The following is a 121,896-nucleotide window of genomic DNA, read 5'->3' on the forward strand; positions in this document are numbered from 1 at the left end:
TATGAACTGATCATGGCTGATCTTATACTTTCCTTTCCATACCTCTGTATCTCTAAAACTGCTTGGGTTCGGGCTACACCAAATGTTATATGCAAAACTCTTGGCATTTCTGTTAACAGAAAGCAGTTTATTCAAACCCCAAGAAAATCTATTTCAATACTTGTTTTAGGTTCTACCTAGCACATTCAATAAGGTTGCTCAAATACAACAGGTTGTTGTGAATGGGAAATGAATGGGAAACTGGAAGTGTACAGCAAGACTTAGACTTGCCAATACTCTTGGCTAAGTGTCAAATGGCACAGAAAGGACAGAAATTTTGTGGGAGAGCTCATGAGGTGAGGTAAGGTCACAAATCCTACCACACCTGTATTCAGAACTTTGAAACAGGAGGAGGAGGCAGCTGAGATCTTTAGGGTATTATCATGGCCTGTAGACCCTGACAGGGTCTCCTCACAAGCCTTGAGGAGTGCTCTCAGTTGGGACAGAGCCACTTTCAGCACAGGCAATGGGAACTGCTAATGAAGGACAAAGGGAACAAAAAAGAATGATTAAGATTCCAGTATTTTATTGGTGAGTTTGACACCTGGTTAAACAGTACATACATTTGGAACTGGACATCCAGTAGTTCCCATATACAAACTATCATAGTACCTTGGCAAATTCCCAGGGCAGAAGGAAAAGCCATTTAAATTATGCAGGCTCCCAGGAGCAGGACAGACAGTGGTAGGTAAGCAGATTAGCTGGAAGGAATGGGAGGGGAATGAAGGAGAGTGTGGGATATCCAAGCTCTAGGCATCTGCCTTCCCTAGTTCAAATGAACCAGATAATTTCCCCAGGTGCTCTCTCTAGAAACAAGCTTTTCCAGAGGACAATTCACTGCACAATATTAAATTGCTGCTCTACACAACTCCCATGAATTTATTCCCTGTTTCCTAGGGAAATAGTGCTCTGACCAGCACTTGCAGAGCATGCTCAGGGAGATGTGCTAACTAATTCTGATGCCTAGAGATGTGTGAATCTCCTTTCCCTTTTCCCTCCCTCCCCAACCACCCATTATGAGTTAGCATGTAAACAAGTGGCATTCACCCCACATTCACAGATCAGGAGTTTGTCAAGGAACAGGACATTTCACTGGCTTTACACAGAAGCAGACACACACAGAAGATTCAAATTCATTCTAATCCCAGATGGATTGTTTGCATTTTGCCAAAAATCCACTTTCCCCCCTCATAGAACATGAGATCTGCCCATGCCACGTTCACCACAGTGGATGCTCAGTAAGGTGTCCATTTAAGTGGACAAGCCAACTCAGGAGTCTCAATGCACCGAAGACAACAGGAGAATTTTCACTGATTTTAACAGATAGGATAGATTTAAACAAATGCCACATGCAGCATTCATTCACACATCAAGCTCCAGTCACTGCTAAAATCCAACTGATTAGGAGAAAATAGTACAGAGTTTTCTTTCTTGTTTCCAGCAGACTGAATTTTATCCAACTCCTGATGAACATTTACCCAAAGGAAGACTTTTAACTGTCAATATTGACTGGCTGCAATTATGTATGCACTCACAACATATATGCTCCCTTATTAAAAAGTTGCCCAAATGATAAAATAGAAAATAAAAGATTGTTTAGGTTTGAAGGAACAATTGCACAGACTGAAGTTTGCTTCTATAATAATATGGCACCAACAGATGCTGTAATTAGAAAGTAAAAGGCAACCAGAGGAATTGTTAATAACGTTGTGCAGTGCTTAGGCTTCTAAAACTAAAATGCTTCCTTAGGGAAGTGATAATGTTTTCATATGCTATCCTGTGACTACAGTAAAAATGCTAAAGACCCTTCCCACAGGTGTCATATGCTATAACTTGGGCTGGTTTTGGCTGAGGTAGAGTTAATTTGATTCAGAGTAGCTAGTACGGGGCTGTGTTTTGGATTTTGCTGAAAACAGTATTGATAACATAGGGATGTTTTAGTTATTGCTAAGCCATGTTTGCACAGCCTCAAGGCCTTTCCTGCTTCTCACCCCATCCCACCAGTGAGTAGGCTGAGGGTGCACAAGAATTTGGGAGGGGACCCAGCCAGGACAGCTGACCACAAAGCAATATTCCAACCATACGGCACACAAAGCTGGGGAAGGAGGATGAAGGGGAGGGCATTCAAAGTTATGGAGCTTGTTTTCCCAAGTAGCTGTTGTGTGTGATGTAGCCCTAATTTCCTGGGAGTGGCTGAGCACCTGCCTGTCCATGGGAAGCAGTGAATGAATTCCCTGTTTTGCTTTGCTTGTACCTGCAGCTTTTGCTTTATCTGTTAAACTGTCATTACCTCAATGCACCTTTTTTCCTCTCACTATTACCTTTCTGATTCTCTCCCCCATCCCACTGAGGTACAATAAGCAAGCAGCTGACTGGTGCATAATTTCCAACTGGGGTTGAACTGCAACATAAGCACATGGATATATTTGCAAATTGCTCTGTTTTCTACAATACTATCCTAAATTTATCACTATTCCTAATGAATTTCTCTGTTTCCAGGAGTGCATTAGTAATTTTCTTTTCTTAAATGCAAGATATTTATTATTTTTTGCTATGATCCACTCCCATGCTGAATTAGAACATAAATGAAGGAGAAAAATATGCTGCTTCCAGTACAACCCCAAAAATATTTAGGTTCTGTAGAGACCAGAGAGGCAATGCATTAGTTAATGCATGTTTCTAATCTCCGCTGGGAAAAGATTTCAGTGTTGGCACAGGTCACCAAAGAAACTGAATGAGATCAAGATTTCTCTGTCAAGAGACAAGACTCTTCTTCTATTCTGGTTTGATATCAATACGGATTTAATTTGATGGAAGTTGACCTCCAGTGTGAAAACCAGCCACCCACAAAAAACCCCAAAAAACACACAGGCCCCCATCACACTCACCCCATCCCTGCCCCGCAACCTAACAGGCAGAACTACTAATTAGAGAAAACACACACAACAATTCAGGGCAATTGGAAGAAAAAGTCAAGACTCTGGTGGCACGAGTTTTGTATTTCAAGTAAAGAGGTGGAAAACTGAACTGGAACTTCATTCTAGAAAATAGTACATAAGTACTATTGAGACATGGTCATTTCCAGATATTTGGAATGGGGGGACAAGCCTTGGGAGAGAAAATTATATGTAGTATTTACGGTCCTGCAGGATCTACTGTCAGGGATATTACCAGCTGAATCCCAGGAAAGCTTGTTTTTGCTAGGTTGAAAAAACAGGGATGCATCAGAGCAAAGGAATTGCTTTGGTCTGGTGCAAACCAGAAGGCACAGGGTATACCCAGACTGTCCCAGAACACCTTGAGAGCCCAGGAATCACAAGTAGCCAAAAAAGAAGGTAATGAAACAGAAATAGCAACTGCTTGATGGCAACAGTGAGTTCTAGCCATACAGCTTTTCTGTCTGCCACATTCTTTCTTCCCTAAGAGCAGTTTCAGGCATAGATTTTCTCTGGCTCTTCACAGTACTGTTGGATCACCTCAGCAAGGTCAAGACACCGCAAAATTCGCCATTTCTCAGCAGCCAGTTCCTCCTTGGAGACTTGGCCCAGCAGTTTCTTGGCAAAGAGGTTCTGATCCTGCATGAAAAGGCCCACAGAAGACCTTGGGGCTTCAGGGAAGCTCTCCAGGCAACCACTTGTGAAACAGAAGTTGATTTTCTTTTCACGTCTCATCCCGGGTCCCCTTTCTTCAATCCAAGTCAAGGGTCTAGTGTGAAGGAGCAGAGAAAAAGTATTAATTAAGAAATTGAATCAACAATTCTAATTTGTCTGGGTTTTTTCTTAGCATTTGCAGAAAATGTTCTAATAAATCCACCATTTTAAATATCAATCATTGCATATTTAGACAATGTGTCCTGACCAAATGCCTTGTGGTTATAGAGTTCAGTAGGTAATAGTCTTAACTCTTCCACTGTTTCATGCCATGACTTTCAGCACACCATCTAAGCTCTGTCCAGCTTTGTTTTCCCCATGTACACAGTGAAGCAAACAACATCAAGGCACGTCATAAGGAAGAGGGAAGCTTGTGGGCTGTTTGTTTGTGGACTTGGATGAAAAGTGCAGTTAAATGTCCATAAATTTTTGTATATAATTCAGTCACAGCTAAACTCAAAAGGCCCTCAATGTCTAGTCATTCCTCCAGCAAGAGTAGATTTAAGTCACACAGGTACATAAGGATGACCCAGGTGCTAGTATGTGAGCTGAACCCCACCGCTTTGGGATGAGCTGGACAAATTCACTGACACAGACACAAGTGTCCATACTCTATGAACTTTTAAAAGGTTTCATTCTCATCACTGGCAGCACTGTGCTGATCCTAGAAGTTATACCTACACAGACTCTTGGGCAGGCCTTTCTTAATCAGAGCAGAGTCCTGTCTTACGCCAACATGATAGCACGGCCTCCAAACCAAGCCTGGTAGTATTGGCTATTGACTTGCATAGCTCACACCTTCCTTCCCAACTTCCCATCTTGGCTGAAGGGAAAGGAGCCATGGACATGCTGTGGCACTTAACAGATTCCTTGACTCAACTCTGCAACACCTTTGAGGAATGGTCCTCAACACCAGCCACAGTCATGATGCTTCCTCCTTGCTCTTTTGTCAACTGCCTGAACCACACCAACGCCTTTCTGCAGCTCATTCATCAGCACTCACTACTGCCTGTGTTTAGAGGATGTACATTATTTTTCTTACTTGGTTATTGATGGCCTTTCCACAGTCCTTTATGGCCCACTTTAGTCTGCCACTCACAAATTATGAAGGCATCAATAGCCCAGAAGAATAAATTCTGTCTCCAAGTACTGCCCATTAAATCTTCACTATCATTAGATCTGGAAAGAAAGTCCTTGTCAATCTGCCCTGAACACATTCCGCAGAGTGCTCAGCTTAATGTTCTGCACCTCTCATCTTTTACACTCTAGGATTCAGTTTCTATATTTACATCATCATATCAATGCTTCTTTGCTCACCTGTACTTCTACATCCCCACCACTCCCCCTACAAATTAAGCATGGCCAGATGAACCTGATTGAACAGAACTAAACAATCGGACGGGGAAAAAACACCCAAATCACTCCTGCAAGAATGCACCAAAAAGTTCTCAGAGGACTAATAAATGCAAAGGCACCATGTATTTTAGGATATCCCGGGACTACATGCCACTGCAACCCAGAAGGGTGTTTGGGGCCATATTGCTCAGTGTTTTCTGTGTTCCCATCCTCCTTCTCTGAGGCAAAAGCTGTTGATCTGGGTCAGAGGCAGGCTGCTGAGCAAGCTGGGCTTTGCTCTGACTTGACAGAGCCGGTCTTATATTCCTGTGATAGTAAACAGTCACAGAGGGTTCAGGCCACTGTTATTCAAAGCTGCTTATCTCAGGTAGGTAGGCATGAAGAAACCACTGGGCAGGCACAGGCAAAGATCTCCATCATGTAAGAGCAGGGAGGTCTCAATATGATCCAAAACAGGCCCTGTTGGTGCAGGATCACCTCCCTGGGGTGATCTAGAGCAGATGCACACCAGTGATCAGGCTCAAGTGTATGCCTTCTGCTCTAGCTTGGGAAGCCACTGAACCAGAAGCACAAACATGCAGAGCAGGCAGAATTTAATCAAAGTGATTAAAATGACTGATTTAGATCAGTGAGCAGGAAAATGTTGGATTTACTAATAGATTTATCTTCTTCTGCAATTGGAGTTTTAGTCATTTTCCCAAAGAGAGGTTAATTCTACTTGATTGGTAAGAAAAATGTATTAACTTCTAATTAATGACTTCCACTCTGAAATAAGCCTCTTGTTTTCCTATGAAGATAAGTATGTTGCAAGTTCACACATTATTTAAGCCATTTTGTAGCTTAAGAATCAGATTTGTATTTTATGTCAAAGTTGTGAAGAGTTGTAGCATTTTCATAGACAATTTACCCATTTTCATTAAAGATTTATAGCAAAGCTTTATCTAGCTACAGACATTAGAAGTGTTAGTAGAGTTACTTACAAGCAGCAAATCCAACATTTTTGATATCTGAATAAAGCTGTTTTACAAATCTTGGGTAGTTGAAAAAGAAAATTTAATCGAGCACTAACAAACCACCTTTATACTGACTGTTTGCAAAAGAAACAGTCTGCAGTGAAGAAAAGACCCTGACTTTCTATGACCATTTTCTCTTTCCAAATTGTAAGCCGATAGCATTTTCTCGGCTATACTGAAAAAGACTTTTTGCTTTTCTGATTCCCTTTTTCCTCAAATAATGAGTGGCCTTTGCTTGACTGCAATAGCTCAATAAACCAATATGAAGCAAACACTCTTTGTACCTCCAAAAGAATTAAGCTGGCTTCATGCTTGAAAGAATTCTGGGTCCACTCAGCTTAAAATTTTATGCAGCAATTTCTGCAGAAAGCATGTATTACATCATTTTCTATGAATGTTCAATTTGAAGGTGTTTTATTAGACTCCGTAAGCTTAGCTCTCCATAGAAATATAACTTCAAATGTTTCTTGTCAGAATATGTTCAGAAAATGTCTTCAATTTCTTTTAAACATTTTCCTTTTAACTCTATGAAAATGCCAATATTTTTAATTTATCATTAAATCAATGAGAGGTTCCCTTAGCTTGGATGGGAATTAGACAATTGGACCCTATCCCTAGTTAACATCAAAAGAGATGCTGCCCAAATCATTATCTCTCCAGCTTGCACTAAAAATTGATTTCTGACATTTACTGAATCCAAGTTCTGTAATCCTGGGACAGGAGCTGCAGTCCCAAATCAGACATGCTGTCAGTAGAGGCTTGGCTTTTCCTGGATTGCTCAATGTTGTACCACAGAGAGGCTGTCAGCTCAGCTGTCCTGGACACACAACAGAGGCAGAGGTCGTCTCTCAAATAGCTGGGTGCAGGCATTAACACACACCTCCAAAATCCACTCAGAGCCAGACGAGCAGCAAGGGTGGGCTGTGCAGTGGAGACAGACTATACCCTTTGCACAAATCCCTGCTTAACAAGCAGAACACAGGCTCCTGCATTCTGCACCTGCTTTATTTCCCAAGGCAGAAAATAGGATGAATTAACCTGATTTCTCAAGGTTACTCTATTCATGTCTTTCAAAAAAGGATGGGATAGCTCTCATGAAAGGTACAGACCTTTCCCATCCTTCAGCAAAACAAAGGTTGGGCAAATTAGATCCATAACACCACCACCATTACTGCTGGGCCATAACTTCACTTGACAAGAGAGTGGGCCAAATTCTCTACTGCAATAACTCCACTGACGTCAGTGGGGGAAGGTCAGCAGGAAATATGGCCCCAGCACTGAACACAATACAGGAACGCTATGTAATTTTCCACCCACCCTAAATTATCCCAGAGGCATAAAACTGACTGTCCTCAAACTTATTAAAACACTTATGGTGAGAAAACACTGATCCTTACAAATAGTAGTGGCCAAGAGAAGCAAATATAGGTTAGTGCTGAGGAGCAGAAAAAAATAGTAATCCAGAAACAGTTCTGTATCCAGCAAATATCATATATAGCAGCTAAGGACTACCCAGGAGACAAGACAGCCAGGGAAATGTTTAAACCATCCGCTAGTTCCATCTGCTGGAATTAGTTCAAAATCTCACCCTATTTAGATCTTTACAGCTACTTATGTTACTAGCAAATTGCTAAGAGGGTAAACAGAGCTTGCTTGTATACAGAGTTCTGTCCTCTCACAACTGCATTTCAAAAGAAACTGGAAATGCTGTTTTATTTAAAGAGAGGGGAAGATTGCTAAAACAAGATGATAATCTCATGATAAAATGCAATGGGGTTTGTAGGAGTGGCTGATGAAATGCTTAACCAGACCTGTGGTGAAGTTACCAGGTTAAAGGAGCCCTGACTATTCACTCCCCAAATAGCTAGTCCTTCAGGTTACTACTTTAAACATTTATCTGAAATGCTGGGTTAGGTTTCAGCTTTTTAAGAGGTCTATCAGCATATCTGCAACCAAAAAATAAAAAAAAGGAAACAAGGAGTTCCATCACCATTGGATAATTTCTCTCTACCTTTTCATGTCAGATAATTCTCAAATCATATATTGTTGCTTTAAACTGACATTGCAAATAACTTCAATTTATTTGAAAGGACATGAACTCTGCACAGACGGTCCAGAATGACCAAACCTGAAAGTTTCCACCACTCCCTGGACCAAGCTGAGTAGCCAAGCAACAGTATGAAATACTGGTGACTTACTTCATAGTTACAAATTTTAGCAAGGCTATTAATAATATCCTAGTTGATAAGAAAGAAATTGTCACTGCATAACAAAGGGAGATCAAACTCAATATTATAAGAGTCACCTTTAAAGACATGTACACTTTCATGCCAGCCTCCACTCATCCTGTTTCCACAAGAGGAGAAGAGGATACAGAACTCCTGGGAAGTTCTGCAGATGATGAAGAGCCTGGCTCACGTGTTGCCATAGACATTACTCACTTCTTGTTTGTTGTCTGAAAGTGAACAGTCATTCTGGAATAATTCTTATCCTTCTGCTTCTCTCTGGTGGCAGAAGTAACAGTGAGGTCTCCGAAGAGGTCAATCAGCCACGTCAGACGAGCAATTCCGCTGAAAGCTGGGAATCCTGATTTGTTTTCATCGAGGACACTACCTGGTGGAATAGGAAACAGAGTAATGCCTTCTGCGTAGGAAAGGATGAAGAAACTGCACTGTTGCAGGCTTAAAGATTAGGGTGCAGAAAGGTCAGTGGATGGACTGAGTAGGAAAGTCAAAAAACACATTTAATGTCAAAATGGATCAGTTGTTGAGCTACAGCAGAGAGGGCTGCACAAAGTGTATATACAACAAACCTTCCAGGACATGTTGAAGACAGGAGGGTGTATGTGGATTCAACAAGGGAATTATCCAGAACCAGTACCTGTGTCTCTACTCAGTTTATAGACAGAGTCTGGTGTGAAAGGATTGAATGAAGCCTGGAAGCACTGGCATCTCTGGGGAGCAAATCCAGATGGACTTTGATTTCTTCAGAGCTACTGACCTGTGAAATGCAATGTTCCCTTCACCAGGTCTTTCCCAGCCACCTCTTTTTTCAGCTGCTTGTACTCCTCAGTAAGAAGTTCAATGTGCTCCACATGGAGTACTTTACCTTTAAAGTAAAGAAAAAACCAAAATAAAACCAAATTAAAAAAAAAAAATCTGGACAGATTAAGTAAAAGTTTTCTGTGTGAATCAAAGTCATGTCTAAACAGTAAAGGCTTCGCTAGGCACCAGTGGGAACTCACTCAGAAATATTCTCCTGAGTGACTCACAAAGTGATGTCAGGAAGAAAATCAAACATGGAAACACAGGCCCTGTGCTGAAGCTTCAATCTGGGTTAATGATTTTCAGAAGACAACAAATACAAAGACTACAGTAACAGTAGCCACTATTTTTAACAGAAACTCTGTAATGAAACCCAGTACCCAGCTAAGGCTGAAAGAGGAGTCTTCAGAGTAACGGATGGATTAATTCTTGGCCTCTTTCCCCTCACATTTCCTTGTTCTGCATTTTTCCTCCCAGGGTAGTAGGAAAGAAAAAGGAAGGGGAAAAAATAGCATAATGCTCAGACCTAGATTGGAACAATATGTTAAGGACTACCTCCCTCCACTGCAATTAATTGGGCTACTTTGAAATAGAGGTTATCCAATACAAGTTGAATGTGTCTCTCATCCAGTATGTGTTTTTCTGGAAGATTTCCAGGAGATCTGGAAGATTTTCATTGTGGGCTGCTGACAGTAACTGCTGCTGCTTCAAGAAAAGAAGCATAAAATCTGCTCAAGGGGAAACCATTTGGTGAGCAACAAGGCAGTAACTGGTGTTAGTACAGGGAAACAGCAAAGCAGAAATCCTACACCTCCAGTGTTTCAGGACAACAGTCACAAAGGAGATCTTTAAGAAGCAGTGGTATAAAAAGTGCAGCTTGTCCAAATGATTTGCACTGCTTCTGCCCAGCACTGCTCTTTCCCTTGCTGTCCCATTCACCTCCACAGGTTCTAGCTGAACTGCCAGTTTCTGACCCTTTGCACCAATGGGATGGGACCACACACTTTCTGGAAATACCTTCCTTAGACAAAAGCTGTCTTTCAGACAGGGATGCCTTGCTGGCCTACAGTAGCATAAGCAGCTATGTGTGGTGAGCACATCACAAATGCTAGAAGCTATGAGAGCTGTCTGCAGTTTCATGTCCAGGGAGAGAGAGGACACAGAACTGCACAAGTCCCATAGCTGCATTCATCAAGTGCTTTACTATCACTGTGACAGAAGTTTTCCTCTTTAACTGCATTCTAAGTGTCACAAATAGAGGCTAGAGTTTTTGTGAGGGAAAATATATCTTACTCATAGCATTGACATTTGTGTGTTCATTCCCCTACTGGCACAAATCTTACATCCTAGACTGGCACATCTCTGAGACAGTCATACTCCCTTGCATGTGATGACAAAGTAGGCTGGAGAATTGCCCCTGAGTTTGGTGTCTTTGGTGCTACCCAACAGATAATACTGCTTACATTCTTGAGAACAAACATGTTACCTTTCTCCTCGGCCATCTCCCAGAGCTCATGGGCTGCCTTAGCAGACAAAGCCATAGGGTACTCAACAAGGACATGTTTCCCAGCTTCTAAGAACATTCTGAAAGGGATAAAAGATCAACCATTAAAAATAATATTATCTTAATCCTCTCTCACCACAGTGCAAGCTGCTTCTCATTCCCACAGCCACTTCACATGGAGAGATGCACAACATGGAGTAACAGAAATAAATGGCAACTTTCCTAGCAAGGATGGTGTGGTGTCTACATCACACATTTAAACAGCAGGGGAGCAGGGTTTAAATTTTTCTTTTGCCACAGAATTCCCTCACTTACCTGCATCAAGTTGCAAAAATGCTACAGCATTGAGCACTGCAATTTCTGACTTATAGACATGTCAGCAGTTGGAGTGGGGCACTGAACTACCCTTCCACAATATAAGCTGTGAGGAAAGGCTTTAAATCCTGTTTTAAGCTACCTGTCCATCAAAAACAGGCCTAGAGGTGTGGAAATGGAATTACTTGGGAAATTAATGCATGTTAAATCCTACTCTCTTCCAGGGCTTATTGGTGCTCTAGGGAACTCACTACCATTCACTTCAGGCCTCTAGTCTGGCAGTCTTTCATCAGTGTTCATGTGGACTCCTGCAACAGCTTTACACAGCTCCTCTGTGCTTCTAAAATACAGGGGAAAGGGGGAAAAGGGCGGGGGGGGGGAAACCCCCCCAAATACCTGATTGTTTCTTCATGGGTTCTGTTCTCTGTGCTGATGAAGGCTGCATGGATGTCTTTGTTTCTCAGAGCATCTTCCAGGCTAATCTGCTTAGCCTCATTAATATTGCCAAAACTTCTCCTGCATATTTAGCATAAATAAAACCAGAGTATTACTGTCACAGTCCATTCTTCCCAACCACATGTTGTATAGCACTACTTAAAAATTGTTCCCATGGACCACTATCTCACTGAGTTTAACCAGAGTATAACAACCAGTTTCTTATCCAGGAAGAGCATGAGCTCTTACAGACAAAAGTGGAATGGAGAAGAGAACCAAAAAATAAAAAATGGATCAATGTCCAGGTGGTGGTATCAGTCCAGAAACTGGCCTGCTATTGAACTGTCAAGTCCGTTTTGGTTTTTAAAAAGTATTATTAACAAAGAGATGCTGTAAAAGAGTGACTTGAAAGAGGACAGTGCTTCTATGGGAGAACTTCTCCCCACCATCCTGGACAGTGTGGACAAGAGCACTTGAGATGGAAGGGGTTGCACACAACTGCAAGTACAGACAAGCAGGAGAGGGACAAAGCAGATGCTTGGCTATGATGGCTCACCTTGCAACACACAGCATGTTAGTGCTAAGGGGAAAGCTCTCTTGGGCAGCAAGCTGAGCACAGCTCCAACTGAAAACAAAAAAACCACTTTCCCTCCAAAAGTCCTTTGCATTATTACCAACTGGAGCAGGCACCTTGACACTGCTAGGAGAGGTGACAGAGGACAGGACAGCAGGCCACAAGCAGGACTTGAAAGCAAAGACAGGTGATGTTTGCGTGTGATGGGGATCCAAGGAAGATTACTGTCAATCATGCATTTCAACAGCATTGTTTCTCAAAAGAACAGTGGTGGAAACTCTGTCTTCAGTGCTCTTCAAGGTTCCTGTAGCACTGGCAGAGGCACCAGAGAACCAAAAGTGTATTTGGCAGGAAGATAAAGTGGGTGAGCTAATCAGTCCCTTCCATCTCAAACAACCCTGCATGATTTAAATACAGCTCGAAAAACACATTCACAATCTGAGATCCATAAAAGTACTGTCTAACTATTTCAAACTTTAATGCTCCACTGTAATGGGTCAGACAGTCCAGCAGGAATGCTCAGAGGAAGGTACACACGAAATTTCCACAGTTCCAGGTCAGTGAGAAAAATTCTAAGAAGCGCAAGAAGGTATTATTGCATGTAGTGAATCATGGGATTTTCTTTAGATATTTACAGGTTCAATACCTGATTTTAAAAAATACTAGAATTTTATTATGGAGTATTGGGAGCATTAAAACATGTTTTTGCAAAAGAACTTTTTTAAACTCTGTAATTTTTTTTTTTATTTTTAACATTTCTAGAAGTGTCATTCAGACACTAGATCATTAGAGTACTTATTGTCTGCACTACCTTAAATCTACAGGAAATTCCAGACAGACAATTTCTTTTTATTGCACAGATTCTACAGAAAGAACATCTCTCAGTTTTTATTTTAGTAATTTCTGAAAGATATCTCACTAAGGTAACCTATTTGTTCCCTCTTGCAAAGCTTTCTATGCTCACTTCTGAGCTGCCACTCAGAATAACAGGCATATTTGCACAAACTTTCCCTTTTTGGCTTGAAAAAGAAGAAAATAACATTGCAATGTACATATTAGACATGCTAAGATGAAACTTCTAACCTGGATACAAATCCAAAGAGTTTCAGGTGCTCAGAAGGGCTGGAAGGCATCGGATTCATCAAGTCTCGGATTCGTGCTAAGCCAGCAATTCCAACTCCAACCACCACTGTCCCAAACATTTTGCTAATCTGTCCAAAAGAAAGAAAAAAAAAAAAAAAGGCAACATTGTTTTTTCTTCTAACAGGGACAAGCACAACTGGGAGGAAAGGTGGGAGCATGGATACTCTTGAAACCTGCTTTCATAGCACCAAACCTTATTCAGGTGTCAGCAACCAGCTAACAAAGATGTGATGCTATAGGCTACTGAGCTCACTCATATCCCATTGAAAGGAGATCAAGCAGTTCAGCCTGTCACAGGACTGATCTTGAGATTTGTACTTAACAGCTATTAAATCACAGCTCCAGCAAAGTTCTTCCTTTCTGTGAATAGAAAGCAGACTTCAAAAGTGAGACATTCTTCTATTTATATCGCCACTTCCAAGCTGGAAAGGAGCCAAAAGGTTCTCCAATCCCAGCAGAGCTTTATATAAACCCTGCTGACTTCCTGAGCGTCTGCAACACGGTGCCACACAGACAGTCCCAGTGCTCAGCAGCATAGCTGGAATACTTTGGGACAGGAAGCAAAGAGCATCTTTCCATTCCCCAATGTAACCACCAGCACATCCTACAATGTCAGGCTGTAACCAACCATCTAATTTGATCAAGATGCTTGCTTGACATTTCCATGCACAAAGAAAGCTCTGCCATCTCTTTAATGACAAGCAGGCATGTCTTTAAGATTTACATCTCCCAAATGCAATTGCTGACACTACTGCATAATATGGAGGGTGATACAGGTATTGCACTCACTGTGTTGCTGGGCCTCTGGCAATAAATTCTTCTGTAGGTTTTATGATTTGCTGTTGATCTGTGGAAGAACTTGGCAACTGATGAAACCTTTCAAACCTGCACTGTTCCAGCACCAAGGACTAGCAACATTTTGTAAATTAATTGAAGATTTACAGGAAAATGGCCTAAAATGAGTCAGGTCAGATCAGACCCTTTTTGTTATTTGTTCCTTCCATCTCATTAAAGCATCCCTTCAATCTCTGTTTCTTCTGTTTCAGTCTTCTTCCTGCCACTGCCAATCCCTTCACTTGAGTGAACTCTTTAGACTGCTTACACTACTTGGCTGCAGCCCTTCACATATTTCTGAGACTGAGATGGGTAAGTGGACAACCCCACTTAACTCCTCCTTGTGCCTCTTGTCTGACTGGATCACAGAGCAGCAGCAAAGCCGTAAGTGACTGTTCTGGCAATGCAAGAGGCTGACAGCTGCTGGCACAAAGGAAAAAGAGATCCCCTCTCCAATCACATGCCGCGTATTTTGTTTTCCTTTAAGCTCCTGCCTAGGTGCTGAATGCCACTCACTTTATATATGCCAAAAAGATACAAAGGTAAAACACAGAGCAGCATGTTTAGTGTAAGAAAAGAAATTAGTGATACATCAAAGAGTTCTCTAGGGGAATTACCGTGACATTTTATTACCAAGTATTTGAGGTATGGCATGGTGACACTATTCACCAGGGAAGAGAAGTGTGTAGGGCTGAGAGAGAGTGGGGGGGAAAGGAGGGCAACACAGCCACAAAACTCCTTTTCAGTACCACCCACAGGCAGAGTTCTGGTCCGGGCTCTCCATCATATTTCCTTTTCTCTATGGCCGAAGAGAAAAAGAGACAGACTTGCAGAATGACCTCAGCTGGAAGGAGCCCCAGAAGGCCACCCAATCCAAACCCCACGCAGTGGCACCAGGGCCATGCTGAGTTCTGACTGCCCCCACGGCTGGCAATCTTTCAACTTCCCATGCCCTTGCCACAGCATTTGACCACTGTCACAGCAAGAACATTTTTAGTATTGTAAGGCTCCAAACAACCTAGATCAACAAGACTTTTAGAAGGGCTTATGGTTGTTCATGTACTCTGAGTTAGATGCACAGGAGAAATAGCAAGAAGATATTCTCAAGAGGTCAAAATACCAAAAAATATTTTACTAGGAACCCTAGAAAATCTGAGAAATTTGGCAGATTTAGTGCAACATTCAATCAACAGAAAACACTTTTAAAAGCATTAACTTGGCCCATTCAACTTTGCAAACTCTAAGTTATTCAAAAATCCAAGAAGAGGTAATTAGAAGAAGAGAGAGCAAGAAAGAAAGAAAAACAGAGAAGATATAGAAAAAAACAAATAAGAGCTACCAGCTCCTAGGTTCCAGCAGTGTACCGACAGAAATTCCAAGAGGAGGTATAGTCAAGACATCTTACTGCCTTGTGTTCGGCCTTAAATACCCCTTGGCCTTCCTGGACCCTTCCCCCAAGTGGAACTTCCAGTCATTTGGCCACTCAGGAGCTGAGCTAGGGGCTCCAGAGGCAGCCATGGAGCATTGCCTCCAGTGTGCCAGGGACTGGCAGCCACTGCCAGGCTGGGATACAGGCTCTGGGGTGGGGGTGTACAGAGGAGGGCACTGCCTCGCCTGACCTGCCCCTTCGCCACACACATGCAGCCCATAATATCTTGAGATATCAATCTTTCCAGTCTCTCACAAGTCCAGCATGAAAAGAGCTCATCAGGAGCTTACTTTAAGTTCAGAAATTTTCAAGGATAGAAGAGTGTTAAGCTGTTAATATTTTCCCATTGCCTTCAGCAGGATTGGGAGTTGGAGTCATACAGCAAACAAATTTCCCTGAACCTCCTACAGTCACGTTGTTTCCAAGAACTACTTTCTGCAAATGCCCAGGTAGCTGAACATCAACATTTTTGCCTCTCCTTTGAAAAAATAATTTCCTAGTTTCTTCTGATGAACATCTTTTGATCTCATCAAAACTAACATTTAAAAGAAGCAAGATGATTTCAACCTAAGAACAAAACCTGTTACTGTGCAACCTGTTGCCATAGCAACCAGCCATTTGGTCCAGGTCAAGGGTTCAGTGGCTAATACACCCAAAGAGACAGCTACTAAATGTATGTTCCTGGACCTCTGCTTATGCACGTAGCTAAGAGAAAAACTGCTATGTTTGCATCCCTGCTGTGGCTTTTTATTACCCTCATTTTGCTCACACACCAAAATCTGCAGCTGCTCAGGGAAAAAAAATAAATTAGGTGTTTTTCAGAACTGTTACAAACCAGGTAAGAGCAGAACAGAGAATTCTCATCTGAGAGTCTGGGTGAATATATAAAAAAATTACTTCTTCTTTCAAACATTTACAAGAGGATAACAGCTACAATAATCTTTCAAGTACAAAAACTACGAAGTAGGAAACCCAAATCACAAACTTCCCTGCCTGCCTTTCATGCCTTTTTCTTAAAATCAGTGATCTCTGTTAAAGCTTTAACAAAACAGATTTCAGAGGCATTTTGAAGGCTGCTGAACTTTGGTTCCTATCATACTGAAAAAAAGCCATACTATAGGTGATACCACAGGATATTGGCCAGTGTCCAAAAGCATTTTCTCCACCTTTTCCTAATTAGTTGTACAAAAGCAAAGTGAGCTGATGAGAAGATTAGGAGATGTGTTTCATGCTCACATGCTGTGACTAAGGAATGTCATGTCTCCCACATCACAGCAGCACCCACCCTGACCGGGTTGCAGGCAGCCCTGCCAGGCTTGCCACAGGTCACCTCTGAATGGGGACAAGGGGATGGTGGCTGCCACCGACTGCTGTGGGAGCCCTTCCTCACTGACAGCCAGCACAAGTGGCTCCTCTTACCAAGGGAGATGAGCTCTGCATGACACAGAGAAAGAACTGAGAGGCAAATAGCTGAAGAGGATTATTTATTCTACACCAATATATCATTGTACCATCACTCATCTGCTCTTGAGCTTTCTGTGCTTCTGCTGCATATTTTCTGTATTAGATCTAGGGTATCCTGTAGCAATTAACAAACAAACCCAAATATTCTTGCAAAATTTAGCAGCAAAGCAGGAATATTTAGCAGCAAAACAAACAATGGAGTAAGTACAAAGAAAACCGTCACCCAACAAGAGTGTTCCTCCCCAGCTCAATCACAAGTGGGACCCTACATCTCAAACACACACTGAGATAACCCTGAGGGAACTGAGGCTTACCTCTGTTTTGTGCAACCTCACTAAGGCCATGTAGAACAGTGCAGAAGCAAGCTAAAAGGCAGAACTTAGGAATTATCTCCCCTTCAATAAAATTTCTCATGGCATGTCTAGACATTACAGAATGAGTACAAGCACCTTCTCCCATGATATATGAAGAATTTCAGTAAGCCTCCTGCATTTTTCCTGCAGTTTTCAAACTCTTGTTCCCACAAATATGAATGACTCACATCAGAAATCAAAATATTTTGTATTTAATGTCACAGGTAATAGCATAACACTGATGCAGGAGGCTTTCCTGAAGCAATCAGTTTTAAAGTGTACAGCTTCAAGTGCGACATGTATCTTAAAAGGTAGCAGAAACCTCACAGATAATTATTTAATCTGAAAATACTGTGTGAAGAGTAGTTCACTTTTGCATACTCAGCAGTTGAACCATGAGTGTCTGAGCCTGGCTGCTGGAGGGATCCCCCTTGTCCATATGGACATACGTGCACACCTCCACTAGCAGACCTTCACCCTGCTCAGAGAGGCAAGCAGGATGAGACTGCTGGTGCTGTCTGTGTTTCTGTGAGTGTTCTGTCTGTGATCTGTGTGTCTGGACATGTACATATACATGGTGTGTATGTGTGCCCTGCATGCATGTACTGGGAATATGTTTTAAGCCTAAATATTGATCTGGGCTGTGGAAGTCTTGCCTCTTTCAGGCTATTGGATTCAGTCTGATCTTTTCCCCTAACAAAGAACCCGGCTGGACTTGTTGCCAGATGGAAAATCGTTTGCATCTGGTGAGTTAGCACAGTGCTTACTCTTCAAAAACCACTGGCCTATGCAACCACATAATACCCATGCTGTAAGAAGAAGTATGGAAAGCAACCACCCCAGTTGTGCCAAATTTTAGCAGTTTACTGGGCAGTTAGGTGCATCTTTGGGGGTGCTGACCACCGGGGACCACTAAAGAGACTCCATGACAAAATATGTAAAGGGGAGAGAAAATATGTTAATGATTTCCCAGAAATTATTATCATATGGATGCTTATTCTGGGAAAATCAATGAATATATATGTAAAATATAGTATATAAACAGGACCTTTTCTGTATTCAGCATGCATGATCTTTGGAGGCGATATCCCGTCATTCATCTAGCCAAATAAAGAATGCCATCTTCTAAGTGCTACACTGGTGTTAAGGAGCTTTTATATTTGCTGATTTGTGATAACAGACTGAGGAAGTTTTCCAGAGCTCCCTTCAAATGAATTTGTTGTTTAGACATCATACAAAATATTTTCTTTCTTACTACAGCAGAGCCCAGAGATGAGGGTTGCAGAACCTTCCTTAACAGAAGTTTATGGAGAAATAGCAGAGAGAAAACAGTAGTCGCTGTAAAATCATCAAGTTGAAAAGTATAAGGTTTCTCTCAGCTCTAACTTTCTGATTTCAAATACCCAGAGACCTGGTGGATGTTGCATTCAGGGTGTTGGTACATGCTACAACCTGTTCCAGCACATCTTGCTCTCATTGTCTACCCTTAGCATGAAATATCTGCCTAGAGCATAGAAAGCAGAAGCCAAACAGAGTGGATTCTGTAAGTGTGGTTATTTAAAAAGGAAAAACTCACAAATACTCCAATTTAGCAGCCTATTCAAAGGCACAAATACCGTTTTTTTTCTGCAGGAAACCAGTTACGCAGTTTAAATTGTGTATATGATTAAGTATCTCCTGGAAGGAGACCCTGCACAGGTTCCCAACTGAAGATCTTAAATAAAAAAAGCAGAAAAATTATTGTTTGAATTCAGTTACCATAATGGATTATTTTTGCTCTGCTTTCACTGCAATCTAGAGAGAAAACTAAAGTTTTCTGCAAGAAAAAGACAGGAAGAAAGGTAACCCTCAACACTCTTTGCCACTTCTCTTCAAACCATTAATTGAACATCAAATGAGAATCAGAAATTCTCAAAAACCTGCCAAGACCATTTACAGTCTCCACATATCAGAAGAAAACAGCAGCACCTAGAAGTAACAGAGCAACCATGTACATTTCCCTTGAGAGCCGTTTGTTATGGACTTAAACATCTACCCTGACCAGCACCTCTTCATCTCCCATCCATCTCTCTGGCCACAGCCTTCTGACAGGCACACCAGCTCTGCTTGAGTGAATTATAACTTCAAGGCACCAACTCTCACAGAGGCAGAGGGTTGCCAGCAGGAAACAATCTCTCATCCTGACTGGCACCACTGTACTTTGGAAACAGCCAGAGGGAACTTTTCTTCCTGGCTTTTAAATGTCACTTGAACAATACGCCTGCATTGTTTTACATTTATATGCAGGTTCACCAATTAAATTATGGTTTTCCAGCTGACTGCCAAAGCTGAAGTTGATATAGTTACATTGATATATGGACAGATGCTGTGTTATGCTGCCAAACAAGCACCTTTACTCTATTCTGCAGATGGTTGATAATAAAGAACTGCAGTTGTAACAGATATGCTGTCTCCAGCATTAATACCTGAGCAGGAGGAAAACTTTTATTTAAACACAGTTCTGCTAACCCCAGAGTCTGCAGTGGTCCTGACACCCATCACATGGCTGCTTTCCAGAGCCTGCAACTCCATACTTGAAGGAAAATCATTTCACAAAAGTAATACAAAACCATGAGGGGTACTGGAAAAAAATCTGAATATCTGGTTTTAATACGTGACATATTAGACACTGTGGAGGACTGAAACAGAGGTTCTGTGACGTACATGTATGGCTAAGAAGGACCATTTTGTCCTGTCCTCTTGCCTGTAGTCACCCTTTGTGATTCAGATTTGGTTTCTAGTCTGAGGAGGAAAAACACTTTAAAATAGTTTCTCTACATACCTCTTGGACCTATCTTCAGTCAGACGCGCTTCGTTTGAAACTCAAATTACATTTCAATATACCTACATTGCTAATTTTGAAACTATCCAAGAAAGTACTGAGCCTGCTTAGGGGCACCTGAAAAATTAATTAGAGGTAGACATGAAGGACTCCGGTTTTTATTTTATAAAAATATCTCCTTAAAAAAAATTAAACTCTTACTTATAATAAGTTTCCAGGAACTGCTCTGGACTGAATTACAGAATGTCTTGTGAAATTTCTGGTGGGTAAATAAACAATTGCATGTAACTGCAGCCTCATCACTGCTACTTTTTAAGCAAAAGGCTGCTTGTATGTGGCTAATTAGCATATGCCTAAAGCAAAGAGAAACCCAAAATGTCCCCAAAATTTCTTTCAGGCTTTAATGTTCTATAACAGTTTTTGAAACTGAATTTGACACGAGGAGAGAAAAGCAGAGCATTTTAACAAGCAATAAGTCAATTATTTTGGAGTAAAGTCCATTCAGGAGAACAAGCTATGTTTTGGAGCTATCAGTGATTCACAGATTCTAATTTTCCAGGTGACCAAACAACGGTATTGCTACAATACCAATCTGTGCCTGAGAAAATAAATAAAGCTGAAATGCCCGAATAAAGCTAAAAATGGTACTAACTCAAAAAAGGGAAAAAAGCATGAAATATCCTCCATCACATTTTTAACTTAACATCTGTAAAAACACTAAAGTTATTGCGAAGCTGAGATCTGCCAGGTCCCTGGAGACCATGAACCATGTCCCCTAGCTTCCCTGCAGAGAAATAAAGCCCCCAGAGTAAAGTCTCTGCACAGCTAAGTGTCTGAACACTAATTACTGAGACTCTGCTTAAACACCTATTTCATACAAAGGAATTGCTGTTTCATGCTGACTCTTACACTGTTTAAAATTAAGTGCTTTTTGTGTTGGTTTTATTTCTTTAATAATCAGGGAACTACTTATCCATATCCTCATTTCTGGGAAATGCTCAGAGCTAATCACAAGAGGTGTAGATGACAGCCCATGAGACATGCCCAAGAATCTCAGCCCACTCCCTTCCCTGCTTACGCTGCTCATTTTGTTCTGCTGTGTTACCTACTGAGTGAAGAGGCTTCTCGACCTCACTTGATAGATTGACAACAGCTTTGCAGATAAATTCTAATGTCAGAAGAAGTTTCCAGCCTTTTGCTACAACGTGACTGAAAGTGATGATGAACAATTACAGAAAAATGTTCTGAAATATTTTCTTAATTACTATATCTGGCCCTGCGTTTTCCTGACAATTACTGAAGTCTTTTCTACAAGCTCTTTCTTCTTCAGAGGGGCCTAAAGAATGCAGAGCTGGGCTGAGCAGAAGCAGGAAAGCTGTATTTCCAGGCTATATTCTTACTTTCTCACCGAAGTTCACTGGTTGACCCAAGGCAAGCAAATTGCATCACCTTTACCCATCAGGCCCAGTTCCAGAGCAGCAGGAATCTCTTTATTCTGTAAAACGCTCTCGAACCCACTGACAAAAAATGCAATGTAAGAGGTAGGTATTATTACAACTTCTCTTATTCACTACAGGAAATCCCACACAGATCAGACATTTGGAAAACATGACTATAACTGAAGTTGGCACTTAAATATCTATATAAAACAAAGACCTGCAATAAACAACAAAACAATAGGTTTCTTCTTTTCCTTCTCTTGTTAAATCAATCTGAAACCCAAATCCTACAAGGAATTATATGCTTGCCTAGCTTTAATCACAAGTAATCCCATTGATCTCAATGTGAATACTCCTACAAGCCCATTAAGAAAGAAGAGCTCTTGCTGTTGACTGTAATTTTAGTATGCACAAGAACAAAACACATACCCAGCTACAAGTATGTTCTTTTAATATCCTTATGGACTCAATCCAGTAGATGATACCTATCTTCCGGTCCACTAAAGGTCACTGCATCCCAGATCTCTAACAGGCTGACCTATTTTGAGAATTCCCCAAATGAAAAAAGCACTCCTACTACACACTGCAGTCACTATAAAGATACTTCTTACCATGGCTGATGAAACCCTCTGCCTGCATTGCTAGCATGACAGCAACTCGTAACCCTGAAGGCCTGCCCCATACTCTCTTCAAATAAACCAATATACACACAGAATTGAGCTAATCAGACAAGTGTACTTTTTTTAGCTGACTTTCTCATCCCCTAATCCAGAAAAAAAAAGTCTTCACCCTTCTAAAATAAATTGAGGGTGATATAAAATTGTGTTTTTTTCATTAATAACTAGATTGAGATAACTTAGGAAATAGATAAACCTTTGCATAATGTTGTAATCTTCAAAGTTACGCCCTTTCACCTCTGTCATTTCATCAGCCTACTACTCAGTAGGGCCTGAAAAATGCAAGGGTTGCTCTCCATTCCCATTACCTTTTGGAAATCTATCAATGTCATAAATTGCTTGAGAGCAGGAAAAACCAGGTTTTGAATTAAGGGTAATGATTGCAATTACTCCCTCCTAACTTTAGAGCTCAGTGTTTTTGTCTTAATGGTCAACACAACACTCAAGAATCACAAAGGTCAGCCTCTCTCTCATGAAGACAGTCTGCAACTGCTAAATGTGCTTTAGTTAAGTAATTGTGAAGTGCTATTCATCTATTAAAATTGTCCTAAGAAAGCGAACACCTTTTCCGAGGTATCAGCCACTAGAGGGGGTACTTGGTATTTTACCTAAAACCTGATTTTAAAAAACCCAAAACGAAACACTAAGAAGGTTACAGAAAACCTCTAAAAGCATTATTTCCCACATTACTGCAACTGCACATTAGGTTCCATGCAGTGTTTTAGGAAGAATAATGCTTTGTTTGTGTATAATTGAATACAATGCAGAAGCAAACCCCACATCCCCCAATTCCTAGGTTTACCTACATCAAACCCTGTGATTCCTGTGAGAAGAGATGCAGCTTTATATGCCAAGGAGATGGCTAAAATACCACCAGTTTTGATGTGACTGTACAGTCGGTCAGCTCTGAACATGCCAAAACCTGAACCTTCAAGCATGGCAAGGTAGAACCTGACATACTCAGACTCACGTCCAGAGTTTAATAAATAAGCAAAAGAACAACCTACAAATTGGTTCCTATTTACAATTGTCTGTCTCTTTACAGATTCACCATCATCACATTTATTGTTGCATAAAGTCTCCAAAAAGGCCCCAAAAACCTGCAATCAAATTGGTCCAACTTCAAACAAAGCAGAAGATTTTACTTGGCTAAAGCCACTCCAAAGCTACCTATATTTAAAACACGTCTAAAGAAAGATGAATATATATTCCAGCTCCTGAACATGAATGTGCACTGAATACAAAACTCATAAAAAATTATAAGCTGACTTGATTGAGTTCACACAGTGCCACTAGCTGGAGAAGGGTACAGGATGGATTGTGCCAGGATATTAACGGCATCATGACTTCTACACACTTTGTTAAATCTCAGTGGTTTGAAACCAGTGAAGCTGCTGGCAGCTTCAAATACCCTTTCCAAAAATCTATGTAAAAATAACTATAATTGGGTAACAGACTTAAACACCACCCTCCTCTTCTTTATTTCTTTACAGTCTCCCTTCAAAGATGTGAGCTAGAAGGTTTTAGTGAAGCTGACTGCTTGTTCAGAGGAGTATTTTAAATGCACAACTTACTTAGAACCAGCATGGCCATGTAACTGGGAAAAGAGAACCCAGTATCACTCCTCTTTCCTCTACCAAATGTGGACTATATCTTCCTGTGTGGACTATTACTTTATAACAGCTGTGGCTGAACAAATGGATAATATCCTATCACAGGCAGGCTCTGTGCAAGCACTTAATTTTGAAGTAACTAGAACAGCTATTTGTGAAAGTTCAGGAGCAGACAATATTCTGGGCACTGGAAGAGGGAAATATACCTTTCAAAAGAGGCAAAAAAATAACTGGATCATGGAAGTAGAAGATTTCCAGGAATAAATGCTTCCATTTGAAACATAATGTAAACATTTTTCTCTTTTCCCCTGATTTTACTAGATCGTACCCATTTCACTTTTTCTGCAATATTTTGGTGAAATGATTGAACAGCTACTCTTGTAAGAGAAGAGCTTTGTCCCCACCTCAAGTTCATCTCTTTAACTGCACCATTCCTTTAAACAGCCAAAGAGGCCACTGAGTTCTGAAAAGAAGAGAGTGGTTTCACTGAACTACCACCATCCTATGCCACCAATAGTAACATAAATGCAATTCTAAAACGTCACCGCAACCCTGTTCATTACTTTATTCAGCCCCGCTCCTTTTTAAAATGTCTGTCTAAATCCCTTTTTCTCTCCTTACATTCTGCTAACTAAACTCAACATTGCATTTTGAGGTTCTGGGAAAGAGGACTGCAAGCTTAATATTTATTATTTAGGCCATGCACATCTCAGGCATGACTGTGGCCCCTCCACAAAACCAGTTTTAAACACAAAATGTATTTATCATTTGAAATGGAAAACACAAAGCACCTTACATTAATATGATAAACACTAACAATAGAGGTGGGCATCTGTAAGTTGTCACTGTTTTACAGATGCCCATCTTAGCCATTGGATACTAAATCTCTGCTCTTCTCTCCCATGGTCAGACTTTAGTACATAAAGGCAGAAGCCAAACCTTCAGAAAATGTGAATGACAACTGTCTGCAACAATCCATCCTCGTATCCACTGGTTTTGTTTAGGACGAAACTGAGTTGGACAAAGAACGCAATAGTGTGGCCAACCAAGAGCTTGAGTCAAACTTAGAGATCACAAGCTATTTGACTATGCTTGCTGTAAGGCTGGATGGCTTTTCCTCATGATGGATTTGTTCTGCAGTTTGGAATAGAGAAGTTTATGCCAGATAGGCATATAAGCAAAAATAAGATCATGCAGGAGCTGGAAATTAAAAATAATAATTGTGAGCATGCAGTAAAGGAATGTACTTTGCACTTCTTTTTCTTAGAACAGCAGAATGGCTTGGGTTGGAAGGAACCTTTAAAGATCATCTACTCCAACACCCTGCTACGAGTGTGATGTTTCTCTTTTTCCAATCACTGGGGCCTTCACTGGATTGCCATGACTTTTCAAATATGATGGAGAGTGACTTGGCAACTGCATCAGTTCTTCCTGTTCATAAAGATTCTCTTGATGAAAAAGGCCATCTGTCAGTACAGCTGTATAAGATCCCATGTGCAAAAGATGAAGAGTTGATGTCTCATTTAGTAGTCATTTAACCAAAAGAAACTTGAACTCTGGGGTTATCCGCCCCTTCATGCTTCTTTGGGAGTTGATAACTTAAGAGTACATAGGGTAGGAAGACTTACCCTCCTGTGCCTAAAGAGAGGAAAAAATTGTTTTTGATATTACAGGCCATTTGATGGTGGGAAGGTGTGGCCAACCCAAGCGACAGGGATGGGTAATATGCAGCAGACCAGTAGCTGTGGGAATTAAGGCTGTGTTCTTGAAAGCAGTATCCTTTCTGATGAAGCCTTATCAGAAAAACTGGGCTCAGAGCAGCCAGAGAATTACATGGTCACATCCCCTGCTTGCAGGGCAAGAGGAGAAAAGAAGCTCTTATCTACCCTAAAACAAAGGACCAACCACTTTAATCCCTGTTTATATTATCATATGGCTATTTTTATGGTTCTTTTGCTATGTCTTCATTGTATCTATATTGTGAATGTCACTAGGTCAGGCTGCCACCAGGACCTAATCAAGAAGGACTGGGTTGGAAACACATGGCAGAATACTACTATCTTTAAACAGTAAATAGAGTCAGGCAAATGACCTATTCATTTCGAAAATATTTATTCAAGAGCCCTCAGCCTTAAGGTCTCATTTCAGATGCCAGGCATATAAGAACAAGCCGACATCTTAATTTGCAAGTATTGGACTAAATACATGCATAGCTATTTCACTTCTTGTCAGGGTCTGCAAATATATGCGGGGAACCTGATGGTTCGTTTTAGGGATCTCAGAGCACAAAAGACACAGCGGGGGACAACTCAGTTTACTTAAACAAAAAATGCACCTTTATTTAGTGCCAACAAATGTGATAGTGGGGAGAGAAAATAAAGAATAGTAAGAAAGATAGAGAAAGAGGGGAAGGGGATTATAGCTACCAATGTGGAGGGATGAGTCCTCGAGGCCTAGAGATGCCTATAAACACAATCTTCTCCAGTGGGGTGTACACAAAAGTGAGCGGGGGTCTCCAGAGTCTTTATAGGATGGTCAAGGCAGGGACCAAAGCAAGGGCACAGAGCCAAAGGGAACCAAAGCAAGGGGCACAGAGCCAAGGCAAGAAGCACCTGTGTTGAGGTTGGGTGCTCAGGAACAAGCTGCAAGCCGTGCCTCTGGTACAGACAGACCCGTTAGGACAAGCAGCCTCGGCTCAGTCCACCGTAACCAGTTCCATTGTTCTTGCACTCCGTTCTCATGGAGATGCAGACCAGTCCTCCAAGACTTGGCAAACGTTCCACCTCAGCCAGACCAGGGGCTCCCTTCAGAGTCCGGGGTCCCGGTCCCCAACCATCGGAGAGAGTTGTGAGGCATATCACATCCTTGGACAGACTTTTCCTAGGGCAAACATTTTCAACAATTGCTGGGATTGGTTATCCTGATTTCTGGATGATGAACCTGAGACCTCTTAGATGCCTTGGGACTGTTTTTAACAGATACTGCACTCCAAGACTGCAAATCCAAGTACTCAATACTTATGAAGAACAGGCCTACCTCTGTCTCACACTGAACAAGAATGAAAGCGGACAAAGCCCATGATGACCTCCAATGCTAGAAGTGTACCACTCTGCTTTATACCCCTCATCACTTAACAGCGAATTATCAACAGTACAGAATTCCTCTCTATCCACGTTCCAGTTATCTGAGTCCTTTAGCAATTTTTGTCACTAAAAAATCAAAGCTTTAGAGGAAGACAAAACCCAGGAATTAATTTGCTGTCTCCAACCAAATGTTATGAATCTGGTTTAATGGCAACAACAAAACCAAAACAAATAAACAAACCACAACCCCCCCACCTCACTCCTTTATATATTTGTATCTTCTGTCACCAAGACCAAACACTAAGCACAGAGAAATCTCTCCCGAAATGTTGATCCTACTCAGAGCTGCACACAGCTGTGCTATGTCTGAGAAAAATCAGCTAATTATTCCACAGACAAGTATGAGCAAGCCACTGAGATCTCTACATTCATCACCAAGTAACAACACTGTGGCTAATCCGTGTCAGAGCCTGCAAAAGACAGTAATACCAACTAAGGGCAGCTTTCCCTAGCAACAGAAAGGGTCACAAAGCTTTACCACTTCTAGCACAGCAAAGAAACATCCACGACGTTTTAACTAGAATGACTGTGGTCTCAACTTACCCCTCACATCCTGTACTACTTCTTCCTTTCTGTTATTTGGGGATTATTCAACAATCCATGTTCTTTCTGGCACCTTTTCTCTCCTCTCATTCACAGAACAGAGGTAATGACTAGATGATAAAGATGCCTTTGTACCTACACATTTCACTGAAAGGGAAAGCTAATAAGTGCAGTAACATTACTTGAGCCAGGAGAACTTCTTATTTTATTAGCCAGTGTCGTGCAGCCTTTAATTTAGCATTTAGGTTAGTTGCTATAATAGGAACATTAGCTGCCACAGACTCATTTTAATTGGTTAATAAAGCTATGCTGAGAGAAAAAAAAAAAGGCGGGAAAAGATACTCATTTTATGCTAATTCATTTTATGCTAATTGTTCAACTCGTTAAAGTGGTGGGTTGTACTCATCTGGAGGAACAGGATTAGCAAATGCCTATCATTACCTATGCCAGTCAGGTGAGTTTTCTGCAATGCCTTCCAATTAGCACAGTAGATCTCTGTCTGAGTTGCAAACATTAGTCTAAAGAATGCTTAAGTTCAGTTATACAAGAAGGAAAAGCTCTTTTTGCTTAGAGAGTAGAGAGGAAACAAGTCAAACACATTTGTTTTTTTATTATAGTTGCACTTATTTTGTAAAGTTTTAAGATATAAGTCCCACACTTTGGCTTCACAGGCTGAGAACATTTGCCACTGTTCAAGGCCAGCTCCAGAGGCATGAGCCAGCTCCTCAGCAACCTTTGTTCTGCTAAGTTACAACAGGGCACGGATACATCTAGAGTGCGGTTTTGTTGATTTTGGGTTGTTGTTGTTGTTTGTTTTTTTTACTACAGGATTAAACTGCAAGAGTGCCCTTGGATTTTGGACTGTTTTTCTTTCCTAAGCCCCATTGCTTCCCCACTCATGAAGAAACCTTTTTAATGCCTCACCTAATAAGGTGCACTATGAGCATAATGTAAGTTCTTTTAACATACTGAGCACTCTGATGTTGCTGCGCTGCTGTATGAAACAGGAACTCCTTCCTCAGGGCATTATTCTCCCACTACCACATCCATCCAAACTGTTAGGTTTTCCACTTCTTCCCAACTTTGTTTAGTTTTATCTCCTGCTTCCTGACTCTGCTTACCTAGCCAAGGATGGAAATGCAGAGAGAGCTTCAATGGACCACAGTAGTGGTAATGACAAAGACCCTCTGAAGCCTCCTACAACTAATCTGCACAACATAGAGTACAATATTCCCTCTACAAGATGGATGAAACTCAGGTGACTTTAGAGTCATCATTAAAAAGCAAAAATGCCAATGTGTGCTCCAGTCCTCCATCTTACTGAAGTCCTGACACCATGGCGTAAGATGGAAAATGATTCCTATTTTAATTTGAAAACTGGACAGTTAATTTATCCATTTATCTTCACTTGTTTTGACAAGGCCAGTTAATTTTGCCAGTGCAGAGAGCAAAGCGGTCCTGTTCTTATCTGCTGAGCTTAGTTTTCAAAGTCTGTGGACACAGCAGATATTTTTCATGACAAAAAAAAAAGCCAAGTCTGCCATTTGACATTTAAAATGAAGTTGCTTAGAGCTGAATGTGGTGGTCTTTTTGGCTCATTGGGTTTGGGGGGTGAGGAGTGGGTGTTGAAACATCCAGTTAGTACAACTGGGAAAATAATGAGGACACTAAGAATAAGTAGTTAAAAACTACTAAGGTTAAGTCTCCTTTTTAGCTCTACATAATAAGCACTCCCAGTCTTTTAAGAATAACACAAACCATACTTCATTGAATTAAACTCCAGCTCTTCACAAACAGTAATTGAGTTCACTCCTTGAAGAAACTGAGAGATTTGAATTAGAAAAAAAAAAAATTCTCGATCATGTGGATGTAAACCCAGGAAGAGGAATCCAGAAAAATCACCACTCTGGAGTAAGAGAAGTTTCCTGATCCAGTTGTAAGAAATTTTGAAGTATTCTACAATCAACTGTTATTAATAATATTTTATTATAATTTAATTATTAATAATTATTCTCTAAGTTGTATTCACTGCTTCTGACAGTTTTTAGTAAGACTAACTAAGGCTTCCTTATATATGTGCTGAAAATAATTTAAAATATTAATCCAATGCTCTTCATGTTATGAAGATTAAATTTCAAATTGGATTTACATTATTGAAACATATTTGTCTTCATTGTCTCATTTATCAACACAAATGACAGAAAAATGTTCAAACACTATGTTATTGATTTTTGGCACAATGTCATTCTGTGTTCACATCTGTAACCACAGAACCAACAGCTGAAAGACTATCATTATTGCACAAAAATTACTGTAGCAAATCAGTGCAGGGAATTGGAAAAAAAAAATGGTTTAACACGAAGTCAGTTCATTAAACTGTTGCCCGAATTAACACTGGTTGTTCGGGGTTTTTTAACAAGCTCCAGCACAAAATTTCAGCAAAATGCCAGGAGTTATATAAAGGCTGAGCTTGTCTTTTCACTGTGCCTAGACTGAGCCTTGAAGCATCTTATTTCCTTTTTTTAAACTAGAGGTAAGTGATAGCTGAACAGCGATAGTGACAAAACATAAAGTAATTAAGCGTTAATGTGTTTTATACAGGGATTCTGTACCATATCTGAGAACATAAGAAACATCTTTCTCCCATCAAAAGCTGCCTGAAACATGACCCCACCACATCCCTTTGCAAAAGGAAAATATTGTTATTCTCACTCTACACATGGGTAAACAGAGATACAGTCTGTAAAGTGTTTCAAAAGGGAGCATCAAATAGCTATAGTAAACATGCATTTTCACAGGATCGGAAGGAAGCTCAGCACTGCTAAAAAAGAAGTCCAGTTTGTAGGAAAGGTTTAAATGACCTCTCACGCTCTCACCATGCAGTGCCCTGGCCACTAGAAGATGCTACTTGGCTACTTCCACATCATTTACAGGCTAGTACTCTGCTTCACATTATTACTAGACATGATTCCAAACAAAGGGCTTTTCCCCTTTTTCCTTTCTCTCTGCTTCCCCCTCCCCAGATGGTGGCTCGTTCCCTTTGGTGGAGGGGATCTTTTGAGCAGCCAGGACAACGTGACTTGCAGGACTCCCCCATCCTCCACAACCGAGGGGGAAACACCGGCGACGAGCAATCCAAGGGAGGCGAGGAACAGAAAACGAAAGGCCTGCTTCCAAATCCTAATTACAGCTAGCAGGGATTAAGTAAGAGCCACTAACCTCTTCAGCTCACACAAGAGAAACGTGGTCCTATTTAATTCTCTTTCGTCCCTGCAGCTCCTTCTTATACAACGCTCCGCAGCTCCGGCATATCAGCGCCCGCGCGCCCTATCGCTGTCCCGGCGGCAACACCCCCTCGGCCGGGAATCCAATAAGGCGCTGCAGGGGCGGGCTGAAGCCAGAGGCAGCTGGTGCAGGCGCTGAGGCCGGCAGGTTTTACCCAGGAAAACACCCAGAAAGCTGCATGTGGCTGGCAAGGGGCTGGCGCCTCCCCCGGGCACCGGGGTAAGACCCACTCCCCCCGGTTAAGCGCAGTGCAGGGTTTCCAAACTGATAAACTACGTATCAGTAAACTCTGTTTATACACTTAAGCTGCCTCAGTAGCTGCAACCGTTGAGAAAGAACAGGAAAAAAGGAATTTAGTATTAGATATGTATTGAAATCAGTCACAATGGAATGCTGAACTAACAGACCACAAGGATGCTTGGCAGAACACTTAAGACAGGGCCAGAAGGAGGAATAAACGGGCAACACATCAGTCTAAAGGGCCAACTGGGTGAAAGGTGATTTTGGCAGGGGGAGAATGAAAACACTGACTCACAGCCCACTAAGTCTAAAAACCCACTGACTCGAGGAAGAGGAGACTGAATATGTGGAATAATTAACATAAGTGAGAGAATCACTTTACCACTAGAATTACAGAATATTCAGAGTTGGAAGGGACCTACAAGGATCAAGATGTCCAATTCTGAAGTGAATGACCCATATGAGGATTGAGCCTACAACCTTGGTGTTATCAGCACCATGTTCTGACCAAACTGAGTTAAGAAGATATAACACTAATTAATGATAGAACTATGCAACTTTTAGCCAATGAATACTTTGTTAGCTAAAACATATAAATAATATAAAGTTCTTATGGTTAGGGAGCTAATGTTTTGTGGGTTACCATCTAACTCCTTACTTTGCACAAACTAGAATAAAGCAATAGAGTTTCCTCTTCTCTGTGTGTGAAGTGGCATTGCATACCAGGTAAGGAGCCCATGTTAGGGGCAACAACCCCAGCCAGGCACTCCCAGAGCTCACTCATGTAATGTCTGCAGACACTGGTACATCAGCAGTGCTTATGTCTGCTCAGCTGCAGCCATAAGGTTTACAGTTGCAGGATCAATCTGTTCAAGAATGCCAAGTCGGAAAGAAATCACTCTGTGCCTGGCATTGGCCAAACACGAGGCATGTAGAGAGCAGCTTCTAGGACAGCCCAGGCCAGGTGTTCAAGAAGCTCTGCCTCAAGACTATTTGCCTTCTTTTCCACTGGGATTGCTTCCTGGCAGGCCACATACTGTGCATAAGCACTAGCTTTTCCTAGGAGAGATGCCTTTTACCCAGATCTTACTCCCAAGACTCTTTACTTGCCATTTCTTATCTACATGCAACAGGACTTTCAGCTGCTCCTTTTGGGGCTTGGAAGATAAAAGCCTGTGAGGGTACAACTATTTTCCCCCAGGCAAGTAGTTCCTGCAATGAACAATGTATGAAATGAGGCTGGTCTGAATTCTGAATTCAGTACACCATGCTGATGGTGGGCATTCATACAGTAGAACCTAAAACTGTGTTACATTGGGACTATAGCTGACAATGTACCCTGTCAGCTCAAACATACTGTAGAAATAACTCTGGAGCACCTTTCTTTGCTTCACACATGAATGTGCTCAAGTCAACCTATTTCTGGTAAACTTTGGAGTGTGCTGTGTAAAGTAGTCATACTAAAAGAAGCCCATCTTCTTCCTATAGAAATTAAAAATCCAGTGCATCTCTGGATTCTTTAAAGTCTTGATTCTAAAATTCTGCAGGTTGGGATTTTGAGAGTGACACGCCCTTCTTTCCATATTTTCTCATTTCTGACCTGTGAACTTCCTCATCAGAAAGATTACAGGAACTTGGCCTCCTCCCAGCTATATTTTGTTTGCCAGAGTCACATTTTCTGAGCCAGTTATGAAATTTTAACTATTGCAAAACTTCCATGGTCTAACATAACTTCAACTACACATAGGATTTGTGATGACATTACTATGCTGGTTGTTTCAAGTAAGTTATATGATGTTTCAAAACTCTTTCCATCCCCTCTCAAACACATTGTATTACCATAGGCTAAAGCACTAATTATGCCTCAGCAGCTTTAATTACAGTTGTTACACAACTGAAATAAGGAGGAGCGCCAAAAAGTAACTGAAAATTCATATACAAAATTAATGAGCAGGAATTTTAAAGTGTGAAGGTCTTCAACATATGTGTGGGATTACATAAAGGAGGATTGGCAGACCAGGAGATACAATATTTAAACATATACATCATGAGTTCAACATATGGGACAGTTAATGACTAGCATGTGATGGTATGGTTAGCACAAAGTAATGAATCAATTAGCACGTAATAGGGAACCATAATGCATAACAGAATATGTGAAAGAATGCATATGGGAGTGATTAGGGCAGATGTAATTCAGAGCTCTTGAATTCAGTAACCATGCTCTTATTTGTACAGCCATACAATCTACAGGATGTGGGACACGTTCACTCTCGTAATTACTTTTCTCAAAAAAAACAAAACACCAAAAACCAAACACAACCAACAACAAAACAAAATCCCACCTTCTTTCCAAACGAATCAGATCCCAAAACCAATGAAGTGGTACAACACACAGCCAATACTGACAACATAACTGCCTCTTTCCACGACACCTTTAGGTAAGCTAGCTTAAACCAGTCTGTCCCTACCTGCTGTTTGATCCCTAAAATGCAGCCTCAAGCTCCCTCTGCAATAGGATTGTCTATTTATTCACGTAGCTAGATAAAAACAGCAACTTTTCAATAACCTCCAGACCTGGAAAAGATAAGGGGATGGAGAGTTGTTCTTGCAGTGGCGGAAGGAGATTTGGGCTCTGCAACTGTTGTTGGCAGCTGAGCCACTGGCAACTTCCCACCTTACCCTACTACAGAAATCTTCTAGGGTCAAGCTGAGGCAGGTGAGGGAAATCAGTGGCTCTCCGAGCTCCTGAGCACAACATTAGAAAAGAGAAATGATGTTACACATCAACTCCATGAAATAACGTATCATAACAAAGGAAAGGGAGGGTCAAGTGCATAATTTTGAGTTCAGTCTAGGCAATACTATGAGTGGAAAATTCAAATCCAGGTGTGCAACACAAAAAATGCCACAGGTTTCCTGGTGGAGGACAGGACTCCAAAAAAACCACAACGTGAACTCCAAACATGATTTTAGAATTTGAATTCTCTGTGACTTATGGCGGTGAGAAGCTGCTGTGCAGTGCGGATAGCCTCTTCTGTGCACACTCCTTGTCTTAGCTAATCTCAGGGCTCTCATGAAGCCAGGCGAGGGCTCCTTTCTGCTCTCGCCTGGGCTGAGACCAAACACCTTGGCCTTCCTGGGGCTGTTAGCAGGAGAGCTGGTGAAAGTCACCTCAAGCCATGCAGCCTTCCCCTCCAAGGCTCCAAAGGTACAAGGGTAAGAAGTCGTATCCTAGGCTGTGTTGCACCAGCACCTTGTTGATCTTGTCTGGCATCTTCCACTGAGTGGCCCGTGTAAATGGGAGCTGCTTTCTCAGGGAAATACAGGCTTTGCCCAAACCGGGGCCCTGCTAAAGGCAAAGGCCGAGAAAGGGCTCTGGCTTGTGCTGACAGAGCCATGGAAGCCCCCAGGACAAGAGGGCATTTCTTGGCCACGGGGATCTCACCTTCACAGTCTACCCTTGCAGGTCAGCAAAATCCCCAGGGATATCCTGGCACGTTCCAGCACTGACTTTCACCCTAAACCTCCACATTTTCTACAAGGAGAGTTCTGATTTTTTCTTCTGCTTGGAAGGAGATGGGTTCCCTCGGTTGACATATTTGGCAGAAAGGCTCTCCTCGCATGGAAACGCTTCCTGGCAGCCTGAAACTCTTCTGCTCGCCACCGACAACCCGTTTTGTCCCACTGGATCATGGGAACCACAGTATAAAAGGAGCACCTTCCCCTCCTCTGGGAGGAGCTGGTTCCGCAGGTCCCTGAAGGGAGGTTGGGGCTAAGTGAGGGGCCCATGTTAGCACAGGGAAGAAAGAATGTAACCAGAGGAAAAGCCCTCAAGCTGCACCACAGGCAGCTTACAGTGTATCTCTAGGAGCTATACCTTCAATAAAAAGGATACCTAGCTTGGGAACAGGCTGCCTAGGGCAACGGCTGAGTCACCACCACCCTCAGAGAGGCATAAGTTTGCAGGTGAACTGTGTGGGATCTTCAGGGACGTTTTCAACTTGGATGATGCAGAGATTTAAGTGTAGCTCCTTGACCAGTGTGGAGTCAAGGCTGAGACTCAGCCATCCCCAAGGGTGCCTTCCAACATGGATATAGATCTATGAGATTGCCAATGGAGGCAGCTGATCAGAAAGACAAAAGAAGGACCAAGGGAAGTTCTTTGAAGACGATTCATACCAGAGCAGCCTTAACCAGTACACCAGGGCCACTCCGAGTGGCTGAGCTGGGGTGAGGACAAAGAATGGAGCTGCTTGGGTTGTGATGCACAGCGGCACCTGTGACATCACGGGAGACATGTCACAATGGGGACAGCTCGAAAAGGCCCCAGCGGGTAACGTTGGCCCTGTGTTGCTTGGGCAAGCGGTGAGTGCACACGTGGGGGGCAGGCTGTGCTGGGGACAAGGGCCGGGGGCAGAAACGCTTCTCCCTGGGTATGCAGGGACAGCCCCTGATGGCAGAGCCTTGGCCAGGGTACAGTGCTGATCCTGCTGCTGCTGGGCCAGCAGGACATGCCTTCCTACCCCCCCTCCCCCCCTTTGCCCCAGCTGTCTGAGGCCCTGTCCTTCCTGCCCCCAGGACCCCTGGGATTCCCGTCCCTGCTGCCCCCACTGCCAGCTGCCTCCTCCCCGCCCCCCTCAAGGCCTTCTCTCCATCCTCCTGCAGACCATGGATTCCTGGGTCCTGTGGTTCTTGTTCTTGCAAAGCGTCATCCAGTTCCCGAAGCCCGTGGGTGACGGTCTGGATGAAGCGACACAGCTACGCATGGAGATGCGTGCAAAGCTCCTGGAAGAGGAGAGGATTCGGCTGGAACGGGAGGTGGAGCAGCTGGAGTTGGTGCAGAGAGGCGCATCCTGGGGAGACCTGCACTGGTCTGCCTTGCAGCCGTGGCAGGTCGGGGCATTTGCCGGGCTCGTGGTCCTTCTCTTGGCCATACGGTTTATGTGGAGGAAAAGAAGCCGTGAGGCAGAGATCAGTGGTGAGGAGGAGAAGGAGGAAGAGGAAGAGGACGAGGCACGGGCATATGATCTGAATTGGCTTCTAGAGGAGCGCATACAGTGGCCTGTCCAGGACCTGCAGGCAGGCTGCAACAGGACAATGGCCCTGGTGGACAACTTGACATCTGTCCTCAGGCGCGCCTTGAGTCGGACTTTCTTCCCAGTGCTGGAACGAGCCATTGGTTTTGGCAGTGCCTTCGAAGGTTGGAGTGCCAGAGAGGAGGAAGTCAGGTACTGCGTGCTGGTACCCCTGACTCCTCCCGCAGGCCACGTCTTCTACCTGGAGCCTGACGCTGACCAGCAGAGGCCCGGCAGAAATTTCCGCATCCTCGTGAAGCTGGAGTGCCACTGCCCGAGGGACCAGCAGGGTGAATTCCTGCTGTGCCTCCTGCACCACCCTGATGTGGTCAGGAGAGTGACGGGGCAGCCCAACCTCCTAGACACGCTGTGCACGGGCTCCTACCTTGACGTGAAGAAAACCGTCCGCTGGTTCTGCGCACTGGTGAGAGCAAAGTGGCGGCGTTTGCCCCAGTCGCGCAGCTGGGATTTAGCCCTGCTGCCCTCCAAACGCTCCTGCAACCTCAGGCTGACCAACAGCCAAGAAAGCTTCCAGGTCAGGCTGCTCTTCGGGGTGCAGCGACGCGGCTCAGACATCTTCATCACCGGCCGGTCTCGAGGGGCCCACACCCCAAGCACAATGTGGCCTGAGACCTACACCATGGCCGAGACCAAGTTCTTCAGGCACGTGGCCGGGCAGCTCCCCCAGGACAGTTCCCATCTCAAATGCCTGCAGCTCCTTACTGGTGTCCTTGGGCGCAACGACTTTCGTGTCCATGCCATCAAGACCATTGTCATGCGCCTGCTGAACACCCCACCTGCGTCACAGTGGCACAGGAGATACTTCCTGCTTCAGCTGTCAGACGCCCTGGAGCAGCTGCGCTTGTCTCTGGAAGGGAAACGCCTGGAGCATTTTATTGTGGGCAACCAGAAGCTTCCGCAGGAGATCAGGCTGCCCCCCGATCTACAAAGGGCTAGGCCACCCAACCTCTTCCACCGCCTGGTGCAAGATCCGGACGCCCACTCTCGGGCGATGCAAGCCTACTTGGATCTGCGCCAACGCCTGGCAAGAGTGCTGGCCTATGGCCACTCTTAGCGGGGCTCAGAGGATCACAGAATCCCAGAATCACTAGGTAGGAAGTGACCTTCCAGATCATCTAGTCCGACCCGTGCCCTAACACCACCTTAACTAAACCGTGCCATAGCCAATCTTTTTTTAGCACATCCAGGGAGGGTGATCCACCACCTCCCCTGGGCAGACGATTCCAGTACCATATTAGTCTTTCAGGAAAAAACCTTTTCCTAGCATCCAACCTCAATTTCCCTTGGCCCAGTTTAGGACTGTGACCTCTCGCTCAATCAGCTGCTGCCTGCAGAAAGAGACCAAGCCCCGCCTGACTACAGCCACCTTTCAGGATGCTGTGGAGAGTGGCAAGGCCACCTCTGAGTCTCCGTTTCTGAAGGCTAAACAAGTCCACCTCCCTCAGCCGTTCCTCCTAGGACCTGTCTTCCAAGCCCCACACCAGCCCTCCTTTGGATGCGTGTGCTCGTGGGGCTTGCAGCCGGTGGCGGAGAACCAGCTTTTTTAGTGCCACGACAAAGACAGGATTGAGTGGTGTACATAGACCAACAGATTTATGGATAGATAACTATAGTGTATAGAGTGTATACATATGTAACTACAGAGGTTCTTAGGAATAGATGTGTTTTTAGTAGATATGGAGTATAGCAATAGTTCATCAATTCTCACATTATTTTATATAAAGATATAGCACACATAGAATGTCACTACCTGTTGGGATGCAGTAACGGCATTTATGAGTGGCAGGTTTTATTACGTTGATATATTTATGAAATAGATCTTATACACATATTGTCTTTAATACAAAACAGTAATTTAATAATTAAAAAACAAACTATATATCATTTCTATATAATTGCACAGAATAATAGATGTTAATAATTAAATGTTTACTGAAGATGTAAGATGTTCTATAATGAAAAAGTCATATATTTAAAATATATATAAGCCATATCACATGTGCAGTATTCTGTTTTTTCAATAAAATGCAATCTTATGGAATTTGGAGTGTGCAAGACTTTCTTGATCTCAGCCAGACCTAGAATACTGGTGAATGTCACACACTGGGAACGTGGGCTTGTGAACAGTCTCCTTGAACTCGACCAGCCTCACAGTGTTGAATTGGTTCTAATCAGAAATTAAGCCCAGCTGCCCCCAGCCCCTCCGGTGCCAGAATCACAGCATGCTTGGGCTTGGAAGGGTGCTTAGGAATCGTCCTGTTGCACTCCTGCTGCCAAGGGCAGGGACCCCTTTCACCAGGCCACACTGCTGGAAGCCCCAGCCAAGCGGGCCCGGAACGCTGCCAGGGACGGGGCAGCCCCAGCTGCTGTGGCCGGCGTGGCCCAGGACCTCAGCAGCCTCAGAGGGCAGAACTGCCTCCACATCTCCAGCCTAAGCGCGCCCTCTGTCAGCGGGAAGGGCTGGCCCCGGCGCTGTCCCTCCAGGCCCTTGGAAACAGCCCCTCTGCAGGTCTCCGCTGGGCCTGGTGCAGGGACTGAAGGGCTGCAGGAAGGTGCCCCAGGAGAAGCCCTTCCTTGGAGAGCATTGCAGTGGCTCCATGAGGGCCGCAAGCGGGGGCCGGGCACGGCCCGAGGGGCCGGGGGGCGCAGGGCGGGTGCTGAGGCTCTGCAGGCTGGAGCTGGGAGCTCTGGACTGCGGCCGGCAGAGAGCCCTGGGCCAGCACAGGCAGGGCTGGGAACTGAAGACAAGGCTTTTGGCACAAAATTTTTCTTCAGGTCTGAAATGCATGAACTAGATTTTTCAGAGAGTAATTAGATATGTAGGAGTCAGCCCACTCTGAAAGTAAAGGCAACTGATTTCCACAAAGGAGGCACAGTAGTGGAAAGGCGGGATGAGAGACAGATTTGAAAAATAAACCTGCAGCTTTGCATACAAAAGAGACTCTTAACAGGGCTCCTTAGGAGCGAAACAAGAGGCTGGGTCATTCACTCCTTTTTTGTTCTCTCTTACTCATTGTCTCTTTTTTGGTCATACATCCATGTCCTTTTGTTCTGCCGATTGTCTTTCCATCCCATGTTTCTCCCTATTCTCACCTGCCACAATCCCAGCAGGGTTACAAGACCTAGCAAGCAGACAATTAACTCAGCTACAGTGTAGAAACCTCTCACTTTTCAATTCTTTTGGTCAGCAGCAAGGAAGTAATGTAATAATGTTGTCAGCTCCCAACGGCAGAAGTTGACTGGAACCTGCTGGAAGCATGCCATGGGAAGAAACGGCTTCATTTTGGAGAACGGGACAGCAGATAGTATTGCACCAAATTGCAACAGGAAGGCAAAAGGTATAAATAAGAAGCTGGAAGCTACTTGGAAAACAGAACAAACCGGCTTGGCAGCAGCCCTGACAATAGTGCCCGGCTCAGTTCGGCCAGGAAGCACATAACAATAAATGTCAAAGCAGGTAGGATGCACTAAGGAACAGCAGCAGAACCCACTCTGACCTTATTGGTACGTTCGTCATTTCAATTCTGATGGATCAAAACGGTGAGCCAAGGCTTGGGATCATGGAATCCAGCACTGCTAACACAGGGACTTTACAAACGCCACAGCCTGAGTGCTGATCTCAGGCTCAGCAGTGCTGGACAGCTCGCCTAAATAAACTCCAACAGGGACACCAGCTTACACGGAACAATGCAGAGGGATAAATCGGGAACGAAGAAGATGAGCTAAAGACAGCAGGGACTAAATGAAATATTAATATCACTGGGTGGAATCAGAGGGCCAGAGTAGATGCAGAATTTTCTCTGGGGATTGCTGGCTGCACAGACACTCTTGTTTTTTTCAATTTTATTTGACTGCACAAGAGCGGTTCCATGGTGCCCCCCGTCCTGGAAAAAATAATATTAAAGCACCACAGAAGAGAGCGGGATCCCTGGCAGCATGCTCAGGTGTGGCCTGGATGAGCGGCACGGAGCTGAGGGGATGTGGGTTGTGGGGAAGCTGTGGGGCAATGCTGGCTGGGGTCAGCACCAGTCTCTCCACAGGCTTCCCACAATGCAGGCCACAGATGAGGCCATGCCTGCGGGACATCCCGCACCTCCGGTGAGGCACAGACTGAGGAAAACCTCAAGCCTCAAGCCACTGAGAAGAGGGACCCTCGGAAAATGCTGCTTGAGACACAGGGCAGCCCCGGCGCTGTCACAACCTGATACCACAATCTGAGAGGGATATTAAGCTGTTAAAGAGTGTCCAAAGGAGACGCAAGATGGCGTCACAAGAGCCCAGACACGCAACCAAGATGGCGACGGGCCGTCAGGGGAAGCCTGTGAGGAGTGGCTGAGGTCACTTGGTCTGTCCAGCCTGGAGGAGACTGAGGGGAGACCTCATCAGAGTCCTCCATTTTCTCCTGCAGGGAAGAGGAGGGACAGGCACTGCTCTCTTCTCTCTGGTGACCCGACCCGAGGGACTGGCCTGGAGCTGTATCAGGGGAAGCTTAGGCTGGATATTAGAATAAAGTTCTTCCCCAGTGGGTGGCTGGAAACTGGAGCAGGCGCCCCAGGGAAGTGGTCACAGCACCAAGTCTGGCAGAGGTGAAGAAGGGTCTGTTCAACGCTCTCGGCTTCATGGCGGTACTCTTGGGGTTCTCCTGTTGAAGACCAGGAGTTGGACTCGATGATCCCTCCCAGTCCCTTCCGAGTCAGGAGGTGCCATAACACCCTCCCCGCTCCACTCTGCCGTCGCCAACGCCTCCCTCTATCGCCTCCTGCCGCGCCCCACCGGCACCGCAGCCATAGCGGCCCCCACGGCACCGGGAGAGCCCGACTGCGGCCGCGGCTGCCCTCAGTTGATGTTACACATCAACTCCATGAAAATACGTATCATAACAAAGGAAAGGGAGGCTCAAGGGCATAATTTTGAGTTCAGTCTAGGCAATACTGTGAGTGGAAAATTCAAATCCAGGTGTGCAACACAAAAAATGCCACAGGTTTTCTGGTGGAGGACAGGACTCCAAAAAAACCACAACATGAACTCCAACCATGATTTCAGAATTTGAATTCTCTGTGACTTATGGCGGTGAGAAGCTGCTGTGCAGTGCAGATAGCCTCTTCCGTGCACACTCCTTGTTTTAGCTCATCTCAGGGCTCTTATGAAGCCAGGCGAGGGCTCCTTTCTGCTCTCGCCTGGGATGAGACCAAACACCTTGGCCTTCCTGGGGCTGTTAGCACGAGAAGCTGGTGAAAGTCACCCCAAGCCATGCAGCCTTCCCCTCCAAGGCTCCAGAGATACAAGGGTAAGAAGTCGTATCCTAGGCTGTATTGCACCAGCACCTTGTTGAACTTGTCTGGCATCTTCCACTGAGTGGCCCGTGTAAATGGGAGCTGCTTTCTCAGGGAAATACGGGCTTTGCCCAAACCGGGGCCCTGCTAAAGGCAAAGGCCGAGAAAGGGCTCTGGCTTGTGCTGACAGGGCCATGGAAGCCCCCAGGACAAGAGGTCATTTCTTGGCCACCGGGATCTCGCCTTCACAGTCTGCCCTTGCAGGTCAGCAAAATCCCCGGGGATATCCTGGCACGTTCCAGCACTGACTTTCACTCTAAACCTCCACTTTTTCTACAAGGAGAGTTCTGATTTTTTTCTTCTGCTTGGAAGGAGATGGGTTCCCTCGGTTGACGTATTTGGCAGAAAGGCTCTCCTCGCATGGAAACGCTTCCTGGCAGCCTGAAACTCTTCTGCTCGCCGCCGACAACCCATTTTGTCCCACTGGATCATGGGAACCACAGTATAAAAGCAGCACCTTTCTCTCCTCTGGGAGGAGCTGGTTCCACAGCCCAACCATCTACACTTAACAAGATGCAGATGGTCCCTGAAGGGAGGTTGGGGCTAAGTGTGGGGCCCATGTTAGCACAGGGAAGAAAGAATGTAACCAGAGGAAAAGCCCTCAAACTGCACCGCAGGCAGCTTACAGTGTATCTCTAGGAGCTATACCTTCAATAAAAAGGATACCTAGCTTGGGAACAGGCTGCCTAGGGCAACGGCTGAGTCACCACCACCCTCAGAGAGGTTTGAAAGTCGTGTGCACATGGCATAAGTTTGCAGGTGAACTGTGTAGGATCTTCAGGGACTTTTTCAACTTGGATGACGCAGAGATTTAAGTGTAGCTCCTTGACCAGTGTGGAGTCAAGGCTGAGACTCAGCCATCCCCAAGGGTGCCTTCCAACATGGATATAGATCTATGAAATTGCCAATGGAGGCAGCTGATCAGAAAGACAAAAGAAGGACCAAGGGAAGTTCTTTGAAGACGATTCATACCAGAGCAGCCTTAACCAGTACACCAGGGCCACTCCAAGTGGCTGAGCTGGGGTGGGGACAAAGAGTGGAGCTGCTTGGGTTGTGATGCACAGCAGCACCTGTGACATCACGGGAGACATGTCACAATGGGGACAGCTCAAAAAGGCCCCAGCGGGTAACGTTGGCCCTGTGTTGCTTGGGCAAGCGGTGAGTGCACACGTGGGGGGCAGGCTGTGCTGGGGACAAGGGCCGGGGGCAGAAACGCTTCTCCCCGGGTATGCAGGGACAGCCCCTGATGGCAGAGCCTTGGCCAGGGTACAGTGCTGATCCTGCTGCTGCTGGGCCAGCAGGACATGCCTTCCTACCCCCCCTCCCCCCCTTTGCCCCAGCTGTCTGAAGCCCTGTCCTTCCTGCCCCCAGAAGCCCTGGGATTCCCGTCCCTGCTGCCCCCACTGCCAGCTGCCTCCTCCCCGCCCCCCTCAAGGCCTTCTCTCCATCTCCATCCTCCTGCAGACCATGGATTCCTGGGTCCTGTGGTTCTTGTTCTTGCAAAGCGCCATCCAGTTCCCAAAGCCCGTGGGTGACGGTCTGGATGAAGCGACACGGCTACGCATGGAGATGCGTGCAAAGCTCCTGGAAGAGGAGAGGATTCGGCTGGAACGGGAGGTGGAGCAGCTTGAGTTGGTGCAGAGAGGCGCATCCTGGGGAGACCTGCACTGGTCTGCCTTGCAGCCGTGGCAGGTCGGGGCATTTGCTGGGCTCGTGGTCCTTCTCTTGGCCATATGGTTTATGTGGAGGAAAAGAAGCCGTGAGGCAGAGATCAGTGGTGAGGAGGAGAAGGAAAAGGAGGAAGAGGAAGAGGACGAGGCACGGGCATATGATCTGAATTGGCTTCTAGAGGAGCGCATACAGTGGCCTGTCCAGGACCTGCAGGCAGGCTGCAACAGGACAATGGCCCTGGTGGACAACTTGACATCTGTCCTCAGGCGCGCCTTGAGTCGGACATTCTTCCCAGTGCTGGAACGAGCCATCGGTTTTGGCAGTGCCTTCGAAGGTTGGAGTGCCAGAGAGGAGGAAGTCAGGTACTGCGTGCTGGTACCCCTGACTCCTCCCGCAGGCCACGTCTTCTACCTGGAGCCTGACGCTGACCAGCAGAGGCCCGGCAGGAATTTCCGCATCCTCGTGAAGCTGGAGTGCCACTGCCCGAGGGACCAGCAGGGTGAATTCCTGCTGTGCCTCCTGCACCACCCTGATGTGGTCAGGAGAGTGACGGGGCAGCCCAACCTCCTAGACACGCTGTGCACGGGCTCCTACCTTGACGTGAAGAAAACCGTCCGCTGGTTCTGCGCACTGGTGAGAGCAAAGTGGCGGCGTTTGCCCCAGTCGCGCAGCTGGGATTTAGCCCTGCTGCCCTCCAAACGCTCCTGCAACCTCAGGCTGACCAACAGCCAAGAAAGCTTCCAGGTCAGGCTGCTCTTCGGGGTGCAGCGACGCGGCTCAGACATCTTCATCACCGGCCGGTCTCGAGGGGCCCACACCCCAAGCACAATGTGGCCTGAGACCTACACCATGGCCGAGACCAAGTTCTTCAGGCACGTGGCCGGGCAGCTCCCCCAGGACAGTTCCCATCTCAAATGCCTGCAGCTCCTTACTGGTGTCCTTGGGCGCAACGACTTTCGTGTCCATGCCATCAAGACCATTGTCATGCGCCTGCTGAACACCCCACCTGTGTCACGGTGGCACAGGAGATACTTCCTGCTTCAGCTGTCAGACGCCCTGGAGCAGCTGCGCTTGTCTCTGGAAGGGAAACGCCTGGAGCATTTTATTGTGGGCAACCAGAGGCTTCCGCAGGAGATCAGGCTGCCCCCCGATCTACAAAGGGCTAGGCCACCCAACCTCTTCCACCGCCTGGTGCAAGATCCGGACGCCCACTCTCGGGCGATGCAAGCCTACTTGGATCTGCGCCAACGCCTGGCAAGAGTGCTGGCCTATGGCCACTCTTAGCGGGGCTCAGAGGATCACAGAATCCCAGAATCACTAGGTAGGAAGTGACCTTCCAGATCATCTAGTCCGACCCGTGCCCTAACACCACCTTAACTAAACCGTGCCATAGCCAATCTTTTTTTAGCACATCCAGGGAGGGTGATCCACCACCTCCCCTGGGCAGACGATTCTAGTACCGTATTAGTCTTTCAGGAAAAAACCTTTTCCTAGCATCCAACCTCAATTTCCCTTGGCCCAGTTTAGGACTGTGACCTCTCGCTCAATCAGCTGCTGCCTGCAGAAAGAGACCAAGCCCCGCCTGACTACAGCCACCTTTCAGGATGCTGTGGAGAGTGGCAAGGCCACCTCTGAGTCTCCGTTTCTGAAGGCTAAACAAGTCCACCTCCCTCAGCCGTTCCTCCTAGGACCTGTCTTCCAAGCCCCACACCAGCCCTCCTTTGGATGCGTGTGCTCCTGGGGCTTGCAGCCGGTGGCGGAGAACCAGCTTTTTTAGTGCCACGACAAAGACAGGATTGAGTGGTGTACATAGACCAACAGATTTATGGATAGATAACTATAGTGTATAGAGTGTATACATATGTAACTACAGAGGTTCTTAGGAATAGATGTGTTTTTAGTAGATATGTATTATATGCGATAGTTCATCAATTCTCATATTATTTTATATAAAGATATAGCACACATAGGATGTCACTACCTGTTGGGATGCAGTAACTGCATTTATGAGAGGCAGGTTTTATTACGTTGATATATTTATGAAATAGATCTTATACACATATTGTCTTTAATACAAAACAGTAATTTAATAATTAAAAAACAAACTATATATCATTTCTATATAATTGCACAGAATAATAGATGTTAATAATTAAATGTTTACTGAAGATGTAAGATGTTCTATAATGAAAAAGTCATATATTTAAAATATATATAAGACATAGCACATGTGCAGTATTCTGTTTTTTCAATAAAATGCAATCTTATGGAATTTGGAGTGTGCAAGACTTTCTTGATCTCAGCCAGACCTAGAATACTGGTGAATGTCACACACTGGGAACGTGGGCTTGTGAACAGTCTCCCTGAACTCGACCAGCCTCACAGTGTTGAATTGGTTCTAATCAGAAATTAAGCCCAGCTGCCCCCAGCCCCTCCGGTGCCAGAATCACAGCATGCTTGGGCTTGGAAGGGTGCTTAGGAATCGTCCTGTTGCACTCCTGCTGCCAAGGGCAGGGACCCCTTTCACCAGGCCACACTGCTGGAAGCCCCAGCCAAGCGGGCCCGGAACGCTGCCAGGGACGGGGCAGCCCCAGCTGCTGTGGCCGGCGTGGCCCAGGGCCTCAGCAGCCTCAGAGGGCAGAACTGCCTCCACATCTCCAGCCTAAGCGCGCCCTCTGTCAGCGGGAAGGGCTGGCCCCGGCGCTGTCCCTCCAGGCCCTTGGAAACAGCCCCTCTGCAGGTCTCCGCTGGGCCTGGTGCAGGGACTGAAGGGCTGCAGGAAGGTGCCCCAGGAGAAGCCCTTCCTTGGAGAGCACTGCAGTGGCTCCATGAGGGCCGCAAGCGGGGGCCGGGCACGGCCGGAGGGGCCGGGGGGCGCAGGGCGGGCGCTGAGGCTCTGCAGGCTGGAGCTGGGAGCTCTGGACTGCGGCCGGCAGAGAGCCCTGGGCCAGCACAGGCAGGGCTGGGAACTGAAGACAAGGCTTTTGGCACAAAATTTTTCTTCAGGTCTGAAATGCATGAACTAGATTTTTCAGAGAGTAATTAGATATGTAGGAGTCAGCCCACTCTGAAAGTAAAGGCAACTGATTTCCACAAAGGAGGCACAGTAGTGGAAAGGCGGGATGAGAGACAGATTTGAAAAATAAACCTGCAGCTTTGCATACAAAAGAGACTCTTAACAGGGCTCCTTAGGAGCGAAACAAGAGGCTGGGTCATTCACTCCTTTTTTGTTCTCTCTTTCTCATTGTCTCTTTTTTGGTCATACATCCATGTCCTTTTGTTCTGCCGATTGTCTTTCCATCCCATGTTTCTCCCTATTCTCACCTGCCACAATTCCAGCAGGGTTACAAGACCTAGCAAGCAGACAATTAATTCAGCTACAGTGTAGAAACCTCTCACTTTTCAATTCTTTTGGTCAGCAGCAAGGAAGTAATGTAATAATGTTGTCAGCTCCCAACGGCAGAAGTTGACTGGAACCTGCTGGAAGCATGCCATGGGAAGAAACGGCTTCATTTTGGAGAACGGGATAGCAGATAGTATTGCACCAAATTGCAACGGAACGGCAAAAGTTATAAATAAGAAGCTGGAAGCTACTTGGAAAACAGAACAAACCGGCTTGGCAGCAGCCCTGACAATAGTGCCCGGCTCAGTTCGGCCAGGAAGCACATAACAATAAATGTCAAAGCAGGTAGGATGCACTAAGGAACAGCAGCAGAACCCACTCTGACCTTATTGGTACGTTCGTCATTTCAATTCTGATGGATCAAAATGGTGAGCCAAGGCTTGGGATCATAGAATCCAGCACTGCTTACACAGGGACTTTACAAACGCCACAGCCTGAGTGCTGATCTCAGGCTCAGCAGTGCTGGACAGCTCGCCTAAATAAACTCCAACAGGGACACCAGCTTACATGGAACAAAGCAGAGGGATAAATCGGGAACGAAGAAGATGAGCTAAAGACAGCAGGGACTAAATGAAATATTAATATCGCTGGGTGGAATCAGAGGGCCAGAGTAGATGCAGAATTTTCTCTGGGGATTGCTGGCTGCACAGACACTCTTGTTTTTTTCAATTTTATTTGACTGCACAAGAGCGGTTCCATGGTGCCCCCCGTCCTGGAAAAAATAATATTAAAGCACCGCAGAAGAGAGCGGGATCCCTGGCAGCATGCTCAGGTGTGGCCTGGATGAGCGGCACGGAGCTGAGGGGATGTGGGTTGTGGGGAAGCTGTGGGGCAATGCTGGCTGGGGTCAGCACCAGTCTCTTCGCAGGCTTCCCACAATGCAGGCCACAGATGAGGCCATGCCTGCGGGACATCCCGCACCTCTGGTGAGGCACAGACTGAGGAAAACCTCAAGCCTCAAGCCACTGAGAAGAGGGACCCTCGGAAAATGCTGCTTGAGACACAGGGCAGCCCCGGCGCTGTCACAACCTGATACCACAATCTGAGAGGGATATTAAGCTGTTAAAGAGTGTCCAAAGGAGACGCAAGATGGCGTCACAAGAGGCCAGACACGCAACCAAGATGGCGACGGGCCGTCAGGGGAAGCCTGTGAGGAGTGGCTGAGGTCACTTGGTCTGTCCAGCCTGGAGGAGACTGAGGGGAGACCTCATCAGAGTCCTCCATTTCCTCCTACGGGGAAGAGGAGGGACAGGCACTGCTCTCTTCACTCTGGTGACTCGACCCGAGGGACTGGCCTGCAGCTGTATCAGGGGAAGCTTAGGCTGCCTATTAGAATAAAGTTCTTCCCCAGTGGGAGGTTGGAGACTGGAGCAGGTGCCCCAGGGAAGTGGTCACAGCACCAAGTCTGGCAGAGGTGAAGAAGGGTCTGTTCAACGCTCTCGGCTTCATGGCGGTACTCTTGGGGTTCTCCTGTTGAAGACCAGGAGTTGGAGTCGATGATCCCTCCCGGTCCCTTCCGAGTCAGGAGGTGCCATAACACCCTCCCCGCTCCACTCTGCCGTCGCCAACGCCTCCCTCTATCGCCTCCTGCCGCGCCCCACCGGCACCGCAGCCATAGCGGCCCCCACGGCACCGGGAGAGCCCGACTGCGGCCGCGGCTGCCCTCAGTTGATGTTACACATCAACTCCATGAAAATACGTATCATAACAAAGGAAAGGGAGGCTCAAGGGCATAATTTTGAGTTCAGTCTAGGCAATACTGTGAGTGGAAAATTCAAATCCAGGTGTGCAACACAAAAAATGCCACAGGTTTTCTGGTGGAGGACAGGACTCCAAAAAAACCACAACATGAACTCCAACCATGATTTCAGAATTTGAATTCTCTATGACTTATGGCGGTGAGAAGCTGCTGTGCAGTGCAGATAGCCTCTTCCGTGCACACTCCTTGTTTTAGCTCATCTCAGGGCTCTTATGAAGCCAGGCGAGGGCTCCTTTCTGCTCTCGCCTGGGATGAGATCAAACACCTTGGCCTTCCTGGGGCTGTTAGCAGGAGAGCTGGTGAAAGTCACCCCAAGCCATGCAGCCTTCCCCTCCAAGGCTCCAGAGATACAAGGTAAGAAGTCGTATCCTAGGCTGTATTGCACCAGCACCTTGTTGAACTTGTCTGGCATCTTCCACTGGGTGGCCCGTGTAAATGTGAGCTGCTTTCTCAGGGAAATACGGGCTTTGCCCAAACCGGGGCCCTGCTAAAGGCAAAGGCCGAGAAAGGGCTCTGGCTTGTGCTGACAGAGCCATGGAAGCCCCCAGGACAAGAGGTCATTTCTTGGCCACCGGGATCTCGCCTTCACAGTCTGCCCTTGCAGGTCAGCAAAATCCCCGGGGATATCCTGGCATGTTCCAGCACTGACTTTCACCCTAAACCTCCACTTTTTCTACAAGGAGAGTTCTGATTTTTCCTTCTGCTTGGAAGGAGATGGGTTCCCTCGGTTGACGTATTTGGCAGAAAGGCTCTCCTCGCATGGAAATGCTTCCTGGCAGCCTGAAACTCTTCTGCTCGCCGCCGACAACCCATTTTGTCCCACTGGATCATGGGAACCACAGTATAAAAGGAGCACCTTCCTCTCCTCTGGGAGGAGCTGGTTCCACAGCCCAACCATCTACACTTAACAAGATGCAGATGGTCCGTGAAGGGAGGTTGGAGCTAAGTGAGGGGCCCATGTTAGCACAGGGAAGAAAGAATGTAACCAGAGGAAAAGCCCTCAAACTGCACCACAGGCAGCTTACAGTGTATCTCTAGGAGCTATACCTTCAATAAAAAGGATACCTAGCTTGGGAACAGGCTGCCTAGGGCAACGGCTGAGTCACCACCACCCTCAGAGAGGTTTGAAAGTCGTGTGCACATGGCATAAGTTTGCAGGTGAACTGTGTGGGATCTTCAGGGACTTTTTCAACTTGGATGACGCAGAGATTTAAGTGTAGCTCCTTGACCAGTGTGGAGTCAAGGCTGAGACTCAGCCATCCCCAAGGGTGCCTTCCAACATGGATATAGATCTATGAGATTGCCAATGGAGGCAGCTGATCAGAAAGACAAAAGAAGGACCAAGGGAAGTTCTTTGAAGACGATTCATACCAGAGCAGCCTTAACCAGTACACCAGGGCCACTCCAAGTGGCTGAGCTGGGGTGGGGACAAAGAGTGGAGCTGCTTGGGCTGTGATGCACAGCGGCACCTGTGACATCACGGGAGACATGTCACAATGGGGACAGCTCAAAAAGGCCCCAGCGGGTAACGTTGGCCCTGTGTTGCTTGGGCAAGCGGTGAGTGCACACGTGGGGGGCAGGCTGTGCTGGGGACAAGGGCCGGGGGCAGAAACGCTTCTCCCCGGGTATGCAGGGACAGCCCCTGATGGCAGAGCCTTGGCCAGGGTACAGTGCTGATCCTGCTGCTGCTGGGCCAGCAGGACATGCCTTCCTACCCCCCCTCCCCCCCTTTGCCCCAGCTGTCTGAAGCCCTGTCCTTCCTGCCCCCAGAAGCCCTGGGATTCCCGTCCCTGCTGCCCCCACTGCCAGCTGCCTCCTCCCCGCCCCCCTCAAGGCCTTCTCTCCATCTCCATCCTCCTGCAGACCATGGATTCCTGGGTCCTGTGGTTCTTGTTCTTGCAAAGCGCCATCCAGTTCCCGAAGCCCGTGAGTGACGGTCTGGATGAAGCGACACGGCTACGCATGGAGATGCGTGCAAAGCTCCTGGAAGAGGAGAGGATTCGGCTGGAACGGGAGGTGGAGCAGCTGGAGTTGGTGCAGAGAGGCGCATCCTGGGGAGACCTGCACTGGTCTGCCTTGCAGCTGTGGCAGGTCGGGGCATTTGCCGGGCTCGTGGTCCTTCTCTTGGCCGTACGGTTTATGTGGAGGAAAAGAAGCCGTGAGGCAGAGATCAGTGGTGAGGAGGAGAAGGAAAAGGAGGAAGAGGAAGAGGACGAGGCACGGGCATATGATCTGAATTGGCTTCTAGAGGAGCGCATACAGTGGCCTGTCCAGGACCTGCAGGCAGGCTGCAACAGGACAATGGCCCTGGTGGACAACTTGACATCTGTCCTCAGGCGCGCCTTGAGTCGGACTTTCTTCCCAGTGCTGGAACGAGCCATCGGTTTTGGCAGTGCCTTCGAAGGTTGGAGTGCCAGAGAGGAGGAAGTCAGGTACTGCGTGCTGGTACCCCTGACTCCTCCCGCAGGCCACGTCTTCTACCTGGAGCCTGACGCTGACCAGCAGAGGCCCGGCAGAAATTTCCGCATCCTCGTGAAGCTGGAGTGCCACTGCCCGAGGGACCAGCAGGGTGAATTCCTGCTGTGCCTCCTGCACCACCCTGATGTGGTCAGGAGAGTGACGGGGCAGCCCAACCTCCTCGACACGCTGTGCACGGGCTCCTACCTTGACGTGAAGAAAACCGTCCGCTGGTTCTGCGCACTGGTGAGAGCAAAGTGGCGGCGTTTGCCCCAGTCGCGCAGCTGGGATTTAGCCCTGCTGCCCTCCAAACGCTCCTGCAACCTCAGGCTGACCAACAGCCAAGAAAGCTTCCAGGTCAGGCTGCTCTTCGGGGTGCAGCGACGCGGCTCAGACATCTTCATCACCGGCCGGTCTCGAGGGGCCCACACCCCAAGCACAATGTGGCCTGAGACCTACACCATGGCCGAGACCAAGTTCTTCAGGCACGTGGCCGGGCAGCTCCCCCAGGACAGTTCCCATCTCAAATGCCTGCAGCTCCTTACTGGTGTCCTTGGGCGCAACGACTTTCGTGTCCATGCCATCAAGACCATTGTCATGCGCCTGCTGAACACCCCACCTGCGTCACGGTGGCACAGGAGATACTTCCTGCTTCAGCTGTCAGACGCCCTGGAGCAGCTGCGCTTGTCTCTGGAAGGGAAACGCCTGGAGCATTTTATTGTGGGCAACCAGAGGCTTCCGCAGGAGATCAGGCTGCCCCCCGATCTACAAAGGGCTAGGCCACCCAACCTCTTCCACCGCCTGATGCAAGATCCGGACGCCCACTCTCGGGCGATGCAAGCCTACTTGGATCTGCGCCAACGCCTGGCAAGAGTGCTGGCCTATGGCCACTCTTAGCGGGGCTCAGAGGATCACAGAACCCCAGAATCACTAGGTAGGAAGTGACCTTCCAGATCATCTAGTCCGACCCGTGCCCTAACACCACCTTAACTAAACCGTGCCATAGCCAATCTTTTTTTAGCACATCCAGGGAGGGTGATCCACCACCTCCCCTGGGCAGACGATTCCAGTACCGTATTAGTCTTTCAGGAAAAAACCTTTTCCTAGCATCCAACCTCAATTTCCCTTGGCCCAGTTTAGGACTGTGACCTCTCGCTCAATCAGCTGCTGCCTGCAGAAAGAGACCAAGCCCCGCCTGACTACAGCCACCTTTCAGGATGCTGTGGAGAGTGGCAAGGCCACCTCTGAGTCTCCGTTTCTGAAGGCTAAACAAGTCCACCTCCCTCAGCCGTTCCTCTAGGACCTGTCTTCCAAGCCCCACACCAGCCCTCCTTTGGATGCGTGTGCTCCTGGGGCTTGCAGCCGGTGGCGGAGAACCAGCTTTTTTAGTGCCACGACAAAGACAGGATTGAGTGGTGTACATAGACCAACAGATTTATGGATAGATAACTATAGTGTATAGAGTGTATACATATGTAACTACAGAGGTTCTTAGGAATAGATGTGTTTTTAGTAGATATGGATTATAGCGATAGTTCATCAATTCTCACATTATTTTATATAAAGATATAGCACACATAGGATGTCACTATCTGTTGGGATGCAGTAACTGCATTTATGAGAGGCAGGTTTTATTACGTTGATATATTTATGAAATATATCTTATACACATATTGTCATTAATACAAAACAGTAATTTAATAATTAAAATAAAAACTGTATATCATATCTATATAATTGCACAAAATAATAGATGTTAATAATTAAATGTTTACTGAAGATGTAAGATGTTCTATAATGAAAAAGTCATATATTTAAAATATATATAAGCCATAGCACATGTGCAGTATTCTGCTTTTTTCAATAAAATGCAATCTTATGGAATTTGGAGTGTGCAAGACTTTCTTGATCTCAGCCAGATCTAGAGTACTGGTGAATGTCACACACTGGGAACGTGGGCTTGTGAACAGTCTCCTTGAACTCGACCAGCCTCACAGTGCTGAATTGGTTCTAATCAGAAATTAAGCCCAGCTGCCCCCAGCCCACTCCGGTGCCAGAATCACAGGATGCTTGGGCTTGGAAGGGTGCTTAGGAATCGTCCTGTTGCACTCCTGCTGCCAAGGGCAGGGACCCCTTTCACCAGGCCATGTTGCTGGAAGCCCCAGCCAAGCGGGCCCGGAACGCTGCCAGGGACGGGGCAGCCCCAGCTGCTGTGGCCGGCGTGGCCCAGGGCCTCAGCAGCCTCAGAGGGCAGAACTGCCTCCACATCTCCAGCCTAAGCGCGCCCTCTGTCAGCGGGAAGGGCTGGCCCCGGCGCTGTCCCTCCAGGCCCTTGGAAACAGCCCCTCTGCAGGTCTCCGCTGGGCCTGGTGCAGGGACTGAAGGGCTGCAGGAAGGTGCCCCAGGAGAAGCCCTTCCTTGGAGAGCACTGCAGTGGCTCCATGAGGGCCGCAAGCGGGGGCCGGGCACGGCCGGAGGGGCCGGGGGGCGCAGGGCGGGCGCTGAGGCTCTGCAGGCTGGAGCTGGGAGCTCTGGACTGCGGCCGGCAGAGAGCCCTGGGCCAGCACAGGCAGGGCTGGGAACTGAAGACAAGGCTTTTGGCACAAAATTTTTCTTCAGGTCTGAAATGCATGAACTAGATTTTTCAGAGAGTAATTAGATATGTAGGAGTCAGCCCACTCTGAAAGTAAAGGCAACTGATTTCCACAAAGGAGGCACAGTAGTGGAAAGGCGGGATGAGAGACAGATTTGAAAAATAAACCTGCAGCTTTGCATACAAAAGAGACTCTTAACAGGGCTCCTTAGGAGCGAAACAAGAGGCTGGGTCATTCACTCCTTTTTTGTTCTCTCTTACTCATTGTCTCTTTTTTGGTCATACATCCATGTCCTTTTGTTCTGCCGATTGTCTTTCCATCCCATGTTTCTCCCTATTCTCACCTGCCACAATTCCAGCAGGGTTACAAGACCTAGCAAGCAGACAATTAACTCAGCTACAGTGTAGAAACCTCTCACTTTTCAATTCTTTTGGTCAGCAGCAAGGAAGAAATGTAATAATGTTGTCAGCTCCCAACGGCAGAAGTTGACTGGAACCTGCTGGAAGCATGCCATGGGAAGAAACGGCTTCATTTTGGAGAACGGGATAGCAGATAGTATTGCACCAAATTGCAACGGAACGGCAAAAGTTATAAATAAGAAGCTGGAAGCTACTTGGAAAACAGAACAAACCGGCTTGGCAGCAGCCCTGACAATAGCGCCCGGCTCAGTTCGGCCAGGAAGCACATAACAATAAATGTCAAAGCAGGTAGGATGCACTAAGGAACAGCAGCAGAACCCACTCTGACCTTATTGGTACATTTGTCATTTCAATTCTGATGGATCAAAACGGTGAGCCAAGGCTTGGGATCATGGAATCCAGCACTGCTAACACACGGACTTTACAAACGCCACAGCCTGAGTGCTGATCTCAGACTCAGCAGTGCTGGACAGCTCGCCTAAATAAACTCCAACAGGGACACCAGCTTACATGGAACAAAGCAGAGGGATAAATCGGGAACGAAGAAGATGAGCTAAAGACAGCAGGGACTAAATGAAATATTAATATCGCTGGGTGGAATCAGAGGGCCAGAGTAGATGCAGAATTTTCTCTGGGGATTGCTGGCTGCACAGACACTCTTGTTTTTTTCAATTTTATTTGACTGCACAAGAGCGGTTCCATGGTGCCCCCCGTCCTGGAAAAAATAATATTAAAGCACCGCAGAAGAGAGCGGGATCCCTGGCAGCATGCTCAGGTGTGGCCTGGATGAGCGGCACGGAGCTGAGGGGATGTGGGTTGTGGGGAAGCTGTGGGGCAATGCTGGCTGGGGACAGCACCAGTCTCTTCGCAGGCTTCCCACAATGCAGGCCACAGATGAGGCCATGCCTGCGGGACATCCCGCACCTCTGGTGAGGCATAGACTGAGGAAAACCTCAAGCCTCAAGCCACTGAGAAGAGGGACCCTCGGAAAATGCTGCTTGAGACACAGGGCAGCCCCGGCGCTGTCACAACCTGATACCACAATCTGAGAGGGATATTAAGCTGTTAAAGAGTGTCCAAAGGAGACGCAAGATGGCGTCACAAGAGGCCAGACACGCAACCAAGATGGCGACGGGCCGTCAGGGGAAGCCTGTGAGGAGTGGCTGAGGTCACTTGGTCTGTCCAGCCTGGAGGAGACTGAGGGGAGACCTCATCAGAGTCCTCCATTTCCTCCTGCAGGGAAGAGGAGGGACAGGCACTGCTCTCTTCTCTCTGGTGACCCGACCCGAGGGACTGGCCTGGAGCTGTATCAGGGGAAGCTTAGGCTGGATATTAGAATAAAGTTCTTCCCCAGTGGGTGGCTGGAAACTGGAGCAGGCGCCCCAGGGAAGTGGTCACAGCACCAAGTCTGGCAGAGGTGAAGAAGGGTCTGTTCAACGCTCTCGGCTTCATGGCGGTACTCTTGGGGTTCTCCTGTTGAAGACCAGGAGTTGGAGTCGATGATCCCTCCCGGTCCCTTCCGAGTCAGGAGGTGCCATAACACCCTCCCCGCTCCACTCTGCCGTCCCCAACGCCTCCCTCTATCGCCTCCTGCCGCGCCCCACCGGCACCGCAGCCATAGCGGCCCCCACGGCGCCGGGAGAGCCCGACTGCGGCCGCGGCTGCCCTCAGTTGATGTTACACATCAACTCCATGAAAATACGTATCATAACAAAGGAAAGGGAGGCTCAAGGGCATAATTTTGAGTTCAGTCTAGGCAATACTGTGAGTGGAAAATTCAAATCCAGGTGTGCAACACAAAAAATGCCACAGGTTTTCTGGTGGAGGACAGGACTCCAAAAAAACCACAACATGAACTCCAACCATGATTTCAGAATTTGAATTCTCTATGACTTATGGCGGTGAGAAGCTGCTGTGCAGTGCAGATAGCCTCTTCCGTGCACACCACTTGTCTTAGCTAATCTCAGGGCTCTTATGAAGCCAGGCGAGGGCTCCTTTCTGCTCTCGCCTGGGATGAGACCAAACACCTTGGCCTTCCTGGGGCTGTTAGCACGAGGGCTGGTGAAAGTCACCCCAAGCCATGCAGCCTTCCCCTCCAAGGCTCCAGAGATACAAGGGTAAGAAGTCGTATCCTAGGCTGTATTGCACCAGCACCTTGTTGAACTTGTCTGGCATCTTCCACTGGGTGGCCCGTGTAAATGTGAGCTGCTTTCTCAGGGAAATACGGGCTTTGCCCAAACCGGGGCCCTGCTAAAGGCAAAGGCCAAGAAAGGACTCTGGCTTGTGCTGACAGAGCCATGGAAGCCCCCAGGACAAGAGGTCATTTCTTGGCCACCGGGATCTCGCCTTCACAGTCTGCCCTTGCAGGTCAGCAAAATCCCCGGGGATATCCTGGCACGTTCCAGCACTGACTTTCACTCTAAACCTCCACTTTTTCTACAAGGAGAGTTCTGATTTTTTTCTTCTGCTTGGAAGGAGATGGGTTCCCTCGGTTGACGTATTTGGCAGAAAGGCTCTCCTCGCATGGAAATGCTTCCTGGCAGCCTGAAACTCTTCTGCTCGCCGCCGACAACCCATTTTGTCCCACTGGATCATGGGAACCACAGTATAAAAGGAGCACCTTCCTCTCCTCTGGGAGGAGCTGGTTCCACAGCCCAACCATCTACACTTAACAAGATGCAGATGGTCCGTGAAGGGAGGTTGGAGCTAAGTGAGGGGCCCATGTTAGCACAGGGAAGAAAGAATGTAACCAGAGGAAAAGCCCTCAAACTGCACCACAGGCAGCTTACAGTGTATCTCTAGGAGCTATACCTTCAACAAAAAGGATACCTAGCTTGGGAACAGGCTGCCTAGGGCAACGGCTGAGTCACCACCACCCTCAGAGAGGTTTGAAAGTCGTGTGCACATGGCATAAGTTTGCAGGTGAACTGTGTGGGATCTTCAGGGACTTTTTCAACTTGGATGACGCAGAGATTTAAGTGTAGCTCCTTGACCAGTGTGGAGTCAAGGCTGAGACTCAGCCATCCCCAAGGGTGCCTTCCAACATGGATATAGATCTATGAGATTGCCAATGGAGGCAGCTGATCAGAAAGACAAAAGAAGGACCAAGGGAAGTTCTTTGAAGACGATTTATACCAGAGCAGCCTTAACCAGTACACCAGGGCCACTCCAAGTGGCTGAGCTGGGGTGGGGACAAAGAGTGGAGCTGCTTGGGCTGTGATGCACAGCGGCACCTGTGACATCACGGGAGACATGTCACAATGGGGACAGCTCAAAAAGGCCCCAGCGGGTAACGTTGGCCCTGTGTTGCTTGGGCAAGCGGTGAGTGCACACGTGGGGGGCAGGCTGTGCTGGGGACAAGGGCCGGGGGCAGAAACGCTTCTCCCCGGGTATGCAGGGACAGCCCCTGATGGCAGAGCCTTGGCCAGGGTACAGTGCTGATCCTGCTGCTGCTGGGCCAGCAGGACATGCCTTCCTACCCCCCCTCCCCTCCTTTGCCCCAGCTGTCTGAAGCCCTGTCCTTCCTGCCCCCAGAACCCCTGGGATTCCCGTCCCTGCTGCCCCCACTGCCAGCTGCCTCCTCCCCGCCCCCCTCAAGGCCTTCTCTCCATCTCCATCCTCCTGCAGACCATGGATTCCTGGGTCCTGTGGTTCTTGTTCTTGCAAAGCGTCATCCAGTTCCCGAAGCCCGTGGGTGACGGTCTGGATGAAGCGACACGGCTACGCATGGAGATGCGTGCAAAGCTCCTGGAAGAGGAGAGGATTCGGCTGGAACGGGAGGTGGAGCAGCTGGAGTTGGTGCAGAGAGGCGCATCCTGGGGAGACCTGCACTGGTCTGCCTTGCAGCTGTGGCAGGTCGGGGCATTTGCCGGGCTCGTGGTCCTTCTCTTGGCCGTACGGTTTATGTGGAGGAAAAGAAGCCGTGAGGCAGAGATCAGTGGTGAGGAGGAGAAGGAAAAGGAGGAAGAGGAAGAGGACGAGGCACGGGCATATGATCTGAATTGGCTTCTAGAGGAGCGCATACAGTGGCCTGTCCAGGACCTGCAGGCAGGCTGCAACAGGACAATGGCCCTGGTGGACAACTTGACATCTGTCCTCAGGCGCGCCTTGAGTCGGACATTCTTCCCAGTGCTGGAACGAGCCATCGGTTTTGGCAGTGCCTTCGAAGGTTGGAGTGCCAGAGAGGAGGAAGTCAGGTACTGCGTGCTGGTACCCCTGACTCCTCCCGCAGGCCACGTCTTCTACCTGGAGCCTGACGCTGACCAGCAGAGGCCCGGCAGAAATTTCCGCATCCTCGTGAAGCTGGAGTGCCACTGCCCGAGGGACCAGCAGGGTGAATTCCTGCTGTGCCTCCTGCACCACCCTGATGTGGTCAGGAGAGTGACGGGGCAGCCCAACCTCCTCGACACGCTGTGCACGGGCTCCTACCTTGACGTGAAGAAAACCGTCCGCTGGTTCTGCGCACTGGTGAGAGCAAAGTGGCGGCGTTTGCCCCAGTCGCGCAGCTGGGATTTAGCCCTGCTGCCCTCCAAACGCTCCTGCAACCTCAGGCTGACCAACAGCCAAGAAAGCTTCCAGGTCAGGCTGCTCTTCGGGGTGCAGCGACGCGGCTCAGACATCTTCATCACCGGCCGGTCTCGAGGGGCCCACACCCCAAGCACAATGTGGCCTGAGACCTACACCATGGCCGAGACCAAGTTCTTCAGGCACGTGGCCGGGCAGCTCCCCCAGGACAGTTCCCATCTCAAATGCCTGCAGCTCCTTACTGGTGTCCTTGGGCGCAACGACTTTCGTGTCCATGCCATCAAGACCATTGTCATGCGCCTGCTGAACACCCCACCTGCGTCACGGTGGCACAGGAGATACTTCCTGCTTCAGCTGTCAGACGCCCTGGAGCAGCTGCGCTTGTCTCTGGAAGGGAAACGCCTGGAGCATTTTATTGTGGGCAACCAGAGGCTTCCGCAGGAGATCAGGCTGCCCCCCGATCTACAAAGGGCTAGGCCACCCAACCTCTTCCACCGCCTGATGCAAGATCCGGACGCCCACTCTCGGGCGATGCAAGCCTACTTGGATCTGCGCCAACGCCTGGCAAGAGTGCTGGCCTATGGCCACTCTTAGCGGGGCTCAGAGGATCACAGAACCCCAGAATCACTAGGTAGGAAGTGACCTTCCAGATCATCTAGTCCGACCCGTGCCCTAACACCACCTTAACTAAACCGTGCCATAGCCAATCTTTTTTTAGCACATCCAGGGAGGGTGATCCACCACCTCCCCTGGGCAGACGATTCCAGTACCGTATTAGTCTTTCAGGAAAAAACCCTTTCCTAGCATCCAACCTCAATTTCCCTTGGCCCAGTTTAGGACTGTGACCTCTCGCTCAATCAGCTGCTGCCTGCAGAAAGAGACCAAGCCCCGCCTGACTACAGCCACCTTTCAGGATGCTGTGGAGAGTGGCAAGGCCACCTCTGAGTCTCCGTTTCTGAAGGCTAAACAAGTCCACCTCCCTCAGCCGTTCCTCCTAGGACCTGTCTTCCAAGCCCCACACCAGCCCTCCTTTGGATGCGTGTGCTCCTGGGGCTTGCAGCCGGTGGCGGAGAACCAGCTTTTTTAGTGCCACGACAAAGACAGGATTGAGTGGTGTACATAGACCAACAGAGTTATGGATAGATAACTATAGTGTATAGAGTGTATACATATGTAACTACAGAGGTTCTTAGGAATAGATGTGTTTTTAGTAGATATGGATTATAGCGATAGTTCATCAATTCTCATATTATTTTATATAAAGATATAGCACACATAGAATGTCACTACCTGTTGAGATGCAGTAACTGCATTTATGAGAGGCAGGTTTTATTACGTTGATATATTTATGAAATAGATCTTATACACATATTGTCTTTAATACAAACCAGTAATTTAATAATTAAAAAACAAACTGTATATCATTTCTATATAATTGCACAGAATAATAGATGTTAATAATTAAATGTTTACCGAAGATGTAAGATGTTCTATAATGAAAAAGTCATATATTTAAAATATATATAAGACATATCACATGTGCAGTATTCTGTTTTTTCAATAAAATGCAATCTTATGGAATTTGGAGTGTGCAAGACTTTCTTGATCTCAGCCAGATCTAGAGTACTGGTGAATGTCACACACTGGGAACGTGGGCTTGTGAACAGTCTCCTTGAACTCGACCAGCCTCACAGTGCTGAATTGGTTCTAATCAGAAATTAAGCCCAGCTGGCCCCAGCCCCTCCGGTGCCAGAATCACAGAATGCTTGGGCTTGGAAGGGTGCTTAGGAATCGTCCTGTTGCAATCCTGCTGCCAAGGGCAGGGACCCCTTTCACCAGGCCATGTTGCTGGAAGCCCCAGCCAAGCGGGCCCGGAACGCTGCCAGGGACGGGGCAGCCCCAGCTGCTGTGGCCGGCGTGGCCCAGGGCCTCAGCAGCCTCAGAGGGCAGAACTGCCTCCACATCTCCAGCCTAAGCGCGCCCTCTGTCAGCGGGAAGGGCTGGCCCCGGCGCTGGCCCTCCAGGCCCTTGGAAACAGCCCCTCTGCAGGTCTCCACTGGGCCTGGTGCAGGGACTGAAGGGCTGCAGGAAGGTGCCCCAGGAGAAGCCCTTCCTTGGAGAGCACTGCAGTGGCTCCATGAGGGCCGCAAGCGGGGGCCTGGCACGGCCGGAGGGGCCGGGGGGCGCAGGGCGGGCGCTGAGGCTCTGCAGGCTGGAGCTGGGAGCTCTGGACTGCGGCCGGCAGAGAGCCCTGGGCCAGCACAGGCAGGGCTGGGAACTGAAGACAAGGCTTTTGGCACAAAATTTTTCTTCAGGTCTGAAATGCACGAACTAGATTTTTCAGAGAGTAATTAGATATGTAGGAGTCAGCCCACTCTGAAAGTAAAGGCAACTGATTTCCACAAAGGAGGCACAGTAGTGGAAAGGCGGGATGAGAGACAGATTTGAAAAATAAACCTGCAGCTTTGCATACAAAAGAGACTCTTAACAGGGCTCCTTAGGAGCGAAACAAGAGGCTGGGTCATTCACTCCTTTTTTGTTCTCTCTTACTCATTGTCTCTTTTTTGGTCATACCTTTTGTTGTCCTTTTGTTCTGCCAATTGTCTTTCCATCCCATGTTTCTCCCTATTCTCACCTGCCACAATCTCAGCAGGGTTACAATACCTAGCAAGCAGACAATTAATTCAGCTACAGTGTAGAAACCTCTCACTTTTCAATTCTTTTGGTCAGCAGCAAGGAAGAAATGTAATAATGTTGTCAGCTCCCAACGGCAGAAGTTGACTGGAACCTGCTGGAAGCATGCCATGGGAAGAAACGGCTTCATTTTGGAGAACGGGATAGCAGATACTATTCCACCAAATTGCAACAGGAAGGCAAAAGGTATAAATAAGAAGCTGGAAGCTACTTGGAAAACAGAACAAACCGGCTTGGCAGCAGCCCTGACAATAGTGCCCGGCTCAGTTCGGCCAGGAAGCACATAACAATAAATGTCAAAGCAGGTAGGATGCACTAAGGAACAGCAGCAGAACCCACTCTGACCTTATTGGAACGTTCGTCATTTCAATTCTGATGGATCAAAATGGTAAGCCAAGGCTTGGGATCATAGAATCCAGCACTGCTAACACAGGGACTTTACAAATGCCACAGCCTGAGTGCTGATCTCAGGCTCAGCAGTGCTGGACAGCTCGCCTAAATAAACTCCAACAGGGACACCAGCTTACACGGAACAAAGCAGAGGGATAAATCGGGAACGAAGAAGATGAGCTAAAGACAGCAGGGACTAAATGAAATATTAATATCGCTGGGTGGAATCAGAGGGCCAGAGTAGATGCAGAATTTTCTCTGGGGATTGCTGGCTGCACAGACACTCTTGTTTTTTTCAATTTTATTTGACTGCACAAGAGCGGTTCCATGGTGCCCCCCGTCCTGGAAAAAATAATATTAAAGCACCGCAGAAGAGAGTGGGATCCCTGGCAGCATGCTCAGGTGTGGCCTGGATGAGCGGCACGGAGCTGAGGGGATGTGGGTTATGGGGAAGCTGTGGGGCAATGCTGGCTGGGGTCAGCACCAGTCTCTCCACAGGCTTCCCACAATGCAGGCCACAGACGAGGCCATGGCTGCGGGACATCCCGCACCTCTGGTGAGGCACAGACCGAGGAAAACCTCAAGCCTCAAGTCACTGAGAAGAGGGACCCTCGGAAAATGCTGCTTGAGACACAGGGCAGCCCCGGCGCTGTCACAACCTGATACCACAATCTGAGAGGGATATTAAGCTGTTAAAGAGTGTCCGAAGGAGACGCAAGATGGCGTCACAAGAGCCCAGACACGCAACCAAGATGGCGACGGGCCGTCAGGAGAAGCCTGTGAGGAGTGGCTGAGGTCACTTGGTCTGTCCAGCCTGGAGGAGACTGAGGGGAGACCTCATCAGAGTCCTCCATTTCCTCCTGCAGGGAAGAGGAGGGACAGGCACTGCTCTCTTCTCTCCGGTGACCCGACCCGAGGGACTGGCCTGGAACTGTATCAGGGGAAGCTTAGGCTGGATATTAGAATAAAATTCTTCCCCAGTGGGTGGCTGGAAACTGGAGCAGGCGCTCCAGGGAAGTGGTCACAGCACCAAGTCTGGCAGAGGTGAAGAAGGGCCTGTTCAACGCTCTCGGCTTCATGGCGGTACTCTTGGGGTTCTCCTGTTGAAGACCAGGAGTTGGACTCGATGATCCCTCCCGGTCCCTTCCGAGTCAGGAGGTGCCATAACACCCTCCCCGCTCCACTCTGCCGTCCCCAACGCCTCCCTCTATCGCCTCCTGCCGCGCCCCGCCAGCACCGCAGCCATAGCGGCCCCCACGGCGCCGGGAGAGCCCGACTGCGGCCGCGGCTGCCCTCAGTTGATGTTACACATCAACTCCATGAAATCACGTATCATAACAAAGGAAAGGGAGGCTCAAGGGCATAATTTTGAGTTCAGTCTAGGCGATACTGAAAGTAGAAAATTCAAATCCAGGTGTGCAACACAAAAAATGCCACAGGTTTTCTGGTGGAGGACAGGACTCCAAAAAAACCACAACGTGAACTCCAAACCATGATTTTAGAATTTGAATTCTCTGTGACTTATGGCGGTGAGAAGCTGCTGTGCAGTGCGGATAGCCTCTTCTGTGCACACTCCTTGTCTTAGCTCATCTCAGGGCTCTTATGAAGCCAGGCGAGGGCTCCTTTCTGCTCTCGCCTGGGCTGAGACCAAACACCTTGGCCTTCCTGGGGCTGTTAGCACGAGAGCTGGTGAAAGTCACCCCAAGCCATGCAGCCTTCCCCTCCAAGGCTCCAAAGATACAAGGGTAAGAAGTCATATCCTAGGCTGTATTGCACCAGCACCTTGTTGAACTTGTCTGGCATCTTCCACTGGGTGGCAAGTGTAAATGGGAGCTGCTTTCTCAGGGAAATACAGGCTTTGCCCAAACCGGGGCCCTGCTAAAGGCAAAGGCCGAGAAAGGGCTCTGGCTTGTGCTGACAGGGCCATGGAAGCCCCCAGGACAAGACGGCATTTCTTGGCCACGGGGATCTCGCCTTCACAGTCTGCCCTTGCAGTTTAGCAAAATCCCCGGGGATATCCTGGCACGTTCCAGCACTGACATTCACTCTAAACCTCCACTTTTTCTACAAGGAGAGTTCTGATTTTTCCTTCTGCTTGGAAGGAGATGGGTTCCCTCGGTTGACGTATTTGGCAGAAAGGCTCTCCTCGCATGGAAACGCTTCCTGGCAGCCTGAAACTCTTCTGCTCGCCGCCGACAACCCATTTTGTCCCACTGGATCATGGGAACCACAGTATAAAAGGAGCACCTTCCTCTCCTCTGGGAGGAGCTGGTTCCACAGCCCAACCATCTACACTTAACAAGATGCAGATGGTCCCTGAAGGGAGGTTGGAGCTAAGTGAGGGGCCCATGTTAGCACAGGGAAGAAAGAATGTAACCAGAGGAAAAGCCCTCAAGCTGCACCACAGGCAGCTTACAGTGTATCTCTAGGAGCTATACCTTCAATAAAAAGGATACCTAGCTTGGGAACAGGCTGCCTAGGGCAACGGCTGAGTCACCACCACCCTCAGAGAGGTTTGAAAGTCGTGTGCACATGGCATAAGTTTGCAGGTGAACTGTGTGGGATCTTCAGGGACTTTTTCAACTTGGATGATGCAGAGATTTAAGTGTAGCTCCTTGACCAGTGTGGAGTCAAGGCTGAGACTCAGCCATCCCCAAGGGTGCCTTCCAACATGGATATAGATCTATGAGATTGCCAATGGAGGCAGCTGATCAGAAAGACAAAAGAAGGACCAAGGGAAGTTCTTTGAAGATGATTCATACCAGAGCAGCCTTAACCAGTACACCAGGGCCACTCCGAGTGGCTGAGCTGGGGTGGGGACAAAGAGTGGAGCTGCTTGGGCTGTGATGCACAGCGGCACCTGTGACATCACGGGAGACATGTCACAATGGGGACAGCTCAAAAAGGCCCCAGCGGGTAAGGTTGGCCCTGTGTTGCTTGGGCAAGCGGTGAGTGCACACGTGGGGGGCAGGCTGTGCTGGGGACAAGGGCCGGGGGCAGAAACGCTTCTCCCCGGGTATGCAGGGACAGCCCCTGATGGCAGAGCCTTGGCCAGGGTACAGTGCTGATCCTGCTGCTGCTGGGCCAGCAGGACATGCCTCCGTACCCTCCCCGCCCCCACCCCAGCTGTCTGAGGCCCTGTCCTTCCTGCCCCCAGAAGCCCTGGGATTCCCGTCCCTGCTGCCCCCACTGCCAGCTGCCTCCTCCCCGCCCCCCTCAAGGCCTTCTCTCCATCCTCCTGCAGACCATGGATTCCTGGGTCCTGTGGTTCTTGTTCTTGCAAAGCGTCATCCAGTTCCCGAAGCCCGTGGGTGACCGTCTGGATGAAGCGACACGGCTACGCATGGAGATGCGTGCAAAGCTCCTGGAAGAGGAGAAGATTCGGCTGGAACGGGAGGTGGAGCAGCTGGAGTTGGTGCAGAGAGGCGCATCCTGGGGAGACCTGCACTGGTCTGCCTTGCAGCTGTGGCAGGTCGGGGCATTTGCCGGGCTCGTGGTCCTTCTCTTGGCCGTACGGTTTATGTGGAGGAAAAGAAGCCGTGAGGCAGAGATCAGTGGTGAGGAGGAGAAGGAAAAGGAGGAAGAGGAAGAGGACGAGGCACGGGCATATGATCTGAATTGGCTTCTAGAGGAGCGCATACAGTGGCCTGTCCAGGACCTGCAGGCAGGCTGCAACAGGACAATGGCCCTGGTGGACAACTTGACATCTGTCCTCAGGCGCGCCTTGAGTCGGACTTTCTTCCCAGTGCTGGAACGAGCCATTGGTTTTGGCAGTGCCTTCGAAGGTTGGAGTGCCAGAGAGGAGGAAGTCAGGTACTGCGTGCTGGTACCCCTGACTCCTCCCGCAGGCCACGTCTTCTACCTGGAGCCTGACGCTGACCAGCAGAGGCCCGGCAGAAATTTCCGCATCCTCGTGAAGCTGGAGTGCCACTGCCCGAGGGACCAGCAGGGTGAATTCCTGCTGTGCCTCCTGCACCACCCTGATGTGGTCAGGAGAGTGACGGGGCAGCCCAACCTCCTAGACACACTGTGCACGGGCTCCTACCTTGACGTGAAGAAAACTGTCCGCTGGTTCTGCGCACTGGTGAGAGCAAAGTGGCGGCGTTTGCCCCAGTCGCGCAGCTGGGATTTAGCCCTGCTGCCCTCCAAACGCTCCTGCAACCTCAGGCTGACCAACAGCCAAGAAAGCTTCCAGGTCAGGCTGCTCTTCGGGGTGCAGCGACGCGGCTCAGACATCTTCATCACCGGCCAGTCTCGAGGGGCCCACACCCCAAGCACAATGTGGCCTGAGACCTACACCATGGCCGAGACCAAGTTCTTCAGGCACGTGGCCGGGCAGCTCCCCCAGGACAGTTCCCATCTCAAATGCCTGCAGCTCCTTACTGGTGTCCTTGGGCGCAACGACTTTCGTGTCCATGCCATCAAGACCATTGTCATGCGCCTGCTGAACACCCCACCTGCGTCACGGTGGCACAGGAGATACTTCCTGCTTCAGCTGTCAGACGCCCTGGAGCAGCTGCGCTTGTCTCTGGAAGGGAAACGCCTGGAGCATTTTATTGTGGGCAACCAGAGGCTTCCGCAGGAGATCAGGCTGCCCCCCGATCTACAAAGGGCTAGGCCACCCAACCTCTTCCACCGCCTGGTGCAAGATCCGGACGCCCACTCTCGGGCGATGCAAGCCTACTTGGATCTGTGCCAACGCCTGGCAAGAGTGCTGGCCTATGGCCACTCTTAGCGGGGCTCAGAGGATCACAGAATCCCAGAATCCCAGAATCACTAGGTAGGAAGTGACCTTCCAGATCATCTAGTCCGACCCGTGCCCTAACACCACCTTAACTAAACCGTGCCATAGCCAATCTTTTTTTAGCACATCCAGGGAGGGTGATCCACCACCTCCCCTGGGCAGACGATTCCAGTACCGTATTAGTCTTTCAGGAAAAAACCTTTTCCTAGCATCCAACCTCAATTTCCCTTGGCCCAGTTTAGGACTGTGACCTCTCGCTCAATCAGCTGCTGCCTGCAGAAAGAGACCAAGCCCCGCCTGACTACAGCCACCTTTCAGGATGCTGTGGAGAGTGGCAAGGCCACCTCTGAGTCTCCGTTTCTGAAGGCTAAACAAGTCCACCTCCCTCAGCCGTTCCTCCTAGGACCTGTCTTCCAAGCCCCACACCAGCCCTCCTTTGGATGCGTGTGCTCGTGGGGCTTGCAGCCGGTGGCGGAGAACCAGCTTTTTTAGTGCCACGACAAAGACAGGATTGAGTGGTGTACATAGACCAACAGATTTATGGATAGATAACTATAGTGTATAGAGTGTATACATATGTAACTACAGAGGTTCTTAGGAATAGATGTGTTTTTAGTAGATATGGATTATAGCGATAGTTCATCAATTCTCACATTATTTTATATAAAGATATAGCACACATAGAATGTCACTACCTGTTGGGATGCAGTAACTGCATTTATGAGAGGCAGGTTTTATTACGTTGATATATTTATGAAATATATCTTATACACATATTGTCTTTAATACAAACCAGTAATTTAATAATTAAAAAACAAACTGTATATCATTTCTATATAATTGCACAGAATAATAGATGTTAATAATGAAATGTTTACTGAAGATGTAAGATGTTCTATAATGAAAAAGTCATATATTTAAAATATATATAAGACATAGCACATGTGCAGTATTTTTTTGTACAGAACTGTGGCCACATACAGTGTCACTATCTATTACATAGAACTATATTAATGCTCCATAGTTAATGTATATGTGGGAGTGGCAAGCATGAAACGACTTTGCCGTTTTTTCAATAAAATGCAATCTTATGGAATTTGGAGCGTGCGAGACTTTCTTGATCTCAGCCAGATCTAGAGTACTGGTGAATGTCACACACTGGGAACGTGGGCTTTTCTCGGCTTCCTGGCGGTACTCCTGGGGTTCTCCTGTTGAGGACCAGGAGTTGGACTCGATGATCCCTCCCGGTCCCTTTCGAGTCAGGAGGTGCCGTAACACCCTCCCCGCTCCACTCTGCCGTCCCCAACGCCTCCCTCTATCGCCTCCTGCCGCGCCCCGCCGGCACCGCAGCCATAGCGGCCCCCACGGCGCCGGGAGAGCCCGACTGCGGCCGCGGCTGCCGGGAGTGGGATCGGGCAAGGCGGGCCCCGCCGCCGCTCCCGCCGGCACCGCCGCACCCGAGTGAGCCCTGCCGCCCCTCCCGGCGGGTTCGGCCCGGCGCAAAACGGGCGCGGGGGGCGGTGGAGGCCCCGCGGGGGAAGAAAGAGGCGCGGAGGGGTCTGCACCGGGGGAAGAGTCTTTGGGCTCCGCCCACGGTGACTCCGGAAGCGGCTGCGCCCGGCGCCTGCAGGGGTGGCGGGGTCAAAGCGGGGCCGCCGTGCGGTGGCATCGCGGCGAGGGCGGGCAGGGCTTGCTCAGTGACCCTGAGAGCCTGAGCGCCTTTCCTCTCGGCCCTGTTAGTGGTGTTTGCACTTAAGATACTTCTGGCCGCCTCCCGAAGAGGAGCGCGGGGGAAGTTTATCTAGCAAGCTACTGAGAAAGCCTGATACACAAAGGGTAATCAGAACCACGGCAGAAAACGTCTCTCGTTTAAAACAGGCAGACGCCCACGGTGCCCTGCACTGTGGGGAAGGTGCTGGCGGGAGCACAGCCAGAGGAAATATGTAGGGCGAACTTAAAGCAAGATGGTTGCAACTGGCTCATCTGAATGGTAAGGAATCTGCAGTCAGATTTACTTTGTTATTCGTGTACCGCTGGTGAAGCAATCAGGTTGTGTTGAGCGTGTTTAATGTTCAAAGACTGCAAAGGAAGGGATTGCTACGTTTATAAAAATTGGAACTTCCCTGTTTAAGTCTGCTCTGATCACTGAAGCAAACAAGATTTCCCCATTCCTTCTTACCAGCGCGGCTGGTTGCTCCTGCTTTCCAGCCTAGTTGATTTCTCTCTGCTCATTCACATGAACTCTTTACGTGTAAGAAGAGAGCGTCTAACTTGAAGTAAAAGAGTGGCCTTATGGCCAACCCTAAGTGGGTTGCTTCTTTTAGAGCCAGTTTTTGATGAACTGAAGTGTTGTAACAAATTTCAGAAATTCCTAGTACGCCCTGAAAGGCTGGAGTAGTAGCAGGCTGCGACAGCAAGGTGGCTCTGTTCCACCGCCCAGTGAACATCGTGCTGCACCTCTTCCTTCAGGCTTAGGGAACAGCTGCCTTTTTCAAAGTTGGTTTTTCCAGTGCATCAAAGCTTTCTGGACATGGCATGCCCTGCAGCTGCATAGCCCAGCAGTAGGACGGGAGAAGTGGCATGAGCACCCCTATTCCAGCAGCAGCTCTTCAGACCTGCACTTAAATCCAGTGTTAAACTTCAACTACTCTTTGTTTGGAGTCCAAGCTTTGACTCAAATTTGAACAGTAAACTGGTGTTTCATATCGTGCAGTAGTCCGTGTCAAGGGTTCTCAAATTTGACTAAGGGTGTGGTAGAGAAAGATGCATGCATTTTGACAGATAACAAAATACCGCCTTTCTGCCTAGAGATCCTTGTGCTATTTCAGACTTGGCAAAAATTGCTGCCCTCACTATCTCAATTATTTAAGTGCTGAAATATCCCAGATCAGCCAAATTCCATTAAACACAAAGTTCAAAGGAAAGTTATCTTAAACAAGCAATGTACCAATTGTAACGTTGTTGCATTTACTCCCCAAGGAAGAAAGGATTCTCATCAAGAGGGGGTGAAGAGGTTAGCCAAACTAATGTGTCATTTTTTTGTTAGATGAGCTTTAACTTAGGCTACTGTAAATTGAATGAAAAAACATGGAGAAGGGAGATAAGGAGCTTTTGGGATTAAAAATAAACCCCAAAGCCTTCATTACTATCTTATAGCTTTTTCTAAGTAGTACTGTGCTGTTGCAGTTCTGAAATTAATGAAGTGTGCATGGATTATTGCTGAGTGTATTTTACTTCAAAGCTGGTTATTCTCCAGAAGTCAGAGGCTTTGCATGTCTGTTAATACAGTACTTTCCAGGCCACTTTTCTAATACAAACTTCTGGGTTTTGACTCAGTGCCAGAGGAGCAAACTAACATCCTTACCTTTGCACCTGTGACCACAACATAAAATCAAGCAGGAAGAAGAGCTGATGCTTGAGGTTGTTTTCACTGCACTTAAAGCACCTTGAGAGTTGGAGCTTGCACAAAGACACAGGCCCACTGACACCCTCCCTAAGAAACATGGCTGTTAGGGCACTTGGCCTTTCTTTTATACCTGCCCCAGTTTAGCCAGCACAGGTGAATGCATCTTGTCTGTTGAACAACCCAGCTCCCTCTCTTGTGAGCATTGCTGTTGCACAGCAGCTCCGAGGATGATTTGGTGGCAGTCCAGCTTGTGATTGTTCTGGGAATTAGAAGGAGGCTCTAGGCACAGATTCGAAGGGTGGCTGCATCAATTCTAGACAACTTTTGTGTGTAGACATCTCTGCTTGTCCAACTCCCGGCTGTACTAGTGCCACTAAAACAGAAGTTAACAAGTCATGTGTGTCAATACCTACCTTGAAATGCTTGTATATTCAAGCAAGTGGGAGGAGGGGAAGAAAGGTACTTAGCTGGAATTTTCTATTTCTCTGTACTGCTGTTAGTGACTCAATCTACAGTTTTGATCTCTGATTTTGCATAACTGAGGAGGTTGCAGAAAAAGGCAACCCTTTGTCTCAGTTTCTGGGAGGAGCAGTTATATGACCATCAGGCTAGTGTGGGAGCTAACATCTTGAAGATACAGTTTTACTTTTTTCTACTCCGCATATTGTAAGCAATAGAAAGTTCTTGGGAGTATACTTCTGAAAAGCTACCTGATACACAAGAATATTGGAATATGTTAGTAAAATTTCAGGTTATCTGTTCAGCATTACTTCTTAGTCTTTTCCCTGTTGTGAGCAACTTGAAAAAGCATTACCTGGTACTTTATCCTGACATTTGTCTTTTAGCATGTTTCAGGTATCCTTTCTGGTGTTAGAATGTCGTAAGTGACAGAATCCTTTCATCTGCTGTGGTGCAGTGGTGTTTTTTTAACAACTGCACAGCAGTAATAGCAGTTGAATTTAACCACCCCAACCCCCTCCCCCAGGGCAGAGTAATTTGCTTTTCTTGGTGTTTAAGTGTTTTCACTAAGTGTATGCATAGCATACCACCAGCTAAAATACATAGTCCCGATTTCCAGAGCTCTCTGAGAGTATCCTGCATATCTTCAGTACACAGCAGATTACAGGGGCTTTGCCCTGCCTTTCTTACCCCTCCTTACACCAAATAAAAAGTCAATGCTGCTATTAATTTGATCATTACACTAAACAGTAAGCTCAATTATCCATTACATCAAAATGTATTCTGCCATCATGTTCTTAGACCTCTTATAGATCAAACTGGAGGCAAGTGAAGGGGGAATGTTTTTCTTTTTCCCTATCTGTCACTGTATCTGCTTTGAAGATTGGCTTTGTAAGCTTTTCCCAATAACTAACAAAGAGATAGAAATCTTCCACATCCCTGTGTGCCTTCTCCAGATGTGGATTAAGTTCATTAATGGGAACAGTAATCTCCCAGACTGTCTGACAGGTGTTGATCTGTGCACCAGCACCAGTGCAGATTTTCACTTTGAAGATGTTAAACGAGTGAGATTCCCAATAACTAACAAAGAGATAGAAATCTTCCACATCCCTGTGTGCCTTCTCCAGATGTGGATTAAGTTCATTAATGGGAACAGTAATCTCCCAGACTGTCTGACAGGTGTTGATCTGTGCACCAGCACCAGTGCAGATTTTCACTTTGAAGATGTTAAACGAGTGAGAGCCGAGAGTGTGGGTTTCAAGCACATTGTCTCCATATACTGCCCTTTGCCTTGAGCGTGAAGTTCTCGGATGCATCACCAGAGGCTGCACCACCAGTGAATGCTCAACACTCTCCACAACTCATAGCTGGGAAAGTCTGAGAGGGCAGGCAAGAGCTCACCTAAACCAGCTACACACACAGAACTCGTAGTGGGAACACAGCCCTCAGCATCAAGTATTTTCATTTGCAGACTCATGCTTATTCTTGATATAGACGTAGCCAGCAGCAATTATAAGAATCCAGTCTAGCATTAAAATAATTAAAATTGACATATTGAACTGCCCCAGAAGGAAGACCGATAAGAAATGGGAATATCCATAAGGAAATTTGATTCAACAGAAGTCTAAAACCTTGAAAAACCTCACAGCACTTCTTTCCAGTCTTTTAGCACTCTACAGGAGCCTCTACAACTGGTTGTGTGGTGTTGGTGAACACCGGAAATTGAAGGTGTAAACACAGGGTGATACACCAAGATCTGGACTACTTGAAAAGACGTGGTCATCTAAACAACATTCATTTCAGTGTAACATGAGGGATCCATCACCTGAGACTAGGACATGTATGTAGGGTACCTGGGAGGTAGGAGAAAATAAAAATATACTCAGAGTACAGAGGCATTTGTGCATACAAATAGTTCAGTTTGGCAGGTTATAAGTAGAAGGAATGCAAGTCTTGCCAGAGATAAAAGGAAATAACTTGTCCTGTTCATGGCATAAGAGAACCAGGAAAGAAGTTTTAACATTAAAACCAGGCACAGAAACAAAAGTTGAAAGGTTAGAGAACTGCAAGAACCTGCTCTGGAAAGCATGTGAGATAAGAGTGATTAGGATTCATTTGATAGGCTTAGAGGAAATTCAGATACTTTCCATACAGGTGTGTTTTTATTAGAGATTGCTGCTGGGCTGCTGTTCAGCCTGCTGGGGGAAAAGTGTAAGCCAGTAGAGGAAAGACAGACCTTGCCAGGTAAAAAGTCAAGGACAATTTAGAGGGACACACAGTGAGGAAAACAAGCCACGAAATACCTTATTTAGCAGGATGGATTTTTTTTCCTGAGGTCTAAAGATGAGGAACACTATTATCTTGAAAATCCTCATGTCTTGCCAGCACAATGCAGACACCACTAAGTCTTACATACAGCCTTGCTATAAATCAGAATTTCTGGTATAATTCTCTTCTGGCTCATTCGAAAAATTGAAACCTCTTCAAAATACGTAGTTAGCCGTCCCTGTCAGTACCCATGCCAAGCAGTTGACAGAATGATTTTCCCCCTGTAGTGCCTGCGCATCATTATCTCCAGTCATAATAAAGGCAGGCTCTGGAGAAACATTTGCTGTATAAGGAGCTGGTTGTCCAAATAAGTGTCTTATTAATGAGCATTCTGAGGAAGGAGACACAGCCTACCTGGTTACATAAGTGACACAGCACTGTTTTTGAATCACTTAAGTATCACACATTTAACTTCTAGTCAATATAATCTTTAGGCCTGAATTTTTGCTTTGTCACCTTAATACCATCTCTCCTTAGGATCCTGAGAGCAGCAACATGGTGTAGTTCATACACCAACACATTTTGAGTACTGAGTTTAGATGGAAGAAAGATGCTGCACATTCCAGTAGAACTAGAAAGCAACTGTCAGCACTCAGAACTACAGTGTGAGCTGCATGTGAGTTATTAGAGCTGCAGCTATCTAAGCTTAATCCTGGCATCCAGGAACATTTCCTTGGATTTTACTGGACAGATACATATGTGGACACAGCTGACAAGCACTGAGGAAGAAAACTATAAGCCTACGTGCTTCAGAGCCTGCACTGCAGTTAAAAACTTGTAGCATGCTAGCACAAGTGAAAGGGAGAGCTGCTATGTGCAACTTGATCATTACATTTGGTCTAGCAGTTACATAGACACAAAACTGCACTACAGGTGCTGGTTTGCTGTAGTACAACATTCCTACACTTAGCATGGTTAGGGAGCCCACCTTAACAGATGCTTTAGAATAAATAGTACTTCTAAGATTTCCTATGCTGAATAGGAGTACACTAAGCCATCACACACCACTTGGAAAAGGGTAGTTTATAACTTACCCCATATATACCCCATAACAGTCTTCAATCCTTGTCAAACATAAAATTATATCAAAATTTGAAGCCTAGAATATTTTCACTTAGTTTCCTACCTAAGTAGGTAGGAAGTAGCTGTAGGCTTCTCTTTTAAAGTGACTCTTCTTAATACTTCTAGTATTAAGATACTCACAGATACCTTCTCTCAAATTTTGGTGCCTCTTCCTTGCTACCTCTTTTTAACCTTTCTTCTTTGAGCCTCACAGGTGCAAAGCTTTCAGTTGAATTAACTCTGCCTTATCCAGAAGTGGTGAGGAACGTGTTTCTCTGAATATTAATCTTGCTAGGTATGAAGAACTAATGCTTTAAAAAATAACTTGCCTAAATTTCTGTTACTTTGGGAGTTTGGGGATTTGTTTGGTTTGTTTTGATTGGTTTTTCCAGTTAGAATTCCACAGACTTCTGAGTAAATGAGTTAACTCCAGGGGTGTACACTGTTAAACACAGGATGTTTGCTTCCCATGTTTATTACAAAATCTACAATGATCTCCATAGAGCTTCCATTTAATTGGAGTTTTGCCACAAACTTAAATAGGTAGCTCAGGTTCAAATTCATTAACAGAATGGAAAGGTTTACTCCAAGTGTGGGATGTAGTAGAAAGATTAGAAGCTGAGCAGTTGCCTTTACATGGTGAGCATGTCTGAGCTTGATGAGGTTATTTCCTGAACCTAAACTATAAACAAGGAACCGTGCAAAGTTGCAAACCTGCATATGGGATGCATCTGCTGGAAATTATGACAAAAAACTAACAATCTTCACCTCACTGAAGTCAGTGAAACATTTTCTGTGTACTTGATTGGAGCCAGGATTTTGCTGTAGGTACTCACGCTTTAATTTTGCAGGAATTAATGCACATTGCACAGTAAATACCTCTAAAAATGTTTAGCTCCTCTTCTTCCTAGTTCTCCCTTTTTCTTTAGGCTGAGTTTTAACTTGCTTTCCTAAACCTTTTTCATATTACCCTTTTTAAAATCAGACACTGAATAGATATCCTTTCAGCATTCTGCTTGAGCAACACCAATGGCATCACTTTTACACTGTATTGATCATGATGCAAAGTTGTATGATGTCTTCCATCAGAACTTCAAAGCACTTAACAAATATTAATTAAGTACTGTGTCTCTGTGAGGTGTGTAAGTAATTAATTTTATAAGCCAATGCCATTTAAAGGAGAGAGAAGGGAGAATTCTCATCTTAGTGCATAACCTCTTACTCATTTACAGTTATTTTCTTCCTGGGTGTCTAGACCTGAAATAAGTTTCTTATGCAGCTTTTGTAATGGCATCAGTAACAGGCACATTTGCGAAGCTGAAATGCAAGACACCTCTTGTATTTCCATTATGTGAAAGCATGTCCTCTCAGATACATTGTCGAAGTCAGTGGAAAAGACGGGAAGAATTTGAGACTTAAGCTCCAGTCCTGCCTTTGCTTCATTAGAACAGGTGTTCCTAAATTTTGGTGTCCTATGTTTGCTTTTGTGCAGGTAGCAAAGGACTTTCTTGATGCTACAGGCTTCCTTTTCCCAGACACATTTACTCTTTGCACCTGGAAATCATGTTTAGGCAGATTTTGAGGGCTTCATAAATTTGCCTGGGCTTTCTAGATGTGTGGTAGCTGTAGAGAGCAGACACTTCTGAACTGGTTGCTGCATGCTTGGGAACTCTGGATGTCAGCACTGTGAGCACACACAGCAGTTACAGGACATGAAGCCCCTCATGGGAGCAGCTCTGTGTGTGTGCTGTGCTGTCCACGCATATGAAGTGCAACACATCCGAAACAGCACACTTGATGCAGACATGGTTGTGCAGTCAGGCCTGTGCTTTCATGGGGGAGCTACATAGTTATTTGCATATAGATTATACATCCCCTGTTCCTGTGTGTTGCAGCTGCTTCATATGTACACAGTTTTTTCTACCCATGAAATCCTCTGCAGAAATCCTATGGGATTCCTACCACTCTAGTTTGCACCCTGATATACACATTTCTCCAAGAAACAGGACCCTTATTTGTTCTGCTTCTCCTCTCAATTCCCCCTTCCCTTCTAATAACAAGTCCTTGCAAATGAGGCAGTTCTTCCATGAGACATCCTCAGACAATTTCAGTTTGCACAGAAGAGAGACATGGCAGTCCCCAGTCCTTTTTCCCTCCCCAGGAGTCCTTGGTCTTGGTAATTTTGCTGCTTACCATGCCCCAGTTCTGACATGTTGGATCTCTCCATTAGCCAGTTTGACCTATTAGAAGACCTGGAAGAAAAACAGCAGAAAGATGGTTTTCTCTGGCATAGTGAGGTAAATAGCTGACCAAATGACAGCTAGGAGGTAGAGGATCAGCAGATTTGCTGATGGTATCAAGCTGTGAGGTGTGGAGGGAAGCGATGACACTTGGCAGGCTTGAGAGATAAGCCTGCGTGAACCTCATGAAGTCCAACAAAGCCAAGTGCAAGGTGCTGCAGATGGATTGGAGCAATCCCAAGCACAAATAGGCTGGGCAGAAAATGGATTGAGAGCAGCCCTGGGAAGAAGGAGTGGGGGATGTTGGTTTACAAGCTTGATATGACCCAGCAATGTGCACTTGCAGCCCAAAAATCCAATTGTGTCCTGGGCTGCATCCAAAGCAGTGCGGCCAGCAGGGCCAGGGAGGAGATTCTGTGCCTCTGCTCTGTTCTCATGAGACCCTATGTAAAATGCTTTGTTCAACATAAGAAGGACATGGATCTTTTAGAACAAATCCAGAGAAGGGCTACAAAGATGCTCAAAGGGCTGGACTATGTCTCCTGTGACAACATACTGAGAAAGTTGGGGGTGTTCTGCCAAGAGAAGACCCCAGGGAGACCTTGGAGCAGCTTTCCTGTACCCAAAGGGGACCTTTAGAAAGCTGGAGAGAGACTTTTTACAAGGGCCTGTGATGACAGGACAAGGGGGAACTGTTTTTAAATTGAGAGTAGGTTTACATTAGATATTAGGAAGAAATTCTTTACTGTGAGGAGGTTAAAACTTTGGAACAGGTTGTCCAGAGGGATGCCCCATCCCTGAAAGTATTCAAGCCCAGATTGGATGCGGCTTGAACATCTTGATCTCATGGGTAGCATCTCTGGCCATGGCAGGGGGTTGGAACTAGATGATCTTTGAAGTCCCTTCCAACCCAAATGATTTCTGTGATTCTATAAGGGGAGTACCGAGATATTGTGAGTGCAGCTGGGAGAATGGCAAAGAGATTGAGAGACCTGACCTCTCACTTTTGCAAGTGACTTGTTAAATCAGCTTAGCTGCCTGTGAAGTGGTAATTTGATTTGTTTCTTTTACAGAACAGAGGTCCTACATTACCTCTTTCTCTCTTCTCTTTGGAAATGTCATTCAGTCTGGGAAAATTTGTGTAGGTTCAGTTTTTTGTCACAACACCACATTAGAATAATATATTTGGAAGGGTTATCAAGGATTTTCCACACTGCTTTCCTACAGGCATTTGCATATAAACTTTCTTTCTGTAGCCTCACACCAGTTGGGTTGTTTTTCATTGCTATTCATATATTGGAGGCTAAAACCATTGCTATAATCAGTTTCATAAATCTCTATGATTTTTAAACATGCTTATCCTGATTCTATGTTATCCTTCAAATAAATACTTCAATACAAAAATACTTCAAATCCATTAACTTACTCTGTTGAATTAGTTTCAAAATTGTACCTAAAGCTAAATACACCTCACATGCTGTGTGGAAACTGCTTTGAAATTAAACATAAATTTGAGAACCTTATGTTGGCTGCCTCAGGGATTGACAAGCACATAAAATATTCCTTCCAACCCCCTGGAAAACTAAGAAATAAATAAAGAAAAAATATTTTTCCCCTACTTCGAGCTAGATTTAAACTGGAAGAACATGAAATCACACCATGATGAAATTCTGATTTTTCCTTCAGTGTTGTTTGAGAAATGATGGAAGACTTCAGTGCATTAATAAAGCAGTTTAGACACCCGTCTGCCACAGTGGTGGAGCTTAGAAGATCAAAAGAACATTGTCATCTGCTTCACACATACACACCCAGTGTTCATTCATTAATGACATACTTTTAGCGTAGGTTATAACTGTACACATTGTACAACAAAGCAGTGCCATGAAGTCCCCTGTCCCTAGGGAACAGAAGAAGCAGAAAGAAAAGTGGTTGATTAAAGCATTCTCAGCAGCTGACAGCATCCTTTACACTGTGAACTTTGAAAGGGTGGGAACAATAACTACTCACTACCATCTTCATTTGATGGTATTGTTCAGAATAAATCCCCCACTGGTAGAATAATCCCTGATAAGAGGCATTCTGGCTTTCAGAAGTCGTGCTGTCAAAGCATACACAGTGGGGGGATGTTGTAATATCAGTGTTCCATAAAATATGCACAAATTGGTTTGGGGTTGCCCATCTGTTTTGATGACAGAAAGCAGAGGTGTGTAGTCTTAAACCAAGTATGACCCATTTCAAGTTCTGAAGTAAAAGAGGGTTCATCCTTCCCTGACAAAGACAAGATCCACTGATACTCCTTCCATAGGGTCTCTAAAGACCCAAATTTAACTGAAAAGTGAAAAGGCTGGGGCGGGGTGGGAGGGGTTTGGAACCAGACAACCTTTAAAATCCCTTCCAATGCAAACCATTCTATTATTCCATTATTTGCTTACTGGTTTTGCAATTTTAGAAAATAAGTTTTCTCACCTCTAGTTCAGGAAAGTCCTAGTTGTAATGAGGTTAACTGGGTGGCTTCCAGATCACACTCATTCCTTGCATGGCAGCATTGACTTAGTGGCAGAGCACCAGAAACGAATCTCGCCCTTTCTCCCTGTGAAAGCGAAAGTGTGTTCGGCAGGCATTTCAGCACGTGGGGCAGCGTGCCTTTGGATCGTACACAGCTAATCCTCTTTATACTTTACTGACTGTAACCTGCTTAGTCTTACATGAAATGTATTCGTCGTCTTTTCCTGAGCCTGATCCAAAGCCTGTTGAAGTCAGTGGAAAGAAGTCCAGATATTTTTTCAGTAGTTTTGGAGCTGACTCTATATGAACAGCTGGCCTAGCCCTGAGTCTTCTAGTTGAAAGACAAGGAAAATAAGCAGCACCAAACCACACTAGACCAGGTGCTGTATTAAATATATAAATGAAAGTAACGTGAAACTTGTAAAACCAGACTGGACAAAACACTCTGAAACATGCTGCAGGGAACAGTCTAGTGCTAGCAGGGGAATAAGTTAGCTATTTAATGGTTTCTTTTCCATAGCTTTTACTTTTCCACATATTCTGTAATGTAACAGTACTTTTTTTTCCTTGAGCAAATAGCTGTCAGACAGCAGCACTGGAATGAGAACATATGTAGTGTTTGCTTTTATCTTACATTACAAAAGAAGTATGAATACCTTCTGTTATTCCAAGTATAAAATTACAGGTGTCAAATTATTTGGTGCTTTAAATGCTGTGCCAGAAAAGTAATCCAGTAAAAATAGCTGTGTATTGTCAGAGCTGAGCAGTTAGTATGGTTATTACAGTTTCTTGCATGGCTCCAACAGTGTAAGATGGCAAAAACAAGTGTAAGAGACCAGCAAGAAACTTGCCTGTAATCACCCAGAGCATAGAAAGACAGGAGGATGGAAAGGAGGTAAACCTAATGACCCAAAGTGAGAATCTGATTTACGGTTGGTTTGAACTTTAAAAACGCTGTTAAACAAAAGCTGGTTTACATCATAGGGACTGATTCTTACCCAAAGAGGTCCCAAAGAGTTTCATTAAAGAGTGATTTGTGCTTGGTTCTGGGTGAGTATGTGGTTGATCCTCTCTCCTAAAGAGTGTACCATTTAAAAAGTAGAAGAGTATTTAGCTGGAAAGGTTGAAGAATTTTATCATCTCCACATTGCAGGTGGGATTGCAAAACAGGGGTGAAGAAGTTTTGGCTGGATTAAACAGTTGGGATCTGAGTTGTCAGTGGCAGAGAACTCCTAAGTCCTGTCAAGTGCTTTGCAAACAAGACCATCCATATCTGTGTTATGAATGTGAAGTTGTGAATGAATGTGTGTGGTGAAGTTTCCTGTGGACCTGAAATGAAATAGGAGGTACAAGAGTGGGTCGTAGCAGATGGGGTTTGGTATGTGAATTTCTCCTCAAAAGATCATGAAGAGCTACACATACTTTATGCAGCTTCTGGAATTTAGGTTAATACTTTTCTCATCCATCTCACAAAAGCCAGGACAGAAGAAAATTGATAGAGTAGATTATGTCTGCTAGGGGGCAGAAGAATCACTGCATTTAATACTCTTTTTCGGGCCTTCAGAGCTGCAGTGAAACCTGGACAGACACAGCCTGATTTGCTAAATTGGGAACATGCTGCTTCAGTCAGTATGGATGTTAGGAAGCTAATTAAAGGACAGCAGCTGACAAGTGAATCTTTAATCCTCCTCAAATCCCTTAAGTTTATGACCAGTGTGAAGTAGCTCATGTAGAAAAGAAATTTTTACTCCTGAATTCATGTGTTTCCAGATGACATGTGTTTATTTTCATGGCAATAATAAGAACACATTTTACTTAATATTTTCAGGATGAATTTTGTCTGCCTTCTAAATCACTGCCCAAATCCCAGCTCTCTTCCCCTACTTCTTGAAAACCATGGGAGTCACATTTGTTGTCCTCACTGGTATTTTAACTAAGTGGCATGAAGGGTGTGTCAGGCTGCATAATATGCTGCTGAACAGCAGACCAAATCCTGGTGCTTAAAGGCTGCAATTGTGCTGAAAGGTCAGAAACACCATGGACATGTAGTGCACCAAAACCTGTCTGTCCTGAGATAGTGAGGGACAGTCACACGTGTTGATTTACAGAAAAGCTTTGTTTGGTTCCTTTTTTTTCCCTTTGCAAACCACATGCTCTTGCTGAATGTAAATATCTCATGCTGCAATGATTAAATCCATTTTAGGTTCATTTCCATTAATCTGTGAAAAGACTCTGCCAAAACCCAGAATCAGCTCTGATTGTGAAGTTTTTTTAATTTCTGAAGAAAAGAACTCAGCAGTAGGTTGTCAGTTAGTACATCAAAGGGTGCATCTAGTGCACCTCGGTATGCTGTAATGTGAGCCATTTGTTCAAAAGTTAGCTCTAGTTAACTAACATGACTATTCATTCTAAAATAAGCACTCAGGCAGTGTTTGCTCCCAGGCAAATACTTGTTCTGCTACAGTTCTTTCTCAGCTCAGCTGCCTCTGATCCCCTTTGCAAGTGCCGAAGTTGTTGGCCTTTGTAGTCATGAGAGTTAATTACCACTCATTTTGTTCACTTTTCTGCATGGCCAAAAGCTTTCATGTCTTTTACATGATTTGGGAGTGGAAAGACTTGCCTGCATTAAGGGACTGTTTCTTATGCAATATGTGATTAATAGTTGCCAAAAAGTGGTCTGCCACATGTGTGCTGGCAGGTTGGTGGCTGTGCAGCTGCACTGCTAATTACATGGCTGGGCTGGGTAAGCACAGTGCATCTGATGGTGGAGATAGGCTCCAGGACCCCGCAGGAGATGGAGGTTAGGTAACCTGGGCCACCTGGGCCATTGTGGCTCTATGTGGCATTTAGGGGCAGATGGGATGGATCTGCTCAGGTCGAAGCCTGGACACGTGGGGAGAACACCTCGGAGCTGTGATGTGGGGCAGTGAGTAAGGAGCAGAGGAAGAAGTTAAGAGCAAGCTAAAGCAATTCATGTAGCAATCAGCTGTGCACAGTGTGGCATTTGGTGTTGGGCTGGACTCCCTTAGTTTTAGGAGTGTTTATGTAGTAGGAGAGGAGCGTGTATTATTGTTTAGCTTTCATATCAGTCCAAGAAAACTAGGTTTATCTCCCAGCTCAAAAGCATTGTCCCCACAGAAGTAGATATTCAAACAGTGTTTTTTAGAGGTTGTGGCCTGCAGTAGCAGGAAGCTCAAGGAGAGACTGCATACTTTTAGTATCTCTAAGCTCTGGAGCTTTTTCCTTGAATTATGTTTTTACTTTTCAGCTAAATAAACCGTAGCAGAAAGCCTTTCACTGTGTGCTGAGATGTTCTCAAGTGCTCTTGTTTCCAAGGGTGACTTTATTGGGGGCAGCGATGCAGTCTCAGAACAGACCTCTTACGTGTCCCAGTTACAGAATTACTTTCCGTGCTGCTGACAGCTTGATTTGTGAAAGAAAAAAGAATAGCAAAACAAACTCAACCCACAGCCTGTGCAAGAGAGAAAAACACAGACTTGCTGTGCTTTAGAGAAAGTGTCAAACATAAACATTTCAAAGGAGGAAAGCTTCTAGTCTTCATGTACACGATAAAAATCCTTTTACAAGGATAAGTCACATAATTAACTATTTTTAAGCTTTAAAAGTTTCCTGTTTAATACCTATGGGATAAGTCTGTGAAGCTAGCTGGAGGCCAATTTTAACCTTGGACCATTGAAATCTGTTGACCTGTGGTTTGGTACAGAGCTGGCCATTGTTTTTTTCGTGCTTTGAAATAAGGGATATCTGGGAAACCTCTAGTACTGCCACCCCCAAAACAAAAAAAATCCATGTCTGTCTGTATGCTAGACCTGCTTTACTTAGCTGCCAAGTGTTGCAAAGTAGCCACATACTGAAAATGCTGCTAATCAAGCAGATGTCAGACTTAAAAACTCATCATTATGTGCTTATACTGAATCTGGTAGATACTAAGAGGACTTTAAATGTATGTATAATTCCAGAGCTGTTTTGTTCTTGTTTGAGACTAAGCAGTAGTTGTAGAAAAAGAAGACTGAACTTCTGCAGTTCTGCAGTTGAGGAAACAATTTTATTTCTAAAGCAAAATCTCATGCACTACAGGCCTCATGATTCATAAATCTGGTAGAGTGCTGAAGGAAGTTGTATCTTGATTTGCAGCTTATAAAAACAGGATTTTGCTAATAAACGTGTTCTTCAGAATTACAGACCAGCAAATTCTTAAATGTAGAGGTCATGGCTTTGTCTTGAGCAGTAGCCTCCTATGATTATTGTGTACTGTGTTTTTATGATAGATGAGACAGCTTCTTCCTGGCCATTTAGTTATGTCACCATTAAATGGAGAAAAGGAATTGGGATGACCTAGTCTGGAGGGGGTAAAGCAAACAGCAAAATATTGCCATTGGTTAAACAAACTTGCTTTAAGCACATTCTCTAGTTAGTCTGAGTCATCAATCATCAATTATGTTTGTTCTCTTCCTCCTCTGTCTTTCCATGAGCTGTATTATAAAGCAGTGCTGTGACTGGAATCAAGGGTGCACATTCTGGGAGTGGTCCTGAGAGCAGGAAGGGATGGGGACTGTGGGTAGGGACTGAGCCAAGGCACAGAGAAACAAGCAGAGCCCACTTTGCAAGAGCTGCTTGAGTCAAGTGCTGCCTCTTAAAGATAGCTCTGGAAGGATGTATCCAGCCGTGGATACCATACATTAGTCCAGTGACTTCCTTGGTGCCTGTTCCCTGCGCTGCCTGTTCTACCTCTCAAGTCTGGAGTTGCCCCTGTTGCTTCCTTGTGATGCGGGCTTTGGTCCTAGACTGGGTATTCTTCTCCCTGTCATTGCCCCATCCTCAGATGTTCACAGTTGCTCACAGTGCACAGTGTTTCCTAAAGTCAGCCAAATAAACAGTTTTGAGGATGTATTTCTAGCATGTGCTGAGCTCAGAAATCTGCCTTCACCAATTTAATTTCCTTTTAAGAATGTATCAGAAATGTTTTATTTTCTTAGCATGTCTGTATACACATGTATGTTCATCTGTGTATCTGTGTGTATTAACAGTGAACTTTAAGTGTAGGCATCAGGGATGAAACAGACTAAAATTTCCACGCTGTCTGCCCAAACAGCACACTGGCTTCAGAAGAATGCTCAGATGTTTATAAAATCTAGACATGATGATGATGTCGTCATCTCTACATGGGGGAAAAAACTAATTTCTCAACTGGCAAACTTTTTGAAACTCAGAAATATTTGCAGTGTGATATGCCTTCTTTCAGGTTTGTGATTCCAGTTTTCTGCGCTGTTAGAACAGCACGTAGATTGAGGAAAACAAGTTAGTGATATGACAGTGTTTTGATGTCTTGCCCTAATTCAAGAGAGGGAGAGAGCTCTCTCCAGGGGAGAGAGAGAGCTGGTTGCAGCCTGCCTGCAGCAACCTCAGTTTTGCTGACAGTGCCTGTGTCATTGGTTTTATTCTTCCACAGAACCGTGGGACAAAAGCAGAACCAGCGGTTGTGTTAAGGTGGCAAATCTGTAGATTGAAGAAGACAAATTCAATTATAGTATTGAATTTGAGTTTGAATCAAGTCCAGCCAATTGCATTTTGTTGAGCAACACCCAGAGCCTGCTGGAGCTAGTGGAAGTTTTGCCATCAGCTTCCCTGAGGAGCACAATTTTGCTTATTGTTTAAATTACCCATATCTTCATGTGAGCATATGGGAGCAAATGCAAAGGTCTTGAATTGAAGAAGCCAGTAATCAGCTTTTTGCGTTTACTTTGTTACACAGGTAAAAGCTGAGACAGCAAAACCCATCTGCCAAGCCTTCAACACATCTTTATAAAATCTATGTTAGGGTAAGAGTATTCTTTTCTATTTTATTTATGGCTTTGGATACGGGTGCATCTGGAGCTCAGATGTCTGATGGCCTTATTGTAAATTAGTTGAAAAACTGCACGCGCTGTCAGATCTTTGCTGTGGAAATCCCAGGCACTGTAGTTGAGGTGCTTTTGTGTGTGCATATGTTTTTTTAAGTGAAAAGGCTCTTGAACTTTATGCATAAATACTGTTCTCTGTCCCTCTTTTTTCTTTTTTTTTTCCCCGCCCTCTTTTGTTACAGACTGTGGAATAGCATTGAATTTTCAGGGAAAGCTCCCCAGGGAGATTAGGGACATGGACAGATTTTAAAGAGCCCTAATGCACGGACACGAAAGGACAAACATTCTAGTGGGAATACTTGTGCAAATTCCCTGCTTTGAGGTCAAAATGCATTAAACAGCTGCTTGCATGCTAAAGATGCTTTTAAAATCAATACAGACCAGAAATTATAAAATCTGTAGAGATGGTGCTCAGTGAGAGTAGAAGTACTTGAGTGACACCTTTCGTTATAAATCATACAACAATATATAGGAGTCCTAGAGAGAAGTGCATCTATAAATCCCTTTCTGTGGGGCTTAGAATCCCAGATTGCACTGAAACTTACTCTAGGCAGGATTTGTCCATATCCTTCCATGTCTTGGAGGGCTATGGGAACTGAGACTTAGCAGCAGCAGGAATTAGAAACCTTGACATGAATAAATGGCTATTATCGTCAGTTACTCTGATTACACTGTTGTGGAAGATAGCTTATTTAATAAATCTACATTAAAAGAAATTGAATGATGCCATCACACAAACAAGCAGTAACAGTACATATATCTGGGGCTGCTGTGCAGTAGCTAAACTCAGGTAGAGTCCAGCTGCAAAAATTGGCAACCTGGATGGGTCAGCATCTGAAACTGCATTGTGTAACAGCAATATGGTAATATCAAAGCTGCAGTGTGGCTCTAATTGCCAAACAGCTGGTATTTATCATATTGCTGTGTGGATATTTAAGAATATATGCAATTTAAAAAAATATTTCATTCTGAAATAAATATATTCCCTTACTGTTGCTGCATATTTGCTTTATGGGTCCTTCAGCCTGACTCCACATTACTGCTGCGCCCTGTCTTCTTAGATGGAAACAAATGTCATTTGCAGTATAAAAGTGCAGCAGCATTTGTATAATACTTGGATCATTCAAGTTCCCATTACAGACCTCATTTTATTATGTGTACATTTCATAAGGTCCATTGCCTCTATTGCCACTGTCTCGTGTTATGGTAATCCCTAAAAAAGCTGCCACTAAATTGAGGCCCTTTGTTTTACATGCTGCATGCTTGCAGTTGCTGCAAGCATTTGACAGCTTCAAAGTCCATATTTCCATCTTAGTTTGGGGCAGAAGAACAGGTCTTCAGTGTGGAGCCTTGCAGCACTGCACTCTGCAGCCTGCAGCTTTTTATTCCTGCCTGCTTCCTGACTGTCCCCACAGCTCTTCCTTTTGGCTCCTCTTTGCTTTCTACTGGTTCAGACATTTTTTTTCCAACATCACGGCTTTTTTTTCTGGCCTACCACCCGTAATTTCACTCTTTAAACTATTCCTTGAAGACATCTTCTCTGCAGTAAAAGTTGTTCCCAAGTTTATTCTGCAAGCTGGTTTTGAAGACTGTGTTGGGTGTATGTATCCCATTTGCCACTTGGAAGACAGTGGTCAAGTCCCACTCTGCAGCTATAAGAAAGAACTGTAGCTGCTGTACATGGGAGATATAATTTTGGATTGTTTCAGAATGAGGTGGCCTCTCTAACCTTAGCCTTGCTCTCAGAAATGCCTGTGGTGTAACCACATGCAGCAGTTTGTGTTTTGGATGTTAAAGGGCACAATTGTCTGTGACAACACAACTGCTGTTGGCATCAATGGCAGGGTTTCATATCTGCACTCATACGTGGCTGCTAAAGCTAATCAGCCACCAAGGCAAGCCAAAACCCTCTCCACAGGCTGGTCCTTGTTCAAATAAATACTCTGTGAGCCTCTGAGATGGCACTTCTGGCATTAACCAGGGTGCCCTTACATACCCCTACTTTTCATCCCTAAAATGCACAGGTGTTTCTTAAATGAGTCTTGTGTCTACTTCTGCCTGGCTCTGCTGTTTCACGGAAATGTTTGAAGAGAACTAAATGCTAAAGGCCGGAAATGTTTTGTGAGCTGGTGGTACACACTTTCCCACAGGAGGTGGGGTGCACTGTGCAGCCGGCTTGGATTCTGCTGCTGCTATCCTTCGGGGCTGCTCCTCCTCAGTTATGTGCTACATGGTGATGGATTTGAAGGGAGGCGGGAAGGAACCCAAAAAAGCAGGACTAGGGAGTGCAATGAAGCCACTTTCCATAGTGTTCTTCCATCCGAAGGTGAACGACGCTGGCGCTTGTGTCCAGAAGGTGGCACCGGCAGCCCGAGCCTGCCGGCAGCTCTTGCTTGTCCGGCCCAGCCGGGCGGGCACCACCTCCTCGCCTGGAAACACCCTCGCTAATCCGGGGTCTCAGCCTCCTTAAAGGCTCTCAGCCCTTTAAGCTTGTAACTAAGCCGGTGCTCTCATTGCCTAGCTCCAGGCCTCTGAGCCCACGGGTGTGACCAGCCATCGGTGTGACTGTGATCTTGGGAGTTTGAATAAGCAGCTAAATCCTGGCGGGAGCAGAAGCTCTAAGCTGCTGGATCTTTACATCCTCAATACAAAATTAGTTTTACTGTTGAGGTGGAGAAAAGCCTGTCTGGAGACACCATGCAGGATTGCTTTTTTTGTTCAGACAATGTCTGGCAACAGATGTGTTATTACACATGCTGGCAAGCATTTCTCAGGTGTCACAACTCCAAATAACTAGAAGAGGAGGCAGTGCTTTATTTTCTCTGTTTTGGGTAAATCTCTGTGAATGTCAAAGGTAGACCTGGAGCAGGGGTTTTGCACTATGATCTGACATTTTCAACCAAAGCACGAGGTGAGGAGACACCTTGGTGCTGGAGGGCTCTCAGCTCAGTATCTCTGGGCAGTGAAACTGTTCTGCTGCAAGGGACAGTAGATAAAATTTTTGAGCACACTTGAGGAGTCAGATGACTTGGGCTTTTCTACAAGAGTGATTCTGGCTATTATGTTTCCTTTCTTGAGTTGGAAGATAGCTTTTTTAATTTGGGCAATGGTTTCCCAACCTCAGAAACCACAGGGTTCCATGTGAAATTCTGGAGATATCCTTCTCTCCATGTTGGCCAGTCTATTCCCACTTTCCCTTACTAGCATTATTGCTCTTGATTATAAAAGAAAAAAATCCCAACATATTTTCTTCCTTCTTTTCTTCACCCTGTCTCACCTCAGCAGGAGCCCAAACCAGTGTCCTGTGCCTACCACTTGGAGCCAGCTGCTGTGGTAGGAAGGAGAAGGCAGGCACCAGGCCAGCTGCTGGTTGTGGTGCCTGTGCCAGCCCTCACTTCCCGCCACTGCCCTCTGCTCCCTCCATGCAGCCGTTCAGTCGTGAGCACTTAGCAGGCAGGAGCAGATACTTGAGGGAAAGCAGTGGTCTGCCTACTGAACGTGTTTGTCACTTTTGCAAAAAATCCCAACAAAACAATGCCCAAAATATCCCCAAGCTTCCAAAGCTCTCTTCTGTGCTGGTTCTTAGGCACTGTTAGTTTTCATCTAGTGGCATGAGATTGAAAAGCTGTCTGGAATAAACTCCTCATATCTGGGCACAGTATATTACTGTGTGCCTTCACTTTAACAGTGTCCTGAAAGGACCCTTTTTCTTTAGAGGTATAAATTGAGTAGCTAGATGTACAGGTAATTGGGTCCATTTAAATTTTAAAAAGGTTTTACCACTAGGGAGAAAATGTGGAGCAGGTTGAAAATAAGGAGCAGAGGAGAAATTATTTCAAGTTTTACAGTTGACTTTGTGTTGGAACAGCTTGCTTTTTCCCAGGTGCTTATCTGCTGTTGATGACTTTTGGCATTGTGCATATGCAGGAAGGCAGAATATGCAGCTGGACAAGAGGGCTGCATACAGAAAGAATATTTTTGACCTTGCAGCAGCTTCAGATATTGTAGTTCCTTCTTATTTCTCCCCATGTTCTTTGTTTCTTATATAGTTTCCTTGCTTAACATAGTATAGGGGTTGAGACTCTTGTTTTTTTTGTTTTTTTTTTTTGTTTTTTTTTTTTAAATTCATTTTGTTGGTTTACACCACTTCTGATAGATTCTTTATCACCTACTCCCTTCAAGGCAAGCTGCAGGGCTGCTTCCCTTCTGTAGCAGCTGTGCTGGAGGACTGCTGATGAGGAACAAAATGGGAGCTACTGAGCAGTCATTTGAAGCCTGGCTATTAAAAAGAAAAAAGCTAGCTAATTAGAGCTTAAAGGAAGAGGCAACACTTTGTGCAAAAACACCAGAAGGTAGGCCCTCCAAATCCCATACACTCCCTGTAAATAGCTATAATTAACCCCACAGTATTCAATTTATTAATTAAAATTTAATTAATATTTTCTGTCCTTGACAATCATTTTAGAGGCGGTCAGGAAAACATAGTAGCAGCTGGGTTTCTATAGAGCAGCAGTGACATTCAAAAGGACAGAGCCACAGGAGACTTCATCTCAGCCTTCCAGTCATACCTGTGATAAAACAGAGCTGAAACTGGCCACCAGATTTCTGGGAAAGGAAGGGAGGATGGGAGACAGTGCAAGCCCTGGTGTTCTGCTGCATACTTCCAGACATCACCCTACAAATGCAGTGTGTGTCTTGATTATCTGAAAGTGTGAGAGAGCACTGGAAAATGTGAGTCATCTTTACTTACTCACCAATTTACACTCCAACTGAGGGCTGCTGTACCTCACTGTGTTTCGCTTGGGTTTGATGTTTTGCTGGGTGCTCTGTCTGGGAGAGTGAGAGACCTCTCCTGAACTTCAGGGACCCTGTCGAAGTGGAACAGCTATTGCTTAAAAATGCTGTGGCTGAACTTGGTGCACTGCTGTTCTTCTCCAGCAGTGGGTTTCCTGGTCATTCATACAGCCCATGGTCAGTATGCCTGACATCCATCAGTGTCAGAGCACTCTTCTGGAACAAATCCGTTGGGATCCACAATGGGAAATGTGAGTGTTGTCAGCTGTGTAGAGCAGTCCAAGGTTTGCTTCAAACAGATAGGATAGATGTGGAAGACACCAAATGTGTTTCCTTCAGCAAGGACAGTGCTTTATCAGTATCCAAGGTTAGGCAATAGCATCATTTGTGCCCTTACCCATCCTTTTTCTGGAGCATGCAACAATTTTTTTTCTGACATTATAGTTTTTTAACACAACACTGCTCTGGCTGCCTGCAGCATACACCTGTTAGTACTCTTCATACTTTGAACTGAGAAAACCCATCAAGCCCATGAACAGAAAACACTGTTAACTACAGGGTCATGAGAAGAGATGTGAGCTGAGCACTGTGCAGCGTGGCTGCAGCCAGTCCACTCAGTAAGGACCAAACTCTTAACAGTGTGGTCATGAGCCCACAACAACTGGCCTGGAAATAAGGGTCTGCAGTACAGGCCTGGTGAGAACAGCCATTAGGTAAAGGAGGTCTTTTATTCCCCATTTCACAGAAGGGTGCATACTGAATCAGCAAGAGAATGTACTCAGAGCGTGTTGAAAGCAGATCTCCCAGGTCACAGGGGAAAATCTTCCAGTACAGAAATGTTAAGAGCAACTGGGAGAGGAGGTGGACTGCATGGACCATCATCATGAACACCTTCTCTCCATTTCTCTGGATGAAACAGGAGATTTTTGGTATACCTAGTGACTCAGGCCCTTGCGGTAGTGAAGTGCCATGACATCTCTCAATCCCAGGGAGGCAGGCACAAGCTGTGCAGTGCTATGAGGCCAGAAGTGCTTCTGAGAACACCCAGAAACAGAACTGGAGTTTTCCAGTGAACATCTGCATTAGAAAATATGATTATCACAATCTGTAATCTCTTTGGCCTCCAGACTTTGGTGCATAAATGCAACTTTAGGACCATCACAGAGTCTGCTTGAATGGTCTGTCCTATGGTCATGCAGGAAACCAGCCTCAGACCCATCAGGCCATGAGTCACATCTCTCATCAGATGTGTTTTCCCAGGTGTGGCAGTGTGGGGCTAGAATGAGCAAGTTCTCTGCCTTTGTGTGAAAAGAAGTGCCTCTGATGCCCTGCAAAGGTGCTCATACAGGGCTGTCCCTGTTCTGCCAGCAGCAAGGCCAGAAGGGTGGAGATGGAGATGCCATTGCTATTGCAGTGGTTCTGTTGGCATCAGGTTGGGACATCTGATGTGGCAATGTTGAGTCATAGCAGTATTTAATCTTGTGTTGCCACACATGATGAAGCAGGCACGATCCATTGTTATACTGTTGGTGATTCCAGGTAAATTTCAGCAGAACTGAGGGAGATGGAGATAGATGCTGAGTATCACTGCTGCCTTCACCCTGAAATGAAGCTCCAAAAGACAACAGCAACTGTCCAACCACTGCTGCAGCTATTGCCTTTGTCATCATTTAGTCTTTCTTTTCTTCCTTCTTTTCTTTCTTCCTTGCTTTCAATCTCTCTTTCTCTCTTGTAAATAATTTTAACCTAATTTTTAGAAAAGTACTTCCTGTACAACTCAAAAATCCATCTGTTTCTCTGACTTCTGCAAAGAGAGTAGGGGCAGAGAACAAACCCCAGGCAACTCACTGCTAAGTTTTGAATTTGACATACAGAACAACAAATTTGTCCAAAATGGGCTTTGCTTTATTGTTAGTCATTTGTACCAACCTGCAATTAAAAGGCTCAGCATTTGTTCTCATTGCTTTCTGAAATTACATTTTCCACTTCCTAGGTCCTGGCCTCAGGCAGGAGATTTTTGAAGCAATCATGCCTTGGTAATTAATGTTTAAAGATGAATGTTGCAACTTCTAAAACAGCATTGCTGAGTAAACATACAGCAAAAAGAATACAAAAACTACAAGCCTTTTACCGAAAGCTGCAGAATTTGGAGTTGTTATCCTTAAAGCTCCCAGCTACAGTGCATTTGATTACCCCTTCCTTCATTCTTTCAGGTGGGGGGAGCAGCCATGCTTAAAAAAAAGAAAAAAAAGAGGAAAATAAATATCACATCTACTCTGTCATTTCTTTGTGTTATTGACTCATCACCCCAGAAAGCTTGCTGGAAATGATTAACTCCTACAGAGAGAGAGAGAGGAAACAAATCTTTGGCATGGTCTGTAGCTGTAACATGACCATTTTGGATTTTTGCAAAAGAGTGGGAGGACAAGGAATAAAATATGAAGGGAGGAAGGGATAAAAATGGAAGGGGAAGTTCCCTTCCTATGTCACATCCCTTGGTTTGTCATGAGTCTGCCTTTTCTCTGTAGAAGCCACAACTTCCAGTCTGTTACTAACCCAGCTGGATTTACCTGTGACAGCAGCCCATCCTACACAGGGCTTCTGTATGTGACAGAAGTGCTCCTCAGTATCATTAGCTGACTCTCTCATTGCAGCATTTTTTGGTGCTGTAAAAACTAAAGTTGCTGTATCACCTCTTTCTAACAGAAATCCTTAGCAACTGAAAAGGCAAGTTGGGAAAATCAGCAACTTCAGCATTTCAGGAAGGGGAAAGGGTAGTCTGGATTGAGACTGCCTCCCTACTTTAGGCATCTGACTTGGGCATTGCAATCTTGATTCAGACCTTTTGGAAGACACACCTCATGTCTGATGTTTCACAATAGGTTGGCATGATACAGCTGTCTCTTCACCTGAGACTCCTACAACAGGAAATAGGGAAAGCACTTGTAGTCTTGTGAATGATTTCTGTAAAAAGGGGCATGGAGGTCCCACTCTGCCATGGGAGGGGTGCTGTTTTTTAATACACAGGAGTCTTTCCTGGTCTAGCAAAGGCAGTGGCAAAACCCTAAACAGGTCAACTGGAACAAGAACAGAATACTGCTTTGGACTAGTTTTCACAAAATCATTAGGTTGGAAGAGACCTCCAGGATCATCAAGTCCAACCCAACCATAACCTCAACTAAAACATGGCACCAAGCACCACATCTTGTCTTTTCTTAAACACATCCAGAGGGGGTGGATCCACCACCTCCCCAGGTAGACCATTCCAGTCCAGACCTTTCTGTAAAGAACTTTTTCTTAATATCCAGCTTGTATTTCCTTGGACACAGCTTAAGACTGTGTCCTCTTGTCTGTCAGTTGCTGCCTGGAGAAAGAGACCAATCACACCTGACTACAGCCACTTTTCAGGAAATTGCAGTGATAAGGTCACGTCTGAGTCTTCCTTTTCTCCAGGCTAAACAACTCCAGCTCCCTCAGTTGTTCCTCACAGGGCTTGTGTTCCAAGCCCCTCACCAGCCTCGTTGCCCTCTTCTGGAAGCACTCAAGCATCTCAATGTCCTTCCTAAACTGAGGGGCCAGAGCTGGGCACAGCACTCCAGGTGTGGCCTCACCAGTGCTGAGTACAGGGGAAGAATGACCTCCCTGCTCCTGCTGGTCACACTATTCCTGATCCAGGCCAGGATGCCATTGGCCCTCTTGGCCACCAGGGCACACATACAGCTGGCTGATGTTCAGCTGCTGTCACCAGCACCCCCAGGTCCCTTTCTGCCTGGGCACTGTCCAGCTACACCATCCCCAGCCCGTAACGTTGCAGGGGGTTGTTGTGGCCAAAATGCAGGACTCAGCACTTGGACTTACTCAACTTCGTCCTATTGGACTCTGCCCATCCATCCAACCATTCCAGGCCCTTTGCAGGGCCCTCCTACCTTCCAACAGATTGACACTCCCATCTTAGTGTCGTTTCCAGATTTAGTACTGAAACACTGAATATCCTCATCCATGTCATCAATAAAGATACTGAACAGAGCTGGTCCCAGCACAGACCCCTGAGGGACACCACTGGTGACTGTCCCCAGCTGAACACAGCACCACTCACCTCCACTCCCTGGGCCAGGCCATCCAGCCAGTTCTTAACCCAGCAGAGAGTGCTCCTGTCCAAGCCATGGGCTGCCAGTTTTTCCAGGAGAGTGCTGTGGGAGACAGTGTCAAGGACCTTGCTGAAGTCCAAATACACAACATCCACGGCCTTCCCTGCATCCACCAGGCAGGTGATTTTTTTTCCCCCCTCTTTTCTTCCTTCCAGAAAAGAAAATTCCCAAACCAACATACAACTGGAAGGTTGGTGAACCAAGTTTGAAGCAGGTTCTTTGGGCTTTGTTACTCTGATATTCTTTTTGCTCAGAAGAAACTAACCCCTCTTGGAAGGACTCCATGTGTCTGATTCTGCATTTAAGTGGAAAAATAGAACCTCCCAAATAATCTTGCCTTTCTGGAAGTGAAGTTCAGGCTCTAAGAAAGATTAGTAAAAGATTCATTAAGCACTAGTCATACTCATTTGGGTAACAGGCAAGTTTCTGCCTGTGCTCACTTTCAGTATTCATAATGAACGTGTATTAGTAGCTTCCTAGGCAGTAATTCCAGCAGAACACTAAATGAAGTATTGTAAAGTATAGCTTTAATAATTTTCCTGTTCTTTTAGCATTGTTTATATACCATCATCAGTATGCTTATGCATTAACTGGATACCAGTGTCTGGCTATTTTATTATTCATTGTTTTAGTTATCTGTTCAGACTCCTGATCCTAAAAGGATTAAGCTAAATTTTAGATAATTTTGCTGTTGAAGCACAGTGGTCTTGAATTGTTTGTTTGTTTGTTGTGACCTCTTTAAGGGTTTTCCAGTAAAGATTAGGGCTTATTTGTACTAAATTTATGCCTGCTTCTTCAAAATAGTTTGCTTGTGTTTTTTAATGTTGATTTTTCAGGGATCTCTTTAAAAACACGAGTCCAGAAAGCACTTTTGCAGGATGCAGAGTGCTTCAGTTACACTTCATGTTAAACATGACACAGATCATTCAGATCATTCAGCATTTTGCTAAAATGAAGCAAATGAAATGGAAAATGCTTTGATATTAAAAGCAGTGTGTCTTTCAAGAAATGTTTAATCCTAAACAGATCATTCAAATGGAGTGTAATAAAGACTACTGCAGCTAATGAAAAGATTTTTTTCAACTCAGTGGGTTCTCAAACAGGCAGAGATAATATGCTTGCCCTTGTTAACAGTGTTCACTTAGCTGTGTTTCCTTTCCTAGACTGGAAATTAGATTTCCTTCTCCACTGTTTATATAGAAAAACTCAAACTATTCAAGAAGATTATGTGGGAGCTGCTGTTTTTAGAAGAAAGAGCTGCATTTGAATAAAAGATACCTCCCAACTTCACGTTCAGGCACCTAGCAGTAGCCAAAATAAGCATCCTTACCATGTTTTTGAGCTGAAGCCCCACAACAGGCTGCACATGTCCCCTGCACACAGCCCTTGGTGCAAGGAGGGACTGTACCTCAATGAACAGCAAGCAGCCAGCTCCTGTGCCAGCTCACACCTGTGTGTGCATGTATTCCCACTAGGGAGCATCTGCATTAAGCCACCCAAATGTATACACCTAAGGTTAGAAATATCTATCTTTTCTTTTTTCCTATGCTTCATTCTCAGCTTATTCCAAATCCTGTCCCCAGACTTAACACACTTCGTCCTTACCTTGCCTACTTTGAAGGCTTTGGACCTGAATTGAGCAGGCTTCCAACACCTTCAGCTGTCTCCAGACCACACTTCAATTGATACATCTTTATGTTGAGGGCATTTTGAAAGATGTATGACTGTTGATTTCCAAGGCTGTTTCATAAGTACCAAGACTCAACAAGAAGTAAGCAGAGGCACAAGAGCAAATTGATCAGAGGCACAGTCACCCAAGTAATCAGGGATGAGGATGAAATTTAAGGGTCTGGCTTTTTATTTGCACCACAGCATAATTTGGTCCTTGTTTGGCTTTGTCCCTTGCTCTTTCTTCTTACTTCTTCGCCTTTAGAATTAAAATGGCCAAGGTAATAATTTATGCTCCAAATTTATTTTCTTGTTCTGAAACTGGCAGTGAATGCTCTAGGTTTTTCTTAAGGGAAACTTTTTCTAAACCTTTTTCTAATGGTGTCACATACAGAGAGCTTCTCTCCAGGAGTATGGGGCAGGGAGAAAAAAACGCTTATTAGTGACCCTTTTGCTATGTAACCTTTCCTTAAAATACTGGCAACCGAGCTTCCACAGAGAGAACAACAAATATTGAAAGAGGAATGTGAAGGACATTATGAAACAAGAAAGTAAGAAAAGGGATCTGCTTAGACCAGTTTCTCAGGAAAGGTGATGTAATATGTACTGTAGAAAATCCTAGCAGTTGACATAACAAAGTTTCTTTCTAAATAGCTGTGGATGCCAGCAAGCTGGGAGAAACAGAGTGTACAGCTGGGAATACAGCTGAGCAGACTGTTTTGTCCAAAAGAAATATAGTAGGTGTAAAACTTCTTTTCAGAAGATGTCATTGAAGTTTAATTGAAAAGTGTCCTTTTAATTAAGGCTGAGTGATCACTGAATGAAAGTCTCATTTCTGTTGAGGCTGTTCTTGCTGATACTTTTAAGATTAACCCATGCAGGCTGGCGGTACTCAAGAGACTGCTGTTGGGAGGCCACATTACACCATTCTGTAGCAAGTGCTCAGTCCCATTCACAGATTTTGCTGATGTTTGTCAGGCCTTTTAACAGATGTCTTGAGAATTGACCAACTTTTTATTGACTGACTTGCTCGTATTTCAGCCTGGTTTCCTACATAAATGACTGTTCTCAACATGTGTTCTGTGTGCATCTGCATTTGTATACATAAAATTTGGGAACTTCCCTCTCTGTTATAACAGACTTGACAGAGACACACGGGGTCTTTGAGATAATGAAAATATTAGAATTTTGAGACAGCATGTGGCTGGATATTGGAGAACATCTAGATCTTCCCTGCAAGGGAAAGGCTGCAGGGATCTATGCTCTCTGTCAGCTTTGGAGATTCCAAAAGGCCCAGATCTGAAGTATATCAGGTGTTCTTATTTCACTTCTCACACAGCTTTCAAAATTTAAGGTCTTGGTTGCAGACTGAAACCTTGAAAATCACTGGTTCCTGTATTTTGTTCCTCCTGGTAATTATAGAGCAAAATATTGCATGTGCAGAGACTGATAATGACTGATAAGGACAAAGTGTCATTAGAAGTGCCATTTTCAGGTAGGTTAGTTCATAAAAGTTGGATGAACTGCCAAATGAGAAGTCCCAGCTCATGGACTATAGTGGATTTATTCATCATTACAAACAGAGGAAGAACTGTACAGAGGAAAGTCTATTATGAAAATTATATTTAGTTATAGGGTCTTTTACCTGCTTTTTACAAATACTGTTAGCACCATTCAGGCAGCCAGCAGGCATGGTTTCATGCAAAAGAGTGTGGTTATTTTCATAAGGTTTTTATGAATAAGGCTTGAGAAAGCTGCAAGAGATCCGTAATGTTTTTGATGGCACTGTTGTCATGTCAAAATATCATGTACCAACTTCTCTCTTTACTGCAAATTCGTTATAAGGAAAACTAAGGCAGTAGGACTGACAGTGCTAGATGTCATGGATTGGGAGGTTGAGTGACCATGTTGAATCCTTAGGAATGTTTGAATATTCTTCCCCTGTCTCTGATAGATACCACTCCTGCCTTTTCTCTTTTGTTTTAGGTGGAGTCTGGATAAGAGCTGTCAGAAGGGCTTTTTAGCCAATTTGAGGCTGAGTGATAGCAATCTTGAACTACAGTTTTAAAGGAGTGGCACCAAAAGGCCTGTTGTTAAGGCTGAGTGCTTTACAGGACAAGTTGCACTCCCTGCTTCCTCAGCTGCCTGAAAATCAAGCCATAGACACTGACTTTCAATCCAAATAAGGTAAGTCAAGCCTACATCAAGCATGGCTGGGTTTAAAATATGGTTATCAGCCTATCATACAACTGTTTGAAATGAAGCCAGAGGAAAAAACCACTAGAGCCAATGATGTGCAGAGGGCACTAATGTTGCCAGATCTCTCCCTGTTGTGCTAAAACTACAGTAAATTATGTCTTGTTAGTACACCCTAGTGCTGTGCTGAAGTTGGGCTGCATTTCAAGAGCTTCCTGAGTTACAGCAGTGCTGAGGCTGGAAAACTGCAGTGGATCCACTGGAAAAGCCCTGCCCACTGCAAAAAACAGACATGCTTCTTGGCCATGGCAAAGGTTCCAGATTTCTTTGTGTGGCTTCAATTTATTTCCTAAAACACAAAGTGCAGCGGACATCTATGTTGACTGGTTACTTAAGAGAGTAAGTGGTCTTACTCTGTCTACCTTTTTTTTTTAACTGAGGTAAAAAACCCCAAGGATCAGACTTGACACTGATCAAAGTAACAACTTGCTATTCCTAACAACTCCTTATTCCTAAAGATTCAGTCTCCTGAAAGGTTATTATATACCTAAAGAGAGCTTTCAAAAGTAACCTTAAAAAAAACCCCAAACCCCCCAAATCCATCCCTTCATCTGGGATACAGTATCCCTGAAGTGTCTCATAAAGTTACTGTATCCCTAAAGATAAACCATGCAAAAGTCTCAGTTTCGTTTTCCTTATCATTTGCTGGGCTCAATTTAACAAAAAGTTTCCCCCAGCGAAGACTTGATGGCAGCAGTCATGGGGCAGGAGGAGCAGAGCAGCTAGCTGCTCTCACTTGGCATAGCATTGAAATCCAGGCTCCAGTTATCCTTTAGGCTAACATTTGATAAAACTCTCATGCCACACTTGCATGTGGAGCCCTTTTCTATTCCCCCATAACCCACATGCATACTCTTGTTTCCCTATAAAAGTCCATTTGTGGCTTTAAAAGCTCATGTCAGATATGAAGCTATTTAAATCTTTAATGATTTCTTATATTTCTTCTTTTGACATTTGAGCTCAGTTGCTAAAAGTGTGAGAACAATTGCTGCTTCTGTTTGAATTTCTTCACCTCCACTCCTCAACCAGATGACATTTTAAGCTTTAAATTGGGCAGGGAGCACATTAGACATCAGGTCTGAGAGAAATGGAAAACAACATGATGGGACTGCAGCTTTGGGTGCTGCAAACAGTCCAAATCTCCATACTAAAAATCAAACATTTTTTTGATTTAAAGTGTGAACAGTCCCACAAAAAGCTACATGAGATAGATTTTCTGGGTGATGGAATGTATGCCTGCCTGCCTAGTTTGCTTCCTATGAGATTATTAACATTTGCTGCATCTGTAACTGCTGGTTATTGAAGGAAGGACTTTACTCCCTCCCAGAACTCTGGGACTAATCGAAACATTGCCATTAACATGAATGAGAAAGTTGTTGCTTTCACCAATGAATGGCTTAGATTCTTAGTCCCCTGAAGCACAAATGGCACATACTGCATCATAGTTAACAAGCAGATTTTGGGAAAAAACACAGAGGAGTGCAGCTTGTTGCATAAGCTCAAAATGACTGGCTGATTTCTTCTTACTTTCCCCACTAGTACTGGATATTATGTATGCTAACTAGTATTCATCTTTCAGCAAAGTATCCAGACCTTGTAGGGCCAGTTCTTTCTTCCCGTAAGACCTCTGCATCATAAAGCAGCCCAGACAAAACATGCCCAGAGGAAAATCCCATGCTTATAGGAGATTCCAAGCCTTTTCAACTATTTGCTCCCCTAGCTGCTTGTCTCCAGTGAAGGGCAATGGCCTGTTAGTAAGGAATGGCCAACATAAGTGGAAAAGAACAAATAAGACACTTGAGGGTGAGTCTAATGGATCCAAACATCCAGGACAGCAAAGGGAATATTGCCCCTTATCTGTGCCAGACTCAGGCAGAGGAGCCAAACTCATAACTTTAAACTCTGTCGGCCAATTCTGCCATTTTGGAGATGAGGCTGGGTCTGGAGAGGCATCACATGAGAAAAGTAACATTTTGGATACTGTGGATCCTCATTACTAAATTTTAAAAGATTAAAAAAAACCCTACCACAAGCAGTTTCACAATACATTTACTGAGAGAACAATAGGAGCAGTGGATAGTGCACTTTATTGCAAATGCTTCATTTAACCAAGATTAAATATGCATCTGAACACTGTCATTTTGAGATACAGTCCTAATCTGACTTTGCCTCTGTTTATGGTGGTATAAATCAGTAGTTATTCTTCCAAAGTCAGCAAAGTCATTACCTGGTTTAAAACTCAAAAGAGAGAAAATCTTGCTTTTTACTTCTACAGGAAATCCCATTCAATTCAGTATGAATACAAGAGTACATTTAAGTGCAGTGCAAAACCAGAGACAACTGGAAAATCCATGTCCTAAATTCAGTACAGGGTTCTGGAGCTGAATTTCCATCTGAGCACTCTTGAACATTGCAACATCAAACCTCCTCTTCCTGCAGTGTAATCTAGTTTATTTTCCCCAGAAAATATATTTTCCTTTCTGTAAGCAGAGGCCACATGAAATACAGGATTATCTTTTGAACAAATATCTCAAAGACCATAGCTTGTACATGTTAAAAAACCAACAACCCACAAACTTCTATTTTGAAGCCCAATGCAGGTTTTTAGTCTATCAGCATTTTCATTTCATGCCATTTTTTTTGCACAGTGGAAAATATGCACCCTTAGGAGAATAACAACTATGATAAGTTGTTAAAAACCAAATTATCTAAGAAGGTAATATTTCCCATTATGAAAGTGGCTTGTCAGATGTTAGTGAAATGGATTAGTCACTTAACACACCTTTCACAACCTCTAAAAATTAGATTATGGCCTATACATTCCCATGAGTAACAGGAGCAGTTCTCCTCTTTGTATATACAGTAGTATCACTCCACAGTTTCTGATTATGTTTTATTCACATGGAAGCATAAATTGGCCATAAATCAATCCAAAGCCTAAAACTAACCAAACCAGTTCATATTTCTCACATGAGCTATTCTATCTGCATGCCTTTCCAGATCAAACAATTCTTGTAGTGGTATAAAAACATTCCAGGTACGTGGTATTCAAATGAAAAAGGTGACAGCATGACATTTAGAAGATGTATGCATGAGGAAAAAAAGGAAAATGGGAAAACAACAGGAAAAGAAAGAAACATTTGCTTATGACCATCTCAACAGAGGAAAGTAAATTGAGCAATACCTACCCAATTTATCCTGTGATTTATCCCTCTGCTTTCTGGAAATATTCAGAGTAGGGGAGGTGCAAGCAGGATCTCATCAACATATGTCAATATGTGAAAAAGATGGAGCCAGGTTCTGTCCAGCAATGCCCAGGGATGGGACCAGAGGTGATGGGCACAAGATGAAGGACAGGAGATGCAGTCTGAACATTAGGAAATGTTTTTTCACTGGGAAGTTGACAAGGAGCTGGCACAGGTTGCTCAGAGAGGTTGTGGAGTCTCCATCCTTGGAGATACTCAGAAGCTGTCTAGACATCATCCTAGACAACCAACTGTAGGCAACCACATTTGAGCAGGGATATTGGAAAAAGGGACCTCCTGATATCCATTCTGACCTCAGCTCTGCTGTGAGTCTGAGATGCTGCTTTGGTCTCTTGTCAGTGAGAAAGGGAGGCAGCTCATTTTCTTGGTTGGCTCCCTTCAATCAGGAGCAGCAAATTTCAGAAATGCAAAGGGCGCTCCAGCAGGAGATCTGGAAGAGACCCCAATAAGCAAGTAGAGTTTGCAGTGGGAAGGAGTGGAATGCTTGTAGGGTCAGGATAGGCAACTTTACATCTGGAAAATTAATAGAAACAGAACAGGAGAGCAAGAATTGCATATTACTTCCACTTCAGTCACTCTGAGAAACAGTCCCATCCTTTTTGTTTCAGAGAGGGAACTGTGATGTAACTAATAAATATACATCAAGTGTCACCTGATGACTACAGCTTTGTGCCAGGGGCTTTGGGAGCACAGGAGGAATGCTGAGAACTACAGTGAAAGGACTTGTCATGTACAAAAGCAAAGCGGAGAAATCTGAATGCCTGAATTTTTTGACATTTAATTTCCATGCAGACAACTGAGACCTTGATAGTCTCTGGGACTATAATCATGTTCTCCAGACTGATTTACCATATCATTCTCCTGCACAGAAAGAAGCTAAGCACATCAAGGGGTGCTTAGGTCCAGGAGCTGTATCATGCCAGTTGCTGGTGCTGCAATGCTTAGCTCTGGTCCTAGACAAGAATCCCAGACTTTGGGGCTGCACTGTGTTCACACTGTCCACACAGTAAAAAGGGTCACACACTTCCTCCAACTCCTGTAGCTAGCTTGTATTTTTGAATGTCAGCTCTCCTACATGTTAAAAAATATCTGAACTGGACTTAATGCAGCGTAGGGCAGCTGAAAAAGTTAAAAGGGCAAGTTCAGTGCCAGGTTAAACACTCGATCCTTTTCTTGGATCATCACCTTCCTGGTACAGCTTCCCATGAGCATGGCAAGACAAGGGAGCTATTTATTTTTCTTTGTTAAGTGAGCATTGCAAAATGACAGCACTGAGGAGGCTGGAACTTTCAAAAACGTGAACTTTGTAATGCTGAATTCAAGCAAAAATGCAGCACTTTCAAATCATACCTGGCATATTAAGGTAACCCTGACAAGCAAGATACAGAGGTGCAAATGCAGCTTTAATGTAGAAGCAGCAAGTTTCTGTGTGAAAATACATCTTTCCGAGTTACAAAGAAGGCATTTTTTCATACTCTGCAGTAGACAGTGCTGTTATCAAATAAGGCTGGTGCTGTTGGAAGTGAAGGAGGAACTCTTTTCACATATTTCGCTAGACTATTTCTGCTTCTAATAGATACAAGTGCCTGCTGAAAAGCTCTGTGCAAGAGTGCCTGGGTTTCTTTAACAGGGAGCTCAGACGAGCACTGCTGGGGTTAGCATGCAGAAGGCACTATGCAAATAGTGTTCTCAGAGTTTATAATTTCCTGTTGGAACAGCAAAGAAAAGAAGGTCATTGATTTAAACCAGAGAATAAGAATTATTTCCTGCCCACAAAGCTGCCAAATGCTTGGAGTTATTGATTTTTTTTCCTCCCCGCTGCTAACCAAACACTTCTGGTCCTGTCATGGGCATCACCAGCTTATTGACTAAGTACACATAACCCATTAAGCTGTTCAGCTTTTAAAAATAATAGAAAATTATAGTGGCTTTAGTTTAAAAAAAAAATAGAGAGGAGAGGAGAAACAGTTCCTGCAGTCAATTAACTTTTATGTAAATTTCTGCAATATAGGTTTGCATCCAAATGAGAGAGCAAGGATAAATTGAAAGAAGACTCAGGAAAAAAACCCAAAAGTCCTTTCCTAAAGAAGCCAAAAAGAGTAGGGTACAGGGAAGCAGGTACTTTATATTTTAAGACTCCAAGCACAAGAAAAAATGACTGCAAAATTGAGATTGAAAGGATAAAACCATGTGGCAGCAGCATGGTGAAGGCATGTATTTATTTATTTACTTACTTACTTACTAGCAGCAGGAGGTCTGTGCTATTGTCAGAATTTTTTTTTTTTTTTTTTTTTTTTTTTTTTTTTTGAGTCAGAGCTGAGCGCAGCTGATGCCTGGCCTTGGAACCTGTCAGTTTGAAGATAGCACGTACAGTATTAATAAATGTAGAACAATACTTGCTGTCAAGTTGGTTACAAGGCAGTAGTTCACTGAAGGGGGCCTGACAATGCCAAAAAGCATTAGACCAGAGCCAGAAAATGCTTTATGCTCTACAGCTGAACCCAAAAGATGAATTGATGCCCTGAATCTGACTTTAAGGCATCTGTCTGCTCTGGAGAGCGTGTGTTTGTCTAAAGAAGCAGGGAACAAGTTGCTTTTCCCTCCTCCTCCAGCCATCTGCCTACACAAGGGAGGCAAGGACCAAGACACAAGAGAACAAATCCTAGTGTGCTATAGAGGGACAGGGATACCTTACATACAAAATAGTCTTTAAAAGTAGGAAAACAAACTCAGGAGAGGTGTTTAGGCAGCTCTGAGCAGCAGGGAGACAGCTACCAGGCTGGGACATTGCAGAGAGGGCTGGCTTTCCCCTGGAACTGGCCTGGCCAAGAGCCTTGCAGTCTTTTCGTGTGAGAGTCACCCGTGAGAGAAAAGCCAGTGGGAAGAGACACCAGGAGGGAAGTAAACAAGCAGATTACAAAGTGATGATAAGTGAGGGGATTGGTCTTCTACAGTGGCTTAGAGGAAGGTGTGACTGTTTCTTCCACCCCCTCACCTTCATGCCTGTTGACTGAAGAATACTATTAAGGCTGGTAGTCACAGATTATTAATGACCTGTTAACAGCTTCTTTAATTTTCTAATAAGTGCCAACTGCAGCTGCTATAATTATTCTGCTGGTCCTACAACATGCCCCGTGCCAGACTGCAAAATTTTTTTTTTTGTCTGGAACACATTGTCGTGCTCTTAACACGTGTGTACTGCACATGGGCAATTGCATGCCTAAGTAAAATTACATCTTAGGCTGTCAGAACACTTTGCAGCCATTAAATATCAATATCTTCCAGCAAAATAGGAACCAGGAAGTGTTTAGTCACTTTTGCATGTGTGAATTGAGACACCCAAATTTTATAGTTTTAGCCACAGTGATACAGTGAGTCAGTCTCTGAGCTACTTGTGAAACCTGGGAGCTCTGTCTTATGCATGTGAACTGCAAAAGTCATGGATAGGTTGGAGGTAACACTAAACAGGGGCTTTTTCTACCTAAGCGAAGTCCATAGGAGTAACATTGTACAAAAGTGATGGTATCCCTCATTCTTCCTAATGCTCACCACCACAGAGGTGAGTAGCATGTGATGGGAAAACAAAACATAAACAGACAGAAATGGATCACAAACTCACCTATGTGTCTCACATATGCCACATGTGTCAAATTTAATTGTATTGAGCCCTTGGTAATCAAGTGTTTAATCAACCAACCCCACAAACAAGTATTTGAAAATTACCATTTCCTGAGGAAATAGTGTATGTTGTTAACATCCCTGTTTGAAAGCTACTAGTGAGGATGTGTCTTAAAAATGCTGAATATTCAAAGATCTTTTGGAAGATGATGATCCTGTAAAGGTGTCACCTACTGAGCACACATAAAGCACACAACATTTTGATAAATCTCACCCATCAACAGTACATGTGCTCTGTGCTTTTGTCCAGCTCTTGGACTATCACACCTCCTTGCTGGACAAAGCCCTGTGCTGTAGCTTCATAAAGGAAAGCTTGTCCCTATATCTCTAAAGGTAGGTTTGCTTTAGGAAACAGCCCTGGAGTTGTGCCAAATCTATCTAGTCTGACATGTTTTAGCCTAAGAGAGGGAATGGGCAGGGAACAGGGAACAGCCCAGGTCTCTGGGAATCAAGTGCCTGACCTGGCACCACTTTCCTGTGAATTTGTTCTGTGTTTTTCTTCCACGGCTCTGCAAAATGAAAAAAAAAAAAATCGTTGTCTTCCTTAACAGGAGCTATTGAAGGGCTAAAGATTTAGTGAATCACATTCAAAGTATTAAACAGAGAAACATTTATTCCTTAAAATTTTGTCCACACATATTCTGAGAAGGAAAATATGGATTGCAGTCAGCTGTTCTCTGAAATTCCTTTTGTCCTGACTCATACTTGGAAGGGAATCTGATTCATGTCCAACTGTCTTGTGAGCATCCAGTATAACTTTTCCTTTTTCCAAGGGGGAATGAATAAATCAGTAGCTACTCCCCAGATGAAGTTAAAGGTCTGACTCCAGATGCTGCATGTGCAGTGTGGCAGGTTCCATCACTTCCTTTGCCCTTTTGCACTCTCCGTCTTGCACAGTTCTGTGCACAAGCTAACAACCTGGATCTGTCTAAACAGAAACCCTCAAGTACTAGGGGAAGGAACTTCTTTCCTTTCTTGTATTTTTAATGGTTCCCATCATAATTATTTTTTCTCTTTTTGTCTTTCTGATAATAGAATGTTTCTAGGTCAGAATCCCAGTTGGTCTTGTGCTGGTTTTGGTCCCCAATGCTTATTAAAAAGTCACAAGTCTTTGAGGTTAGCTTTTCCCCAGATCCTAATTTGTGTTAACAGATTTAGCTGATACTGAACCAGTTCTGCTCTAATGGCCAAGGACCAACTTCTGGAATCGATCCAGGTGTCCAAGATGTTTGAAAGTAATTAGTTTTCTTTAAAGCCTTGGGCTGTAAGTGTTGATCTGATATATTTAAAACAGACTTGACTTTCAGAAGGGTATAGTCCTTCTTTTCTGAAAGAGGGGCCCTTCTGTAAGAGTATAAAAAAGGGCACTTGAAATAAACCTACCCCATTTGAGAGGAATTAGGGTAGCACTTTTTTTAGTTTTGGTTTTCAGTAGGAAGTAAGAATAAGAGCAGGATGTTTGTTAACTGCCAAAAGTATGTACTGCAGTAATACTACATAATAAAAAGCATTAGATCAGCAAGGTGTTTGGGCACAGGATTGCAGGCCTTCCCAGCTCCACCAATATTTTTAAAAGCTTTGTAAATCAGGCTCTGTGCTGACCACAGCAGAGCAGACCACATCTTTTACCCCCTCATTTCCGGAGGCAGACAAGGGAGCAAGCATCATATGATTTACACTATGTTCCTTCTTTAAACATTTTTTCCCTGTGACAGCCTCCCCTGGCATTCAGTTCCTTTAGGTCACTGTCTTCTGCATGCCTGTTTAATGTGTGCATGTGGATGATATTATTGAAGTCAGAAAGACTACAGACAAGCATAAGCCTTATCACGATTGGAGTTAGGGCTGGTAAACTTCCAGGTTGGTAATGATTGTTAACATAGCCACATAGAGTTCCGAGCCTAATGATGTCTGCAGTACTTATGTGAAGTTCTGAGACCATTTTCTTTTCTTTTTAAAAGGTAAAATGTAACCTGTTAGCCAAGAAAGTTATCACAGATTCCTGGTGGTTTTTGATTCTTTTGCACATCTCAGAATTTGGATATTGGTTTTGGCTTTGAGATTTTGTCAATGTCTTCAGCATAATGGGTGTATTGGACAAATAAATACCCACAAACTGCCAGGAAAGATAAGTAGTTACCACTTCATAGACAGGATTGCAAAGTCTTTCCATGAGAAATGATTCTGTACTCTTCCCTGCTCCCTTACCTTGCAGGTTCAGTGAACCTATTCTAGGCAATTATATATAGGAAACGCACATCACACCATGAAAACCTCACTGGCTTGACAGTCCCTTTCTGTTAAGCACAGAGTGCTATTCCCTCTATCATGACAGCACAAGACAGTCAGAGGACTCTATTTACTATTTCTTTATATGATTCTTTTGTTTTAACGTGCCTGTTTGGAAGCTGGCCTGTGTTGCAGGCTGTGGGCAGGTGCAGGGACAGCATAGAGCGATTCTTTTGAACCTTGGATTGCAGCACTCATGACCTCACTCCCAGCAGCAAGGGAGCCAAGAAGCTGTCTCACAGCTTTCTCAGGTAAACCACTCTCTGTTAAACCCATAAACACCACTGATCTTTTCTTCTTGCACCTTGGATGCAAGTTTTTTCCTAATTAAGAATTCTTCCTCTTTAAATCCTTTGCAATTCACCTCTAAAATGCAGAAGGTGAACATTCACACCTTCTTACCCCCTCCATAGTGTCCAATTACAGAAACATACAATTAGGGATGTTAATGACAGATTATTAGGCATTAACCTATAATGCCATCCTCCAATAGCAGCAAAAATGGGTCACACTGTAGGTATAATTATCCTGGTTCTCTAATAATATACCCTGGTTGTGCCTTGTTTCTGCGATATATCCCTGGCATTTCAGTACAAAGTACAGGCAGCTCTAGTTGTGTTGGAGAGTGATCTGGAGCAGGCTGTTGAACTGCTGGCACATGGGCCTGGCCTTCAAAGAGACTGAACTAACTAGGCTGTAGCATCTTTCCAACTGAGAGAAAACCAATAAAGGATTTTGGCACCTGCCTTTGTTACCTGCAGTTAGGAAGACAGGCTTTATTCACAGAGGGATGAACTGAGGCACAGCAGGAGAGACAATAGGACTCCTTGGACAATAGAAATGGTGGCCCCACTGCTTCTGTCTGCTCAGCACCAGGGTGGTGGTGCAATATTCTTCAGGAAAGAGGGCACATAGAGGGTGAAGGTGGGCGGGCAGGAGGAAGAGAAATGTGGTGCAGGTGAGTCCACCGGATGAGAGCACAAAGGGAAGTTGTCTGTGATGGCAGAACGGAAATTCTCTTCTGTAAATAGAATAGAAACATGAAAATAAGAGTGCCCAAGAGAGGAGAAAAATGAAATGAAACTTAAGATATCTGAAGGCACCATGCAAATTTTGTGCTGAGAAGGCCAACTGCTTTGTAGTGTGTGCCATAGGAGAAAGGATACAATAGTAAGGTGGCTGTTTAGAGTCCCTAAGTCACTTTATTGACTACCTTGTTTTCCCTTGTGAATTAGCTAGTAGCAAAGGCAGAAAATAAACTTAACACTGTTTCTTGGCTTTCTTGCCAGTAGTCTTTCTCATATATACAGTGGGGCCCTTAAAGCATTCTCACCAAGGCCAGCTACACAAATCTAGGAACTGATCCATAAGGAGATCCTGGAAGGGACTATTTCAAAGCTGTCTAAAAAGGTGTTTTGCCTCCCTAAATGCCAGAATGTGTGTTTTCAGTGCATCTAAAGAATAACTGAGGGGGAAAAAAGAAGAACAAAAGTATTAATCCTACTTTTGGTTTGACTGTGAATTAAGCAAACTCTATTGCCAGTTTCTGAGGTCTTGGTCTTTGATGTTTCTGAACATGCTGGCAGGGTCAAAAATTTGGGCTGTTACATCTCATAAATGAGGTAAATAATATATTGAGGCTATTTCCATGAAAAAAGGGGAAAATAATATGCTGAGATCCTGTCAGAACACTTGTGCTGTACTATCCTGTTCTTGGTGAGAATACTGATGATGAAGGAATGTTGTAGACAGTGAGTGTCAAAAAGATGTCTCTAAAATGTTGTCCTAGCATGTTGTTAATATAGAAAATGGCTTACACCCAGATGCCTGCCTTATGGATCTTAAAAGATCAATGGATGGGCAAGAAAGCAAGAATGTGAAATACAAGTGTGTGCTAGTGTGTGGTTTGCCTGACATTCCCCTCATCTCCTGTGACTTCCTGGGTGGTTTGATGAAAAGCCGTGCCTAGGGCCAATTAAAAACCCACCAGCCCAAAAAAGAGTTCCATTGCAGAAGGGTCAGCAGCAATTCCAGCCTTGAAGTTAGATGCTCAGGTCTGTTGATAAATTCAATTTAATTTAATAGTAGTCTTTTGCTGCACCTATTTAGTGTGTCATTCCAACACCTCAGGACTGCAGTAGTTTAAGGTGGTTCAAAGGCTCCCAGTTGCTTGCACTGGTGGCCTGGCACTATATTATCCTGGCCAGGTGGGTAGGCAATGGCCCAGACTGAGATAGGCAGCAGTGATCACACCAAGTTTGCATTGATCGAGTTGCTTCTCTCTTGTTTCAGAGCAGTATTATTGTTTGCTGTTTGGTCTGTGGTAGCACCCAGAGGCTGGAGATGCTGGTGGACTTTGGTAGCACCAGGAAGAGGAGAAGGACAAGGAGGAGGAAATGCCTTCCCCATAGAACCTACAGCCCCAGCTCCCTCCCGCAATTCCAGGGAAAATAAAATTAATGTTTATGCTTGGTAAAAATGCCCTTCTTCTCCAATACCTGCCTTTGGTGGAGGTGCCCAACACCAACCTCTGCCACACAAATTTCAGACCAAACAGAAAACCCAAATTTGACAAAATAAGGGAGACTCCTTTAAGCCAGCCTATTTTTAGAAGATCCTCTGTGGAGAAAACAAAGTCTAATTAAAAATGGCCTTTACTGTTGCAGTAACCCCCCATTTCACATGTGACCCTGGGAGTTTGTTAAATCTTATTAACAGCCTGAGTACCACTTAGCTTCAAAGTCAAGCCTTCTCCTCCATATCCTGCTGTTTTCAAGGCACAAAGTGAATGTCAGTGTTATTAGGGTGTTCTGCTGTTTAACAGTTATTTTTTGAGAACACTACTTACAAAGATTTAAGGTCTCTTCTTTTGGTAGCTGTGGGTTTAGTGGTTTTGTGCGTGCTGATCATGCATGTGCCAGTGCAAATAACATGAAGGAAAAGATGCCTTTGCAGAACAACGTAGCTTGGAAATTGTGCTTTTTTCATTACCAGCTGTGGAAAAGTCTGTTTTTCCACCAATTGACTTGCATACTCTTTTAGTGATATAATTGGTTCTCAGGAGAGATCACCACAGATAGCAGCATGAACTTCCTCCTTAGGAGGCAATTGCATGTTATATCTATAAAATTCTCTCAAATACTTACAGTTCATCTCCCTTTGTGGCTAATGAAGTGGAGGGGGTTTGATACTTCCCTGTGAGAGCCTCTATGATTCACAAACTGTACATCATGTTCACAAAGGCTCAGAACAGGAAGCACACCTTGGGCATGACTCTGCTTCCTTTCCTCAGTGAGCCACTCCCAAGGCACTTCAGCAGAGCAGCCAATGGACCACCAAACACAGTTGGCCACAGGACAGAAATCCAACAAACAAGTCCTTGCAGACAACAGATCCTTATTATATTTTGGTCTTCCGCAAGCTGTCACCTTTCAGAAGTCTTCATCAGCTGTATGCCAAAGGATGCAGTATGCAAGCATCCATTCCACAAGGGACCAGGATGGCAGGGAAGGGAAGCAGCAGCCCCTCTGTGAGAGATGCTCTGGGCTCCAAGGACACTTCTGTCCTTGTTTTTGGAGGCTGTCAAGGAATTGTGGGATCGATGAGAGGGTTTGCAGTCTTGAGAGGTTTGTTAAAGTGCTTAGCTCTGAACCTTTTCCCACAGTGTGCTTTCATAGGAAACAGCTTGGGAAAACATCTGAGAAAGAACTTGGAGCAGAGCATCAAGGGCTAGACAGGGATGGGGTGGTTCAGCCCATGGGCTTCCAGCTGTGACTGAAAATGAGCAATGGAGACGTTCTACCTGTTGCTGTGATGAGGACCTTGGTGCACAATTTGGGTGCACCTCAGCTCTCCACATCTCTGCCTCAGCAGGAGCAGCAACAGAAGACAGCTGTGGGCAGGGGCAGCACCTCAGGAGCAGCCAGGCATGCTTCATGGAGCAGCAGTGCTTAATGGGATCACCTCTGCTCAGCTGCCAAGCTCCCTTGCCAGATGGCACTGTCTCTACACTGAAACACAGGAGCGGAGGTGGTGATGAGAGTGTGTGTGAGCATGTGACTGATCAGCAATAAGCTTTTCTTACTTTCCATCTATCTCCCTTGTCTGGGTGTGAGCAGACTGTGAGATCTAACAAACCTCAAACCCACTGACAGTGAGTTGCAGAGCCTCTAATTTCCACTGTTTACTAGGCAGGTCCCCCGAGCCTCAGTGGAAACCTCACTGGTGCAAGAGCTCCCTGTCTTCCCACCCTTACTCAGCAAACTGCCAGCAGCACCTCTCACCCCCAGACATTTGCATTCAATTACCTTGAATTTAATCACAGAAAGCAAATTTTGCCTGGCCACAACTTTGAAAGCGCCAAAAACAAGTGCCGCAGGTCACAAACGGTTATATCTGATTCTCCCTCCAGATTTACCACAGGTTTTTTTTCCCCATCCCTGTTATGTGGTGTTGGTATCAGAGCCTCCACCTGGCCAGATGACTCTTATAAGAAACTTGGTTATTAATCAGATTTTGTGGGGATTTAAGTAAAGTTGCAAACACAAGCAGGCAAACAGGAAGTTCTCACTGTCCTTTGAAATGACTACCACTGTTTCTCTGTAAAACCACAGTTGTACATTTCCTCTGCTGCAAATTCTCATACCATTCAAGTTCCCCATAGTAAGTGAGAAGAAAAAACTCATCACAGAAACAGATCAGGAGTTAGAGAGATGATAGCTGACTATACTAATGGCACAGTTTAGACATTTTGGAGCATAAAATAGGTATAACATCCACATGCCTCTTTGGGTTGCTGTCAATACTACCAAGCCATCCACAAATCTGAAATAATTTAAATAGTAGACTTAAATACTAAGAGTTCTTAAAAATCGAGGAAACTAGTTAACAAGGAAAGCAGTCAGCCTAGGAATAGCACACATTGCAACTGACTGCTAGTGCCAATAGGGCAGGAGGAGAAATTTATACCTGAGTTTCATTCACAGTTTTGTAGAATCGTAAGAGTATGGTGAGTTGAAAGGAACCCACAAGGATCATGAAGTCCAATTCCTGTCCCTGCACAGAACATCCCAAGAACACACCAAGTGCCCAAGAGCATTGTCTGTGCTCTTCTTGAACTCAGACAGGCTTTGTGCTGTGACTGCTTCCCTCCCTCTGTGGGGAGGCTGAGTTGCCCTCAGTTTAGAGCATGCAAGTGTCAGTATGAGGACATGTCAGCAGAGTGGTGAGCACAGGGAGACTGCCCATGTCACCCTGACCTGGCCACGATGGGAAGTTCTGACACTTGTCTCTCCACCCTTGCTGAACTGTGGTTGTCAGCTGAACAATACCTGACTAACACACTCCTGAGGGATGCTAGAGGTGGTTTCCACAGCAGGGCTCAGACAGCCTTGCCCAGGTCACATTTCAGTAAGTGGTTTGTGCCTTGGTTTATTAATCAGCTCTCATTGAATGTAGCACTTAAGACACAACATCGTGTGACAAGTATTGGGATGTGAAACCTTTGGGATTAGAAGTCCCATACACCTTCCCCAATTATTCATATGCCTATGTGCCCATTGAAAAAGAAGAGTATTTTGCTATTTTTTAAAATTGCTGTCAAGATCATTCCTCCCTCCCATCCCAGTTCCAAGAGAATCAAGAGGAGAAGCCAATACTCAGATGCTTGTTCAAGTCTGATCCTGCTACAGCCTGAAGCAAAGTGCTTACGCCCCCACTGGCAACTCAGCTTGACTCCTACTAACCTGCTGTGGGCAGGAGCATTAGCTCAGGCTCTTCAGTTCCCCTCTTACCCAAACTATGGAAGTGTTTCTTATTCTGCTGGGTCATGCATTCAAGTGGCAAAATTGTGACTCATTAAAAGGACAAGTTTGGGCGGCGGGGGGGCACAGGAAGGAAGAAAAACAGCTTGCAAGAGATTTCCTGTTTATCCACAGCTTGGGAAAAAAATTGACACAACAGAAAACACACACCCTGGCTCCATTATCTTTGCTGGCATAGTGCTGGCTTGGCTCTGTCCTTACCACTGAAGGCCAGATCCATCCCCGCCGCAGGCGTGTTTATTTTAGAGGAGTTTACTCGAGGGAGAAATCCGGCCCCCGGAGCCTGAATGCTCACAGTGTGCGGGCAAACACACGGGCACCGGGAGCCCCCGCCACAATGCCACGGCACTGGCCCCTGGCCACACCAGGGAGGTCATTTTCTTCTCGGCAATTAGCGAAGTGGTGGCATCACTAAAAGAAGTTGAATAAACACATTCAACCCAGCTGGGTTCCCAGTTTGCTCTGTTCTCACCACTCTTCCTTCTGGGCGCACAGTGAGGCCCCAGCAAGCAAGAGCTCCATGCCTGTGTGCACTGTGCTTTCATTCAGGGCTTGTTGGAAAGGGTTTTTAGGAAAGAGGAGGAGGGGGGAAGTAACCCTTTGGCTTTCTTCTTTTACAACAACTGTCTTCTCTTTCTTTTCAGGGAGGAAAAATGCCAGCTTCTCTAAGAAAACTGCAGCAAATGGCTGTTTTCATGGGACTGTTCAGTGGCGGGGGTTGCATCGTGATGTATAATCTTATGCAAAGTAAGTCCTGGTGTTGTTAGCAACCTTATTTCTCCTCTGCCCCTTTCACTGGCTTTTGTGTAGTGGGGAACTAGCAGCATGCGGGTTCTGAAAAGCGGATGAAGTTAAGGGAAGTGTGGCTGAGCTTCTGGGTTCTGCCTCTGTTGGCTTCACTTTTTTCATCCCTAGGGCTTTTGCTCTCCCAGGTGCTGCTGTGTGCATTTCCAGAGGCGCATATTGCATGGGGAACATGCTGCTGTGGTCAGAAGAAAGTCTGGTTTTTGAAAGTTTTCTGAGGGTGATGGTGAAGTGAAAGCTTCACCTGCAGAAATGCAGGTTTTGTTTCTTAACAGATTTTGTAACTGTAAAAGAGGACCATCTGTGAGAAGGTGTTAAAGTCTAGGAGTTTTATCTGTAAATCTCTGTGTGGTGCTGGCCCTTAAACACAACACACCTGTGAAGTCCTAAGAAATCATGAGTTTCTCCTGAATGAAGTACAGATAAGAGCTGTCAGCACAGAGAACACCAGGACAAAGAGAAAAGCTAGGCAGGGGATGTTGCTGTTTATAGACATCTCTAGTTGCTATGTGTCTTTGGCCAACAATCCACATTATAAGTCCAAATTATAGATGTTTATTGTTTCTAAAACTGCTTTTAGATATTTAGCATCAGAGCAGAAATAAGCTTTGCTTCTCCCTCAGGGGGTGCCATAGGCCTCTTGGCCCTATGCCTCTCCTTTGTTGGTGCTATCAAATGCTATTGCTTTTCACCTACCCTGATACCAGAGGATGCTGCCAGAAAAAAGTGTAGCCAAGCCTGTTTCTCAAGCCCTCAGATAAGCTCTGAAACCTCCTCTTCATTTTACACATATTAATAACAAATCAGACAGGGCTGAAAGCAGGCTTTAATTTTAGGCAGCTCATGCCCCCAAGCTCTGGAGTACATGACAGAAATATGATCTTAAGCTTTAAAATATTGAATCTGGCTTTAACAAGGACATTAGCATTTTTTTAATTTTCAGCTTCAGCACTGTTATCTAGAAATCTCGTGGGGTAGTCACCCCCTGTGCTACACACCAAGCCTGAGGGCTGGTGCCCCACATGCCTTGGCTGTGCAGTCAAGTGGCACATTGCAATGGCTACTTCTGGCTCTCTTGCAATTTCAGTGGCCACTGAGCAGCTGCCTGATAACTCAGCCAGGCTGCTGAGGGAACACTTTCTGCAGCCAAGTGTGTCCTTCTCTATCTTCTAAACAGACACAGAAGCCACACTTAAAACCTTCCTCCCTTGGCTCATGCCTAGAGCTATCCCAGTGCCTTCTGCTCAGTGCACAGAACTAGCCCATACATGGACTATTTAGGAGCAAGTGGCCTCCTTAGTAGTGGGAGCAGTGGGAGCGGATTCCTTCCCTTCCTTTCCTTCAGGCTGAAGGGAAGTTTGCATGCACGTGGTCGCTGTGCAAGCTTGTACAAATACTCAGGTAATCCTATTTCTACTTATTCTCATCACCTCCACACCCTTCTCATGGAAGCAGTCTGCTCAGCCAACTCCAGCATGCTTTCAGCTCCCCTACCAAAAGATGTGGGGACAAATGAATTAACTGGGCATTTAATGTCTAATGCGTGAGATGCTAACAAGGAACAGCTCAGAAGGAGCACCAGGAAATTAGAATCCATTGTCTCCTCCAGCCTGCAGGATGAACACAATGTACTTTTCACATGGTCTGGGTGGCTGTTTGCCATGATTTATAGGTACTAAAGGGTGAGCATGCTGCAACCCCTTTGGTTGGAGCTCCTTAGGATAAGCCAGGGGACACAGGAGGACTAACACAGGTGACAGCCTAGCAAAGCTGTTTCTATGCCAACTGGATGTGCCTGCTCACAGGGGATGCCTCTAATTAGGGAGACGGGCAGCATCCTTCTGCCTCATGCTCCAAGATTAATACTGACAGGCAAGAGACAAAGAAACAAACCTTACACCTTGTTTAAAATCCTTTGAAAGGTAAGGGCAAAGTTACCAGAGTAGGATTTAACAACTACACACTCTTAGCTTAACTCTGCCCTTCTTGATGTCAAAAGAGTGAAGTTACGCCGATCTAGAAACCCCAGCAGGACAGCCTTGAAACTGTTAATAAGCAAATCTCTGTTTTTGTAAGGAGGGTCAGGAAGTCTCCAGCTCCTCTGCTGTGCCCTGTCCATTGGCAACCATGGTACAGCATTTCACAGCCATACGGAGCAACCAGTCATTGATAAATAGCAGTTTGCCACAACTGTCCTCCATGTGCCAACACTGCAGCATCCATCTACAGTGTTGTTGTGGCTGCTCGACCAGTAACTCGAGTGGTGCTTCTTAGTGCCTCCCTTCTAAGGCATCTGTCAGCAGAGTTGTAGCTTCATGGCTGCCACTTGGGAAGCTGTACCAAGACCACAGCTAGAGTTCCACAGCAGCAGCTGTTCCCATCTCAAAGTCTGCAAGGTATTCTCCAATCTTAAAGTATTTTACCTCCAATAGGAAAAAAAAAAAAAAAAAAAAGATTTTTTTTATCAGAACATTTCAGATATTCATTCTTGTACCTCTTTTCCCCTTTCTTTTAGATAACCTACAAATGCATGAAAAGTGGGGAGACACAGCTGTAACCTGAGGTGTATATCAGAATGGAACAGGCTATATTCAGAGCCTTCTTCACTTAAATGAGCTTTATAACATTTGCTTCTCTGATGTAAGGGTGTGTTTCCTCCTTTAGCCAAATTTCTCCTAATTAATAGTTTTGGACTGTATTTTCAGGGAGGGTGTGGTAGTCTAGAGAAAATGTCTTTTTCTTTTTCTTTTTAAGCCTATGTTTTGGTTTTAAGCGAACAGTCTCCTCACTGCCATGTTTCTCTCACCTAGAAAGTTTTGCCAGGACCCAGTATTACCAGCAAGCTTTGGAGCAACTGAACAGCAATCTTGATGCCCTGGAAGCCCTGGGTGCCCCCCCTCTTAAGGTTCACAACATCCACCTGACAGATGGGAGCAATCACGTGGACACGGAAAGGGCGCGGGTAATGCTGGGCAGGTGGTGTGGCAGGGTGGCTTCCCGAGATGCCAGGCAATAAGAGATCAGCCAGGGGATTTTCAGTAGGTCATGAGTCATCTGGGGGCACTGGAAGGAAGTAGGATGGAATACCAGTTGATCTGGAAGAGGAATGTTTTTTAAGAGAATAAATCTACTAGCCTTAGAAACATTAAGAGCAGCATCTCCATATTGTGCTATACGGGCCCATCACAGAATGCCAAGGAACCTCTCAAGATGGTCAGTCCTCCCCCTCACACTGTGAGCCACAAAATCATTTTCAGAGATGTATCAGATCCAGCTTTAAAATAGCACCTGCCTCCCTTGACCCCCCAGATATGTCCCATGCTAGTTTTTGAGCTTTATTCAGAGCAGTTTTACATCCTCTTATGGGCTATGCTGTGCTGTGGTACAGCACAAATGGTGTGGTTTTTAAGAGCACCTGTAAGTTTGTGTCATTGAGAACGGCTGCCCAACCTAAGACTGAGCATGAGGGTTACTCAGTGACTGGAGAATGCTGTGCTGGGTGCTGCAGTATTGCACAAGGCTGCCTTGTATAGCCGAGGGCTGGGCCCAGGCAAACCTTGCAAACACAAGTCCACTTCCACTTGGCATTGATGCCTCAAGAGTACTTTCCATCGGTGTTTTTACCCCTTAGTCCAGGACTGGCTGCCCTTCCCTTGTTTTGCTAGTAACACCAACACTGAGTGCTCCTAGCAACATTTCCAGGTACTTCACTAGGGTAACTTATCACATTGGAATAATACTGTTTTTACTGGTGAGTAGTTACGACTCCCAGGGACCAAGCAAGGGCACTGAAGAATGGGTCAGATGGTACAATGAAATATGGCTATTAGGATAAGATAAAAAAGCTCCCAACCTTTAACCAGCTCACATAAAATTACTTTCCATTTCACTTCAGCCAGGCTGCACTTGCCTGATACCCTGGACCAAAACATTTCCTGTGTTTTATAGATTCCACCAGGGAACACATCTAAGGACAAAAAATAGTGCAAAGCCCCACACAATATTCTGGTTGAAAAGAAGATAACCTTTCCCACGGGTGTTTTCCTATGTCACTGTTTAAGAATGCTGGTCGCCTGGGTGACTCAGGGTGAGGTCAAACCCTGCCTTCTACTGACCTCACCCAAGACACAAATCACCAACTTTCTTCTCTACTTTTTCATGCTCCTAAGTATTCATGTTCTCATGAAATAAACTGGTTAATCATCAGTATACCACAGGTCGATTTACTGACTTCACAACATTCCCAGCTCCTGGGTCTATTTGCAAACACCTGGCATTTTCTCTGTGATTGCATCACTACCAGCAAATGCTACATCTGAAATATTTCTTTTATTCAGACATTAGACCCAGTACAATTGGCCATGGGCACTGCTGCAGCTCCAGCTTTGTTTGTTAAACAGATAAGTGGTAAAATTTGTGATACAAAAAAAAGAGTCATTGAACATCTCATTGCATCAGTGTGTTTTAAGCAACTGATATGCAGAGGATCTCAACCTACAGGCTTGTAATGGTTATGGGAAGCTCTGACAGTTCAGGTCACCTCTGGATGACCATGCATTCTGGTAAGGAAAGGTGTTTGCTCATAAATATTTCAGGGAGCCAGTGGTTTTCCCTGGGGGCTGCAGCTGTAACACAGTACATTCTTTCGGCAGAGAGAGATTAATGTACGGCAGAGCAGACATACTTGTGTAGCCACACAGATGTTAGCTGTTAGAATAGCTGAGTCCAACTCTGAAATACAGAAAAAAAAATATAGTGTTAAAAAGGTGTGACTCTTTGACTAGAAGGAGTAAATGTCTGCTTCATAATATGCTTTGCTGAATCTTTAATGTGTTTTTATACTTGCAGATAAAGTTACCAGTCTCTGGAACAAAATCGGCGGGCTACCTCTACATTAACTCAGAGATGGACCACTCCCGTCAGTGGTGTGTACTGGGGGGGGGTTACAGGAGAAATGGGAAAGAAGTTGTAGGAGAAAAGAGTAGAGCAAGATATTTTCTTTAGTCATCCTTGTTGCTGAGGTCATGCACACAGATCAAGCAGAAACTCCTGTCTGAAGGTCCTGTGAAAAGGTTATGATTTTCATTAGGACAAAAATGTAAGTTAGCTGAGAAATATTTTGAATCCATCTCTCTGAATGTGAATAGAAGAGCAACATGAGCCATTCCTTTGAGTTGTGTTCTGCAAACTGCAACTCAGTACATGTACAAATACTGTGAGCCAAGGTGAAGTATTGTCCCCTCCCACCTGGCCTCCTCACAGAGGTGCAGAGGCTGTTATACAGCAGTCCTAATTCTAGTCTGGTATTATGGATTGCAATAAGGGAATCACACATTATGTCACAGCTATGCAAGGTAAAACACAGAGCTAAAAACACAGAATTTTTTTAAGCTACCCAAGAAGTGTGGTCCTTGTGGTCAAAAAATATGTGCTAGTACAGATACATTGTAGTAGAAGGATACTCTGATACCATATCATAAAGAGGTGACTTTACACTTTTGTAATACAGAAGCCTGAAAACCTCCTTTGTCAACATTAAACTGGTTTCTGGAACTGAGCAAAGAATTACTGCATTAACTCAAAAGTTTTACTAGATGCAAACCTCCTGTTAGGTACTTCTGTTAGCTCTGTTTAGAAACCAAAAGCTACAAAACTTGTACTCAGCTGCCACCAGCCATATGGTGGTGTTTTCAATTCATAATTAGATGAGCATGACTTATTGGCTTTCTCTTCTGGGTAAGTATGGGAAGGAAGGTGTAAAAGGATGTGAGAAACACTAGGCTGGGACTTGAGAAACTCAATACTGGACCTCGCCTCCTCCCTAATGACCAGGGATAACCAGTGGTCCCCAGCCCCATTTCTTGCACACCTCACTTCACTGGTGCCTGAGCTCTGATCTTCTCACTTCTTCTTAGCCCCTCCTCACAGACAGTTCCCTGTTATTCCTGGTTCACAGTTACTGTGAAGATAACTGAACATTGCAAAATATTAAGCTACAGCAGTGCATACACATCTCTTGAAGTTTTGTTTTAAAGTGAGCTCTTTGTACATTTCTGCAAACCTAAGAACACAAAAGGCATCTGCTTGTAAAAGGATTTGTGGCAGATAAATCTGTCAGACTCTACCAAATCCACCCATGTGCAGGCTCCTGTGCACAGCTTCACATGGGGCTGAGACAGGAGTTGGTGCCCTTGCATCCCACTGAGGAACTAACAGTAAAATGGCTGGGAGTAAGGAGCAGGTAGGTAAGTAGGCCATCCTGGTGGGATGCTGCAGAGTGTGTGTGTGCCTTTCCAGGGGAGACCAGGGCAGTTCTCACACCGATACAGACAGAGCTAAATGACACCAGGAACTGGGTGCTCTGTGCAAGAGTAGCTGAGGCACCAAAGCCACTGAAATGCATCCAACTCTGAGTGTGCAGACTGTCCATAGTGGTTTATTTTATTAAAGAGAAGACAACTGAAAAAGAAAATCTGGAGTCTGTGAGCTTGTTTGGTCCAGGAGGAAGTGGCATTCACCCAGAGGCAAGGGCAGCCAAGGCATTGCAAAATTACTCTTGCCTGCCCTGAAGTGACCAAGACAAGGGCTGAGCCCCCAGGGCCACACTGTGGGGAAGGAGCAGGTCACCTCTGAGCCCAGTTACTTGGCCTGAGAGCTGAGGGCTGCTGAGCAGAGCCTTACTGCAGACCCATTGCACAGAGGTGCAGCAGCCTGATTACCTAATTGTATGTACTCAGCACTGACTCCAGCAAAAGCAGAGCTGGGCCAGTGCCAGGAGCTTTTGAAAAAATCCTATTTTAGTAGCCCAAAATAATAGTCCTTTCCAGCTGGAAAAGCAGCATGAGCAGTTTCTCAGAAGTGGCTTTGGAGCAGAGCTTAGAGGAAGGAAAAGGCTCCCCCTCAGTCTCCAACAAATGCAATTTTCCTTCTTTGAGTAACCACTGCTGTACCCTGTCAGGTTTTCAACAGTCACATTGAGCGATCACACAGTGTTCAAAGTCTTCCAAGCCAGAATAATTCCTTAGCAACACTGTCTGGCTCCAAGGCTGGAGAGGAGTGGAGCAAGGAATGCACCCGCAGGATGGAGAGGAAAAAAGGCACCAGGTCGGGGGAGGAATGTCCTAAGAAGAGCTGGCAGGTTTTTATTTGAATTGCAACAAATAGGAACATGCATACCAGACCTTTAAATCCGGGCTGTGCTACAGTATTAGGGAGAACAGCTTTCAGAAGCTGGCACTCATAAACCAGGTTTTAAAACACTTCAGAGAATTTTTAAAAGCAATGGATGTGTGGAATGATTTGTTTCTCTGTGCCAGCTGTTTCTACACTGACTTTACCATGTTAAAAGTGATTGCTACAAGTTAAAAATCTTCTTTGGTTTTTTGTCAGCTGGTGCCTTCAGGATGTCACCTTGAAACTGCGGGATGGTCAGAATATTCCTATTTACCACTCTCCAGTGGAGAGCACTGGTGTGCAAGAAGGGTAAAAATCAGGGACAGCTGCATCTCCGCCTCCCATTGAGCCAAAGGAGCCATTAATCGATTGCATCCTGCTGTGTCTGTGAAGGTACACAGTTGTCACAAGTGACAGTTTCACTTAAGCGGGTGCTCTCAAGACAATTTTCTCTCTAAGATTGACCTCATCATTGTTGTAATTGTAATTTCTTTCTTTTGCTGGTTTATTCATGTGTTTAACAGAAGCCTAAAATAAATATCTTGCAAAAGAGTTGCTGTTGCAGAGAAGTCATGTGTTATGCCCTTTGTGTGCTGGTATTATGAATTCAAAATAAATAAACAAACTGCCAGGAAACTGAGCTTTGTTTTACAGTGGCAGACCAAAGTCAGGACAAGTCAGCTTCTCAGAGCTTTGAGCAGCCTTGCTACCTCAGTTTCCCCGCATTTCTTAATAAGGTCTTGCCTAAATCAGGAAGGATGAAGCAGGAAAGCTGAAGCACAGCAGCAGCACCCTCGACTCCACTTATCAGGTAGATTTGCACCCTCACAGTTATCATTACAAAGCTCATGAGATAGCTGAGGTCACTCATCTTAACTTAGGAATTCTAGGAAGAGACTCACTGCTCACACTGAAGGTTACTCAGAAGAAACCACTGCTTCACACCAGCACTGCCTGAGTTCTGGAGAGGACATTTAGGGAGAAAAACACTCAGGAGGGTGCAGAACAGGTAAAGGCACTGCCATGGTTTCCTCTGACTACCACAAGAGATTTTGACTGTGCCATCAGGTAGAAAATTGCCCATCACCAAGCAAGTAGAGGAATAAGCAAAACACCCCAAACTAATAACAACAACAACAAAAAAATCCCCAAACCCAAACAATTTCCACTCGCACCCCAAACTGTCTATGTGAACAATTGCAAAGCCTTAGGCACAGAAAAAATGCAAGTAACTGTCCTGTCTGTAGCAGGAAGTAACACAGGAGCCCTTAAGAACATCCAGACAAAAGTGGACTTTGAATTCACTGTAAGAGAGATGCTGAATTAGGCTGCAGCTAGGGATAGCCCAGAGCTTATACCACTCCATTCCTGTCCCTCACCCCCCCCATGTCTTCTTCTAAATTTGAGTCCAAGAAATCCACCAAGGACAGATACTGCAAAGCTTTTCAACAGCCATGAATATTAGATAGAGAAGAGAGACCTAGAGCAAAGAATATTAAGAGAACAGTGAGCATTTTCTTGTTCAACAATTGACCCAGCAAACTGGGCAACATGGCTTTTGAACAAACCTGAAAAGTAAATACCAAATTAGAAAGGAGATACTAAAGGGCCACAGCAAAGGCATCTTGGATAAACAATGATAAAAATAAAAATGTTTCATTTCAGAATGAAACAATACACGTGTGCTTTAGTTTGAACTTCACAAAGAGCTGTCAGGATGAACAGCACTTGTGAGACTTGATCCAGCCCACATGAAAGCCCAGCATACCTGGAAGAGGATTAGAATTAATCAAAAAAAGCATTGCCCAGCTTTAAGACTGAAATTGCTGTTTACTGGTTTCACAAAACATAATACAAACCAAATCAAATTTCATGTGATATGAAAACATTAGCCTTGCACTACCACTAGCAAGAACATCCACCTTAGGGATGTGGAGATCTGCTGGCCACCTGGTGCCTTAGAGCTTGATTGAATCTAGATCAAGAGTGTCACTGAAGTCGCTGAAGAAGTTTGGTGGGAAATCAAACAGCTGACAAGAAAAAGCCAAATCAACCACTTCCCATCCATCAATTACC

General features: G+C 45.4%; 2 protein-coding genes across 5 annotated transcripts; one reads left to right on the forward strand and one right to left on the reverse strand.

Moving 5' to 3' along the window:
• Positions 1–2,900: 2,900 nt before the first annotated feature.
• Positions 2,901–78,104, reverse strand: BLVRA (biliverdin reductase A). 2 transcript variants are annotated; one of them, XM_083859200.1, is made up of 8 exons: positions 77,963–78,104; positions 75,450–75,508; positions 13,014–13,141; positions 11,318–11,437; positions 10,589–10,686; positions 9,059–9,166; positions 8,500–8,671; positions 2,901–3,744 (listed from the first exon to the last, which is right to left on the reverse strand). In XM_083859200.1, exons 2-8 carry the CDS (start codon positions 75,450–75,452, stop codon positions 3,471–3,473), a joined length of 903 nt encoding a protein of 300 aa, XP_083715326.1. In that variant the 5' UTR covers positions 75,453–75,508; positions 77,963–78,104; the 3' UTR covers positions 2,901–3,470. The 2 variants fall into 2 exon arrangements, with proteins under 2 accessions (XP_083715326.1, XP_083715327.1); XM_083859201.1 differs by lacking the exons at positions 75,450–75,508; positions 77,963–78,104 and adding an exon at positions 30,609–30,751 and having other exon boundaries at positions 2,904–3,744.
• On the forward strand, positions 67,574–120,390 carry COA1 (cytochrome c oxidase assembly factor 1). Of its 3 annotated transcripts, XM_083859220.1 has the most exons (7): positions 67,574–67,991; positions 83,775–83,841; positions 96,519–96,719; positions 112,488–112,590; positions 115,458–115,609; positions 117,496–117,572; positions 120,037–120,389. In XM_083859220.1, exons 4-7 carry the CDS (start codon positions 112,497–112,499, stop codon positions 120,131–120,133), a joined length of 420 nt encoding a protein of 139 aa, XP_083715346.1. In that variant the 5' UTR covers positions 67,574–67,991; positions 83,775–83,841; positions 96,519–96,719; positions 112,488–112,496; the 3' UTR covers positions 120,134–120,389. The 3 variants fall into 3 exon arrangements, with proteins under 3 accessions (XP_083715346.1, XP_083715345.1, XP_083715347.1); XM_083859219.1 differs by lacking the exon at positions 83,775–83,841; XM_083859221.1 differs by lacking the exons at positions 67,574–67,991; positions 83,775–83,841; positions 96,519–96,719 and adding an exon at positions 96,954–97,127 and having other exon boundaries at positions 120,037–120,390.
• The last annotated feature ends 1,506 nt before the right edge of the window (positions 120,391–121,896 follow it).

This window comes from Zosterops lateralis (assembly GCF_965231275.1).
Source record: "Zosterops lateralis genome assembly, chromosome: 1".
Taxonomy (NCBI): Eukaryota; Metazoa; Chordata; class Aves; order Passeriformes; family Zosteropidae; genus Zosterops; species Zosterops lateralis.

Bases quoted from the DNA above. Each gene is read 5' to 3' on its own strand.
- BLVRA (XM_083859200.1), bottom strand. The intron at 11,438-13,013 runs GTTAGAAGTTTC...CTAAATATGCAG, and splicing joins CTCTTTGGATTTGTATCCAG to GAGAAGTTTTGGCAATATTA. The intron at 8,672-9,058 runs GTCAGTAGCTCT...CTATTCCACCAG, and splicing joins GGGAACATTGCATTTCACAG to GTAGTGTCCTCGATGAAAAC.
- COA1 (XM_083859220.1), top strand. From the start codon at position 112,497: ATGCCAGCTTCTCTAAGAAAACTGCAGCAAATGGCTGTTTTCATGGGA. The intron at 115,610-117,495 runs GTAATGCTGGGC...TTATACTTGCAG, and splicing joins TGGACACGGAAAGGGCGCGG to ATAAAGTTACCAGTCTCTGG. The intron at 117,573-120,036 runs GTGTGTACTGGG...GTTTTTTGTCAG, and splicing joins ATGGACCACTCCCGTCAGTG to CTGGTGCCTTCAGGATGTCA.